Here is a 144,179-nt window from a genome sequence, read left to right as displayed (position 1 = left end):
AAGGTGTGAGAGACTTGACTGGCCTTACATGTAGAGCAGTTTTCAGACCTTATCTGGAGGGATTATTGTGTAGAAGGTACAAACAATTGCACGTCTTTATTGTCGCCCTTTAAAAGGTTTGGTCATAGCAATGATACCTGTGCTGATGGAACTCGGAAGTGCTCTGATGTTTTTCATTACTTTGCATTGGTTTTCAGTTCCATTTAAAAGAGAAGGTTAACTTCTGAGAGTAAGGATAGATAATAAAAATTTGGTATGCTTGGGAGTCTGCAAATACAATGACCGCAGCTTAGAAACTGGTTTCACTACATTACAGAATTTTAGGTGCAGAAAGAGACAGTTTGGGGAAAAACAATGCTGCCTGGAAGAAGAAATAGTACACGGTATGGACGGAGTTCTAAACGCTGACACCATTAAGGCAGTGTGGTGAATTTACGTATGGTAACTTCTAGGTGTCAGAAATAGCAATGGGTTGGGGTTTTTTTAAATCTATTAAAAACCTGAACTTCTGGAACACGGGAGTATCTGGAGCCTGGAGTTTCTCAGTCATTTGTCAGTATCATCTGCTTTTTCAAAATCCTGACTTTCAAAGGGTCGTGTTGAAAGCTGCCTTGCTGTCGAGCTGATTTTCTTTGTAAGTAGGTGTTCTGGCAATTGTAGTTTTAAAATACAAATGTTTTACTTCATTAATAAGGGAATCAGAGTCCAGATAGAGGGTTAGTCATTTGGTTTTGGCATGTTTGGTTTTTTTTGATAGGATATCCTTTAATGGGTGGTTACTACTGTGGCTACTAGTTATGTTGTACTGTGCCACAGGATCCATGTCGTTTAGTCAGTAAGTGTAGAATAAGTAACATACAATAACACGTTTAAAATACAGGATAGCTACAGCTGTGATGAGCCTCTGGAAATTCTCTTTAGAAACTGTTTTTAGAAGTTCAGTTTTATGGACGAGGTGGAATTCTTTAGTGCAAGCCACTTGTTCATGAAGTGTATGTTCTCTTTGACCAAAGAATGGGAGCGGGAGTATAAATCTCTTTTGACTTGTCTTTTAAACTGAGCTACAACTTACATTCTCTGTTACTATCAGTTTCAAGGAGATTTATTTATAAGCAACACGATATGAAAGAAAGTTATCCTTCTAGAAGATCTATTAAAAATAATTTCAGATCTCTGTGCTTTTATCTCTATTATCCAGTTTACTGGCAGTATTTACTTTCTCACCTTTCTTAAGCTAAGTTGGCTTTATTTTCTAATGCACTTGCCTGCTACTGACCTAACCGAAACTAACTGTAGGTATTAGCTTTTCACAACTATTCACTCTGCTGTCTTTTTCTCCTTCTAGGAGTATATTAAGGGACTCTGTGAACCTGAACTGGAAGAAAAGGAGCACTACCCAAAGGACATCCACTGCATCTTTGTTGGTGCGCAAAGCCTGTTTCTCAACAGCCTGATCCAGGATACCTGTGCTGATATAACAGTGCTGGAAATAGGATTGCTCAGCATCAAGGGGGGCGCAGAAGCTGTTGTTATGGCTCAAAGTCACGTCCAGCAGTTTGTGAAGCTTTTTGAAAGCAATGAAAGCTTACTAAGTGACAAGGAATCGGAGATTAAAAAGCAGTTCAGACAATTTGTGGAAGCACACGCAGATAAATATACAATGGATTTACTGATTTTGCCCAGCTCACTGAAAAGAGAGCTCCTGAGTCTCACACAAACGGAATGTTGTGGAGCAGAGAGCAATGTCATCGATCTCACGGGTTCTGAGAGCCCGACAGAGCTGGTACCAAACAAAGCGATAGCTACAAGCAGAGATGGGAGAGCAGATGGCGAGGAAGCCAGAAACAAAGCTGGGACACCCGTAACCGAGCTGACAAAGCAAATGGACACTGTGCTTTCTGATGCTCCTGAAACAAGTTTTGTTCCCATAAACGTGCCCCCGTTAGAGGCCGTGGTGTCTAAAGAAAGGCAGTCCTGTAAAAGAAGATCTTCTGATGATGAGGAAAGGCTCCCTAAAAAGCAGTTCTCTTGGGGAAATGATCAGGAGGCGGAATCTGCTTCGCACAGGAATCCCTCAGACAGCAATGCAGTTATTGATCTGTTTTCAGACAGCTGCAGTGAATCGGGTGATCCTGGTTATTGCCTTAAAGAAGGTGATGATATCAGTGAGGAAATGGAATATAAGATTCTTGTGAACTTCTTCAGAACGATGGGATATTCCCAAAATATTGTAGAAAAAGTTATTGGTAGCCTGGGACAATCTGTGGAACCATTAACGTTGCTAGAAGAAATCGAAAAGGAAAATGTAAAATTTCAAAAAGAACATGAACAGTCATCTGAAAAGCCTAGAACTGTCCATCCTCCTTTAGGAAGTAATGCAAATAATTCACAAAATCTGGAAGACAAAGTAATTTCTAGCAATAAGAGTCCACTCAAATCCAGCCATACTTCAAAGGAGACAGAAAATGAATATCACAAAATAAGAGATTCACCAAACCTGCACGTTGATGCAGAAGATGAAATGCAGATGTTGGTGGGCAAACCTGCTTCTCCTTCCAGTAAAAATTCACCTGCATGCTGTAAACAAAGAGACCGATATTGTCCTGCTAAGAGTCACAGTTCAAGGTCAAGTGATATAGAAACAGATTGTGTAACTTTTGGCGCTGTACAAGCTGGGGCTCTCAAAGATGTTGATTTTGTAGCCAGAGGGAGCTCAGATGTGCCGTGTATCTCAACTAAGACTAAAACTGCAGCTCAGCAAAGATCTGCAGGGCCCTCCCCTGTACAGAACAGTCATCCTGGCTTTGAGGAGCCGCTGGGACACGGCAGCTCCTCTGCTCACGCCAGAGCTCTCAACCAATGCCTTTCCCAACCCTCGAACGCTGAAAATCCTCTTCCAGAGCAGGTCTTGTCTTCACAAATCCACCCTTCACATCCTGAGAGAGAGGCAGCGGGGCCACCCAGACGTCATCCCGACCCTTCCGTCACTGGAGTACAGCGATTTCTGGAATCTCTGAAAACGCCGTACAGGCTGGAGTTGAAAAATGAACCTGGGAAACCCTATTTAAAACACATCATTATTGATGGAAGCAATGTTGCCATTTCGTAAGTATTGTTCTTTTCAGCTGTCTCTTTCTTAAATGGTCAATGAACTTTCAAATGAAATAGGGACCAAGAGGTTGCTGTTCCATACGTCAAGTTTTTGCTAGCTTGCTTTTTGATTCGGGTACACGTGTTTTAGCTACTGGTAATGGCTGCATTGGTAAGTTATGATGTCTTGATAATGAAAAATTATATGAGATTGACAGTAGCCATTTTAATTTCCAACTCATAACAATTTTGATAGTTTTTAGTCTCCGTTTAGTGACAGCATTCATTTTAGACTGACTTGTTTGGAGTTACTGTTCTTTGTTGAGGTACTGTGCACAGAAGGAAATTCAGAAGTTTTTAGCAGGTGCACTATATGACACAATTCAGTACACAAATCCAGCTAGAACAGTGTGGTTGTGGGATATCCTATTGTGAAATAATTCTTGTAGCATTTACTTTTGGCTTAAAAAAATTACATAGTCTTAAGTTGAACAAATGTAATAACCAGTTAAAATAGAATGAGGAAAATCCCTGATTTTTTTTTTACTTAAACGTCGGTTGGTAATTGCAGCGCTCTGGAAAATATTTTCTGTCAAGCAGTTAAGACTTAACTTTCCTACTCTGGTAGAAGTTTATGAATTCGTAAAAATGGGTAACTCAGATTTATGAAGCCCAAATACTAAAAAATCCGAAAAAAAAAAAAGGCTGAGAAAAACGCATCTGACTGGTTCAGATACACATATATGTCTTCTACTTCTACTTGAGCAGAATAGGTAATGAGACCTAAACTAGACACACATTAGAGGCAGATGAGATCACTCGTAAGTAACTTCAGTGAGCTCTGCTCCGTTGCAAGCGATTTTGGGCCTGAAACTTTATTTGCTTTGCATACATCTAAGAAAGAAGTTGAGTTACCATCCACTTAGGAGTAAAGCATTTGGGTTTTTTGGGTGTGTGTTTGTTGGGTTTTTTTCTTTACCTTTTGCTCTTAGCGTCTTGTAATTTTAAAGTGGAGATTCTTATACAGAAGTGATGTGTTTGCCCTTTATCAACATTACACATTAGTGCTTGGGTCCTGTTGCTTTTTGCAAATGTTGGCACACGACAAAAATATTCTGTCCCCCTGCATCAAACTTTGAGAACAGTGTGTGTATGGGTGCACACACCTCGTCTGCTGCTCCTCCTGAAAAAAAGGTATGAAAACAATAGTAGACAACTATAGAGCTGCTGGATAATTTAGACAGGTTGGCTGCCAAGGCACCGTGCAAACAAACCCTGTGAAATGGGCACAGTTTATACTGAAAAGGTCAAGAAATGCCCTTCATTGGATGTGATGCAGGGATTCCATTATTGTCAACAGTTGCTAATTCCTTTTTTTTTTCCCCCCCAATGTTTCTACTGTAGATGACTGTGGAGGGCATTGCCAGTTACAGTTTTCTTTTTCTATTTAAAGTTTGTTATAACTAACTGAAATAGCAAAATCCATTAGAAGAGACATAAAATGTTCTGCTTCACTTGATTCTTTTTAACATTTGTCTCATCCCAACTATCCCTGAATTGATTGCTGTTCTCCAGTCAGAGGCTCTGATGTGTTCTTTTTATATTAAGCAATTTTGGCAAGCGCGCACGTCCAAAGGTTTTGTCATTGTTTGCTATGGGGCTTTTTTGTCCTTTTGGAATATGCAAAGGAGCAATGACAAATGCAATATTCCTTTTTAGTGAGGAAGTGGTCGTTTTTAAGAACAAACTGACTGACTCCTGCTCCACCTGTCGATGCAACAATAAGAAAGAATAAACTTACTGCGAGAGCTTGCTAGTTAAGATTTTCTTGGTCATTCAGAGTTCCTCTGCGGAACGAAACCCTTCCCAGCACAGAAATCGGTTTTCACTCATTCAAACCATGCTGCCAGAACCACAGTGGAGCACTTGATAAAACAGTAGCAATTCTGAGAAAGATCGTCTGTATCCCCAGACAAAGTGGGAAAAGACTGGGCTATTTAGGTGTTTCTTAAACACTTGGACTGTTTTTAAATATGGATTTTATTATTGGAGATGGGAACTCTTGAAGAACCTCCTATCAGCTGTATTATATTGTATTTAGTTGTAACTAATTCTTGACGAGGTTGTTCTCTAAGAACGGACCAGAGTTCTACCAGTGATCCCCTGAATTCTGCAGGATCCTCTTAGGCTGAGAAAAACACATCAGACTGGTTCACATACACATATATTACATGGCTTCTACTTCCAACTATTAGATGAACAAAGCTTGCCAAAAGAATGCGCTTAAATGCTGTGCAGGGGAAGAAAATAATCTTTTCCAGGAAAAAAAAAAAATACTATAACGTGATGTATTGTAAGAAAATAATGTCAAAGCCTGGCCTAAAATGAACGTAATGTTTGGGGTGGTTGGCAGCTGGTGCAGTTTCCCAGCAGTAACCATGTAAATGAGATCTGCACGTGCACCGCACACAGTTGTGTCAATGGGAAGAAAATGGATTGACAGAGAGAGATAAAGGTGCCCTGAGATATTGTTCTTTTCTGGTTATGAAAGATCTACTTTTGCTCCTGAACATTTCACCAAAATTGATGGAATAGCAAAACTTCCTCAGTTATTAGGGATAATAAATACTTCTAACTCCCTTTTCTCTGTGATAGGAATGAATTGTGCTTGAGGACAGAAGTAATAAATTCTGTTGTCATTTTTGTGAAGCGCTAGTAAAACTGTTAATATTATTTTAGCAAATTGGGGAATCAATCTGAACTTCTTCCCTTTATGTACAGTCCCAGCCTGAGGATTTCTGGTTTGGTACCTTGGTATTTGCCGATAACTTACGTAAACTACCAGATGATACCTTGACATTCCTAGACCTGTTGTTCATTCAGGAGTAATTCTGCTGATGTTTTAACTTAATTCGTATAAAACTTGATTCATATAGATCTTGCTTTGCCTGTTCTTTTTTTGACAGGCCTCTCATGTATTTGCGCGTGTCCCTGCTAGATCCCTTTTTTCCCCCCATTCAGAACAAAACATATATTTTTGAAGATTATTAGCTTTAGATGCAGTTTAAGGACCTAGGAATATAGAAATGTTTGCAGTTAGTCTAGAAAGTCTCTACAGCACAGATAAGGCATCAAAAGTAAATCTAAGTAATGTCTTCTGCTTATGAGAAGGAATGTGGAAAGATTTCATGTGTAACCTTTCCTACCAAGAGATCATTAAGTGAAGAAGGTGATGATCATCCTTACAAATTTATTGCCCCCAGGCTAAAGAGCCCAGAGCTGGTCCCTTAATGACTGGCAACAGTAAAACTTTTCAGGTCAGTCACTGGTGAATTAATTGAATTAATAGCTTCATGTTTTCTATCATTTTATAGTCTTGCTAACTTTAAAAAGGAAGCCTGACATGACCCATAACTCTTGTCACTGCTTTAGTTCAATTACAATGGTTTGTTGCAGTAAATTGGTTTTAAAGCAAACTTATTTTCTCATTGTTCCGAGACTGTTCAATTTAGAAAACAGTGATGTAAAAGTGCAAGTCACAGCTGAGTCATAAGCTCCTTGAACTTTATAAAATGATTTCCCAAACATGTGTTAGTGGAAGAGAAATGCAAATTGTTGAGGTCATCTAGAAAATAACAACTATACTACATCCTCTTCATCTTTTTTTCTTTTAATATCGAGATATTTTTTTTTTAATCTGCATATTGCTTTTATGGGGTTTTGTATCTTTGGTATTTGGGGTTTTGGGGGGTTTTCTTTTGTTTTAAGAACAACCAAATACATCTGAAACCAATGAATTAAAAGATGGTGAATAAATATCTGCTTACCTCTCTGGCTGCAAGACCACTATAAGCATTGGTCTCCTAACTTTTTGTTGATTAGCTAAGTGAAAAACTCTGCTTATGAAAAGCAAAGGACAGAGAACTGCCTCAAAATAGCAGAACCATTGAGATATTTAAATGTCCTACCAAAATAATCAGTGCATGGGGGCCTGGAGTTTTTTAACGTAGATATTCAGCAGCTTCCTTCTGGCTAAATAAAGCCTCATGATTTTGTTATGTCTTAAAGTGAATAATTGTTTTCAGTTTTGCTTTCAGTTGTTTTCAGTTTCACTTCTCGGTATCTTGAGGATATGGACATTTGCAAGAAGCTGAAGGATTTTTGCTCTTGACATGTGTCACCCAGTAAAAAGGGCACATGGATCTGTTAATGCCAGCTGGACTTCCAGGGTGCTTGTTGAACAGGGGCAAGCCCAGAGTTTATTCTGCTGCTAACAAGTACTTTTAAAAATTGCCTCTTTTTAGGTGCTGAAAACAGGCCTTTCAGGGCTGACTGAAATATCCAAGGAGTTGTTGGGTAGTTATAAATTGAATTTTGTAAAAATGTGGAAGAAACTCAGAATGAAAGAATAATTGGATGGAATTATATCTTGCTAGAATTGTTTGCAAATAATGATGTGTACTTAATTTAGTTACAAAACTAAAGGGAGAATGTTACATGTCCTGGAAAGCAGCCTGCTGTTTGCTGCTTTGTGCTGCTTATCACCTCTACCTGTGTAGGGTCTTCAATGTTTTTTAAAGAACTGGGACAGCCAAAAGTCATATTTACAATGGCAGCTGGGGAACAGATATCTGTGGTAATGTGCTGTCCTTCAGATGTTTACCTGGCTCAAATAAAGCATTTCAGATTTCTGTTTATCTAGCAATGACATGTTTGTTCATATTACAGCTCGCCTTAATTCTACGTGTGATACCTAACTTAAAGTGGGAGACTGATGACTGCATTTCTGCATTTTAAGTTCATGACCTAGAAGGTTTTACGAGGAGTAACTCTTCTGTGACGATTATGTTCCTTTATTTGACTGCTCTTGACATCAAGAACACTTAATTTTATTATGGCAAGTGTGGCATAGGAATTTTTTTTTTCCTTCGGAAACTCTGTTAGTAAGTCAGATATTTGCCTTTTACTGTTCAGATGTAACTTACTCATTTTTCTGCCCTTCTACATAAAACATTCCTCTCCAAATTCAGAGAACCTTAATAGACTTATATTTTGAACAGGATATGTGAATAGAATCATAGGATGGTTTGGGTTGGGAGGGACCTTAAAGCTCATCCAGTGCCACCCCTGCCATGGGCAGGGACATCTTCACCAGCTCAGGTTGCTCGGAGCCCTGTTTTTTCGGGGCTGCAAGTGCACATGGCTGGGTCATGTTGAGCTTCTCATCAACCAACACTCCCAAGTCCTCGTTAGGGCTGTCCTCAATCCATTCTCCGCCCAGCCTGTATCTGTGCTTGGGATTGCCCTGACCCAGGTGCAGGACCTTGCCCTTGGCCTTGCTGAACCTCCTGAGGTTCTCATGGGCCCCCTCTCCTCTGTCCAGGTCTGGATGGCATCCTGTCCCTCCAGCACATCAACCACACCACTCAGCTCGGGGCCTCCAGGAAACTTGCTGAGGGCACACTCGATCCCACTGTCCGTGTTGCCAATAAAGATGTCAAACGGTGCCAGTTCTAATGAGGAACACCTCCCATCACTGGTCTCCACTTGGACTGTTGACCGCAACTCTTTGAGTCTGACCATTCCTTATCCACAGAGCGGTCCATCCATCAAATCCTTGTCTTTCCAACGTAGAGACAAGGGTGTCACGCAGGACAGTGTCGGATGCTTTGCACGAGTCCAGGCAGATGATGTCCCTTGCTCTTCCCGTACCCACCAAGGCTGTAACCCCACTGTTGAAGGCCACCCAGTTTGTCAGGCACAATTTGCCCTCGGTGAAGCCATGTTGGCTGTCACCAGTCGCTTCCTTATTTTCCGTGTGCCGGTGATACTAAAGGCTGAGTTTCACTGTAAAAAATGTTTCCATGGAGATGTTTTAAAGCATTCTCCTTTCAGAAGATTTCCTGGTAGGTTAAAGTAGGGGTTTAAAGATAAGATTCTATTCAAACTAATAAGGCTCATTAGTAGGCTTATAACATACAATCACACGTCAACTAGGAGACTGGTTTACAATATGAATACCACTTGCTTACTCACTGTTATGAGAAGCACTTTGTAGTGACTTAACATCTAACTCAAAACACAGAGTATGTATTACTCGTAAGAAATGCTTCACCTGTTTGTGCCGTCGGTTCTGAATCTGTCTGTTCTAGCCAAGTGCATCTTTGTTTTGTCCAAGTGTAGCCTCTAATCTGTGAAAATCTGAGCAGAAAAGTTTCTGCATGAAAACTGGGTTTCGCCTTATGTAAGATGCTAGTAGGTGTTCTGTAGGAATTTATTCTAGAGATACTTTTTATTCTGTCTCCTGTGCTTTATTTTGAGATTCTGCTTCTGTTATTCTCCTGAAGCCCAGTTCCCAGAAGCTGGTTAGACAGTGAATTGCGAAAGGAGGAGTTCCTGCTGTCTGTTACATGGGCATACAGGGTTATTGGGGTGGTTCAGATGGGGAGGACCTGCGACCTCACAAGGTCATCAACTCCAGTATCTGTGATGCTCATCTTAGACAGTTGCTGATTTTTCTGGAAAGTCACTTAACTGAGTTGCAAAACCAGGTCATGAGCATCTTGTATTTTTAAATGGGAAAAAAATTGTTGCCACTAAAATGCAGTGTTTCGAAAATCTTTCTTCCAAGAAATTGTATTATTTTGCTTGAAAACAGTAGCTCAGATTGTTGAAATGAAGGGAGTGAAGGCCCTAATATCTTAGATTATCAGAGAACTTCTGGGATGTAGTTCTTGGGAAGCAGTTGAACTAGAGCTGTTCTGGTTTGTAGTGGGACTGTATTTGCAACTACCACAATATTGGATTATGGGCATTTTAAGCTATAATCAATAGACTTCAGAAACCATCACCATTGGCCTGTTTTTAAAGCTAAACCCATTTGTGACGACTCAAATATAGTGCCCACGAAGCTGAAAGGAGGCTGAGCTGTGGAGCTGCAAAGTGATGTTTCTATTCTCTTCTTTTGCTGAGGATCTTTCCACTTATGAGGTTCCTCGTCTGTAACATCCATCTCCCTTTTATTTTGGTGGGGCCGTATGTGTAACTTCCAGCTTCACTTTGCAAGGGGTTGTTCCATTTTCTTTATATTCGTAGTAATAAAACTCTAATGAATTTCTCCGTCTTTTTCACCCTTAGTCATGGTCTAAGGAAATTCTTCTCCTGTCGAGGAATTGCAATAGCTGTTGACTATTTTTGGAAACGTGGCCACCGAAATATCACTGTGTTTGTTCCACAGTGGAGAACAAGACGTGATCCTTTCGTTACAGGTGAGGGTAGTAGTTTCCTAATATTTTTATTAAACTGCGTTGTAACTATTTCTTTGGACACTTCTGTAAAGAATGAATGGAGAAGCAACACTTCATAAAACATTAAGCACCAGCAGTCCAGCGTGAGTAGTTGGATTTTCATACACAGTGTGAGACACTGAAATGTCATTTCTGTAGATTAATAGGTATTAAGTAGCCCATCTTCTCTGCTAATCGTACCTCAGACTAATGGTCAAATCTTCATTTTTAAGAACAGTTGTTTCATGTTTTAACAGAGCAGGATTTCTTAACACAGCTCCAGGATGTTGGAATATTGTCTTTAACCCCTGCCAGGATGGTTTTAGGAACAAGAATTGCTGCTCATGATGACAGGTATGGACTGGACATAGTTTCAAAATCTTTTTAAACATGCGACTAATGGTTGTGAAAGCTTAATACTTTGTGAGTGGTTGTATTAGCTGGTTCTTCGACCTGTCTAGACAGAGAGCTGTGCATCCAACTGAAGACTGAGCTCTACTTCTGTTACGTTATTTTACTGTCCCAAGAAACATTTCTGCGTGTAATTCTCTAATAATATTGTACATACTGTTTTCAGAAATTCATGGAAAATGGTAAATTTTCATTGAAATTTAAACAAAAAAAAACACACACAAAAAATCCCCCACACATTTCAAATGTCATCACTTGCACTGAGTCAGAAACTAGTCTTCTAGTAATGTTTTTATGCTTTCCTGATCATCTGTCTACCCCTGAATTTTCTTTTTTGTTTGCGGAGCACTAGCACAAATCAGCTACTGATCAGGTACTATTTTGTTAGGTTTTTTCCTGATGCTGTTGTGGCATATAGACATAGGTATGTGTTTGGAGCAGTGTAGTTGTAACAATGTGTAGATTAGTACATTTCCAAGTTAATTTGAGCACCAAAATTCAACTTCAAAACGTGGGGATCATCTTTCAGTGAACAAGACAACAGTTGGGGTTTTTGTTGGGTGTTGAGAGAGCTTCCTGCTGCTTAAATTACCAGATTTTCCCAGTCTTGAGACACAGTTACAAGCACATGCTGCTTAAGTTTTTTTCCGCAACCAGCTGCATTCTGCATGGATGAGCAGTTCGCAGCTTTGAAATGGTGTTTTGCAGCTTGGTTCCCTCCTACTAATAATCATTCCTACTTTCTTTTTCTGACTACAAAATTGTCAGGTTTTTGCATCACAGGCATGCCTGGTTTTGTTAGAGTGTGCAGTCATGGACCTGATTGCAAAACTTGATATGCCAAAGATATATAAAGTAGTGCACTTCATTTATCTTCCTTGTTAAAATACAGCAATTCTGATCTCTGAAATAATGATGTTGTAGGAAAAAAAAAGTACAAGGCAGCAAGCTGGTGTTGTTAACATAACGATGTTTCATATACAGCCAGAATTTCATATAAAATACTAGTACTTACAGTTGTGGAAATGAGTGTTGCTGCACTTTCATCAAAAGTGTACGTGTTTCTTTAAAAAGACACCATCCATTTTCTATCTGTGATTCTGCCTCTTTGCTAAAATAGTTTCAAATGGTAAAAAGCTTGTTTTCAGACAGGTAAAAAAACCCATGGGATTTCCTTAATAAATCAGTAGTTACCTTTTGTCATCATTTATTTAACAACAAAATGGCAGCAAGCGTTGTCAGAGCCAACAACTAACCTGCAGAACACTGCCTGGCAGAACACGAACATTAGTGCTAAGCACAAAAGTACATGGAAGTAAGTTTGTGTTGGAATGTGTAATAAACACTGTACTCCTTTGTAAAGCAAACCATTTAACTCTACAAATATTTGCAATCTGATAATCCTGTGGTTTGGGGGGATTTCGCTTGTGGGTTTTTTTTAATGGAAAGTCCTCCCATGAAGACTCTGCTTCACTAAATAAATGCATTCTACCTAAAATGTTGTTTAAAGTTATATGGTGGGTCAAAACAGTCATTTCCTGGTAATCAAAGTGCTTGTTTTCATGCACTTCACAGATCGCTCCTGAATGGTGAGAGGTTTAGTTTCCTACATCTTTGGACAGTTTTCAGCAAAGCAGACTGTCTTAACGGCCTTTGAAATTAATTTTACAGGTTTTTGTTACACCTTGCTGATAAAACTGGAGGTGTTATTGTGACTAATGACAACTTCAGAGAATTTGTGACAGAATCACTGGCCTGGAGAGAAATCATTCAAAAAAGGTAAGTACTGTATTTCCATGAAAGCTTAAAAGCTCCTCTGCCCTTACGGTTGTAGGCACTGGACCTTCATGTAGGTTTCTTTATTTTTAATTCTGTCGTGCAATTCCGGTAGAGCCCAACAAAGTACTATGTGTGTTTCACGGTTTTGATTCGTGGCCTTATAATCGTGTGCTGACTAGTCCAATGTCCCTGTTATTCATACATTCTCTACTGTACATGTGTTAATTGCTCACAAAAGCAGGAGCTGGGTGTAGCAGCCACGCAATGTCACGTCTGCAGCTCCGTGTTAGATCCTGTAGAGCAGACGCTTTGTGGTCCATTCTCACCGGCTTTTGTGGTTACATCTCGTTTCTTCAAGGAGAGATGAAGCTGATGCAGACACAACAGCGTCACTATTACGGTTTCAGAATCAATCACTCTTTGCTGTAGTACAAGGAATCAGCATCACTAAAAATAATGAATACTTGCAGCACATCCCGGTAGCCATTTCCCTGCAATTGCTGAGTGTCCTTTGGGTTTGGATGAGTTCATGTAGTTGTCAAATATCCAAGCTTCAGCTTGGGGGTTCTCTGGGAGTTACAGTTTCTCCTATGCACCTGCTTGCTTTTTGTTGTTTGGGTTTGGGTTTTTTTTTTCTCATTTGTTTGTTTTGTTTTCTTTTTCTCCCCCCTCCAGTTAAATCAGCTCATTTGACTATTAAGGTATGATCTTCTGTTGCCCAAATTTCCCACTAATCCCTCAGAGTCCTCCTGACATAATCTCAGGGTACATCTGCTGCGTTGACTGTGCAGGTCTAACGAAATAAATAATTGAAAACTGGCCTGGGTTCTCACAGTATAGGTGGGAGAACATGGAATTGATGTTGGCTAATCATGTAGGTATTTAGACTATTTCTTGAGTGAATTCTACCGGTCAGGTTCTGTTCTCCTACAGAACTTTAGCAAGAATACTTAGCACATCATCCTGAGTCTGTGTTTTTTTAAGAGCTTGTGTTAACATCTATTAGTTTTACTTCTGGGGAAATTCCACTATACCAAATTCTCTCGTCGCAGACAAATTTTAGTTGGGCTGGTTTCCTTCAATGCAGATTTCCCCCATCCCAGAATGATTCCAGAAAAACGTTTCTTCGTGTCTTAAGTGTAAACAGCTAATGCAATGTTTGCTAGTTGTGTGGCTTTCTGATAACATCTGCGTTTTAGCTACGTAGTTGAAGATCCTTAAGAAGGGGAGTTTGAACAACCTGAAAATCTTCTCTAATCACCTAGAAAATTCCACTCTGCTCATTTTACAAAAGTTTGCAGTCATCCAACACTTGCTGTCAAAAAAAAAAAGCTCAGTGTTGTGTGGTGTCATGGGAAGAGTTCACAGAAGCTCCCATTGAATGATTTTGATAGTGAGCAGTGGATGACGAGCTCAGTGGCTCCTGCTGTGGTGTGAAGTGTCTGCTCCGGGGCAGCCTGTCCTGTCCGGAGCCGAGGGACTGTCAGATGTCACACGTTGGGAACAGATAATATTGACAGAACTCTCTTGCAGGTTGCTCCAGTACACTTTTGCTGGTGACATATTTATGGTTCCTGATGACCCTTTGGGAAGAAATGGGCCTAGATTAGACGACTTCCTTCGAAGTGAAGGCTGTTCTAGGTATAAGCACTGTTTTCACTCTTGTTTGAGACAGTTACAATTTCATATTGAAATAAACTGTTTTCCTGGGTCACTTGAAGACCTCTTCAGATCTGTACAGAAGAGGTGCAGTAAAATTAAGCAAGAACGCTGCAGGATGTAGTATCTTAACAAAACCATGTTTTTTCCTGTTACGTCAGTCTGTTCAGAAACTGCTGGTGACATTTGCAGCTAATCAAGATCTCTATCAGAGCCAAGATAAGTAAGACAGTCACTTCCTCTGAGATTTGATGGTGGTGGCTTTTGCACAAAGGTGGTCCAGGCTCTGTTAAGGTCACACAGGGCCGCCAGCAGTTTGGGTATGTGGCAGTCTGGCATCCTGTTAATTAAGGTGATGTCATTTAAAACAACTTGGTGGATCACTTATTCGTAGTGGGGCAATAGATGCTACAAAAGAAACACTCTACACTCACATTCTTTGTCGCGGGAGAGGCATTTCACTTCGCACTGAGGGTACTGTACTGTTCGTAAAGAGGCGTTGCTATTCAATGCATTTGTATTTTCGTAATTTTTAAAATAAACATATATTGTTCCTTTAATAGAATTGTACTTTTAAAATGTGCATATATTCACAGTATGAATTTGCTTTGCATTAACTGCCCAGACTTGAGAATGGGTTTGCTCTTTTGCACAAGCAAATAAGCCATTCTTTGTTCTTCTTTCACCACCTTAGGAATTATTGGTGCTAATGATAGTGAGTATTTAGCTTTTAGAAACAAGAGAGGTAATTAAAAATCAGCAATAGGAAAGGCAACCTATATTTAAGGATTAATACCCAGAATAAGCAGGAATCTCAGCTACGGAAAAAAATTGAGGAAAGTGAGATGTACATACCAGTAGGTCACAGGTTGATTTGAAAATAAGCATGTAATTTTAATGGGAAAAAAGCAACTCCGGTAGGAATTGCTGAGAAAATATTCAAGCTTTAATATAAAACCTTTAAGAGATATCGTTTGAAACGCTGTGTTTTAGCCACCTGTGAGCAAGAAAAATAAAGTGAAAGCAGAATGTGTTCAGAGAGGTGACTGGTGGCTCTAGACGCGGAAAGAGACTCTTTTGAGAAGACTCTAGGAGAGCTTGGTTTCCGATCTGTAAACCAGGAACTGGAACTGGGCTTTGGTTTTTGGGGATGTGTGGTGGGTTTTTTTAAGACAGATAAAAGGTGTGAGCGTGAAGAGTTAATTTTGTTCCTTCCCTGAGACTTTTCTACTTGAGTTCAGTGATGCAGAAAGCATCAATGGCACCAGGAATTAGATCAGAACCTGCAAGGATCTCAAGCAATTACAGAGCCCCTTTCCATGTTGAGTAATGGGAAGTGTCATAACCTAAATGATTTTAAAATTGGGCTCTGTAATTTAGATACAGTTTCCCTTGGTGGTGGGAAACCAGACTAACTGGCGTTCCAGTTCACTGCGTTACCTGGTGGCATCTGCAGTAGACTTGGCCCTGGATTTTGTAGTGCTCGCAGTTTAGAGCAGCAACCTCTTTGAAGTCTGAAATGAAATCTCGATAATTAAGGAAGAATATTCAGATCCTGAAATTGCTGAAAAACCTTATTGCCCCTTTAAGGGTATTACACAGGGGATCAAGGGCTTCACCTGAATGTGAGCACAGCTTATGGTCCTGAGCAGAAGTAGCTGACGGCTCGTCTTGGGGAGCATCTGGAAGCCCCTTTGGTCTGTCAGCATTTTCACATGTCCTGAGTCAGTCTGTGTGCCTTCAATGTATCTTTTTTATCCATTTAGCTCAATAATGCTGATGCAGATACTTCTGTAAAATAAGCTTTGACTGTTGCGGTATTTTGTCATGTAACGTACTCGCAGCATCTTGGAACTAGTCCTAGGTGATGTTGTTAGTCGTGCCAGATTCCAGTTGAAAACTGTTATACCTAGTGGTTTGTTTCACTTTGAAAAAATGCTTATCATTTGATTCCAGTCAGTAAGTAGCTGAGCATAGAAGTTACATGCATTCTTGCTTTTGTGTGTTTGTACAGACTGCTAGCATCTTTACCTTAACTTAATAAAAATTTGTATTTTGTTCCGTAGAGGTTTTTGGTCATCAAAAAAGACTTTACAGAGCAGTGAACAATATTCTTCAGAGACACCTTTCTTTGTACCGGTCCCCAAACCACCCAGCAGCAGTCAACAGCCTAAAAACAGAGGAGATGCTGATCGGCCGTTGACTTGGCTTCCGCTGGCAACAAACCTCCAGGCTTGTCTGGCGATTCCGCCACAGAGATCCGCCTTGGAAACAGTACAGCTACGAGAAGCCCTGATAAACATTTTTCCTGATGATGACCAGAGACAGAAGATTGATCAAATCCTAGCTGATCATCCATTCATGAGAGATCTTAACGCACTGTCGGCCATGGTGCTTGACTGAACATTATACAGGGGTTTTATTATCACAGCTGATCTGACTAACTTTGAATATCAATGTGAAGAAAAAAGTTGCTCTCTTATGTGACTTTGTGAATATTCAGAACCTAATTTTATTTGTATAAACAAAGATGTTTTTTGTGTATGTTCTGTTGCTAGTAGATGCCAGTTTTTGGTAAATTAAAAACTGCTGCTACTACAGATTTGTAGTAATATTTTCTACGAAAGAAAAAATCTTCCGCTTCACTTGAATTGCTTATTAAAGCAGTAGCAGTTCTAAAGAGCTGTTACCGCTTTAAATAGCGTGTTAGCACTTTTTAAAAACCCCTTTCCTCAAAAGGGAAAAAATCATGTCAGAAGCTTAAAACTTCCTCCTGCAGCTTCAGATCTATTTCCCAGTGCACGCATAACATGCTGTGACACAAGCCATGCGCCTGTCAGATGCCATTGCTGGTGTCTCATAGAAAACCTGTGCTCTGCTAGTGCCTCCTCCACCTAGGAACTTCATACTATTTCTCCATGGAAATAAAGCAGGCCCTTTTAATATTTTCAGATACAAAGAATTCTGTGTAGTGCATGCGTGACCCTCCTTTCCTTCCGCCTGCACGGTGGAGCGTGGAAAGAGGTGCTGCTCCTGCGGGTGTGCGGGCAGTGGGTTGGTGGCTGTGGGAGCAGCGGGTGTTCGTGTGCCGCTCAAGGGCTGTCGCACGCGGCACTTCACATCTGGTGCTTTGTAAAGATCGACGGGAAGGCTCTGACAAATTCTGATGTGCTCGTTCTTCTATAAAGAAAGATTACACGCAAGACATAGCGGTAATTGTAAGAGTGTTATGGATAACTCGCACTGTGTTTAGTTTTTGTCGGCGCTGTACCAAACAAGCTGGGACAGGCTGAGAGGGGCCGGAAAGGGCCACCGAGATGATCCGAGGACGCGAGGAAAGGCTGAGGGACCTGGGCTGGTGCAGCCATGAGCAAAGGGGCTGCGGGGACACTCAGCACCATGTGCCGGTATCTAAAGGTGCTGCGAAGCAGCTGGAGATCCTTTCGGACGAGGAGTCCCGTGGAAAAGCCGAGGGGCCGTGGGGACAAGTTACTCCTGGGGAGATTCCCCTTGGACACGGGAAGGAAGCTTTTCCCCGTGAGAACAATCAGCTCTTGGAAACATCTCCCTGGGGAAGTGGTGGGTTCCCCAACATGGGGCACTTGGAAGATGCAGCTGGACAGGGGCTGGGCCAGCTTGGCCAGACCGGGCTTGTGCCAGGACAGGTTGGACCAGATGATCCCTGTGGTCCCTGCCACCCTGGGATTCCATGATTCTATATTCTGTATATTATATGAATGACTTATGGATACTAAGCAGTGTTCTGGTATTATGGGCAGATAAGAAACTTTGTATATGTGGGAAAAATCTTAGTGCCAATGGCATGAAAACCATGAAAATCCATTTGCCTGTTCAACCTCTTTGAGACATACTGTGCTAGAGTAGGTAGGAGAGGGAAGGTTTCAATTAGTGTAAATACAGAACTCTCCTCAACAGACGATATTTGTAATGTTTTAAAAGATACGTGAAACTTATATTGGTTTTAAAATTGGAAATTCTTTTTACCATCAATGCTGTTTCAGAATAAATTTAGTGTCTTTTACAGTCTGTGCTGTTACCCATTTGTCTTTGCCTGCCTGTTCTAAACCCAACTGCTGTGCTAAGCTATTAACGAATGTGATGCTGTTCATACAGAAATGGCATTCTCTCCTGTGCGGAGCTAATGTGCTGTAGTTAACAGCTCCAGCCCTTGGAATCTGTGCTGGGATCTATCCCAAAAGTAAGGTGAGAAAAAGGAACATAATTGACGGCAGCTGACCAACAGGACCACTTTCAAGAGCAGGAGCAAAGTGACGATTACTGTGTGTCTGTGTCTCTGTACATGCTTAAGGCTGTTTTACCTTCCTTTTAACCGGTTTCTGGTGCTAAGTGTTCACATTAGAAAAAACAAATTAGACTGTAAAGAAAATGCAAGCTACAAAGCTCATGTTACATTTCTGTCATACTGAGCCTTATCCTAAAGCATAAGTACAGTGGCTTTCTCTCCAGTTCCCCGGATTCTGAAATCAGTTTTCGCTTAAATGCAGAAGAGCTGAAATAGACTGAGGACATGAGCGTGTTGAAAGTCAGTTCTTCTTGCACAGCCCTTCCACGTGTTTTGTGAAGTCACAAACGGCAGGCAGAGTCCTGCTCTTCTCTCGACAGGAGCAAACTGAGAGATGATTGCAGCAAGAGCAGAAGTATTAGGAACAGCTATTACAGCATCCCCAAAATACAAGTGAGGGTGGAGAAAGGGTTTGAGTATGTTTCTACATCCAAATAGACAAGTCTTAATTTCTTTTTCTGTATAAATGAGTGGGCAGTTTGTTAGTCAGGTGGGCAGAGCCATTGTGACCAGCACGTTTGCCAAGGCGCAGCGCTGACCTACTAAGGGCTCTGTGATCACCGAGGCCTGTCCCATAAAAAGTTGGGCGGTTCCTAAAGCCTGTTGTCACTGAAAACAATATGCTTTTTTATGCCAGAAAGTTAGTCTGTGATTTTTCTTTATCAACTGTACAAAGTGCTCAGAGCGGAATGAGCAGAGGAAAAGGTCAAGGCTAAGTCCGAATGTAGCCACGGTGTTCCTGATGCCTGGACTAAACTCATTTTCTGTGAGGTGGTATATATTGCTAATACAGTTTTCAATTTCTTGGTATTTCCACTGAAATGGGAAGATAAATGAATATTTCTTTGATCTTGCTCAGAACTTCCTTGTTGTCTGGCATAAGGTATTCATAATTCCAGGTAGATACAACTGCTTTTACCTGAACGGGGCAGCCCTGAGTTTATCCATATTAAAAGGTGCCAAGACCCAGCAACAAACAACAAAAACCCCACAAAATCCTGGAGATATGTATAATCTCCTAGCTCCATAGCAAAACAATAAAATATCATAATTGCCTGAGCGCGTTCGAGTAGTTGTCTGTGTGATAACTAGTGTGTTAACTGTGGTTCAGTTCTGTGATCCTGGTGCAGCAAATAGCTGCACAGCTCAGATACCCAAGGCGCTTGGGGTGTGTCGGTTTGAGACCAGCAGGATCCAGCTCTAATTTTACAGCTCTGCTTCCCGCGTTGTTCCCAATCCCAGACAGCTCGCGCTTCAGAGATATTACTGGGCTTCGTGCTGGCAAAAGCAGCACGCAGTGGGTGACGTGGTTTGCAAACCAGTCCCGCGCTGGGGGTGAGCCTGACCTTGTCATTCCCGCTGGACCGGCGCTGGTGCCACGAAGTGTCGTCACACCGTGTGTCCCATAGCGTGGTGCTTGGGTTTTCTTTTCTACCAGTGTTAACGCCTTGTGTGTTCCAGGCACCTTCCCATCATCTGGGAGCACAGAGTTGGCTGAACCTAAGAGAAAAAGCACCTCGGTGTAAGAATATGAAATACACTGTTGTATTTATTGCAAAATACTATTTCCTAGTACTAACTTGTATGAAGAAAAAGTATGAAAAAATGTCAAAATACTGTGATATACGGGAAAGCTGTTCTTCACTGAAAAAAGATGACAAACTTAATACGAAGAGGTAAAAATCTCTCGGAAGAGACTGTTGCAGAACTGAGCAGGATTTTCCCCAGGGCAGCTGTGCACAGGTCCATCCACACGTCTGCTGAGGACAAGAGCGCCTGCGGCAGGTGACCCGCTGTGTGTCCGGCAAGCGTCCGTGTGTCCTTTTTGCCGATGAAAAAATACGAATCAATTAATGATAAGCTAAAACGACATAATTGTAAATCGCCTTTCGTTTAACACGGAGAATGAGCCTGCAGAGGGTCGATTTGTAGAGAAAATATTACTACGTAATTCCCCATCATTTTATAGATTGATCTGAGACAACACTTAGGCTCTAATGGGTGGAAAACATGGAAGAAAAGGGCTTTGACATGGGGATCTATGGAGTTGCCAAGGAGCATATTTGATTAGTATCTTTTTTTCTTATCAGTGAAAACATTGCACACCGATAGCCAGCATAATCGTTCCTATTTTTCAAACAGAGACAGTGAGGCACGAGGAAGAGCCAACTTGCCTAAAACTGCTCCTTGTGGCGGGTGGCAGCGGTGACCAAGCTCCTCGGCCTCGCTGCGGCAACGAGGTCCTTGGTAAACCCTCCTCATGGCACCACGACATCCATCCTGCCCCAGCACACGTGCAGGGCTGACGTGAAGATTTTTCTCAGCCGGCTCCAGCACCTTTCACCTGCAACCCGCCCCACGGCAGCCCCGCGGTGTGGAGGACGAGGCCTCTGAGGGCCCCCATCTTGTGTCACCTCAGGGCCGCTGGGGCGGGGAGGGCAACGGGAGGGCGTCTGGGGACGGACACGGTGATAAGGGACGGCTTGTACGGCAGCCTGGGCGGCGGCTGTGCTGCTTTTCTGAGCCTTGGCCCCTCTTTGCGGCTGAAGGAGCGTGAGGCGCTGAGGGGAGAGGCTGGCGGGAAACCACGGGGACGGGGCAGCGCCGGCCAGGCCCTGCTGGGTGCGGACGTGTGGGGACAGCAGGGCCCACAGAACGTGCTTTAGGCGAGCCTAAACCTCCCCGCTCTACCCCTAGGCTTGACAACACATAGTAATGTCGGTATTAAACTGAGATGGCAAACTGCGGGTAGCTTGCCGTGCGGAGCAGCCTGCACGTGAAGTGAGCCTGTACTTCTGTCTTTAATTAATTGCTAAGAGATGCAATCAAACGCATTTCCTGCTAGAGCTGTGATTTAATGGTGCAAACGCTGTAGCTATCTGTAGTAAAGGAGATAGGACTCAGTCTTTTTCACCTCAGTATACAGCAAGGCTTCTGTTCGTATTAATTGGTTCGCCGTAACTGATGGCGGAGATTTTTGGGGGTTTGTTTTTCTTGTCCTGAAAAATGTTAAGTATTACATTCTTACGCCAAGACAAATATTCATGCTTGGACTTAATCAGGAATAGATGAATCACTTCAAAGTCACACAATTACTTAATCACGCGAAGACAGAACCCCAGTGTGATTTTTGGGCTTTGTTTGTTCTCGCTTTTAAAGGGCAATGGCCTATTTCTCTTTGCACTTGGTGTGATATTCGCTATAAGCTCGCTTAAAGTCCTAGAGCCCTTGTGCATGTGTGAACCTGCTTCTTGAAGAACTTTTCGTCTTGCACCTACGTGTATCCTGGTTGCTCACATGTTAATTTTTTAGGTGCTGGTGCGAGAAGATACCTATGTTGTAATCTTTATTCCTTTCGCTAAAATTTGTCTCTGGAGTGTGCTTTGTGCTATTCGGCCTTTGGTTGCTGAAAAAACACAACTAGAAGCGGTGGAAAATCACAGGAACCGTCCCTTATGAGTGAGGGACGCGGTATTCCCCTCTCCCTTTAACGTTTTGTAAAATCTCTGTCTCCCTGGTAAGGTCCTGAGCCTTCGACTCGGATTCCTGATGTGTGGACGAGGACAAGATTTTTGTGATAAATTCAACAGTTTCCTGTTGAAAGGAATTTTTTCTCTGAGTGTTAAGATAGGCTTTATGTAATGTAAATAATTTTATTCCAGCTGTAAACAAGCAAAGCTACAGATGAGTCCCAGTGTTCAGTGCTAGAGCTGCTGTTTTTCCTTTCTGTGTTTTGGAAAAGCATTTCTGAACTGCCTTTTGCAGCAGCAAATACCTGAGAAAGTTCCGTGGAAAACAGTGAATCATACAGTCTGTGATACTGACAGTGCTCCCTTCTGGTTTGGGAGCTTGTGTTTGATATGAATACTTTTCTTGCTGGGCTTTTTCGTAGCTGCATCTACTGCTGGTTTTAGATCTGGGCCTCGGTTATGTTCTGGATGGCTCTGTTTTATTGGGAAGCTTGTAACTCTACTATCATTCATGTATAGGACCAGTTAGTTTCATAAATACAGTTTAAAATGATAATTACTTTGCGGATTCAAAGACTACCTGATGTGCTGTGTGAAGCGGTATAAACCATGGTAGGGTATTCTGGTATTTGAAGGAGTCTGGCTGCAAAAGTAGGTGCATCTCTAATGTGTTCACAGAATGTGAGCCCAAGGGCCTTACAGCAACACAACTAATTATGTTCAAAGCATTTTAGTGCCCCTGACCGCTACTGTGCTCAGTTTTATACATATGTGTTGGCGGGCAGTTCTACGCACGCTGTGGAAATACTGCAGCGCTCCAGTAAAAGGAAGAGGCAGTTGGTGAGTTTTAGAACACGGGTGGATTTTAGATATGTGCATTTTTCACCTGTTTGTGGGTGCATTTATGTTCAGAACGTGGTTCCATTGTACTGTTGGAACTCTGCAGCCGTGCATGACAAATCAGGTTTTGCTGTCTGCTTTATGGCTGGCTAAATTCTGCAAGATTGCATGATGTCTTTTTGAAATGGCTAATTCAAAGGAAGTATTTTTCAAGGGGAAACTGGGTTTGAGTACATTTGTTCCCCTGTTCGGTCTCCACTGAGTTCCTTTTTAACTGTTTCAGGAAAGGTACTTTCAACATACATCAGAGAACTAAAATATTACATATTTTTAATTAAAAAAATACAAACCGCGGTCCCAAGACATCAGAGTTCTGCTGAAATATATCAATTAATTTTTCTTTTCTTATCATTTGTCACTAAGTATAGAAATAATTGTGATTCAAATTCAAAGTAATGTAGAATTTTTCTCCCAGGCTGTTGAATTAGCATACAGTATTTGAAGTATTGAGTCTTAGTATTATTGAATTTAAGACAGAAATTTGCTGAGCAAAGTATTAGTAAAAAATAAAAGCAAAAAATAAAAGGCTGGCTTGCATGTATTTTGGTATAGAAACACGCACACTCCCTTTTTAAAACAAATGTTGAAGATTAATCCAAACTGTGAGCATTTCATATCTTTATATAATGATTTTGATGGTCAGAAGCCAGTTTAAAACAGTTTCTGGAAAGAAATCCCAGTACTGACAGTCTTGGAGCAGCAGAGGGGGCCACTTGTTAACACTTCAGTTTATAGGTTGACTTGGCCTCTATGGGGAACGTAGAATGTTACGGGATGATGTATGAAGAGAGTAAGTATTTGCACAGTTACCCTGTCATAGTGCACAAGTTCACTTGTGTGTCTTATTGTATCATTTTGGACTTTTATTGGTATGTTTACCACTGCAGGTCAGGTTTCATTTGCCTCAGACACTGTCCTTCTGTTTGCTAATAGTTTAGCTTTGAGACGCAAATGAAATCGGTAAAATAGCAATACATTTACCTTTGATATGAGTTCTCTGAATTCAAAATTGCAACTCGAAATCTGGGGTTTGGACACTGAATCCAGATGAACCCAAGTCAGTTGTGTGTTTTGCGAAGACAGAAAATTGGGAATATCTAAAAGGCAGAGCATGAAGGTCTGGCAATACTTTCCGAAGGGAAGAGGAGATCCATTGTGGTTTATAAACACTTTTCTGTGGGACATCTTTGCAGCGGAGGGCCTTGAATTAAAAAGAGCACATCTGAGTCCTTTGCCAGATCTCCCACTGGCAGAACACCAAGAATACGGATAAGGACATTCCTGACATTCTGAACTGAAGGGGCACTAAAATAGTAATATTTGGCCCACACTGGAAACAAAGTTTTCTGGTTTGGTATTAATGTTTTCTTGCATTTGTAGCAAGGATTCTTTACATTAGGGAGATAGAATTTACTATATTTTGACCTTTACGCAAATTTTTATTCCCTTGGCAGGCATGTCTGTCAGCTGCTGGCACCAATCTAAACAGAAATTTCCCTGGCTGAACGTAATTTAGTGTGAAACATGTAACATCAACACTCAGCTTCACAATGTTCAAACTTGTTTCCCTTCCAGAGTTGAGCCAGAAACTGACTTTTGAGTAAATTAATAAGGAGATAGCACTAAAAATTACATGTTTTAAGACAATGCTAGTGTGATTTGTTTGGAACCATTCAATACATTACTTTTGACTAGAAGTTATTTAGGGCTCTGATTCATTAGCAGCTGGGAAATCGGTTTAAAGCGCTGTGGGTCGTGAGTCACAGCCCTCGGTTCGCTGCTGTCAACAATAACGTGGAGAAAATACAGAGATAGTAGCTAAATGGTTACCCTTTGTTTTACAGCATCCATCAAAGCCCTGCTTTGTAAACGGAAATCAAATTAAGCTTTCCAGTATTACAGCAGCTATGAGTCTTCCAAATTATGATGGATTGAAATAATTCATGCAAAAGCCCAGGATCTCTCGTCCATCCCATCTGGTGGGTTTAGTCTCAGGGCCTTTCAGAGACATTATTCAAACATTTCTGGTAGGAGGTGAATGTAATTGCTGCTTGAGGAGCTATTTGGGAGAGAAGGTTATGATTTCTTTGAATATGATATTTAATTATATACAAATTATAAAGCAGCTTAAAGGAGTTTGTAACGTTCCTGTAAAAATGTTACGGCCCTTTATTTCTTTCCTCACTGACAGGCTCTTGCTTGTCTTCTGTTTGTATCCGAAGGCAGGAATGGTGAGTGATCCACAGTAAGAGGGATGTAAAGAGTCTGCCTTGAATTGTGTGTCTGTTCACCAGACGGGAGGAGAATTGGAGAGCTGGCAGAGTTGCCAGAGACAGAAATAGAATCTAGTTCTTTTTTTCCCCATCTAACATATACATGACACCTTCTCGTTACTAGGACTGCTATTTAGTTGAGGTGGTTCTGGATTAAACACTGGTGTTGCACGCATGTATTCGTTCCCTCTTAGAAAGGGTAGATGTACTTTGAAAAAGTTTTGTTAAGATGATATCTCCTAATGCTGTAAACATATAGAAACACTCATACACATGATGAATTCAGCTAAATAAAAGAAGGCAAGCTGTTGAGCAAGGTATCAAGGTATCAAAACCAACAGTAGATGTCGTGTGCTGTTCTATCTATTTTAGGGGCTTAGAGCACCTTTCTTACGAAGAGAGACCGAGAGAGCTGGGGCTGTTGAGCTGGAGAAGAGAAGCTGAGAGGGATCTGATCAATGGGATCAATATCTCAGGGTGGGTGTCAGAGGATGGACCAGACTCTGTTCAGTGGTGCCCAACGCCAGGGTGAGGGGCAACGGGCACAGACTGAAACACAGGAGGCTCCATCTGAACGTGAGGAGAAACTTCTTTGCTGGGAGGTGCCGGAGCCTGGACCAGGCTGCCCAGAGCGGGTGCGAAGTCTCCTGCTCTGGAGACATTCAAACCCGCCTGGACCGCCCTGTGTGGTCTGCTCTGGTGACCCTGCGTGAGCAGGGGGGTTGCACTGGGGGATCTACAGAGGCCCCTTCCAACCCCAACCAGGCTGGGATGCTGGGATTCTGTGTTCTAGAAAGGTCTTTCCAGTCCAAAGGGTGATATCCTTGCACAATAAAGTGAATAGTTCTATACTCTGCTATAGAACTAGTTTTAGAAAAAGTATGAAAATTTGAAGTTATGAAGGTTTCTTTCCAGTTTCTTACTGGGTGAAACGAGCACAAATTCTGTCCGTTAGAACAGATTATATTAGTGAGTTGTAACAACTTCCCAAACTGCCATAGACAATACTGTTGTCTCACTCTGGACAGACTGTAATTGTGGAAGGAGCTGGGTATTGAGTCGCATCCTACTGGACAATACAAGCTTAACAGGCTTAACTTTTTACACTTTCTAACATTTGATGTGAGTTAACTGCCGTCCTGAGAACTGTCTGTTCCACTAATTGATTTGGCACTGTGCTGCCGAACAACGTTGGAAGTAGGGGCGCATATTTCAGGCATTGTGCATATTTCAGAAGAAAAAATGTCGTCTATATACCTCCTTCAACCAGGTCGTTGTGTTCCTCCTCCAACCAGGTCGTTGTGTTCCTCCTCCAACCAGGTGGTTCCCTGAAGCTTTCTGCTGGCAGATTGAAGACACCTGGGATAGCCTGTCCCCCTTGACACCTGAAGCAAGACTACACGCTGACAAGGGAGCTCCTCAGTGAACACAATATGTACTGGAACGATCGGTAACTGGTATTCTGGAAACCCCAATGGACCCAGCTGAATTCAGCTGGGACCACGTCGTGAAAACTCTGCATTCCGGATTGGAAATTTAAAACCTGGGAGGGTGATGCAGGCATATGAGGAGTTCGATGGCTGATTTTTCAGGTGAGGTTTGGGTTTTTTTCCCTCTAACATCCTAGTTATCTTGTAGTTTCGTTTGTCATTTTTATCAGTTTCTTGGTTTAGCAATCTATGTAAGTTATTGCTTTGGTGTGAACCTACAATGTTTTGTATTTTATGAGTGACGAGGGAGAAGAAAACAAATCTGTAATGGAAAGCTAGAATTTCGAGCTTGAAAAACACATGACCAACTCTTAATTTACAAGGACAATTTTTAATGTGACATTTTTGTATGCCTATGCAAGTCCATTTTTATGTTGGCTTTAGTCATCTTGCTGCATCTTAAATAGTGAGGTATATCATCATGATTTAGTGAAAAAAATTATGTCGATGTTGATGGTTTATTTATAAATAAACCATCAACGAGTTGGGCAGACCAATTATTCCATTATGTTGGTTTCATTCCCCATGAGAACTCTGTTTCAGAGAAGAATTAATCTAAAAGGAAAAATAACTACTGAAAATCTTGCTGTGATTTTCCTTGGTATCTTTAAGTGCCTAAATACCATTTGAACTAGTTAGATGTAATATTTCTCTCCATGCTAGATATAGCCTGATATAAATTAGTGCACTTACTTGCATGAATCTTTTGCTTTTGTGTGTTTTTCCCGGAGACTTAAGTAGACGACCATCAAGGAGCCCTAAAACTGTTCCTTGTCAAAATGTGGTGCCATGAAGTGCCATGATGCGTTACTGCTAAACCATTGCCGAAAGCTCTTTGTGGGTAGAAATCCGTTTGAAGGTGCTGCAGAACAAAATATTTACAGACTAATGATAATTCTTGAGATATACAGAGGATTCTTCACCTGTGAACTCTGGGGAATTATTACTTAAGAAGTACACATTGTTACTTCCATTGACGGACAGTGAAATTAAAGTGCAAAAGAAGTCAAGGGTTTTGCAGAAAGAAGTCTGCTTAGGCGATTTGGAAAAACTGTAGTTTGAATCCATAATAAATAAAATAATGGGAAAAAGTCTTATAGAGAAAATACAGTTTGTACTGTTATCTTCACAATATTTCCAAAATTTTGAAGAACAAAAAAAAAGCAAATTTAATATTTGCATCACTATTTATAACATATATTTCTATATACAATTGTTGCCTGTTAATACATAGACGCTTTCTATGCGATGGTAATACACTATGCATTTTCTTTCCCTGTTGTGGTTTGGTGTTTAATATAATAAACCTGTTTACTAATTTTTAAGAAGGAACATTATGTGCACTTGAGGAAATCAAACCAGCTGAGCTCAGTTTTCCAATCCTTCTTTGTTCTGCTTTTCAGTAGGGATGATATTCATCTATCCATCATGTTTTGTTGGAGTTGGTTTGTTTGTTTTGCTATGTGGGGGTTTTGTTGGTTTTGGTGTGTGGGGTTGGGTTTTTTTCTTTCCAGTTTGTTTTTTAAATCTAGAATAATTTTGTGGACAATGTGAAAATATAAACATATATTTCCATACTGCCAGGTCATTAGTTATAATGGATAGCGCTCCAGGAGTTTCAGCTGCTCCATTTTTGTTTTGGTTTTTGTCGGTTGGTTGGTGGGGTTTGGGTTTTTTGTTTTGGTTTTTTGGTTTTTTACAGAGCAATTTTTGTGCCAGCATGTACTCAGGTGCTTTACAAGGCACTTAGTGGATCCGAAGATACAGAATTTTCAGAATTGCATAGGTACATAAATACCTCTGAAAGACCACAGGGCTTCAGGTACTTTAGAAAGTGTCACTTTAGCACCTAGACACATTTTTGAACAGCCCATCTTTTGCATCCATATAGCATCACCGCAGCGTGACTGCCTGTGAGAGTTGGTCCGAAGAACAGTTTCTGCCTGAACATCGCCATCAGGGACTTGGAGAACAGATGGACTGAGAGAAAGAATTGGACAATGATTTGGAGAGAGGCCTGAAGCAAGGAATTGTGTTGTGCAGGTCTCTCCGACCTGGGGGCTACAGGTAACAATGGCTGCTGTATGGACTCTACCTGTGGCCTGAGCCAAACTTGCCCCTACCACCTGAGAGGAATTGTGTTACAAAGGCCTCTCTGACCCGGGGACAATAATTGCTGTCCAGAAGATGGATTTTCACCTGTTGCTTGAGCCAGACTTGTCCCCCACCTCATCCCTGTAACAAAGGCCAACGAAGGAGAGCATGTGCAGAGGCTCGCCAAGGGTCTTCAGGTCACCCAACGGACCAGCAAGAGACCCCTGAACCGAGGCAACGCAGGCGCAGACGGGCTCTGGCAAGTGAAGCGAGGACTTTTTAGGCCTGAGCAGTTAAGCCTGGATTGCGCAATAAAGTCGGAGATTGGCCTTGATCTATGGGAGTGAGGCGGGGGGGTGAAGAAGCATTAAAGACAACTCCTGATGGGACGTCATGGAGATCTCCCCACCGGAGGATCCTGAACCATGATGGAGGACCGGAAGGACTCTCGTCACGGGACCCGAGACCAGAGGGATGCCTTTGGAGCTCGTTCGATGGTAAACCCAGCCTCATTTCCGCCTTTTCTTTTTACCTTTCCCTTTTCCTCTCTCTCTTGCGTGCTGCTTTACAGGCAAATGAATAAAGCAACACTGCTTGATTGAATTATAACCCCTTGGCATTTTGGTTGCCTTAATTTTGCGTCTCGAAATCAAGGTAAACGAACCATCACGAGTCCATCACCGAATGGACCGTGACATTAAATTGGCGTCACGGACAGGATTTTGAGAGACAGAGGGGTGCAGGTAGTGTTTGGTCTGTATCAGGGGAAGGACGTTTCGCTCCAGCCGCACCTGGCTCTGCACTGTTATCAGCCTACGCTGTTTTCAGTGACAGTTGTTCAGAAAGCAAGGGGAGCGATTCAGATTTCCCGCACACCACACACGCCTTGGCGTAAAGCACTCCAAACTCGAGTTGAGGGCTCTGTCTCTTGAAATCGGACCAAAAGATCTCAAAGCGAAGCGGGGACTTTTTGGGCCCGCGCAGTTAAGCCAGCCTCATTTCTGCCTTTTCTTTTTACCTTTCCCTTTTCCTCTACTCTATCGCGTGCCGCTTTACGGGCAAATTAATAAAGCAACACTGCTTGATTGAATTATAACCCCTTGGCATTTTGGTTGCCTTAATTTTGCGCCTCGAGATCAAGGTAAACGAAGCATCATGAGTCCATCACCGAATGGACCGTGACATTAAATTGGTAAAATGAGGACAGGAAGACCAGATGTGGATTTACAGTGGGAGATGGTGCCACTCGCACCATGTGGAGCAGCGTGTCAAATGCCAGGGAAACGCACAACGCGGCCGCGGGGCCGTGCAGCACCCCATGCAAACTGCCCCAAAGCTGGCTACGGGTTGCTGCAACATCCTCTGCGCTCGGGGAGAGGGGAAAAACAGGACTGGTTTCACAGTAATGGACTTGCTAAACTTACTGGATGTAGTTCCCGTTCTGGTCATTACTAAGCTTGCTTTCCTGGAGGTGGAAGGGATCTCAAAGCTGGAGGCACAATCGTGAAGCAGGTCGTGCTACAGCGGCTGCGCAGGAACAAGCAGTCGGAATTTTGAAGTGTGTGGGGAACGCTGTGCTGGTTTCATTGCAGCTGTTGGTGCAGACCCAGATTGGTTTTAGAGGGTTCATCAGGTGTTTGGTGCTTAAACAAATGAGCCTATAGGAAAGTTATGAGTCCTAAGATACCAAGCATCAGGACTCGTAGTTGTCACTTGCTGGCACTGAAGGTTGTGAGTTCAGTATCTTGTTGCAGAGACCAACACTGAAATGCTTTCAGAGAAGCTTCAGTGTACTTCAAAGTGTCTGGTTGTGTCTAAACGGGGCACAGGGTGATACTTTCCCAGTATTAGGTACGCCATAGAGCTATTCTGAATGCCTTCGGCATGTTAAATGTCCAGATGCTTCCATCTCAGGTTAGGATGAAACTGGAGCCTTCTTAGCCTGAAAGAGCTTCTTGACAAACTCCTCATCTCCCTCAGGAGCTTTTTTTTTTTTTGCTGGTGGTTTCTAGGCCCTTAGTTTATCCTCTGCTGTAACTCCTTTTGCTACTGCCGTTCAATACAAAAGTAACCATAAATGTCTACTTGAAATTTTGGTACACAAGTTGGGTTTGTGTTTGTTTTGGGTTTGTTTGGTTGGGGGTTTTGGGTGGGGGGTTGGGGTTTTTTTGTTTGTTTTTTTTGGTTTTTTTAATAAGCTGTTTAGGCTTTAAAATACAAAACCAGCAAGCAAGAGAATGCTTGCGTAGCAGTTCAAGCAACAATCATGGTGATTTGGTGTGACTGACGCTGCCGTTAATCCGCCTGGCCTGGCAGCTGGGCGGTAAGCTCCTTACAAGTGTTTGTCTCCTTAGGAATTCCCCTCTGCTTAACCAGTGATCAAGAGATCCGTTTAACCACACAGGCTTCTCTACCAGCTGCCTCTGTATTTATGAGCACAGTTTCTATCACACAAAAATAATTTATAATACAATGGCATATCTGATCAAAGAAGTGTGGTGTGATATTTTCTGTGTCTTGCGAATGGTTTAATATGAAGCAACCATGCAGAAATGCTTGGCTGTGTGAAGTTAGCGAGGCATTTAATTAAGTCGCAAGAGCCAATGCACTTGCAAATGGAATATTGAACGTACCATTTATTTCATTTGTGAAACAAAACTGGTTGCGTGTTTAAAGAAGACAAGACTTGCAGACAAACATGTATTTCTAAATTCTAGAGGCATCGCAACTGGTCTATAGTTTGGGTTTAATTTGGAAGTGCCCTCATTTGGGTTTTTGTGTTTTAACTAGTTCGAGAAAAGAAATCCTTTTAGTATTTCCACCCTTGATTCTGCTTCCCCCAAATTAAAGAAAACAAAAAACCCTCTTCCTTTCTGTATGTAATGGAAGTCTATAATACTTTAAAAAAAAATTGTGTTGGGTAGAATGTCTTGGTTTTTTTGGTGGGAGGTGCATTTTGGAGGGGTAGGTTTGGGTTTTTTGGGGGAGTTGTTCGATGGGGTTTTTTTGAGAGAGAGGAAAGGGGGCTCCGTGTTATCCCTATGGCCTACAAAGGTGCCATGTGCGGGTTTGGAGTTCACACAAACTGGGTTAATCTGGGACTGTCACAAAGGGCAGATGGTCTCGGAAGGAGCATATGGTGTGGAAGAGGGTGTTGGTTGTAGTGCTGCAGAACCTTCCCAGCTGGTTCATCTACAGGGTGAACCGAAGAGTTCACTGCGAAAGGCTGCATGGATACCTGAGGACTCAGTGGGAGGTTTCATTATTTGAGCCAGGAGGCTCAGCTCCCATTGTAATCTATTTACTGGGACTGTTTTCTCTCCAAAAATAGGTCAGAAATTAAAGGAAAACCTTGGCTGCGAAGGCAATCTTTGGAAATAATCCACGTGACAGTGAAATAGCTGTTTGGGAAGCTTAGAGCCTTGTGAATTTCATTAACAATGTCTATTAAATACTCTAAAATTTGCATTTAATATCATAGATCATCTGCCCAGTCCTGCAGCACTTATTCAGCTGACCTTAATAGGACTACGTGCATGTTTGGGGTTTTTTTTTAGATTTGAAAAAAAATTGTCTCGATGACATAACTTCTTCCAGTAAATGTATTATTGGAGAGGCTGATGATGTCTGTGATGATTCTGCACATTAGCTCTATTTGGTCGACCATTTCTCTACTCAATGGCAAACATAAGGTCTTTAATAAGAAAATAAAAATAATAAATTTCATTCAGAGAGTCAAGGCATCCATCTAAAGACCCATGGCTGTTCACAGCTTATAAAGTTATAAATGTTAAAAAAAATACTCTTAGATAACTTTTTTTTTCCAGCCTACAGTAACTTACATCTGCTTGACTTCAAATACTTATGTAGAGTCCTTGAATATTCATGTACCTAAGTAAATAAAACACAGTGTAGCTTTAGGGATCCTTCTGTATATATGCAAATTAGGATTCAAGATTTCCCATGAACAGAGTAACAGCAAAATCTTACTGTTATTGAACCAAAAATAAGGCTCCAAGCTTGCATCTCAGACCCCAAGATGATTTTCCAGAATGCCCCTTTGATGAGGAGGACAGGAACAAGATAATTCCTTGTTTATAAATACAAAAATTTTGATGTGGGAATTTTTGTTTCTATGAACATCACAGTGTTACATCTATATACCTTCTCTTTTCAGAGCAACAAAGCCAGCATTTAGTATGCTTATTCCTTCTTAAAATAATAATAATATTGCCATTTTTCATTTACTTTGGCTTTATCAGTACTCAGATTCTTTATGTTCTCTGTAGTGGATGCTTTTGTGAAGTCAAAGATCTTGACTATCTTTTATTCTCTCTGCTGTTGAATTTGGTTAACAGTGCAAGACAGGACCCAATTTTGCTAAGTCAATATAATCACAGACTAGTGCAGGTTGGGAAAGACCTGAGGACATCACCTAGTCGAGCCCTGTACTGAAAGCAGGGTCCGCTACAAGACCACGCCACTCAGAGCCTTATCCTGTTGGGCCCTGAAAACCTCCAAGAACTGAGATTAAGTGACTTGTTCCACTGCTTCGCTGTCCTCATGCACAAAAGATTCTTTCATCGTATCCATCTGACCCTCTCTCTATTCAATTTGTCTTTTATCTCTTATCCTTCCACCACACAAAACTGTGAGGAGCCTGCTTCTGTCTCCTTGATGACCTCCTTGTGATACCTGTATTTCTAATTATTAGACTATATTTTAAGGAATTATAGAGCACATATATTTTAGGAGAATGTTAAGGTAGCAGTCTTTAAAGATTAACCAACCACATAACCATGGGATCTTTTGTACAAGCAGACCTTGTAACCATAGAATCTTTGTACTTAGTAATCATACCCTATTCTTAAAATTGACATAGATTTACGACATATTCTTTTAAAACAGGTAACTGAGAAACATGAGAATGTTGCTTAGCATTGCTTAACGGATAGCTTGTGTTAGAATAGACATGGAATATGTTAATGGTTTCCAAGAACTGTAATGAATATGTAATTTTTCTGTCAATATAAGCCATGTATGACCAACTAGTCGGCGGCAGACCTGTGGAGGGACACCCCCAGTGCAGCCCCAGCGCCGAATAAGAAATGCTGCTTTTAAAACTTTAAAACTTGGTTTTAAGAGTCTGTTACTTTGCCGATTTTACGGTATCACGTGTAGGTCCTGGAGACTGCTATGGGGTCCTTCCCTTCCCCAGGATCTCTCAGTGCTCTTTTCTCTGCCTCTCCTCACAGGATGAGTGCTCCAGGCCCCGGCTGTCTCGGTTGTCCTCCACTGAACTCTCTCTCTCCAGTTTATCAATGTCTTGCTTGACTAGAGAACCCCAAATGGGTCACAGTATTTTGGATGCAGCCTATTGAGCGCCAAGTACAGGGGGACAATCGCTTCCTTCCACCCCCGGGCCTGTTCCCGTTGCCACCGCTCAGGATGTTGTTGTCCATCGTGGCTGTTAGAGCACACTGTTGTTGACTTATGTTGATTTATGTTGACTTGTCCTCAGCTTGTCTTCTTGCACAGGGTTGATCCAGCCCAGATGTAGGACCCTGCACTTGTCCGTGCTGAATTTCACAAGGTTGCTGGTGCCCCAGGCCTCCAGCCTAACTCCCACTGGATGGGAGTCCTGCCCCCAAGCCTGTTGACCGATTTCTCCCACTTTACAGACACCAACCAAGCTGCAATTTTGGTGGGGCTTCAAGTTGAAATTTTTTAAGCTAAGCTTACAATAAAGTCGAAAATATTGAAGAGCTTTCTTATTATGGCAGTCTATGGAACTGCATGTTTGGATGTGATTGCGGAAGTGTTTTCTGAAAGTCTTCAACTAAGTTTCTCATGGAGCAAAACTTCAGTTGAGAAGCATGACATGTTTCTGTCCAGAAACAATTAAAATGCAGCTGCTTTATTAGTGAGATTATCTTTGCATGTTGTTTTTATGTATGTATGTTAGTGGTTAGACACAGTTACAGACACAACAAATCTATCATATATTTTAAGGAAAGGAAATCTTAATCTGCAGTATTTCAATTTGATTTGGCATTTTCAGAACGCCCAGGACATATAAAACAGAGAGATCACACGCAGAAAACCTGCGTGTCAATGTAAAAGCCTCAACATTCCAGCCCTTTGGCAACAGAAAATCCTGCCAATGAAAACTAGCTAGATACCTAAGTAGAACAAATCAACAGGAAACAGCCCATGGAAAAGTTTCCAACAGAAAGCTACTGGTTTTGGGTTTTTAGTACAGTGAGTATAAATTTCTCAGATTATATACTTGTTTAGTCATCAAGGTAAATCTGGGGAAGACAAGATCTGCTTAATGGTAACACAATTAACAAATGGTATGGAATTGATCAGTGTTCCATGTATTACCATTTTGCTTTTAACTCTGATTTTTGAGACATTCTTTGCCTGCCTGGTGTGCTACATTTGTTAATTAACTCCATCTGCTGAAAGTCTGGTCTGGCAGCTTAATAATATGAGTTACTTTATTTTAAAAAATGTGCCTGAAAGAGCTACTGTTGGTCATAAAAAAAAGAATTTAAGGCAAATGTATCTTGGAAATATCCTTATTTTGCTGGTGATGTCACTAAATCTTAACCTATTATAGCTCTCCACATTTGAGGTTTACAGGAAATGGTATGCCATGTATTTCACTATGCAAAATATTACGTTTAACAGAATTATCTTAGTCACACTAGCCTTGTTCTGTAGCTCATGTTCTGAAACGTAAAGAAATCCATTGAAAGCACAAAAGGGCTTGAATTTTGCAGCTTCGAAACTGCAAGTGAAAGAGAAAATGCTAATAACTACCTTCACAACTTCTTGGTAAATAGCTTGAATATGATAATAGAGACATTGGTGTTCCGTTTATTAGGCCTTATTCAATAGGTGTGTTCTTTACCACTAAATGTGGAAGATTTGCTTGGCAGTGTTATGGGCATACTGTTGCATTCTTAATGGATACGGGAAAGAAAAACATGTAATATTCATGCTCATTGGATCCATATGTTGTAAGTTTGTTCAGGGTATATATTGCTATCGTGCGTATTAATATGTACTACCATTTGTCATGAGGCAAAATGATACCTCGATATAGCAACTTAATTATTCTTACTGAATACCAAGCAAATTTCTGACTTGTTTTTTAACCCTGGCTTCTTCATTATGTGTAGTTAATCGTAATGAAGTAATATCTTTTTAAATACTTAATGTTTGCTTTCAAGGAATCACTGTGGCTGGTTTTCCAGAAGCCACTTGCGTTCTGCTGTGTTCATAATTAGTCTGTGTGCTGTTATGTAGTGAGTAAGGATAGTTATATTGTACTTTCAGCCAAATATTACACAGTCTGACATGCAGATGACAGGCAATTGTAGTTCACCTAGTAGTTTGGATAGTTGTACTGGGGTCCAGCTTTTTGCATTCTGGGAGATGAAATGCTGCAAGGAGAGAATGAGGAGAGACAATGCCATTAAGGCCCATCTATCGGTAAGAAAGCACCTAGGTGAGAGATTCTTCTGCCACCTACTCTGATAAAAATGTTTATCAAAAGTAGTGGAATCTCACTGGTCAGAAATACTAACAGTGGCTTTCTCTTGCATCCATTTCTGTTTAACAGCAAAACCGAAAAGCTTTTTTTAATGTGTAAATACCTATGCTTATTGACTGCCACCTACCAGAATTTTCCTTGACAAAGTTCAGCTTTGCTGATCTCCTGTCCCTTGTGTCACTGCCTTTGTACCTTAAGCCTTCCACAATATTTTCCTTCTGGAAGTACGAATATTGGAATTGAAGAGAAGCTGTCTTTCCAAAGGTGTGCATAGATGCAAAGTGTTATGTTTCGACCTGATATTCTTATTTACAAATATGCAAAAGTCTACTGTAAAGAGCTACTGAAGTAACAAAATGATTAAGCCAGGTATTGCTGACCCTTTGTATTACAAGGCTGCACAAAGAGCTGAATTGTGTTAGTTACAATATCCCCGGGTCTTCCTGTGAATTGCTGCTTGTCAGGATGTCTTCCACCTCAAATGTGTGAGTTTGTGTTCTTTTGCCTACGCTGCAATATGCTCAATTATGTTTTCAATACGACCATCAAGCCATGTGTTTAGCATCATCAATGTAACTTGCCATCCTGTAAAGATTTTGGCAGTAAAGATTTTGCAGAACTGTCTAGATTGCCTATACAAGTACAAATGACACAATCCAAGAATGGATCATCTGGTAACCTGCAAGTGTTGATGGTTATGTTTAAAGATCTACTGTCAGCCTGCTTTTAGTCCTTTTAGTATTTCCCAGTTCCAAATAGAATATTACATATATATAAGTATCGTGTCTATATCTCGTGTATATATACCATATACATATATATTTGTATACGATAATAAATGAAATGCTCTGGCACACACAGGGTAAAACAGTTGCCTTACTCGGTAACGTTTTCCCCTATAAATTACACAGACCTATTTGTCCGGGTCTGTTCTATATGCAACTGGATGGATAACTGACACGGTGTCAGGGTTTGGGAAGATGAGCATCCCTTGCAGTAAAACAAGTAGTAGCTGGTGAGAGGCACACGGGATGCTCTCTCTCTCAAATTCTTCCTCTTATCTTCTTGTAGGTTATAGATTAATCATAGTTACAAGCTTTTAATTCAAACCGCTCATTAATCACTGCCAGAGAATGCTTCATTACAAACACACTTAAGCTTAAAAAAACCCCATATTTGCACTCATTTAATAATATATATTAAATAATAAAATAACTACGTTTTGAGAAGTTGACCCAGACTATAACCATTAAACAAATCCTGTCTGTAACTAGATGCCGCTGTAACTTCTTTTATTTCACTGAATGTGCCTAGATGGAAACTAAACTCAGCCTGTGTAATTGAGTTTGTGGAGACAATTACGTTGAGACTTATATTGCAGATTAAAAACAAGGTCCACAGGTTGCTTATTTATGACGTAGCCTGACTGTACTGTATCTGTAGATGTCTGGCCTCATGTCTTTTTCTTTTTTTTCTGGGAAAATAATACTTTATATCAAAAAAAGTGAGTAATTTATACATTACAGTATGATATAATCTCTATTGACTTCTTTTAAGTTTTAAAAGTAATGTATTTGGATATCCTTTGCTTTAGAACATGCATGTCTCTTAAAGTATAATCCATGTCATTAGCTACCACAATGGATCATAAATAAGCAGCTACAGTGCATTGAAAATTCTGGCTGTCAGGATATTTTTGATTACTGAATATTCAGGGATACACCTAATGGAATTTTCAGAACTGCCTAATTGACTCCTTCCCTTTGATTTCAAGGAAAAGTAAGTTCTTTTGGAACACCACCCTTTCATCAAAAGTTTTTTTTATATTAGGAACACATTTTATTTTGGTTACTCAAAGTGTTTCCATAAAGCCAAGGCAATATTTATTTGGCTTGACAGAGTTAAAAGGAATTGCATGACTTGACTAATTTACTGACCAAACTTTTAATGGATGCTTAGCTAAGGGTGTGTTGTTTGGCATAGATTCAAATGCAGTAACTAATTAGAAAACAATGTGAGGGCTAAGGTGAGGGCTGAAAGGCCTTCATTTGCTGGGCTGTGTTCAATCAGTAATGCATTATCTCATTTTGTCAGTGTTTAAAGTGACTTTCAGGATACGACACGAACTTGTATGGCCAAAATGGGCTTTCAGGGGGATTTGAACATCTCGAAGCAAAGCAGCTGGATTTTTTTTTAAGCAATTGGGAAGAAATGAGAGTAAAGTAGTCATCTTAAAGCAGCAAAGCAAAGGGGATCCTCTGTATGTTAGATCATCAGGGTCTGATTAATGATTATAATAGGAAAACTAATTGTGAGGGGAAAAAAGTTCTCAGAGCTGGTTTGCATGTAGATGCTCAGTAATGGCATCTGATAGTTCTTGTGGCTAGCTTGTGCCTTGTGTGCCATGTGGAATAATGCTCCAGTTCATGTATGTCATATTATGATTTTTATCTTTGCATTTGCTTATCTAATTGTTTATTATAAAGGCCGCATTTAGCCATGGCCAGGATACTTGCGTGTATCTGAAAGGCAGGTAGGATGTGTTGCTCAGTCACTTGTGCTGTGCAATCTGATTCAAGGGACAGGGGGATTTGTGCTGACACTGAACTTCATCACTTATAATCTTATGAATCATAGCTAAGGAATCCTAGAAACGGAAAACTCCAAAGGCCTTTCTTCAAGTGCTGCCTGGTAGTGGACAGATCTTTATTTGCTGGGTTCTGTATTTCAAACTGCAACATTACTTTGCTTTTTACAGTCAATTGCTGATTGAGACTTAGAAATATTGGGCTAGATTTTTAGCATGGTGTCTATTTTTTCAAGTGACATATGCCACATAATGGTGTAAGAATGGCGAGTAAATTTTTCTTTTGGGTGACTGTGGAGCTGTTTTCTTCAAACACGGGTATTATTCTTGCTATACTTCACTCTCTTTGTAAATCAATGAAGAAATGAAACTCAGGTCATTCAGTTCTGCCGAATGCTTTGCAGTAAAATGCTTGACAAAACAATATATCTTATGAATAACAAGACTTTTTTTCCAGGAGATATTGTTTGAAAAACTGCTGCTGTAGGGAAATCAATGTAAATTTACATCCTGTTCTAGAAAAATTCTTCACCCTAACCAGTAATCAACAAATGTGATGTTTAGAAAGATGTAACACCAGACATAAGAATTCTGTTTTTAAAATCAAGGGTAAACAAAATTACGTGCAAAACCAAATCTAAACAAACTTTACCTGTCTCTTTCAACATTTGCCATTCTGAATTGCAGCCTGCTCTCTGAGCAGAACTTCTAGTGATCCTTTCCAAGCTGTATGAGATTGGAAGGACAAGGGACAAAGACATAAGGAGGTGGAAAAGTTCTTATAAATACGAGTTCTTAAATACGAGTCCTTCATGTAGTTTTCACTCTGGAAAATGTAATCCCTTGACCAGACTTGCCCAATGGGCTATCAAGACTTCGATAGATTTTGAATCTATCTTATCTCCTTTTGCCTTTTAGAATCACAGAATCATTTAGGTTGGAGGAAACCCTCAGGATCATCGAGTCCAACCATGAAGTAAGTCTAGCACTACCCCATGTCCCTGAGAACCTCGTCTAAATGCCTTTTAAACTCCTCCAGGGATGGTGACTCCAGCACTGCCCTGGGCAGCCTGTTCCAATGCCCCACAGCCCTTTGGGGAAGAAATTGTTCCCCAGATCCAACCTCAACCTCCCCTGGCGCAACTTGGGGCCGTTTCCTCTGGTCCTGGCGCTTGTTCCTGGGGAGCAGAGCCCGAACCCCCTGGCTCCAAGCTCCTTTCAGGCAGGTCAGAGATCAGAAGGTCTCCCCTCAGCTCCTGTTCTCCAGCTGAACCCCCAGCTCCCTCAGCCGCTCCCATCACACTTGTGCTCCAGCCCCTCACCAGCTCCGTTCCCTTCTCTCGACTCGCTCCAGCACCTCAAGGCCTTTCTTGTGAGGTGATCCCACCACCCCTCTGGCCGCCATTTTGAGCCCTGAGGTGATTCTGGTGCCCCTGGGGCCGCCATCTTGTGTTTTGAGGTGATTCTGGTGCCCCTGGGGCCGCCATCTTGTGTTTTGAGGTGATTCTGGTGCCCCTGGGGCCACCATTTTGAGCCCTGAGCTGAGGGGCCCAAAACTGCCCCCAGGACTCGAGGTTTTTCCTCCCCAGAGCCCAGCACAGGACGGTCACTGCCCTGGGCCTGTTGGCCACACCAGTGCTGGTACCAGCCAGGATGCTGGTGGCCTCTTGGCCACCTGGGCACACGCTGGCTCGTGTTCAGCCGCTGTCACCAACACCCCCAGGGCCTTTTCCAGCCGCTCTTCCCTGAGCCTGGAGCGTTCATGGGGTTGTTGTGACCCAAGTGCAGGATGCGGCACTTGGCCTTGTTGAACCTCAGACAATTGGCCTCAGCCCATCGATCCAGCCGGTCCAGATCCCTCTGTACGGCCTTCCCACCCTCCAGCAGATCAACACTCCACCCAACTTGGTGTCATCTGCAAACTCACCGAGGGTGCACTCGATCTCCTATAATGGGAAAGCCCCAGTGCAGCATCCTGCATGTGGAATCAGCTCCTAGTGAAAATGAGAACAATGTGCGTGCAGAAGGCCAAGTAAGGCAGCGCTGACCGTAGAGGAAGAATAATATCGATAGTGATCAAGACTGAGCGCAGGTGGACGTGGGCAATGAAAGCCGGGCTGTTATTTTCAGCTGTATTCCTCTGTAACCTCTTCAGCTGTACAAAGCTGGCAGAACGCTTTGGCATGGCCCGTAACAGGACCGAGAGCTGCAATCTGGAAAGAACGGCACAGCGAAAGCGTGGTAGCGGCGTGGTTAAGGTGCCTCTTGATCCGCAGTGAAGCATGACATTTCTTGATGCCTGTATAAATCAGCCCGACGTTTTTTTGTAGTGGCTTCAGGTGTTAAGGCTGAGAGCAGCAGGCCTTGTTACACACTGGAGGAATTAAAATATCGGTTGCAATATTGGGTTTTCTTTAGTGCATTCCATTGCGGAGCATCTTGTTTTGCTTTTTCCTCTCCCGCTTCCTTCCAGGATTGCACCCGCAGCCTACGGGCTTGTTCAGCATTTCAAAGGAGCAACACGATTCCCAGATCAGAATGGTGTCAACAGGAGACAGGCTGCCTAGTGTCATTTTTTTGTAAGTTGCTTCTTTGTTTACACTGTGCAATGAGAAGGGGGAAAAAAATTAAATTGCGCACAATTGGCTCCAGTAAATAGCAAGTGACAGTAAATGCCTTGTTTATTGCCTGGGAAGGCTGGTAACTTGTTGAATTTCTATGGAGGCTCCTTCCTAAAGGAGCAGGGCTCAGATCTCCCTCGGAGCTGGTTATGCAATGGATGGGGCAGGGTTTTGGCTTCTAGAGCAGCAGGCTTGCATAACACTCCCTTCCCAGCCTGAAAGGACCCTTTTCATAAGGCATTTTCTATAACAAAAACTGCTTCCAGATTTCTACACAATTACTGAAATGATGGTACCCAAACTCTTAAAAAAAAAAAAAAAATCTCGTACAACAGATTCTTGACCTGATCTTTCTGTATATGGGGCACTGCCCTTTTTTCAAATAATGAATCATTTATAAGATCTTTTTTTTCATACCACGAAGGCAACTTTGTCTTTTATTAGCAGAATTCTTGTTGATACAACGCTGAAGAAATTGAATTACGCCAACTAAGCACTTCTTGGAGGCCTTAACACAAATAAGTTGGTTTCTGAGAGTTTAATTTTTCTTATCTGACCTATATATGAAAGCATAGCTGAGCAAACCTGCAACTAGAAGGCTCAGGCTGTGTAACGGGGAGAGGAAGGCACAATATTAATGCCACAAAGATGTCCGTGGAGATGGCTGCGGTGGTTACTTAAGGACAATGGGAACTGGGATGTCTTGCTCTTTATTGCAGCCTAGGGGCACGCATTCTTCTGGCTTTAACAAGAAACTTCCATCTATTATTCTTCAACTCCCTTCATAACATACGCTACCCATCTCCAGATGCCTGAATACGCTCTGTGTGTCTCTGTCCGGACAGAAATGATGTGTCTCCTTGTTAGCCTGGTGGAAAATTCTAGAGCAGCTGACAGGTGGTATTTGTGTGGTGCAATCCAGGTCCTACGCTGCTTTGTGGCCTGTCGGTGCAAATTTGTATTTAGGGTCCTTAGGATCAATATGAGGACTCATGCAGCGTAAGACGGCATGAATGTTTATATTACTATTTTATCTTCCAGTTGATAGATCAAAAGACAGAACTGTAGGAAAAATATGTAGATGAAATCTCCTTGGGAAATGGAAGCGGGCAATCTAATACTGTTTCTTCTCCTGTCCCTGAACTGCTCCACTGAATCTTCATGCCCAGCAAGAAAAAACATTCCCAGTTTGTTACAAATATGGGGTTTCTCTGAGAATTCATCAGTTGGGAGCTGGTGGCTTGGAGAGAGCTAAAGTTGCATCTGCATTTCCCATCATTGTCAGCCATAATTGCAGATGATTGGTCTTTCTGAAAAGAACTTTGGTGAAGAGGTGACATTCCACCATTTCAGAAGGCAGCAATCAGAATCACTTCTGTGAGATCCCATGAAATCTGCTATTATGATGTCTCTAGCAGTCATTTGCTTTCCTCTCATGAAAGCAGGTATGAAAGGTGAAAGAAGGAAATGTATTTATTTAAATATTACTTCTTGAAGTTGTTGGAGAAAATTACTAAGAATTCTAAATGTGATTGCCAAAGTCCTCTTCTCAGTCACAAAAGGAGCAGTATGGTCACAGGACTGAAAGCTTCGTAACTGTTGCACAAACATGAGTTTTCATATAATTATGCATTGTTAACCCACTGTCCCCAGGAATTGGACCCTGTGCCAGCAACATTAGCAAGGAAAAGTTTCGACTGGAAAGTGCTTGCTGTAGGAGAATTCTCAGGTCTTACTCTCTCCATCATTCCTCTGCTGCCCCTAGCATGGTCACCATCTCTGCTGTTTCGTTACACAAACTATGGATCACTTTTTGCCTCCTTTCCCAATGTCTGGCTTGTGCTCAAACATTGCAGTGGGGGGACTGATGTTTATATCTGGTGGTTTCTCTGACACCCAAGGAGGTGGCTATTGGATTAACCACAGTATCATAATGATTTAATTTGTGTCGCTCAGATTCGCCAGGTGATGATGTTCAGTTTGGATTTGAATGGTCAGACCGTCTTTCTGAATCACCTTCTTTCAGCTCCCTAAGGGACTGACAAAAATAACACGAAACCTCTGCAGGAATTGTTCAGATTCGTATTTTGAAAAGCCAATAGTTTGGTTGTTGCAAACAGTCTGATGTGGGATCAGCAAATTGAAGTACATTCTCAGATAATTTGGGGGTTTATTATTGAAATGCATCTTAATGTCAGCTGAATATAAACCAGGAGGTATGTTTAGAGGTTATTAACAACAGCTAAATCATTACGTGAAACTGCACATCTTTGATCTGTGGCTACCTAAAAGGCAAAATACTTATTATTGCACACAATCTGGCTAATCTCCATTAAGGAGCCCTAGTGTGTTTCGTCTATGAGAAACTGGAACTCGGACATTCTGTTCATGCAATCTATGTTATTTAATGAACTATTAACTCTAGGGTTAGTTGATCTTTGTCAGTTTGGGGCCAGGGATGGGAGGTAAAGTTGCATCCTCACTGGCAAAATCCACATTAATTTCAGAGTTTTTAACTGAAAGAAGTGTAAGGTCAAGTCTGTTGTATAGCAGTGCATTCCCTGAATTGTGTAGGATTGCTAGTCCGGTTCTTACAGTAAAAACAACTGTAAATAAAGTTACGCGAATTCAATTTTAAATTCAGTCTTTCATGTTCTGAAAGAGTCTGCAATGACTAACAAGGAACCCAAAACCTATAGCTGAGATTTTTGAATTGCCACATAAGTTTCCATGTACTCACTGGACAAGAGAACTCAGACTTTTACCCCTTTAAAGGCCCCCAGCTCTGTTTGACTGGCTCTTTAAGCACAAAATGAAAAAATTTACCCCCATCTCTCCTTGAAACTCTTCCACTGAGCTCAGGAGCAAGTCCAGGATGGGACAGAATGTGTACAGCTCTGGGCTTATCTTTAAGCTGTGACTTAAACTAGCAGCACATTATTTATATAAGAATATTCATATGCTGTACTAGCATGCAACATGCTTTATTTTTTTAAGGACGCTCTAATATTGATGACTGCAAAGCTTGCTTTTTATTTTTTTTTTTCCTTAGATATGGGGAAAAAAAACTTCACGTAGACCAAGTAAATAGATCTGTAAGAGTAATGTAGATCTAGAACAACTACATCTGCACAATGAGCTTGCACCAATGTGTCCCTGAGCATTCAGCTGCCCATCTGTGCCTTGTCTGTGCTATAGATTTGTGTTAGCATAGCCCCCAGAGCACACACACCTCCTCTTTTGATACCTAAGATATACTACTGTCACATAAATCAGTCAAAAGATGTGTTTATTAAAAAGTCATTATATCCTCACTTTGCATTCGTCACTGTATGTAGTGGATGCTTTGAATGAAGGTTATTTGAAACAAACAAAATTTGTTTTATCAGGTTATCTAGTTATGTAGCAATCTGGGATAATTCATTGCAAGCAGAAAAGCCACATAATGGTATATATAATGGGGAAAGTTTTCTGTTTATTGGGAAAAAATCAAATTAGCAGCTTCAGAAATAGCCGTGAGTCAGACAGCTAGCTCTATTATTATGTTACTTAGAAGCTAATGTATTATGAACAAGTGCCAAATATTTCTGTGTAATGCAGAGGAGATTAAATGGAAGCTTCTATTTTTGAGATCCACTTTTTAGCATGCTCATAATCAACAGAAAGTCCTAGATAACAAGTAGAACACAGATAGCCCAGCTAATTATGAATAATTATGTAAATGGTTATAATCTGAGCATTGTACTTATCTGAGGGATTGAGAATCCATGCAAATGAACAGAAAAGTTTTGAAAATGAATTTACAAAAAGCCAATTATAAGTTTGTTTTTAAGTGATGATGTGGGAACGTAACTCAGCTACGTCGTTTTGTTTAAAGTCACATTCTAGCACGAAGAAGGAGAAAACTCCCAGACTGCAGAAGTAAATCAGGTTTTGAACCTGGTCAAGTAACTTGCACAGCACTTGGTTGTCAGAGAGTACAAAAATTGTGAGTTTCGGAATACGTTTCTGGGCAATTCTTGGCTAGTTCAGTATGGGTTTATACTTACTGTATTATTTCTTTACTGGAAGGGTCCATGTGTAGGGTTGCAAAGCTGGACATGGAGAAAGTAGTTTCTCCAGTTAATACACTGCAGGGCCAGCTCCAAAGCTATTGTTCATGCAAATATTCTCATTTCTGAGACAAATGCCAAAATTGACTTCAAAAATCTCTGTGTTTGAGGAAAGTTCAGCTCTAGTTAGCACTATCCGTAGCATTGTCAGTGGAGGTTTTTAAACTGACTTGCTTCATTTTGAAATAGGATTTGGGATGTGCTTCTTACTGTTCAGAAATATTTAGGACTTAACAGAAGCATCTAGGACAGATTTCACAGGAATGGGCTTATTTAAAATACCCTCATCCAGAGCAAGTAGATGGCCTAGTTTTGAGTGAGAGAACATGCAGCAAGAGTCGAGTCTCCCCAAAATGACCTACTGTGGTTGTGATCATAGAATCACAGAATGTCCTGGGTTGGAAGGGACCCACAAGGCTCATCGAGTCCAACTCAATCGCTGATTCCAAGAGAACCCTAAAGGCAATTACTGATCCCTCTTTAAAGGGAATAAAAACACTTTCTCTAATGCTTAGAACCTTTTCTGTGTTGGCTCTACAGGCTTGCTGAAAGTGCTTGAATGAGAAACAAATTTTTGGTTGGCTTCTGTAAGAGTACCATTAAAAAAACCAAAACACCTCTATTTCTAAATGAAAAACAAACTGTCTTTTCAATTGGTATTTGTTGCTAATTCTTAAGAAGTAAAACTTGGAGACATCTCGTTCCTATTGGCTTTTGAATGTTTGCATGCTATTTAAAATAATACGGTGAACCCAAGCAAGTTCAGCCTTTGAAAGAATTTTCCCAAGATGTATTTAATTTACTGAGAAAATTTTTTCTGTTATGCTACCAAACAAATTGTTCTTCACAGAAGAATATTTTTCACATATAAAGACATTTCTTTATGGATTAAATCTTAAAACTTTCACTTGGGCAAATTCAGTTTTGTTTTTAATGTTTAGCTTTTTAAGTTTTGAAATTCAAAACACAACGTATTAAATGATGAGGTGGCAGCAAATACAATATGATAATTCTGCTATTTCTAAACATTTTGATTTTGGAAGATTAAAGTTCTGGAGTTTTTCTTTCTACCGCATAATCTCAATATCAGATGTTAGTTCTCCCTCAATACACATTTACACTATTTTCTTTCAGCAGTACTCATTTGAGTAATCACAAGCTCATTTGAATGATAGACAAGATAAGCATCATTCTGTCCCTATGAAATTTTGTAAAGGCCAATATTTATTTGAATTTGGTTCTAAAATTCTTATGAGATGGTTCGATAAAGTTGGTATTTATTACCAGTCTGTTCACGACTAGGGAATACTCATGTGAACGCTATGTGGTGGGGTTCTGGTGTGTTTCTAGAGTACGCCAGAATTTATCCACAGCTTACTACCAGGAGCTAAATAGTGCGTGATAGGATCAGAACACGCTTTAGAGGAGCTTACAAGTTAACACAAAATCAATGCAATGAGAAATGGTAACGAGCAGAAGAGGAGGATGAGAGGTCACAGAAATAAAAAAAATAACGCTAAGGGACTTTTTATACCCATTTCAAGTGCTTTGTTTAGGCAAATAGAGTGGGTTTTGTGGGTCAAAGATTAGGAGGATTTTTGCTTCCTCTCGGAATGTAATATTTCCAGTGTATTTCTTGTACTATTCTCATATTGAATAGGTCTTTGTTTCTGGTTGTGAGGCTTTATTTATAAAGGGCCACTAATAAAGATGCATCTTCTGAAAATAAGGCTTTTTCTGTGACCACCCCTTACTCATTTGTTTGGGGTTTTGGCTCCATTTCCCGCGTCTCCCAGGAAGCCCCTACGCTTGTCCCAGCACATCGTGCTGATGTTTTTCAGACGCTGATAACAGCTGACATGGAACGGGCTCACCGAGGTTCTCCAGGGGATTTCCAAGCGGAGATACGCTCCCTGAGCTGCCGGCTCATCTTAACGCGACGACTGAGTTTTATCGCTCCTGTCATTGAGGCAGCTACTGCGGTGTGGAGCCAAGAAGGACCGTCTGGGATAACTTTGGAGATAAGCTCCAGCGATTTGCTTGGAGACTTGTATCAGCCTTAAAGCAACACGCTTTGTTGGGGCTGTGAAGCACGGGGTAGAGGTATTTGCATCTGAACTTGTTAACGTACTTTATTATTTTAAGTTCAAGCTGCTTGTGACATTGATTCCTCCCTCGTGATAGCTGTGCTGTTGCCAAGAGGAAGTTTGCCTCTTGTGTGGTTCCTATTTACCAGCATAATTTCCTTCTCAAGAGGACGGTACACACTGAACATATTCTCTAGATATGTCTCCTGTCATCAATCCTGTGCTCGAATTGTTCATTATCATGTCTCATATAACTGATGGGGCTGTTCAGATTGTTTCTAAACAAAGCTCAGAACATCATATATTGTGGCAGTCACGCTTAGTGAAATATGGATTTACCCAGTAGTAATATTTGGCTAAATAATGCTGCTGTTACACAGATTAAATTTACATTACATATTATCTTCCAAGGTTTTTTTCATTAATTTGGTGGCAAGACACAGTAGTTAATAGCTCAAACTACAGCTAGACTGAAGTTGGAATTTCAGTCTCTGAAATGCTGAGGCAACAGCTGCAATCCTGTGGGACAACGTAGAGCACAAAGTTCTGGACAAAGATTTTTCATTTAAGTAGTTCTGGCTTAAAGCCATGCTGCCAGGGCGGACTAAACCCAGGCACTGAACATCTTTGGGAGCTTCTGCAAAATCTTCATCATGGAAACAGCCTTCTTACTGTTGGAATGATATATATAATCTGGATACCAGCTTCAGCCCAAGAAAACCCAGGCAGCACCAAATAATTATTTTAACAAAACCCCACGTTTTATTTTTTTTTTTAAGTAAAGGTGTCTCAAACAGTTGATTTCACAAGAAAGAGACATGGCAAAGATTTTACAAAATACGCTTTGGTCTTAACTAATTTGTATATGGATTGTATTCAGACACACTAATGGTAGGTGAAGGCATGAGCAGATATGCTGATAGGTGCTAAGCAAATGATAACCGCTTGGTTGTTTCAGGATCTGGCCCAGCAAAGGTGGCAAACCATTGTGGAAATCAAAACCTTGTGTTTTACAGCTGAATCAGTCTGATATTCTTCATTTTCATCTAAGGCTAAGCGTCCTGATTTCTCTGGTGGTATCATTTTGTCTTTAATTGCTGTGCAAGTGTGTGCCCAAATTTGCCATCTTTTTTGATAACTTCTTTGCTTTCCTTTCCTAGTTTCTGTGTAGTAATGAAAACACTGCTAGATGGCCTAACATCTGGATATTTTTCCTTAGTGACAGCTGGAGAATACCCTCTCCAAGCAGAACTGGGCAAAACAATAACCCCAAAAGAGCTCCAGCTAAAAGGCTAAAAGAAGTTCACAGCTACAAGCAGGGTTTCAAATACAATCTAAGCAGGAGGCTACCTTAGTAGAAAGACACGAACAAATAAAATTTTTTAGATTTTTTTAATAAAAATTTTTATTTAGACGTGCCAAGACCCTCCGAAGCGGTCAGAAATTCTGTTCGTTGTGATTAATTTAAAATGACTTGACCATTTGTTGTGCTCGTTTTGTTTAAGGTCTGCAAGTGCTTGCTATACTGAAAAGCGAAATCGTGAGCTTTCTGTACTTGACTCCCTCAAGATTAAAGGTACCGTGAATTAATGGTCAGGATAAGATATTTCAACCTAAAAAGATTAAGCTCTTTTTCCTACCAAAGCACCTGCATAAATATAGACCAATCCAGAATCAACAGAAGATACACATGTTATATGATGTGACTCGGGAAAAGCAAAAATGTCAGACCATGGGTGAATATTTGAATTTCACCTACTTCTTGTCTTTCATATAGACATGAGTGCCATTACTAGCAAAGTCAGAAATTGCCTGCTTTCCGCTTCTTATTATTTATTACATATTTTCAGTTCTGAGCAGCTGTAGAATTTTTTCATACGTGAAAGTGCAGGTCTGTTTATGCTACAATCCCGTTTGTTTCATTCTGTAGCTCTTGCAGACCGTAAGTATAGTTGGTATCCTACTCCTTTGCAACTCTCAGCCCATTATCTAAGTTCCAAATTGAAAAATTTCAAAGATGCTATAAATAATTTTCTGGAACTAACTATATATGAAGATTAATTAAATACCAAGGCCTGGCATGCACACCTTGTTCTCTAAGCACGCTTCTTTTGATTGCATTAAACTATCAAGAAAAAAATCATGGGACACATCCTGTTAACTTTATTTAAAAGATATGGCATTTGAAACAAGTTTTGATAATGGGGAAGCGAGGGACAGCTGCAATTTAAAAGGAGTGGTACCATCTGTCTCTGACTACGGTTTTGCAAAAGGTCTAAAAGAATTAGGAGTTCCCGTGGAAATAAATTGGGAACCTGAGGGCATAACCCCCTTAAACTAATAGGCTGGGATTCTCAAGGGAGGAGAGGCGCCTGGAAGGAGTGACCTGTAATCTGATTTTTATAGATTTGTGTACTACCGTTATCTCTCTAGTGTCTGAGTACATTTCTGGAAGCTACTGCTTTGCTGTCGGCTAGTAAGTATCAAGAGTCTGCCTTCAAAATAAAATGTAGACCTACATCTTGTTCTCTAAACAGTACAAATATGGAATACTTTCCATGACACCACCCAGTCTATGTAGAGGAGGGAAGAATCGACCCTGTGACATCTCTTCCAGATGTCAGCGTAACACGGGACTTTTGTCATTGACATGTTTGGTATCTCATTTCGGTAGCCGATATGAAATTCAAGTAAAGCAGAAGCAAAGGCGGCGCCATGCATGTATCTGGGGGCAAGCAGGCTTGGCGACGCGTTGCCCCGGTACCACTCCGAACGGAGTCCTCGGCAGCAAACCAAAAAGCAGCACCAGAAAGTCTACTTCTTGCGTCGCTGTCTGGTTTGCAGTGCTTCGCTGTTGTTGCAAAGCAGATCGAGGAATCTGGATTCCTCGCATGCTTTCGGCTTGCACAATTCATTTGATACCTTCTCCTGCCTTTGATACCAGATAGGGTCTGAAAAGGGCTTCGCCATCTGTGTTTGTGTTGGCATGGTCTGCGCACGTCTAGTGGGGAAGCCTCCCGAGCATTCCTCTGTGAACGCTCCTCACAGCCTTAGCTGGTGCGGTTTTGCATGTTCCGTTGTCTCTTCAAGTGGCAAACTCACTGAAAGCTTTTAACACGTCCCAGATATTAATATTTCCATCTCTTGCTTTAGGGAAGTATAAAATAGGATGGTTAAACTCTCCAGCGTGTCCGATGTCATTGAGTGTTCTTCGAACTTGGTGGTAATTCCTCACAGCTTTATGTATAAAGATACTCTAGAAGTGTCTATGCTTCACATAGAACTTCAGCTTTTCTATCCGTATATTGCATTTTAACAGACATGTAATACGAACGGTTTTCCTGGTCACCAAAATACTTTCTCGTGGAAGCCTCTGGGAGATGTTTCTACTCATGATACAACCACGTTTCCCCACTCCGATGTGGTTAATATGTCTGGTGAATCAGGAGGCTGGAGATTCCCTGTGTGCAAAATGGTTGCAACAGCTGGGAGAGGGAAGGGGACAACCTTTGTCAGCATAGTTTTGAAGGAGAAAGAAATTTGTGCCTGGAGAGTCTTAGTAATGAAGGAGATTTCCTAACTAAACACTTTGTGGCACTTCAGCATAAAATTTCTCCTTATGACAGGAATGGGCAACCTTAGTCTTCAAGGACAGGAACCTGGCTTGCATTTGGACTGAGGGGGATACAAGTTGGAAAGTGCATTTCAGAAACTGAAAGAAAAATAGATTTTAAACACGTAAGAAAATTTAGTATTCATTTTTACTTATCCAAATGCTTTTTAGAACTAAAATGGAGCAGAACTTATTGCGTATTGCAAGTTCCCAATAAAGCAAATCAGGCCGAACTACTCAAGAAGGGAGTTGAAACGTAAAGAAGAATCTCGCGCTACCTCGTGGTGCACTTGGACAGACTGAAAAGGAGCATCAGTTTCTCGACATGCTAGTGAGTCCTCACAGCTCGACTTCCCACTGGCTTTCATGAAATCTGGAATTTAGATTTGTATGTGTACGAGCTGCAGACACAAATAAACTATATGTTTGTTTAGACACTGTCACGTAATTTGCCCGGGAAATGTAAAGATGAAACGTCTTTCCAGGAAATTCCTGTTAAATAATAGTCTCTCTGTGAACTTAATCTTCAAGAACTAGAACATTGTTGCTATAGAGCATGGTAGTACTACCAAAACGGTGGACCATCGAAGTAGTTTTAAAATGTAAATACAGCTTTCTTTTATGTCTAAGTCTTCCAAATATATCTGATTTGTGTTACAAAAATAAAACTACAACAACTAATTTAAGTTTACAGAAAAAAAAATTGGGACCATATGTTTAGAACTAAGTTATTACTGCTTTCACAAATGGTTTGTTGTACAGCTTTTTCAGAATTATCCCAGATAAGTATTTTGTTGATGACAAGCTGGAATTAAATTAGGATAATACACCCTGCATTATTAAAAAAATAAAGTAAAAGAAACAGAAGTATCTTTCTGGCTAAAGGCTAGTTGTCACCTTAAAGAATTTCTGGTTTAGGTTATTAAGGCACTCAATAATGATTGTCTGCCCTTGGGAGACATTTGTTAATATTTTATTCCATGTAAACATCTGGATTCAATTTAGTCAAAGAACATTGTGAGTTAAAACTGGCCGCTCTCCAGTGCGCTGCAGTAGGTGTCTGGAGGTTTGAATACTTCGTTTGCATTACTCTTTTGAGATAAAATTTACCATCAATCCAACTAATTGATTCTCTTTAATACTAAGTATCTTAAGAAAAAATAGAAAATTAAATTCAAGTTCATGTGCAGAATGACGTTGCAGTGTAATAAGCACAGGATTTGTAACAGAGGTTGCACAAAAACATTCCAGGAATCACTTTGCAAAGATCTAGCAGTAAAATAATTTCTAATCCTGGGGAGTGGAAGTTTTCACTCTGAATCGATTTTTGTTGTTTCCCATTTGACGTCGTGACAGAAAACTGGTAAGCTGCCTTTGCTAGCCTTTGGCAAAATTCCAATTTATTTCCTCCAAGAGTAAATGAATTTGGCCCTTAATGACCACGTCGGAGAAGTACCTCCCTTTGAGGTACTGAATACTGCATGAAACAGCAACACTCATGAATCCATGAAGAAAATATCCCTTGATGATCGTAATATTTATGTTTTTCTCCATGAGCATTAGTAACCATGAAGGACATCAATATTGTTGCTTAGTTAATGAATTTAATCCCTTAAATGTAGCTGTAGCTTCAAAGCGATGGGCCTTCTTGATTGAATTTAAGTTGCGTGGTCAAGTCATGTTCATTTTGCAATTTATAAACAACATGGAAAGCTGTTCCCGTAGGTAATAAAAGCCTTTTGGGGAGCCAGGAGACTGGGGAGGTCCAGCCGAACGTGTGCGCTCCAGCCCATACTAAGCTTCTCTGGCTTTGACTATAAACCACTGTAGTAAATTTTCTATCCTGATTCCTTGAAATTTTGTAGTCCTTTGTGTCAAGGAGATCAAATAATTGCATTTCAGTTTGTAAAATTCTGATATGCCAGTATCTTACAGGTTATAAAGGTTAATTTTGTAAAGTTTTCTGATTGTGGAAAGTGTTGCCTGTGATTTTATTAGGCATTGTTACATTCCCATAAAGTATCCAGTTAGTATCACGCAGCTGCTTAGACTAAGAGCATTTTGGGCACAAATCCCGCATGTTTCATCCTACTTCCCCTCAGTTTCGGGTCTTCATTTTTGAGGCATCAATCAATTGCCAAAATATAAACGCCCATTGCCATCGTGATGATCCGAGTTATTTCAATTCTACTCCAGGTGCCCATTCATAAGGGAACAGATATCCTTTATGTTCTCTATTATATCGAAATACATTTTAAAAATAATTTGAAGCAGTGTATGTTCCACAATAACTCTAAATATGAAATGCTGTAGGACTGATCCTAAAATCCTGCACCCCAACTGTCCCAGAAGGCCAGAGGGATCCATCAGCCCAACTCCTGACGTGTTTGCTCACATGTGCTGTCTCACTTTCACCTAAAATGTTCCAATGTCAGGGGAAACCATGAGATAGTTACTAACTGGCGGGAAAGAGAAAATATAAAAATAATAATGCTCAGAAATCAAACGGTAAATGTTAACGCAAAAGGCTCCATATTCGGTTTTTTACGATATCTTTAAAGATTGTATGGAACAGCAATCTGGGTGTGCAGAACGTGGATACAGGATCCATTCCGTGTGGGTCAACTATGTGAACATCGCTTGTCATGGATCTTATGAGGGTTTTTCTTTGAGATTCTGATTACCAAAATAATCCATACAGATTTTTGAACCATAGAAACACATTCACTTTTGGAGTCTCACTCTGCAATTTCCTTTGGCTTGATAGAAACGATAACCATCAAAAGCCAGTGGAAAGGTTGTTCTTGGCTTCCTTCCCAGTGCGTAGTAGGTGAAGGTCCATGTATCCAGGTCCCTGTAGGGACTATATAAACCACAATAAATCACTTGTTTCAAACAGAGTTGATCCTTTTTCTTGGCATCTAAGTGATTGAGATTGTGCTGTATTTACTTTGTCTCTTCCTAAAGGTCGTATTGAAAAGGAACAGATTCTTCCCTGCCCATTTCCTCCTATGACTTTTTTGAATTCATTTCAGTATTTTTATTTCTAAGCCTTTTTCAGGTTATTTGGCAGTATAAGGGACTAAGGTTCCAAAGCGATGCGGTGAGCTCGGCAAGACCAGGGATCCATTTTAACAGTATTGTGTCAAGAAGGCAGATACCTGTGCGCCCCTCGGGTATTTAGTTAAAAAATAAGAACAGGACAGTTCGAACCAGTGCATCCTTTCTCTATTAGTAGCTCTTAAACAAAACCAAACCAAACCGAACCAACTTTCTGTGCTCTGATTTTGATTGTTTTTACTGGTTGGGTGATTATGGAGTTTCAGGTTTTACACTGTCCTTCAGAAAATTATTCATAATATTGGTGCTGGCAATATTTCGGAGGTAAAAGTAACTTATTTTCAAGTTTCATGCATAGATTGTAATATTTTTTCTCTTATTGAATTGCAGAGTGGATTCAGAGTGTTTCAGATGAAAGTCCTTTTCCCAATGATTTTCCCACATTATACTATATAAGAGCTCCACCAGTTGTAGCAGTCGGCATCCAGAGCAGAAGTCTGAAATATTAGATATGCCGCTAGCATCTTATTTCCCAAAAGTTAAGGGTAGAAGAGGAGAACGCAAACAAGCGCCAAATTTGAGCTGAAGAAAACAACGCCAGCTGCTACCAGTAAGTGAGATTTGAGCGTGACAGGCAATACCACAGTTAAAAAAGAAAATCAGGAGAGCTGCTGGATGTTCTTGAACCACCGCACGTACCAGAGGAAGCGACAAGCTCTCTATTTCCTTAGGTCTGACTGAAAGCAGAATAAACGGACAGATTCTTTGCGAGTCAGGTCATTTCCAGCTATAGTCTCGCTTCCCTGTATTTTGTGAAGGTGCTTGTGTTCCGGGGATTGCCCGAGTGATGCAAGTGCTTGTGATGGAAAGACAACACTTGTGTTTGCCCCGCTGTGACTTTCAGCAGAGGTCAGATGCTTCCGTGCAAGCTGTAGCTTTTTACGCGGGGACCTTGCGGGTCTCCAGCTCTTGTCACCGGTCACCAGCCTTAGCGATCTGCTGGGGGCTGCCAGTCTGACTCGTTTGGGGTTAAACTCTTTGGAGAATCACGCAAAACAAACAGAAAGGGTTTTGTTACCCATAGGCAGGCTGAGCTGGCTGGATCAGGTCTCGCTTCCTTCTCACTGCACAGGTCACTGTCGTTTTCAGCTTTTATGGAGCTTCCCGATTCCCGCCCTCCCTCCCTGACAGTGAATAAAACAGCATTTAGCACATGGTGTCTGATTATCTCAGCCTCTATTTTTAAATATGTTTTTCACTGCCATATTTCTGCTTCTGTTTTTGCAGTAGCTTAAATGAGGTCAGAGAGTTTGTGCCTACAATGCAGGCTAGTGTTTCTGAGTAATCTAGTCAGCAATTTAATATGGGATTTAAGGGTCTTCAATCCCCGTTTTGCCTCCAGGTGTCCACTGGTTTAAAAACAAAAAGCAAAACCAAAACCCCAAAGTGTTTGAAAGCTCTCTTGACAGCTGAGCGTGCATTTTAGCAGGCTCCCGGTTTATTTTTGGTGTGTGACCTGGCTGGCTGTCGGAGCTCCGGAGACCCTCCGAGCGCTCCAGGAAAGCGAGCGCAGAAGATGCGAGGCATCCTGCCGGCGCCGGGGAGCTGCAGGTGCGGGGCGGCGCGGCGATCCGTGCAGGCGCTTCTCGGAGGGCAGCGGCTCCCGCTCCAGCGCGGCGGCCCACGCGGCGCCCGTTCCCTCGCCGCGGCTCCCCCCGTTCCCACGCGCCCCGTCGGAACCAGGCTTCGCCAGGTAAACCGCGAGCAACGGAACGTTCGCTTTGTCCGGCTTTTGTCAATATTAGCCGAGAGAAGGGTGATGTTTGCACCACCTTTCTTTTTGAAGCACGGAATCCTTGATTGTCCTCTTGCGTATTTTTAAGGTGACATAATTCCTGTGCTGTTACTTTTCTATATATGAACAGCACTTTAAAAAAAAAAATCATTGTTTCTAAAAGTGGGATAAGGTATCACTTTAAGATCTTTGCAAGATCTCTTTATTTGGAGGTTTAAATTTAGAAAGCTGTGCTGTCATTTAAAAAAAAAAAAAAAGTTGCTTTTCATCTGCTTTCCCTCTGGCTCCCAGGAGTCAGTCTTGATGTAGCAGACACTGCATTGCTATTTCCTTTTTAAATCTAGGGCAGCAAAGCTACGACACTTTTCAAAGTCCTGATGTCCTTGTTAATATTTCTTTTTACCGTGAGTGAAGGTAAAGCTTACTCAGGAAGTGTCCTAGTTTCTAGTCCCTAATTCCAGCAGAAAAACTTTAGAAAACAGGCATTTGACAGCTTCTTGTATTGATATATATATTAAATCATGTATATTGTAGTGCGTAAAAGCTTGGTGCAAGATGGAGGAGATAAAATGCAAAAGTCTGACGGTTTGTGATCCACTCGTAAAACGTTCTGCCGCTGCTTTTGAAAGACTTTCAAACATTTCACAGCCATTTAGCATACATGCGTCTGTCTGGTACACGAGCACTGAAAACCTCCTAATGGCTCTCCAGTACCAGAAACATATGGATATTTGGAGTTAATTCAGCAAAAGGCCCCTAAGATAACCAGGGGGCTTGAAGTACGTGATGCACAAGGAGAGGCTGAGAGAACTGGGTTATTTGAACCTGAAGAAGAGAAGGTGGAGGGGAAACACTCTTGCTCTCTACATCTATTTAATGGGGAGATACAGGAAAGTTCTAGAGGGTGACTCTTCCCAGGAGATGTACAGCTATAGGGTGAGAGACAATGGAGGCAAACTGGAACACGGGAAATTGCAATTCCGTATGGAGGGTTTTCCCTGTGAGGGTGATGAGCACTGGAACAGATGCCCAGAGCAGTGCTGGGATCTTTGTCCTTGCAGGACTGCACGGGACAAAGGCCTGTTCCACCACCTCTGCTTCGCCCGCTCTGGGCAGGGGGTTGCACCAGAGCTGTTCTGTGTTTCCATGACGGAGCAAAGCTACTACATCTGATGCTGGTTTTGCCACAAGAACAGGGCAGTATGTCCATATTGAAGCAGCTTAATTATGTTTATAGTTTCCCTGCAAATGGGAGACTCCTGATGTGGGTCCCCCTTCCTCGTCCTCTCCCTTCTTCTCTGTACTCCTACAGCACTAATAGAAATTGGACAAATAATACATGAACAACTGACAGGCTAACACCAAACTGCTTTTGCATTATGCTATTTTGCTGGTTTGACCTGGCCAGCAGTGCATGTTAAAACCCCATTCGTGTGTGACTTTTGGTCCATGGTGGGGAACAGTGGGGTCACCAAGGGCAGTGTTTTAAATTCAGCAGAGGAAAGCCCCACTGAGATTTGAGATTTCGACCAGAGATGATAGCAATGTATGCCTCACACAGAAATTCCATTTCAGCTGTTTCACATTACCCGATGAAAACCTCTGCCATGTACCTGTAAATATGCACATATACACTATTTTCCTAAATTTAATCTCAACGATGTTTTTAGCTGCTGCAGCAGAGACTTCATTCAAACAATGAAAGCGAAAACAAAGGATTCTAGTCCATGTGCTCCTAGTTTTATCCACTGTCCAGTCAAAACCAGTGACCCCATTCCTGCTGTGAGAAGCAAAGCTGGGATACTGGTAGTCCTTCCCTTCCTTCTTAGCATGTTTATAACTCATGCTAGAGGGAAAATCTTTTGCAGGAGTCTATACCATTGTAGCTATTGCTTTCTGAAATGAAAGATTAATGGCTTTTACCTTCTTCCTTTATACCAGTCCTTTTAACTCTTTTCCAGTATAATACTTTTCTTCACCTTTTCTAGCACTCGGCAGTAGGGAAAGTTCTGGATAGTGTCTGCAAGCTTTCTGGAAAATCAGCAAATCCTGCAAAAATGGTTTTTATTGTAAACTGAAAGTATAGAATGTTCAATGAACTTCTAAGGATCATCCACAAAAATATACATATAATTGCCATTTATCTAAAAATGAAAAAAAAATGAAAAAGTGTTGCGATATGTATTTGTGCTATATCTGAAGAGGGGCATTTTCAACTCAAAAATTCTTTTATTTTTTATAATGTTGGGATAACAGTTTCAAAACTATTTCACAACCACAGGATATTAAATCTGGAAATAGGAACTAAGTAATTGGCAGCCCATATTTCGCTGCTTTTTTTTTTTTTTAAAGTTTATTTGAAGAAAACGGAGTGGCTCTTGGAAGAACATTTGTTTATGCATAGTGGGGATATTTTTATTATGAGACAAATGCTGTTTTCCCACATGTTCACTGACCTTGGTGGGACTGCAAGATTGCTACTGAATTCCTCAGGAGATTGTTTTATTGATGTTATCCATATGTGCTGTATATATGAAAGGTTAGACTGTAATGTCTGTGGTGCGATTATACTCTGTCCTTATCTGTACAAGTTAGGAAGTCAATATGGGAGTAGAAACAGAAGGAGGAAAGGGTAATAATTTCGAAGTGTAGCAGTTATATAGAAGATGGCAAAAGTATTAGAGTTCAAGAAAGAGAGCAGAATGCCTGCCTTCAAGGGAATAGTATCCACCTGGCATGCTGCTGGTTTTTAGTTTTTAAAACTCACATCTATCGGTGGGAAAAAAGACATGGAGACATCAGGCAGTCTGGGGTTGTCTTTCTCCAGTACGCTTCCAAAATAGAGATGAAAGCATCGCTGAGCTCCACAAATCAAATACAGCTCTACGCAATCCCACGAAATCGGCAGAATTGCGTCATGGCCGAGTCACCCCCGCAATCTGGGCAACATATCATTGAGTTCAAGGTGCTCACGTATCGGGGAGCAGATATGTCACCCTGGAAGGTGCTGGCATGCCAGCTGCTGTGCTCCAGGGTCGCAAGCCGGCACGGAGCGCTGTTTGGAAGCCTTCCCTCGGGAAACTCCTCATTGTGGGACTGCAAGAGAAACAGGAATAAATGCGTGTCCCAGGGAGGGCAGGGCACACTGCTGTTCGCAAAGCGAGGAACAGAGGGAGAGCCGTCAGGCGCCGAGGAAGCGCGTTTTGGGAGACGTTTTCATTTCTGCGCATGCTAGGATACAAAGATTCATTCTAGTTACCTCGTTAAAATTACACATCTACGCTTTAGGAAGCACACGCTACTACAGAGGCTAATCATAGTATGTAACTCTATGCGATGGTATATGCCACTGCTTTGGCATCATATAAATAACCCTTCTTTTAAGCAAACGTTACCGATATTCCTTGGAACATACGCTGAGTAGAAAGGGTGTGGCTGAAATAAAACTTTTCAGGTTCTGAAAGCAAAATGTATAGACTAGGATCTATTCAGACCAGGCGGTGAGTGGGATGGACAGAGCTTTTGCCGGGACCTGGGACAGAATGTAGCGGAAAGCAGGAGACGGCTCGGGGTGTGTGAGAGCCGTCCCAATGCCCGCACAGCCTCTGTTACTGCACCGGAAAGCCAAGTGGAGGAGGAAAGTAGATGTGCTTCCACCATCTTTTAATCGGTTTGTTTCCCAGGATCAACCAACCCCACGGCAGGGACTTGCGCTGCGACACATCGCCTGGAGCTTCCCGCAGGCTTCCATCCCCGTGCGCCTCCGCAACGCGGCGCTCCGACCCACCCGTGCTCTGCCGCCTGACCTTTCTCACGAGCTGACTATAAAGAAATTAAAATAGCCTGTGTATTCAGCTCTTCTGGCCCCTGGCATGGGTCAGGAGAAGTTTAATGGTTGCAGCAGGCCGAGCTCAGGTTCTGTGGAGTGCAATGCCAGCAGGGGAAGAATGGTGGGAAACATTTAGCAGCCATCGAAGTTGGCTTACGCATTCGAAGATAAATTCTGACAGCATCTGGAGGGTCCTCTCAGGAGCTCCTACAATCTCTGAAAAATAAATCTAAGTCAACTCTAGGGCTGAAGCTTTCTCTGCGGCGTTCTGTGGAAGGGTAGTAGGTCGAAGATAGCAGGCATTTTCGTAGTTCTATCTTATTTTTATCCAGTGTGTATCGCGTTATGCAGCTGTCTGCGGTTGGTGATATGAGCAGAACATATTGAGTGTGTTTTCTAAAGAAGCATTTTATGTTAACATATTCTATCTCACCACTCATTTCTAACTTCTATTTTTGTCATGGTTGCTAGAAAGCATTGATTATACTATTAATTTAATATGCAGATTTCTAAATATCATTGCTCGTCTTAAATCCCGATTCACGTCGATGGTGTAATGATCTAGATTAGGACCTGATATTTACTCTGCTCGGCTTTCCAGTTAAATGAGTTTTATGAGATTCTGCCCTCTTTCAGCTGCTTTTCAAGTTGTCAGCTTTCACACCACTGTCCAGTTTCCCCCGAAAGTGTTGAAGGTAGGGTTTGTTTTTTACTGTGTGTGTGACAGTAAGTGATCAGATGCCGCAAGTGCTCAAATTCCCGACAATCCAGAGGCTGGACTTGACTGCTGTCACTGCTTGCAGAGTGAATGTTTGTTAGTAATTACGTTTTCTTCTTATACCAACAGAATACCGGATATAAACACAGTTGTACTAAGTGTGGAAGTATAGCTAATATAACTTGCAAAATTACTGTACGGTGTAACAGCTCAGCCTTTCTAACAGGCCAAGCCTTGCCAGGACTAAATCTTCACAAATGACATAACCTTTGCTAATGAGGCTTCAGAAAATTCTAGCCAAATAGCAGAAGACCTTACATTAATAACAGTCCCTTCTCGCTGTGCAGATCCTGTTCTCCAAATCGGAACTTGCCTGCAAAATCACCAGATAAAGGTTAGTCGGGTAGAGTGAGAACCTGGATGTTGATGACTTTAATTTCCTGGCGTGCAATTCCACGTGTATGTGTCAGTGGTCCTTTCTACTTCTTCACGAGTTCTCCTTGTTTCCCTTTTTATCTAGTCAGGCTTTTCAGTTGTATATAGAGGAAAAGAGAAGCAAAATATGATGGATTATGCAGTAACCGAGGGAGTTCATTCAAAGCCACTTAAATGTGCGGCTTTAAGAGATATTATTCCCCTTCTTATTCAGTAGGGAATTAAGGGTATGTGCACAGTTAATAAATTAAATTACAGGTAGCAATCTCTTTCCAGTTGAGAGATTCAAAACCTTGAGCAATTAGTCTGCCTGTTAGGCTCAAATCACTAAAGCCATGGAGATTCTAACATCGGCTTTCTTAGAAATTCTCCTAAAAATTGAAAAGGTTCAAAGCAGTTCTCTTGGCCATCTTTCAGTAAAATAATATAATAAAATAGAACTTTTCCTTAGGACTATCAACAAGTACCAGAGGAGCTCCCTGAAGATCTGATGCCTGACAAATTGTGTCTGTGTTGATGGAGAGCAAACAGGGTTAATGCCCAAAACTACCAATGAAAATTGTAAAATAGCTGAACACTTTGAGCCCTTCTGCACCAGTTACTGAAGTCTGTGTGCGATTTTTCATTAATTATAGCTCAGACTGTTGACAGATACGTACAGAAGAACAGCGACAGCCGTTGCCATTCTCTCCGTGAAACTGGAAGTAGGATGCGGAGTATCCATACAGCTTTTTCTTTACCACTGCACCACCATCAGAGGGACAGAAATACGAGTTTTAAACGCAATGTATGAATTAGCCTGGGAGATCCATTCGGCTGTAACTCAGCTATTCACGCTTGGCCCCCAAATCTTTCTACGTCTCTGCTGCGTGGGCACTAAATGGGCAGTGCCCCCACAACATGAATGGGGCACAAACGGTTCACACAGTTCTAATATCATGGGAATTCCGAGGACTTTTGTAAGCTGGAATCAGTCCTGTGTAAGTTCAAACATGTAGCTGTGTTTATACAGAGGCACAAGCTTAGGAAGATCGGCTTCTTCGGAAGATGAAACTTAGGGCAGACTTTCAGCAGATGGGGAGGGCCTAACTCAGTTTCTTCATGAAACACAAGAAATAACCGAATCTTTTCCCAAACCAGAGAGAGGTGTCCTGGTTAAAATGGGTCTCTCCTAATGAAGTTCTTACACACCAGGCATGGAAATCGCTCCTCACGCCCAGCGGAGGAACACAGTGCAAGGCAGCAGATGCTCTTCTGCGCCTCGGGGTATAAAGTAATGAAGAGGAAATGGTAGGGCCCAGAGGAAACACAAACCTTGTCTTACTAAAAAACAGCGGAGAAAAGTCAGCAGGGTTTCTCGGTAAGGAATGTCGTAGGGCTGATGTGGGCACCTCCTGAAGAATGGAGTGGCTGTAAGTGAATCTCTGTGCGAGCCCGTGGTGATGCCAGAGATTCTTCTGTTTATACACGTAGCTGGCGAATGTGAAATGCTTTCCAAACCCACATTGCGAGGATTGATTCTCAGTACAGCAATTTGCTACTCAACAAATACAGTATGTCAGCCAGGAGAAAAAAAAAAAAAAAAAGCTGTTTTTGTAAGATTCTGTATCTGTGCTTCTTGGTAAATGTTTCCTGGTACTTCTCTCTGCCGATGTCTATCTTGCTAAAATGTTCTTTTGGTGGGGTTTTTTTTTTCGGTTGTGTGGGTTTTGTTTGTTGGTTTGTTTTGTTCCTAGACAGCAACTTTGAGAATATGATCCCTTTCTGGGGTCATATGCCTCTGGTTTGCACATCGCATCAAGCAAACAGACCCTCCTCCGCCTTGGATCCATTCACAGCCCCCCTGTTACTGTCTGTCACCTCTGAATGGCACGGAATGGTTAAATCCTTCCTCCAATAACCTCAGCACAATAGGATCCATGCCTTTTTAGTTAATGAATTCAAATATTCACATGTTTCCATGCCACTCATGCTTTGGAAGAGGGTTTTGCACACCTGCAAAACTCTGCTCTTTTCATTCAAATCCCAGTAAACTTTTTGCCCCTTTTTTAATTTTTGGCCATGCCTACAAAACAGAAGATAAATATCAGGATGTCAACACACTGTAAGTACTTCCTGCCTCACTGGCTTTTATTCCCTTGCCACTTTCTTTTGTCCCTGTTCTCTTTTCTCTCTCTCGTCTTATACGAAGGTCTCTGTGGGGCAGGAATATCCTTCCAACTCTGTGTTTATTGAACAACTGGCGCACTGAAGCCCTGGCACGTGATGAGGATTTGTAGGCATGGGTGCATTCAATAAAAGCGGCATTACCTGCGCAACTTAGTCTGGTGCGCAACTGGTCTTGATGTTATGAACGCTAGATAAAGGGATCTATGATCAAACCAAGATCTCTGAAAATCCGATTGTGCTGGTTCGACCAAAAATGGGCTAATTTTCTTCATGCAGTTAGAAACCTTTCTGTTCCATAGCTAGCATGCTCATTATTTGGACTTAGTTTGAGAACAAGAGGTAACAGCCCAGCACAGGGTTAATGTTTTTAATGGCTCTGGTCTGAGAGCTGAGGACGTTCTGAGCTCTGCCCACAGGTGTGAGGCAGCGAGGAAGGGGATGGATGGATGGACAGAGCTGGACTGACACCCACACTGATCCACGAGAGTGTTCCAGCCCATTAGCATCATGCCTTGTATAGAAGGAGAATCAGGAGCTCTCAGCTGGTTCTTCTCTTCCGCTCGCTCTCTGTCTGGGGCGCAGCCGGGGGAGTTTCAGTCGGGACATTTAGTTCAGCTTTTGCCATTTTGCAGGGGCCTCTGAGCCTTTCTGCCTCTTTTTCCTTTTTCTTCTCTCTCTGGGATCAGCTGTTGGGACCAGGTGCCGTTTCCTGGGACTGGCTGCTCGGCGTGTTAGTGAGGAATTGCCTTGAGTGTCTTTTATTTCTATTTTTATATATATTTACTAGTAGCGTATTAGCATTTTGTTATTTTATTAAACAGCGTTTATCCCAAACCAAGTTTCTCCCTTCCCTTCCAATTCTCTCCCCTAACTGGGGGGGTGGGGAGGGGGTGAGTGAGTGGTTATCGTGGTCGTATTGCCCAGCTCGGGTTAAACCACGACACCGATCGACGTGTTTTTACCTAATACCCTTTAATGTCTTGTGACTTGAAGAGGGGGTCAGCTGCGGTCTGTGTAAAAGGAAGAGCTCAACGCAGATTTCCACGGCAGAGCGGAGCCCGCTGCGCGTGGGCTGCCTATGCTTTCCAGAGCCTGTCGCTTTGTGACAGCAAAAGGACGAGAAGCTGTCCGTCAGCATTCCGATGGCCTGGTTGTTCAGCAGGGTTGCTCTACGAATTAGAGTCGAGAAGAGCTGGATTTTTTCCTAGTCCTCCTGGAGGTACTATGAGGATAATGAATCAGACGTATTAGTCTCTATGCACGCATAAAGGGAAGGAAAAATTGCAACTGGGGAAGTGCAGCGACTACTCCATCTTCCCCCAGGACACACAGAATTTGCTCTTGGGAACAGAGACACAGGATTTCAGGTCCTATTTTGCTTTTCTTGTTAATTGTCTGAATTCAGGGTATCCTAGAATCTGGAAGATTGGTACTGTATGTACCGCGGTACTGTATGTCCTGTATGTGCACAAAAGGAGGCGTATCAGAGAGGATATTCCCAGATTATGCTTGTTTGGATGAATCCTGATGGACTACTAACACAGTATAACGCATACATTACTCATGCTTTGTTGTAGATAGTATAATCTTTTTGATGTGGGAAATAATATCCGTCAGATCTTCAAAACAGTAAATTGTATTTTTCCATTAGCCTTGTAATTTGTCTGTATGGGTAATAGTCTGTAGTTACAGCTCTTGGTCTAAGCTAATCTCTGTCGCTGCACAAAAAAACCCACACAGCAACTGACCTGAAAGGCAGAGAAACCGGCATTTTGTAGCCTACCGTCTGAAATTAATTAATTGTATGTTGTTTTAACAAGCTTAAGTCAGATCACAGTATTTACATCTTGGTGTCATTGCAACTGCAGTTCAAAACTCAAGCTAAAAACACGATAAATTGAGAATGACTTTAGAAAGTGCCTCAGCTGGACCAAGAATTTTAGGGGCAAGATCCAATTTTTCTTGCTTGTTTGCTCCGTCAGCACAAGAGATTGCAATTTATAACCTCCCTGCTTAATTTGTATTGATAATCTGTAGAGATTTATCTCCTTTCTATGATATGGTCTTTTCACCATCCTCTTTGGTGTCAGCAGGTTTTGGGGATGATATTTTAACTATGGTTACACGCGCAAGCCTGGGCTGCCGAGATGATGTGTTCTGTACTGACGTGAACAGGGATACAACGCTGCTTTGTGCTGCTTGTTAGTTTGTACTCTATAAAATCATGCTGGAAAAAGTTTTGCATAGTAAAAGGATTTTGTCGTGCTTTCATTAAGTGCCATGCTATAAAAAAAGTTGCAAAACTAGAAAGCTGCAAAGATAAATGAAATTTTAAATCATTTGTGAGGGTTTATGATAAGCATGTCCACACTTCAGAAGGCCTCTGGCACTAATAAGCTCCAGTGCCTGTCCTCTAACTAGATTAAATCCATTTCCATTAGAATTCAGCAGATGCAGCAGCCCTGGGTTGTTTTTCATTCCCAGGTGGGACTTTCTTCTTGATAGAGACTCCAGATACAATTTCGCTTTTCAATATCTAATTGTCAGACAGCAATCGGAAAGATGACAATAAAATCAAGAGCTTAAAAAAAGAGTTAAAAGAAAGGAAAAAAAATGGCCGTGGCTTAAAGTAGTTTCTTAATGGACTGACTAACTAAGCAGAAAAAGGAACATATGCACCTCTGAAAAACACAACGCACAATTCAAGATTTGAACCTGAATAATGGAATAAAACTCCTCAAGAGAGAGCAGTCACTGTAAGAGGAAGCTCAGTTGTCCAAATGAACTTGGAAAGTGGGGAGCGGTGGCAGATTCAGTAGTTGGAACCAGTAAGTTCTTTCCTGTTTTCCACGAATACACTGAAATTTACCTTTGCCTCAAAAAAACCCTCAACACCACCACACTACAAACAAACAAACAAACGAGCCGCCAGCTTTGGATGCAGCACTAGAGGAACTGCAGTCAATGACGAGAATTTTCATAAGGTATCGGAATTTTTGTATGTGCTCTAATTCCTTGCTCAGAGCAGTTTTACAGCTGCTTGGATGTGCAGCTGGGGAAGATTCTGCTTTGGTTCGTTGCCAGGACAGGTCACATCCCAGGGCTTCCCATTGTAATTCGCTTCTAAGCACCATTTCTTGGAAGCTCACAGACGAAATGTGTTGACCGTGAAAATTGTCGTCTGTAATGTGATGAGTAAAGGGACAGATGTTTGTTGAAATGATTGGAGTGAATTTATTTGAAATTGGTCCCAGAATAGTGCGGCTCAGGATCCATACAGAGACGACTGATTCTGTTGCTATGGCAGTAGCTTTCCCGACCACCTGTCCAAAGATGCCCAACAGCAAGAACAGTTCCGCAGCAAGAAATTCCCACATTCTAGAGCTTATGTTCAAGCTAGAGATTTTTTTCATTCCCCCTCTTTTAACAAATTTTTAAGGGAGCGTGTGTCACAATAATACATTAAGAAACAGCAAGACAGACTGTGGCAGGCCTCTGCTTGACGTGATGTACCTTCAGCATTATTTCTAATAAGATGATGGCGATCCTGTAGGTTCCACAGAATCACAGAATCCCAGAGTGTCAGGGACTGGAAGGGACCTCGAAAGCTCATCTGGCGCAATCCCCCCGCCGGAGCAGGAACACCCAGATGAGGTTACACAGGAAGGTGTCCAGGCGGGTTGGAATGTCTGCAGAGAAGGAGACTCCACAACCCCCCTGGGCAGCCTGGGCCAGGCTCTGCCACCCTCACCATGAAGAAGTTTCTTCTCATCTTTCAGTGGAACCTCCTGTGTTCCAGTTTGCACCCATTGCCCCTTGTCCTATCGCTGGTTGTCACCCAGAAGAGCCTGGCTCCATCCTCCTGACACTCCCCCTTTCCATATTGATCCCCACGAACGAGTCACCCCTCAGTCTCCTCTTCTCCAGCTCCAGAGCCCCAGCTCCTCAGCCTTTCCTCACACGGGAGATGCTCCACTCCCTTCAGCATCTTCGTGGCTGCGCTGGACTCTCTCCAGCAGTTCCCTGTCCTTCTGGGACTGAGGGGCCCAGAACTGGACACAATATTCCAGATGCGGTCTCACCAGGGCAGAGCAGAGGGGCAGGAGAACCTCTCTGACCTACTGACCACCACCCTTCTAATCCCCCCCAGGTCCCATTGGCCTTCCTGGCCACAAGGGCCCAGTGCTGGCTCATGGTCACCCTGCTGTCCCCAGGACCCCCAGGTCCCTTTCCCCTGCACTGCTCTCCAACAGCTCATTCCCCACTTATACTGGACCCTGGGCTTGTTCCTGCCCAGATGCAAGACTCTGCACTTGCCCTTGTTACATTTCATTAAATTTTTCCCTGCCCACGTTTCCCTGGTCCCGTATCTAAGGCCACGCGGGCAGGCAGGGCCGTGGTATTTTATCACGTCTCAAAGCGCCTCGCTGGGGTGTGCCGGCTGGGATCCTGCGGTGCCAGCCGCCCGCTGCAAGGCTCCTCCTCACCCCGCTGTGCCAGCCAGGCCAGGATTTGCTCCAGGATCCTGAGAAAGGGTGTGCATTTCACCGTGCAGGTGTTCCAATGATGCGCTCGCTTGCTCGCATTTAGAAATAAATCAACTTTTTTAGCAGTATCACAGTGAACACAGGCACAGCTTGCAAAGGATTTCTGTTTAACATCTTACTGAGTGTTGTTACCATGTCACCCAAAAATACTTTGGAAGATGATATCTTCATGCAGCTGACAAGCTATAAATTTTCTCTCCGGCAGCTCTGTAAACGTGTGATCTTCCCAAGAGCTTTGCATTTTAAGCAAATGCACAAAATAATCAAAACAAGTATGGATTTATTTATAACTACCTAAGACATTTTATATTTAATTTGAGGCTTACTTTGGTGTATGTGCTTAATCTTTAATGAATCAAGTCTAATAATTTTTTAAAAAGACAGTCTTTCACCTTAGCAAGGGAGCAGTCCTCTCCTCACAACTGAGAGAAATGGAAAACGGAACAAAAAACCCCAACCCCCCAAAAACCAATCCAACAAAGAACAGGAATTAAAACCCCAACATCTTTAATAGGGAAAACTATGTGATGTCATTGATGGTCGGTGTCACCATGCTAACTGGGATGGCCAACCTATTCTTGTCGTATTACAGTCTTTGAATTTTCCTGTTGCAAAGCCGGCTGTGTTTTAATTATATTTTTTCTCTGGCGGGGATAGCAGTGTTACAGTGACCTCCCTGCACAAAAGGAAACCTGAGACTCCAAAGCTTTCGGGTGCAGCCCGCAGCCTGGGGAGGGCTGCGAGCAAGAGGGGCTGCAACGCTCAATGATATTACGGTAGGAAAGAAAAAAGACGTGTGCAATACAAAATACGCGTTCGTATCAAAGAACATCCTGGTGCCTCAAGCTTTGTCTGTACTCAGGTGTGAAAACCAGAATGTTGCCTTTTGTGATTTTTCCGGCCGCTCTGGTAAATCAGAAGTGTCAGGGATAACGCACATAATCAGATTTCTTTGTGGCCGACAGCTTCTTTGGCGAGGCGCCCTCTCCAGCTCTATAATCCTCATGACACGCCGCGGTGTCTGCTCAGACTGGTAAAATTAACAGGAATGTCGCATGGCAAAGGATACCTGATAATAAATATCCTTAATTTTTACTGCTTCCAGAACAGCTCGTGTAAGATGTCATATTTAGCCAGTGTGTGATTTGCTGATGTATTTCTGGTGACGAGACTTGGTTGATGATGATAATGATTTTTAAATGCATTTTAAACATAAATAGGAATGTGAATCAGGTGGATCTTTACTGTGCTATATGATCTTGCTGCATTTATGTCTTGGTGATCATCAGAACTTTGCTGAAAAATTACAAGAGGGAAAATCGAAACTCCCCAATCACCCTTAATTTAAAGCTGAATGCAAACCTTGCTTCTTTGTCCAAGCTTCCCCACAGTAGTGCTCTCATTCTTACCGACTCATGCAGAAAATGAAAAGCAGGAGACTTTTTGTTCCTGTTTGCATGGATAGAGGAAGAAGAGAGGAGAAAAACAAAGCACGGAAGCACGACCCTTTTCTTTGGAGGTGTTCTCAAAACGCTCTTTTTTTTGGCAAATGTTTGTGCCTGTGCTCAGTCATGGGCCTGAGTACGGTCAATAGGTAAAGGGAACAAGGGAACATTCATGTGTCCTGGGAGACTGGGGGAACTGGGAGACGCGGCAGGATGCGAGCAAGGTGCCCGTCGCGTGCCTCGGGAGGCTGGCTGCAAGTCTAGAAAAGGGGCTTAGTGCGTGTTTGCTCGTCAGAAAACTCGAAGAGCAGCCACGAGCCTCTCTCAGAGGCACCTCGCAACAGCAAAAAAGCAATTTGTACGCAAGGAAAGTGATGCCACTCTCCGTTTCCCTCCAGTATGCTCAAGGCAACTGTTTTCTAAATAAACAGGCTTATGCCAAAGATGTACCTAAATCCTGTACAGGGCTCCTCCTGATGGAAGCATTTTAGGAAGGCTCAAAATACTGGCTGTTTGCCTGAACTGTGAGTGATGAACTGTCAGAATTTAGACAGGAGCTACTTGCAATGCACTTGGTGCGGGACTATGTTTGGATATCTCTTGGAAAACTAACTTCTTTGTGCCAGCTGCAGGTGTCTGCACACGCTGCTTGCAGCTCGTTGCTGTATCAAACCAAAGACGTGTTGAGTTTGGTTCGAAACCTTTAAAATACATTTAGGCTTTGGCTGGTACCTGATTATTTGAGTTCACAGGTTACCTGTCGAACTAATTCAGATCTGGTAATAGTCTCTGACTTAAAAAACAACCAACCAACCAAACCCCACAAAACCCCCACAACTATTTAATGGATGACCTGTTAATTGATATCATTTCTAATTACCTATGACTGTCCAGTTATATTGTTCTTCAGGGCATGGTGTAAGACTAATTTCTTCCACCCAGGCACAACCTTGCCAAAAGAAAACCCTCACAAACGCCTTCTTATCATGTCCAACCTCACAGGCATGCAAATTTCAAAACTGGAAAAGTTATTACCTATGTTTCGCACTATTTTAAAATCATTTTTTTTGTCTTGCAATTGACCTACTGAATTGCCAAGTAGCTATGAAGTTATTTCTGTTATTATGTGCTGTGTGTCCACAGATTTTTTCCAACGTTATACCATTTAAAATGTTATGTCATGAAACATCTAATTTTTGACTCAGAAGGAGTTAAATGAAGACTGCATGTTTACATAGTAAGAACTGAATGATTCGGGAGATTTTAAAGGCTTTTAAACTTAGTTTCGTTGGAATCTAAACCAGGTCGGGGATGAATTCTTGCAAAATACTTCGATGTTCTTGGATTCCTGCTGCTCCTCAGGAGGACGGTGTTCGTTGCTAATAGTGTACACTTCTGTCTTGAAAATTAGAGCTTGTTTTTCCAAACCAGCATTTAAATGAATTACCTCACCCCCAGTGGCAGACAGCCACTTGCTTCCCTCCTAAAACTGCAAAGTAATAATTGTCTAGAAATACTTCCGTGGAGCCCAATGACCTATCAGATTTGCTAGATAGCCTGCAATTGGTTGATAGATTATCAAAATGTATTTTCTAAATAACTTCTACATAAGGGAAAAATAAGCGCAACCTGATTTTATGATTCCTGTAGAATATCCACACAATGTCAAGACGCTGGTCGTTATGGGGAGGGATGAGCCTGGGGAAGAAGGCAAGTCATATTAACTTATACAGTGCTCCTGAAGAGTTAGAAGATCCGGTATTGCCTAAAATCTCTACTTCTGAAAACGGTTCTGTAATATACTTTAATGTATTTTTATTATTTAAAGGGTAACAAGGCACCTTTTCCCACCCAGAATAACTTTAAAAAATTATTCAGTATCTTTTTCACTTTCAAAATATTGTATTTGTTTGTCTCCCCAACACTGTGTGCATTGCTAAACTATAAATCCTGTCGTCTTCCTGATTTTTCTATAAAACCCGTCTTGTCTTCTGCCTCTTCTTTCAATTTCTGCTTCTTATAAATCTTGACAAAGGACGTAAGTGCTAAATAAATCAAATGCAGGAAGTTCAAACAAAAGCAAAAATGGAAAATGTTTCTTTATAAAATAACTGAGATCGGTTAAATTAGTCAATTATGGTAATTATTAAATACAGAATATCAGTCTGATATTTTTTCAGGCTGTCTTTTACATCTTTGAAGTCTCAGTACATAGCTGCACTATAATTAATAATAGACTATAACATATGGTTTCTATGAGTACATCCAATGAAGTCAACTGGTACATCAGGATCATCAAATCCAACCAGTCTAATGTAACATTAGCTTAAAAATGAAATATTTATTATTTTAAATATTAAGCTTTGGATTCTATTTATTTGCCTTCTGAAACTTTAGCTTTTATTTTTGAAGGTTTTGTTTGTTCGCTCTTTTTTAGTATAAACATAAATTTAAGGGAATCACTTGAATGCTGTAGATGTTAGAGGGAAAAAAAAAATCCTGAAGCCTTTTGTCATGTAAAGTATTTATCAAAATTACGGAAGCCGGCAATGTGGTATATGTATGAGGCCTTGCAGGTTCAGCGTGGGATAGCACACATATTTCAGACAATCCCATTGCATTTTTATGTCCTAGATTTAGTTCAACAGTTTATATGAGGAGGTCTTCGGTGTATTCCAAAATCGCTTTCTTGTGGAGTTCTGGTTAGCTCAGAATTTTGTTACTATACAAAGTGCGTGGTCCAAACACATGAAACAGCCAGCAATGTTTACCTGAAAAAGTAAGATTATTTTTTAATGAACTGCTTTCAGTAGTTGAGCTATTCTTTTACTTTTTGCTGTCAGAAAGTCCCTAGATAAACTGTTTGGGAACAGAGATGTTTAGCAGCGAAGGCAGTGAAGAATATAAATACAAAAAAAGGATGAAGAGATCAGGAGAGATCAGCAACTGATCTTCCATCTTAATCAGTATTATCGTATTTAAGAGTCCTCCTGGAGGTGTTAGACAAATTTTCAAAGTTTGTCATTTTCCTTTCTGTGACACTGGGAAGTTGTGGGTGGCAAAAATCATTAGTAACGCACCCAAAGTGCCAACAGTGCTAATATGTACGGGACAATATTAACTGGCTCGGAAAAATAAGGTTCCAAATATTTTTATTTGTATTTTTGTAGCAGAACGTATAATTTTGCATACGAAGAAAAGCCTTTTCCTTGTAAAGTCATACTGTATTGTGTACTTCGAGGAACAACTATTTTAGATATCCTCTGTAATTTGTGTAATCGCTAGTTTGGAACTGGCATCCTGTGTTACCTTCAGGTACTTCGCTTATACGCGTCTCAAAATGAGCACGTTTTGTTGGACACTAGGTGCTCATTTTTCGTAAGGGCGTAATGTTCTCATTTTGATACAAAAAAGTAGTTAGCGGATACTCAAAACTGGGTAAAATTTAATTCTTTATTACTTTTAAGTAGAAAGTTCACCTGAGCGGTGTATTTTTGCTGGCTTCAGCGTTGTTCTTGAAACAAAGAATGTGTTTGACAGAAACATATAAAATATCACTGATGACTTTTCGCTTGAAATCTCATGTATACTATAATATTATATATGAACTTTGTAAAATATCACAGCGACTCAGTGTGAGATAGTTTATCCCTTTTACTAAATGAACACGAAATATTAGTACTTTTAAGAATGAGGATACTGCCTAAAGCCTAGAGGAGAAAAAAAGTATTTTATTACATCTTAATATCAAACCAAAGACTTACAGACATTATTGTCTCGTAAGGAAACACAGCAGCCCCATTAAACTACAGACCTACATACATACATCACTTTATCAACCACAGTGGTATTATCCACTTCCATAGTGATGGTAGGTACTTTTCCTCCCAAACAATGCACTCAAAAGTAACGTCAGTAAATTAATAATTAGTAAAAGTTGATGTTAATACGACTAACTTCGGTTTGCCGTTATTATATTGACCAATACTGCAAATTTACTGGCATCCCCATAGAGTCAGCCTTTATTGCTCAGCATTTAAAAAGGCCTGGGTTGGAGTGTCGTGTCCAGTTCCCAGAACCGGAGTAAAAAAGAATAAAAGGAGCCAGTCGCAGGGTATGCAGAGACAGAAGACAAGAGTGATCGGAGGCCTTGCAGTGGTGATGGAAAGGAACTGATGTAATTTACTGAAGATTAAAGTCTTCAAAAACAGAGAAGGGAAAAAAATGTTTCCATGTTCACTGGAGTGTTTCAAGAATGGGCTAAAATTACAGTGGGAGATGAAGGTTATATACCACGGGGAGAAACAAAGTAATGGTGAGGAAAAACACTAGGGTAGGTTTCACGGGATGGTTTAAAAATTTCTCCTGCAGGAGGATTTTTACGGGCTGTTTGGACAAACATCTGTCAGGAATAATGAAGGCATAGCTGGTTCTCCCTCGGGGCCGGAGGATGGATTAGATGCCTCCGAAGAGACCTTTTCACCCCACGGCAAGGCAGCTCGTGTGACCTTCTGCGGGGTCTGTTTCCGCCAGCCCTCAGCCGAGCTTCGCAGAATCACAGAATCCCAAAGTGTCAGGGACTGGAAGGGACCTCGAAAGCTCATCCAGCGCAATCCCCCCGCCGGAGCAGGAACACCCAGATGAGGTTACACAGGAAGGTGTCCAGGCGGGTTGGAATGTCTGCAGAGAAGGAGACTCCACAACCTCCCTGGGCAGCCTGTTCCAGTGTTTCGTCACCCTCACTGAGAAGTTTCTTCTCAAACTTAAGTGGAACCTCTTGTGTTCCAGCTTGAACCCATTACCCCTTGTCTTACTGTTGGTTGTCCCCGAGAAGAGCCTGGCTCCATCTTCGTGACACCCACCCTTTATATCTTTATAACCATTAAAGAGGTCACCCCTCAGTCTCCTCCAGCTCCAGAGCCCCAGCTCCCTCAGCCTTTCCTCATGAGATGCTCCACTCCCTTCAGCATCTTCGTGGCGCTAAACACAGGACAGGTTGGGTTGGAAGGGACCTTCGAAGGTCACCTAGTCCAAACCTGTTTCGAGCTTTGGGTGAATGTCACCCCAGCTGGAGGGACGGATGGGTCTCAAAGACACTGACATTCCTGTAACTTTCTGGGGAAGTGTCGTGCTGGCTCGTGGAGGAAAACTGAGACGAGTGGTCCTGTCGAGGGAAGGCTTCAGTACTTTCACTGCTCGAGGAACTAATTCCTGTTTGGTGAAAGGCAAATGCTCAGCAACACTGACCGAGGAGCAACGCGTTGATCTGCTACAGGACCACGAGACTGCCAGCTCACCTTTTTTTAGCAAAAAGTTGGTGTTTGCCGGATCAAACCCTTAACCACAGAAACACTTGGTAAGAAATCAGACTAGTGGAACTGATAAGCATTCTGCTTCTCGCATCTAAAAACACTAATGCCACTATGAGAGAAGCTGTTTTCCTCGTCTATAGGCGGAACCTTTTCTGAAGTTTCCACTACTGAATAGACTTCTGTGTGTTTAAAAATACACCAAATGATTGGCCCTGCTCTGTATTAAATTTTAGATGAGGTTCGTAGGGATATGGGTTAGTGCTAGAGTTGGGTTACGTTATGCTTGGACTCAATGATCCTGAGGGTCTCTTCCAACCAGAATGATTCCACGATTCTAAAACCAAAGGTGGAAAAAACCTTCTAATATGGATAACACGTTGCTTCAGGGTAGTGTCCTTCCTATCTGGCACATAAATAATGCTTTACTTAATGTATTTCCTTAAGGATTCAGTAAATCAACCCAACTGTGGGTTGGTGATCATTGCCACGTGCATCACCCCTCATGAATACTTGAAGGAAACGGCTCAGTAACCACTGCACAGCTACGAGATGTGCAGGGAAAAACGACGTGCCGAGAAGTTACACTCCTATAGTTGCCATCCTTTGACAATAAATTATTGATATTATCTATACCTGGGATGATTCTTAAATAGTGGGTTTGGTACATATTGTACAGCGCTGTATTTTTGAGGAACTGCCTTAAAATTAAGCCCAAAAAATTCTCTGAATAAGAGCAGCCTTGGCAGATTCAGCATAAAATGCTATACAAAATGAAGTGCTTTCTGGTCATCAAAAGGAAGGAGGAGGATATTGGGAACCATCTGGATAACCAATTAAACTAGCCAAGAAAACGCTTCAGTCGTTTGAAAATCAAAATAAGAGAGCAAATACATATTTTTAAATATTTTACTGAAAATAAACTGAACAGCGGCTGCCCTCTGGCAAACCTCTGAATGGCTTTAGTAGGTGCACAGGGCCCTGCTCCGACCAAGCACGTGTATGCACGCCATTGCGTGGAGTTCGTGTGCTGGAAGTTACCGATGGATGTTGGGCCAGACCCCGACGAGGGGTTTGGCTTGTGGGCAGCACGGAATCACAGAATCCCAGAATGTCAGGGGCTGGAAGGGACCTCGAAAGCTCATCCAGCGCCGGAGCAGGAACAGCCAGATGAGGTTACACAGGAAGGTGTCCAGGCGGGTTGGAATGTCTGCAGAGAAGGAGACTCCACAGCCTCCCTGGGCAGCCTGGGCCAGGCTCTGCCACCCTCACCATGAAGAAGTTTCTTCTCAAATTTAAATGGCACCTCCCGTGCAGTCCCCAAAGTCACCAGACCGCCCCTGCAGGGCCGCTTCGGGGGCTCCTTCACTTCGCAGATGAACAGCCCGCGCAGCAGGGGCCGGCGCTGCGGCCCGTTCCCCGGGCTCGCTCGCTGCCGGTGCAGCCGGTGCAGCCGGCGGGGCTCGGCGGCCCGCGGCGGGCCCGGCCGGGGTGACGGAGGGCGCGCAGCACGGCGTGTCCCGCGGCCCCTCCGCGCCCTTTGTTCCCCGGCGGGGCAGCCCGGCCCGCGCGCCGCCGCCCCGGGGCGCGTGCGCGGGGGCGCTGCCGGCCGCGCGCCTCGGGAGCGCGCCTGGCGGGCAGGGCTGCTCGGGCGCAGCTGGCGCGGCCCCGCGGCGGCGGCGCGCGGCGGGCGGGGAGGCGGCGCGCGGCCGGGCCGGGCTCCGAGCGTCTCGGCGGGAGCGGCGCAGCCAGTCGGGCCGCAGCGCCATCGGGGGAGCCAGGCCGCCTCAGCGGGGTCCCGCCCAGCCCAGCGCCCGCAGGTAAGCGCGCCGCGGGGCGGGGGGGGGGAAGGCCGAGCGGCCGCCGAGGGGCCGGCTCCCCGCCTGGCTCCGGCGCGGGGCCGCGGAGGAGAGCGGGGGCAAGGCCCCGGCGCGGCCTAGGCCGGTTTCCTGCTGGCGTTGGGGCCCCGCGCCGCCACCGGGCCTGAGGAGCGAGGCGCGGCGGGGCCTGCTCGTCCCCGGCCGGGCCCGCGCGTCCCGGCGGGAGGAGGGAAGCGGCCCCGCGGCGGCTCCGAGCGCTTCGGCCGGGCTATTGTGAGGCGGCGGCCCGGCCCGGCCCGGCTGCTGCGGAGGCCGCGCCGCGGGGCTGCCCCTTTGTGGGGCTCGGGCTGGGCCGCGCCGGGCGCTTTGTGCTGCGCAGCGGGGCCCGGAGAAGGTCAGCGGGCCGGGAGGGGCGGCTGCAGCCGCGGGCCCGCCGCCGGGAACCAGGCTGTAAATGGGTCGCCCGTGTGTGACATGTCCTCGGAAGGCCGCTGCCTGCCCGGCTCTAATCCGGTGAGAGCAAAGAGCGGGGGGGGGGGGATTCTTGCTCATCCTGCGGGTTCCCTGCAAAATTAGAAGCCCGGAGACCTTCGTGCCTTCCCCTTCTCCACGGGTTTAAACAATAGCGTTTGTAGTGAAAGGCAAAGCCTCCGAAGTGTTTATCAGGAGAAGAACCAAGTTTATTTTCCGGTGGTGAACTGGTGGTGTTTTTATAACAAGCTCGCATTTTATTTTTAACCGTAAACATACAATATTTCTCCAATGTTTTCTCCTCAGTCTCTATTTCAGCCAGTCCAGCTGAATCTTTTCTCTGTAATAAGCAGTTCACTCAGATACTAAATAAGTAGATAAAGTGACTTTAATTTTCTGAACGTGGTAGATGAGTGGATGTTAGGGAGCTCATAGCTAATTGGACCAGGTCCTGAAGGACGTGGGATATTCCACACGTGGGACATAGTTTCAGTTGTCTGCTTCTCTCCATTCTGAACTCTGAGGCAAGCACGGTGCATTCCAGGGGGGAAGGAAGACCAAAAGGACTCGGCTCAACCCGAGTTATTCAAGCTGGTCTTCAAGAAGAGTTGAGATGTTAGAATACAGGTAGACTAATACAGAGGCTTTTAGGATAAAACTTGGATCTCTGGACTAGTCATCTGTTGCAAAAAATAACTTTAGGGAGTACATCTGAAGAGTAAATTGTTTAGTTCTACTTCTGTCGTTTGTTTTACCCTGTAACGTTGGTGTAAAAATTGAGCGCTAGAAATGATAACTGCATTAACTTCAGTGGAAACTAATGTTCTTAAATAGCTTTAGCACTTTTCACAGAAGTGAAAAATTATACAGGAAGGCACAAGGATGAGAGTCATCCATCAGTGGTGTAGTTTTAGAAATCTGTTGCGACCCAAGAATTCTGAAACAGATGGAATGATGAGCATTTAGGGCTTGAAAGTGCATGTCATGACCAAGTATCTTGTCCATTAACTTATCATTTCTGTTGGTAAAGTTTTAATGCGATAGTCTAATTAGACTGTACTGGAGGAGTTAGCTCAGAAATTCGGTGACTCTGGCTAAGTAGGTGTGAAGTAAGGAAAGCAAGGATTTTAAATAACACAAGTACTTTCCATGCTTAGGTTTGAGTGTAGTTGCTGCTGTCTGCTTGGTGTGAATTGAGAAAGAGGTACTGCTCAAATGTCCAAGGACACCTGCCTCCAATGGGGAGGACGGGCGAGCGTGAGCGTGTGCACGCAAGAAGCAACTCTTTTTGGTCTGAAAACGGTTTTATGAACGCTTATGTTCACGTGAAACATTATGGAAAACAACACGTGCAACTCTTAGGAGAAGCATGATGTTCTTATAAGTGAGAATCCCTTTGCTTTATTTTTCTGCTTGTAACAGTGTTTGAAATCTTGTAACTGGCAGTTTTAAAAGCTGGACTGAGTTTTGCCGAACAGATCGTTGGTGTGTCTTGCTTTAATGGTTGCTGCATTTTGAGGAGCTGAGCTGAACCAGAATAGTCAAGGCAAATCCATGGTGTCTGAAATTCCACACGCACATAAGGAACTCAGTTCGGATGCATGCACCCAGTCTGCAGAAAGCCCGAGTGAAAATTGTGCTTGTGAACCCTGGTTGGTGCTGCCAGGTGCCACCTGCTGCAGTGACACCCTGGCAAGCCTGGTTCATGTCAACCATCACGGAGGGCCCAAACCTTAGGATCCCTTCTCTGAAGTTTACAGTCTAAAACATCACAAATATCATAGATGCAGGAGTTTGGTGTTGTGGTGTGGTTTTTTTTTTTTTCATTTTCGTTGCTTTGGTTTTTGAAGGAAAATCAGCATTAAGTGAAAACTAGTTGGGAATAAAAGCAAATAGTAAAACATAACCATTTTGACTCTAACAGAAATACACCACAGGTAGAAACATCTTAATAAGATGTTTCATTAATAAGAAAATTTGTTGTAGGCAGTTTACTTTTTTTCAAAGTGTATGTACTGTTCGTGTCTTAAATGTGCCATGTCACGGTAAAATGCAATTTAGGTGTATGGTTTCTGTGTACAGTATCACATTGTGAGCTAGAAATGGAGAAGTACATGTAAATATGGTGGTGTTACTGTGAGATGTCACTGCAGGTTTACCTCAGTTTCTCCTATTAGTACTTTATGCAACAAAAATCTTCCCAAATCATTGACTTGGGGTTGATTTATACCATGCTATAGTGTGTTTAGCTGTTTACTAGGTAAAGATTAATGCCCCATTCGTACTCTTCTGTTTTATGCCACACTTCATATATGTATAGGCTTTATAGTTCTAATCCAGGCTGCATACTATGATTCTGTAATGTCCAGGACAACTATTTTAAATATAGTTTTAAATAGATTTTTCAATATAGCCTGTTTGAGTTAATCTATAAAAGGGTGATTCTTTATGTTATCACAGGAGTAATGAGAGATTTGGTTACTAATTCCACAGTACTTTAATCAGATAAAGTGCTAGATAATGATAGTTAACCAAATGGTGCACTTCTGATTTTGGCTTGTTCCTCCTTGTAGAAACTGCATATGGAAGCTGAGGTTGGTGGTGTTTTCAGTGGGGAAGGAAGATATTACTTGAATGGTATTTGTCCTTTTGCACGTGGAAATGCATTTTTAAAGATTACTGCGGGTATACTACAGTGAAATCAGTTTAAAAAGAGCAGCAAATTCATCTCCAGGCAGTTGTTGTTGACCATTTCCTTTTTTGTTTGCCTTATCTAGAAACAGGTTTGTATCTTTTCTTGTAACAGCTGATGACATTGCTGAGACATGAATTAAAATAAGGAGAGTGTAGTGATAATTTCTGCTGCTTAAAGAACTACTCATCAGCTCCTGTAAAGTGAAACAGCAGTTCTTTGAACTTTGCTTTGTGTGGCATGATGTCTTTAAGTTAATATTTTAAAGTTATTTCCTGCAGTTCTTGCATATAGTACTAAATGGAGCAAAAATTCATTTAGTCTTTGAGAAAGACCATGGTGGCTTCTCAGTGTTTGTTTTTTTGAATGCTGTCAAGGAGGAGCATTTAGAATGCCACACTTTTAAAGAGTTATTTTCAAATATGTGTTCAGATGAAATATGTCAAAGGAAAACTATACATGAAGGAAAATTGTATGTTAAATTTTGCTAATGTACAGATTGTCAAAAATGTTGAAAAGGCTTTAACTGGAGTAGGAGCATTTTAAAACAATTTAGTGTTAAATTAGAGGAGAGGAAGCTTGAAAATAAATTCCTTTGTGTAAATATTGCTAGAGCTTAGAAATTTGAGTGTATTAAAAGCCTTATCTTTGTGGTTTCTGTTTATTCTCTACTACAGATCTTTCCTGAGCGAGGGTTCTGTGTTTTCTGTTTCTTGCAAGGGGATGACAACTCAAATATGAGGTTTCTAAGTTCTGTTTTATAAGTCTCAGTACACGTTGCTTAATGCTGAAACGTGGTGTAGGTACTAGTTTGAAGTGGGTTTTAAAAGTTACATTTTTCCTATGATTTTTCTAAAAGTCAGTGTTATTTCTAAAATACGTGGTTAGTCGCTGTTAACACAGAGGTTTTGGGAAAGAACAATAGAAGCTGTAGAACTGCAGGAGCTGCAGCACGTCCAGTTCTGCAGCAGGTGAAGAGTTGCTGCTCAGGCTGCCAGTGATAACTCACAGTCTCGCTGCCACCACCGGGAACGCGAAACAGGCCAGTTTTAGCCCCAAGTTTAGTTGAAAACTCACCACCTGGGTAACTACTACCCGGTTTCCAGAGCAGCTTACTGCCTGGTCACGTAAGAGCCGGTGCCGCTGCAGATGTCACCGCTGTCACTGCTGGGGCAGAACGGGCTCGTCCCCCAGTTCCCCCTGCGTTTGCTGTCTTGTGCTGTGGGCACTCGCGTGTCGTAGTTGTGCAAGGCTGATCTGGCTGAGTCCGTGACCTTAGAGAGAAGAACAACTCGTGGGTTTGGTGGCAGGTTGCTGTTGGTCGCTGTAGAAATGGTGGGATTGCACGTACACTGCATGTGTGACCGGCGTCCCGGAGCCTCTGTCTGCTGGGCTGTGCTTTGTGCTATAGATGAACCATTTTCTTCAGCTGTTTGCAATGGGATCTGAAAGCTCATTAAAAGTCCTGTAACTAGGCAGTTCTTAAAAGTGCTATTAAAGTAGTTAAGAACCTTAAAACATGTAATGTTGCTACTTCTCTTTGAAAACTAATGACTGTAACTCTTTGTATCAGCTTAGCACCACAACCTGAATTCTGTCCTCAGATCTGTGAAAATGGACTCTGTGATTTTTTTTTTTTAATTTCATACCTCCTGACAATTTTTTGACCAGACATAGGACTCAGAATTTACTACAGTCTTATGATCAGATATATCAATCTTATTAAGTTAACCTAATGTTAATCGTATTTGAAACATACTTCGATATGTGTTTGTGTGTTGACACATGTATAACGCTACTTTAAGGTATACAAGACAAACTTCTCATGTTTAACTCAGGCTAGTTTTTAAATTCAGGTAAACTTGTTCACTTTTGCCTATATTTGAGCCTTAAGTCTTGTTTCCTTCTTACGTGCCTATGCCTTTGTCTTTTTGTAAAAGCTGTCAAAATGCTCTGCTCAACTAATATGTTGATTTCCGAATGACTTTATTTTGAAATATATATGTGTAATATGTACATAAAAGCATTAGAGTCACAAAATGACTTTCATTCACAGGGATTTTTTTCCCCTTTTTTGTGCATGGAGGTGTCAAGGCGGTTGCGAGTTAATTTGTGTAGGGTTCATCTCTACATGGCCAATATCTGTGTGATTACGCAAGTCCATTAAGGATGTAATTTGAAGACTGGTTGCACAGGTGTGGCTAGGGAATAAATTGGCTGGCAGATGTTGATGGTGTAGTATTAAATTTTGGTCTGGCTTTTTGCTAGGTCAGGTATAGTCGTTAGAAAGGAAATTTTACAAATAAAAAGTATGCATTCCGTAGCAGAAGTTGAGATGGACATTCTTCTACAACAGCACCTGTAAAGCAGGAATTTTAAGAGCACGTTTACGTGAATTAAAACCAGCTGCTACCCTAAAGAGCTTTACTTTAAAATCAGGTGTTCCATTTAAGGAAAAGTTGTTCCTTGTGCAGTCGTAATTCTTCTGTGGACGTACAGGTAGGTGCTCAACTGCTAAAGGAGGTGAGTGTGGGGAAAAAGATAATTTCAGGAAGGCTGTTCCTTAATATGCATATGAAGAAGTAGACTTAGGGCTGCCTGTGAAACTTGAAAATTTTTATTTCCTAATATTTGAATGCTAGATCTTCCAACCTAATATATTTTTAATACATTCCTGTAAAAGAGAAAGGCTAAAAAGTACTGGAGGTTTACAGTTATGCTCTAGATGGCTGGTCATTGTTAGGATTTGATGTTTAAGATTCAGCACTGCAACATAGACTCAAGTTTTGATTTAAGTACGTAACAGAAGATAGGACAATATTTTGCAGAGAAGGACGCAGTGGTAGGTGTTGAATTTAGAAAGTGCTGATCGAGAAAGCATGAAGTAGCAGAAAGATACATCTACTCCTCTCATTTCTAAACCATTTCTAATATATTGTGTTCTATTTTCTGATGCAGACTCAGGCCTCACTTCAGAGCGAAAATGGTTGAGTTTTCATTTTGTATGCCGTGAAGCATTTCCCAAGCAACACAAATAAGTGACATAGTGAGTGCATTTTACTTAGCATTTGAGACATACCTGATCAGAATGTAATGGCAATAAAAGAACATATAATTCTCTTACCCAGGAGCTCTTTTTCTGCTGAAATGGAATCACTTGCTTCAAAAGCTGGGGCGTTGAATCTGCACAGAGAAAGCTGAGGGAATTTTTTTGGCAATACAAGGATCCCTCTAAAGAAAGGTTCCTTTATTTGCTTTCCATAAAATGTCAGTATGGAGTTGATGTCTCAGTAGGAGGCCTTCAGATTAGATACAACAGAATTAGTGAGAAGGGTGTTGCCGAATTTGTGTCTCTGATGTCCACTGGAATGAACAGAGGGCAGTTACCATATGTGAGCAGGGGCCGCAAAGTAAACAGGGATTGAAGACTACTGCTGACTGTAAAAACCAAGATGTTAAATAATTTAATAGGGTGTCCTTTAGTGGATAATGATATTTAGTCATTATGAACCTGAAGTAAATCTGAATAGGGTCCACAGAGTTAATTTGGTATCCTTATCAAGTTAATTCCTTCCCTTTTGCATTAATGTCTGAGACTCGCAGCTACTGACGGTATTTTAAAACCTGCAAAAGGCAGGGCGGTGCTTGCCTGTGGTGACTCAGAAACTTGTGACGGAGCAGGAACCAAATCCAGGTCTCCCATGTCACAGACCACTAATTTTTTTTTTTTTCCCCAAGGTTTCAAAGAATGCTCAGTCGTTCATGTAACGTGGTGGTCTGTGGAGTCAGCAGTTCAACCCCTTTCTGTTTGCTGTGCCTCAGGTTGATAATACTTGCTGGAAAAGTGCTCTTATTTGTGAGATAAAGCCACATTGCCAAACGGTTGTTTTCCTGAAAAGCAGCCGTGCTGTTGCTCTGTGCAGGAGTGTGACCATGGTAGACTTGTCAGTAGCCAAGTTTGAGAATTTGAGTTACATTCTAATAACAATTTAAAAAAAAAAAAAAATTTTTAATAGGGGCAGTTGAATGCTTGTGCAACAATACTACAGAAACTACAGGAACAGTTGATTCAGAACTGATGAGTGGGTAAAAATTAAGTGACTTAACCATATTGGTTTTAATGGAGGCACATGTACTTCAAAGTGTGGATGCTAGAAATACAAGACATTAGAAGATGAGAATTGAAAGAAATGAAGTACTGAAAAGTTTGGAACCATCAGAACTGTGAAAATGCCACTGTGTTTTCGCACTTCTTTTACAAAGGTCTTGTATTTATTACAATGCAAATAATCCCAGTGCTCTTTATTTTCTACCCACAGCATATCAACAAAATACAAAAACCTGTGTCCCATGTTAGATTTCCATAGCTTTCCTTTTGAATTAGATATCCGTAGAAGGAAAATATTAGTTCCAAAATGTAGGAATGTAAATTTTTAAACATCCTATTTTGCTTTATAATTTGTTGATTGTCTGAATTTAAAATGTTGTGCGTTTTATTCTCTTTGTGTTGTGTGTGTGTGTGATTAAGACTAGAGATTCTGTGTAGGTTAGTATGAGAAGTTCTGAAAAATTAGTAGTTTCTGGTGAGTTCAAAGTGAGGCCTCCGGTGTCACCGCTCCGTGCTCTGCGGTGCTGAATGTGCTGATGTGTAGGTTTCGTGTCTGACATACCTCGGGATCTGCACCCTGGAATCTCAGCTCTCCGGGCCCTCCCTCCGTGTTCGCTCACCCTGCGCAGGTCAGGTTGCCATTCTTCACGGGGCTGCGCTGTCAGCAGCGCTGCTTCCAGGAACACCGAGCAAAGAATAAATCAGTATTTAAGGTGGACATATGTACGAACCCGAGCAACGCACAAGATGGAGAGATCTTTATAAAAATAGTCAGCATATGTAATCCTGTGCCGCCTCCTCCTACAGAGCTGCTTTCTGTGTCGTGACGAGTCTCTTTTATAGGCCAGGTCCTCCTTGATCAGCTCTGGTTATTTTGGTGCTCTGCTCCCTAGTACTATTTAGTTATACAGGAAAAATATTGAGCATAAAACAGGTCTGGAATTTGAATTGGAAGAGTTATCGCAGAAAAGACTTTGAACGTGAAGGTGCATGGAAGTGCAGGTGTTGGAGCGGAGCCCGCTGGAGCCAAGGTAGGCGCTTCACGGCACACCCTGCGCTGCCGCAGACACCGCGCGGTGATGCAACATCGCACGGCAGTTACAGTATGCAGGAGGAACACCGGGCTTGCGAAAGCAGAGCGAGGGCAGAGACACAGCCCCCAGATCGTACACCCGGTAGGATTTGCTGTCAACATTTACACAGGACTTTCTTTACTAATGGAGCGTAACTGTGTGCAGAACCCATCTATGGTATCTTGTAGAACAGAATTAAGTGCTTCCTGCTTCAGATACTTCTGGATGGTTGTATATGTTACAGCATGAAAAATAACCAGCTTTTTTTCCTGGTGCTATTACTAATTCGCTTTGTAGCCGATCCTCCTGTGTGCCTGCCTTACTTTTTATTGCAGCATTCTGTGTCTGGTAAGAGGTAAATGTCTGCCTGTGTTTATAGAAATTACTGTTGGAAGATGATTCTGATGCAGCTCAGTGCGCTCTGTGCACAGTGAAAGGAAATGAGATATTACTAAAAAATAAAATACAAACAGTATTCCCTGTTATTGTTTGCACAGAGTTGCCTGTACTTTCATATGAAGTTTTTCTTTGTTTTGTTAGAGTCTGTGGTTTTCTGCCGTCTTTATTTTGAAACTTGTACTTCTGCTTTATCTCAGCCTCGCTGTGCTCAGACTACGGCGAAAGGCGCCTTGAGTTTGGTGTCTGAGAGGGTGAGCGTGGGACAGCTGGGAGTTCCTACCATAGTTTATCATGCTGTAGGTTCCATGTGTGTGCACGCTGGGGGTTCAGGTGTGCTGGGGGTTCAGGTGTCCTGCGGCAAGGAAGGCTCCGGTCATTGACCAGCTGCCGATGGTGGTACTGGGGACACACGAAAAGTGGTGACTTTAGTGGCAGAACCCGCTCAGGTGCGGGGCTGTGCAGTGGGGTTCTATGGCGCCGCCTCCGTGCCTCTCTGGGAGGTGGGATTCAGCAGTGGCAGTGAGATAAGTTATTTGCTTGTTTTTAAAAAGGAAAAAATGTGGTAATGTCAAATTTGGAATTGACCCATGATCTTTTTAATGCAAGTGTTTGGGTTTGCTTTGTATTTAAAGAATTATTGTTTTTCTCTGTATTTTTGTTTAACTACTTCAAAAGGTTATTTCACGAGTTTGCAGCTTAACTTTTTTTTTAAATTACAATGGATAACCCAATATCAATAATTTTTGCTGTTTTTGCTTATACCAGTTTATTTCATGTATTGCTGCATTTTCTTTTTCTAGCACTGGCATTCAATTTGTTGTTTTTCATATAGCTTGAATTTTCAGGAATTTCCTTTATAGTTCCCTTAGCTTTTGCTTTCTGTCCTGCTTCTTCTCCTTCCAAGCTCGAAAGATGGGGGAGATAAACATCCTGTTTTGCTTTATAATTTGTTGATGGTCTGAATTTACAAAGAAACCTGCTTTCTTCTATATTGCTACTTATAAGACATGGGAAAGCTGGGATGTTCTGTGGTCACATGCTACACAATGAGCAGTCCAAACTCAGGTTTTGCTATTGATCAGACATTTCTAGTTTTCAATTTTAGGATGAAATTTGGGGGTTTACCAGTTAGTTGTTTTTTTTTTCTCTGAGCTTTGTTGCTCAGCTTGTCTTTCTTTGCAAGACTGGAGCGTCATAGCAGAACAGTCTCTGATATTCCATGCTAACCTAGATTTTGATTCTCTAGAATATGGAAAATTCTGGTTGGCTAGAGCACGGGTTATTTCCTTTTTAAAATGGATTCTTTGTTGCATTTAAAAATTAATGCTATAGTCATGGTAGTAGTCGCTTGCTAATATGATTTCATGTGGTTGTTGTATATCTTCTACAGGACGCCATTCCTTCTTAATTTTACGTTATAAAGTTGTTGGAAAGAAAATCTTTGATAGCTAGAAAAAAACACCTCCTGGGTTGATATTTAATATTCTGGCATAGGTAGACAGGAGAAATAGTTAATGGTAGTGACGAGGCAGGAGTCAAACAGCACCAGCCAAGGCTCAGGTTTTTGTGTTGGATTAGAAACAGGTCACCGTCATTTGGGGGGCGTAATGACAGTGTTTGTGTTGACACAGTGCTGTTCGTATCTGCGTGTGCCACAGAGCAGGCGCTGAATTTGGAGGAGCTCCGGGCTGCCCACAAGCGATGACTCAACTGCTCATCGTGTGGTGTCCGAGATAACGCATGACAGCGTCAGAAACATGGAGCGTTCGTGGCGGGTGGTTCACTGCAGAGGTACCGATTCCATGACTGTATACATCCAGTGGGATTTCCTTTCCTGATGATTGGATATAGAGGGGTTAGTGGGGAGTGTCTTGAGGTGCAAGAAAAAAAAAAACGACCTGCAATTTCAGGCAGGCTGGGTCACTACAGGCTACTGGAAATTGTGGTCCTTTGGTATGAAAAGGAGATGGACTGGACAGATGACATTTTGGAAAAGGAAATCATCATGAGAGTTGCCTCAATTTTGCAAATTTTTTTTGTCTTGTTTTATAATATTCTGTTACGTTGTATTGATCTGGCTTTTGGTTATTATGTCGTAGAAGAGAAGCCCCGAGGTGTCTGAAATAACAAATAGCGTATAGTTAAGGGACGTTAAAGACAACAGTGTGTTGAAAAAGGTCATAATTCATGAATCAAAACCAGAGTGCGTAGAGGCTAACAGGTGCTAGGTAGCTGGTTAATAATGTATATGATGAAGTGTGGTGTGGAAGCTGAGCAGTGGGTGCAGGGGCTGTCTGCGCAGACCGCGGTTGTATCTGCGCTGTCAGGCCTTTGTGCCCAGCGTCTCCCGAGAGCTGCGAGACACACATTGGTAGACTTCAGAACGGAAAACCTTGGGCCCTGACGTGTCTTTCAAAATTTAAATAGGAATTAAAAAGATTAATTAAAAAATATATTCACAAGCTATTCTCTGGGACGCTTGTGCATAATCCTCTAAATGTTGCATGTGTTTGATTGCTCAAGTGTGGTGGTGAGGGCAATATATAATATTTTCGCTAGAGCCTGCTTAAACCTTTTTCGCCTTCTGTTTTTCTGTACATGAACAGTTATGAGTGCAAGAGGAGACCGAGGAAAGGAGGATTCCTTGGAAAATTATTTTCAGAAATATTAAGTATGTGTAGTTTAAAACCTGGCTTCATTGTACTATAGATGTTGCTCTCAGCAGTTCAAGACTTCGTAATCGAGCGGCTGTGGTACAAAAATATGGTATCCTAAGAATTTTTAATGTAAAATTAACCTAATACTACTATAAAAATCGCAAGAAAGTTCCCTATTTAAAATAAACTGGTGCCCCTTTTTGATCAGAACAAAATGTGCTTTTTAATTACCTTCATTCTCAAGATAATATTCACTTGGGACTTTCGTGTCAGTAACACTTGCGGTTTCTTGCGCACAATATTCTGTACTCATGTATACTTGGATATGTGTACATGCCCCTTTCTCGCTTTTATTTACACACATATTTCTTTTTTCTGTCGTATTCATGAAACCTTCCTTCTGCTGCCAAAGAAATATTGGTGACTCTTTTCGGTTTACCGTTTATAATATACAGAAGTTATCAATATTAATCATACGAGTATCTGACGATACTGGTTGATCTTTCTGTGTCTTTTTTTTTTTTTTTAAAGTTCTTATTTACACCTTTTGATGAGTATTTTCAACAGTTCATTTAGCTTCTGGGTTTTGACATTCTTTGGCTTTTATTGCACCTTGAAAAAAGCAACCAGTCAGTGTTATTTCCAACTTTGAATAGTCACAAAATACTCTCGTTTCCAGTGCGCTGTTTTTTAAAAAGTCTCATGTTTGAATATGATTGTACAGTTGAAAAAATTGAAAGATTTTGTATTACTGTATTGATGGCTGTAATACATTAAGAACGCATTTTGAATGGAAGTTGCTGAATTCAGTGAGTCGTGAAATGCGGTTGAAAAAGATTTTATTGCATCACGTACAGACATTTGTGATAAGGCGTTTTCTCTGTCCTTGCATCACTCTTCAGCATTATATAGTGACATTTTTTTTTTCCCCTTCCAGTCATTAAGATGACTATGCAGAAGTTTTGTGGGTTTTTTCCCAAAACTAATGTTCAGTTACTCTCTCAAAGCAAATTAAAATGTGTAAGTGTAATCTGTTTGATATGAGTGAGGATTTTGGCGAAGTGCCTCGGCTGAGCACTTCGAACAGTGAATCGATTGCGTCTTCCCATTCTCACTGTGATTTTTTTTTTTTTATTTTTAAATTTCTTTCAGTCTGTGATGTCAAAGGCACAGAGCATGCAGCTTTGCTGGCCTGTCCCAGGGCGCCTGGTGTTGTTTTTGGGGACATAGCTGCTGTCCCGCAGGAGGGGGAGCCTGGGCCGTGGCTCAGACACTACAGAACACGCTCTGAGTCCCCCGAAAGTCATTTCTGTGCTGCTTTTCTCCAGCTTTACTGTTTCGATTGGAAACTTTTCTTGACTCTTAACTGCTGGGGACTTTGTCTGTTGCACAGATGGGGGCAAAGCTGAAACATACCTGGTTACCTGGTGTGGAGTTAGTAATTTTGGTAGTAGTAATTGGGTGTTCCTTGCAGGTGTTACAGCGCTGATACAAACTTCCACAGTCTTCCTTGAACACGTCTTGTTCAAATAATAATAAAGCCTTTTTGGAGGTGATTTTCTTTGCTCAGATACAGTAGCCTTGCTTTTTATGCAACCAGAACAATTTATTGCAGTGTTTTCTTCTGTTCCCTCCACTGAAATGTGTACTTCTATGACCTTATCATCATTACATCTATATTCCGTAATGCCTAAGCCTTACTGAGCCCAGCGTGTGCATCACACAAGCAGGTTGGCTTGGTTTCCAACTCCTTTATCCTTAAACTGTTCTAGTTTTTGTAATAGCCCATGTGGATATTCAAATATGCCACATTGTTCCAAATCAGTTGGTCTTGCCTTTTCCTTGAGTTTATCGTGCTTTTGCGTGGTTGAATAATCTTTATATAAATGGAGAAAATTCCTGTTGAGTGGGTACTGTAGAGACCCACAGTGGAAAATGCTAATTCGAGCAGCATCCTTGAAATAATTGGAGCGAGCAGTGGAATTTGTGTATTAGAAGAGTTTTGAATGGAATGTCTAGATTTTGAGAATGATTACTTAGGGAAGATGATCAGATCCGTCCGTCTGTAAGTATGTGAAGAAGCACAAGTAGCGACCCGTGTGATCCCACACCGCTGTCCCGCGGGCTGCGCGGGGAGCTGTGCGTACGGGCACGGGGGCAGCAGGTCCGCGGTTCTGCCCCGGGGCCGGGGCGGGGGCAGCAGGTCCGCGGTTCTGCCGCGGGGCCGGGGCAGCAGGTCCGCGGTTCTGCCCCGGGGCCGGGGCGGGGGCAGCAGGTCCGGGGTTCTGCCCCGGGGCCGGGGCGGGGGCAGCAGGTCCGGGGTTCTGCCCCGGGGCCGGGGGGGGGGGCAGCAGGTCCCCGGTTCTGCCCCGGGGCCGGGGCGGGGGCAGCAGGTCCGCGGTTCTGCCCCGGCCCTGCGGGCGCTGCAGGCCCAGCCGGGCCCCTCCCGCCTGTCCGGTGCCCGCGGCCGCGCCCGCCCTTGCGCGCCCCCGCGGGGCGGGGCCAGCGGGGCGGGGCCAGCGGGGCAGCCAATGGCTGGGCCGGGCAGCGGCGGGGCCAGCGGGGCAGCCAATGGCTGGGCCGGGCATCGGCGGAGCCAGCGGGGCGGGGCCAGCGGGGCGGCCAATGGCTGGGCCGGGGGGCGGGGCCGGAGGAGCCAGCGCGCCCCGGCCTGGCCCGGCGGGGGAAGCTCGGGAACCATCTTGGGGCGCCGGGGCGGCCGCAGTAAATGTTGGGGTCGGGCCCCAAGCGGTACCGGCAAAGCGCGGGGGACCGCGGGAGCTCCTCCAGCGGGCCCGCCATGAGCGCCCGGGCTGCCCAAGGCGAGCAGGTCCGCCTGGCGGGGCGTCCTGCGGGCCGGGGGGTGACAGCTGCCGGGGGGTGACAGCTGCCGGGGACAGGTACGGGCCGAGCCGCTCCCGCGGGGATCCCCGTAGCCCCTTCCTCAGAATGGCCTTGGGAATGGTTTCATCAACAGGTCGGTGCGTTCCGATGCCATCGGGGACGGAGTTTTTCCTGGTCTACAACAAGCAAATCTGAAATTTTTCCCTTCTCTTTCTGTTGGTTAGGGTTTTTTTTTTTTTTTTTCAAATTTGCACAATCCTTTGAGTAATTTGTGTTGTAGGAACTAATGCTTTTGAAGGTGACACCTAGTGTACCTTTGTCACTGTTGTTTTGAGATTGATTCATCCTCAGTCTGTGTGAACAAAGATAGCATAATAATAAATACGGCATATAGGGGTTTTTACCTGTAGTAAGGTTTTTGTAACTGAAAATATCTTTAAACTTTATTTCCAGTTCTGTGGTTGTTTTTACTTGGTTTGTAATTGCTGGTTTTGGTAGTTTGGTGGGTTCAATGTATTACTTTGTTACCCATGATTGACTTGTAGTTTTTAAGATAGCTGTAAAAAATGAACTTCTCTGACTTCTCCATCGTGACGTATTTATTATTCATCCTTACGTTAACACTAGTGATGAAAACATAAGCTTCGAGCAGGCTTAGGCTTGGTAAATTACAGTTTATATCTGTATCCAGTTTGTTCCGTGCGCGCTGATCTGGGTGGCCTGGGTGGCAGGTTCCGTTTCCATTCCCTGGATCCGTGATCTCCTGTCCAGTGCTCCCGTAGCTCACAGAGCTGGAGTGGGAAGCATAAGGTCTTCTGCAGAGTTTGTAGGTTGCTTAATTTCGCTGTTAAAAGGCTCTGAGGGGTAATCAGAGCAAAGCTGGCGCGGCCGGTGGGGCTGCAGGAGCTGCTGCGGCAGAGGGTGTCACCAGTGCTGTCTGCGGTTACCGGGGGTCCCTCCGGCAGGGCAGGGTCAGGTAGGATGGAGCACACACACACAAACTTGTCCAAGATGTGTGTTTACAACATTTGAACGGAAACACTTTTAGAAATTTACATATGAATACGCCCGGGATTTCTAAACTCTTTCTAAGCCAACAGCGGGATCCGAATTCATGCTCCTGTGTACAATTATTCTCCGTCTAATTAGTTCTAGAGTGTAGAACTGCATTGTGTCATTGTGAGCCTCCCACCTACGGGTGCTGGGCAAAACCAGGGCAGTGCTCGCTTGGCAGAGCGGCCTTATCGTTCGGATCTCCTCGCAACAGGGCGCTGTGGATCACTGTGGATCACTTCCCAGAACACGTGTTCGATTTGTCACACATGCCTTAAACTTCTCATCTAGGCTGGAAAGCAGGAAAATAAGGCCAAAAGATACAGGCATTCCTGTCATTTGTTCACGGTATGAGTAAGGCTCAGTGTTTAAAACCACTGTATGTGTTGTTTTTTCTTTTTCCTGAAGATGAGAACTGGACATTTCTAGTCTGTCTGGGATGAGATGATGCTGTTGTCGGGCATGTGAGACTCACAACATCCATGACTGAATACTGAATCTTAGACACTCGTGTTTTTCTAGCTCTGGGCTGGGGATAGGTGCTTCTGCAGAAGGATTTGAAATTGCCTGTCTGTGATTAATTTTTAATGTTAAGAGATAAGTTATTTTTCATTTTGTTATCCCGTTGTTCCTTGGCTCCGTGCTTTGCGCCGTGCACGTCCTGCACAAGCACAGCGTGCTGCTTTGAGGCACAAAAGATGAGTAAATTTGTGGTGAAATGATGCTAAATACGGGAAGCTCACCTGTGGCCAAATATTGGCATGTCAAATAGCAAGGAGATTAAAGATGAAGTTTATTTTGAGAGCATTATACATACGTGACAGAGCTGGTGTACTTGGAGAATTTTACTGTGTAACGGAAGCCAATTTTGGATAGCATTTTACTGAACTACTAAGATAAGGTTTATTTTTTCAAAATGCAGTGTTTATTTTTTCTGGTAGTACTAGTAGTTTCTTGTGCACAAAGAGACTTAGGGGGTGCAGGAAAAATTGTAGCGTCTGTAACATGTTAAGAAATATGGTACTTTAACCGCGTCTGTTGAATGGTTGAGCAAGCGGTTTGGTCGGACAGGTGTTCCCTTTTGTCTGGGGACATTTGAAAGAAGAGAACGTCAGTGTGAACTCCACTGGCCGCAAAACTTCATCAGGAGCACCTTCTCGAGTCACTGGGAGTGTTTGAGGACTGACATGTTCAAATTCTCACATTCGATCTTTTGAATTTCTTGTCTGATTTGGGAAATGCTTTGTTTTTCTTTCTGGCATCTTCACAAATGGTTTAGTTCATGAAGCTGAAGCAACGATGAGCTTTGCAAACTACGGGCCTTAGTAACAGAGTAATGAAAATGAAGAGTCACTGTCCTATCCTGGGAAAAAAAAGCAGTGCAGGAATCTTCTTAGCTGTGTTTTTCCTTGCTGCTATTTTTCAGTTTTTAGAAACAATCATAGAATCACGGCATGGCTGGGGTTGGAAAACCTCCCAAGGTATACAGTAAACGTGATTACTGAGAAGGTCACATCTGGAAGTTTAATTTTTCATTAAAAATGGCTAGTTTCTCATCTCACTAAATACACAGCAACTTAAAATGCAGCCTTTGAACTGTCTTGTAGCGCTCCCAGTTGTTACAAACAAGTGATGTGGGTGGAGTATTTCGTAAATGCAATATTTAAAAAACCCCAAAACAACAGCAACAAACACCTTTAAGGATTTCTGTTACATTTTTAGCATATCTTACCTCACTTGCAGCTTCCAATAGGTGAATTCCCCTTTAGAATGATTAGCAGAACCTCTTCAGGTTTGCATGTTGTACAAGTGTCTGTATTGGATGTGGCACAATTGATATTCTACATGTAATATATCCACAGTTTGAATTACATGGGCTTTTTTGCTTTTATCTGTATCTGTTTTATTTGGAAGCTTCTCTGTAAATCAAATAACACTTGCGGAGGAAAACAGGATTTTTTTAGCCCCTCATTGTCCTTGTGTCCTGTGTTGCAGAGATGAGCCGTCAGACGGCGACCGCGCTGCCCACGGGTACGTCCAAGTGCACGCCGTCGCAGCGGGTGCCCGCGCTGACCGGCACCACCGCCTCCAACAATGACCTGGCGAGCCTCTTCGAGTGCCCCGTCTGCTTCGACTATGTGCTGCCGCCCATTCTCCAGTGTCAGAGCGGCCACCTCGTCTGTAGCAACTGTCGCCCCAAACTTACATGCTGCCCGACTTGCCGCGGCCCACTGGGCTCCATTCGTAACCTGGCCATGGAGAAAGTTGCCAATTCTGTACTATTCCCGTGTAAATACGCCTCGTCCGGCTGTGAGATAACTTTGCCGCACACGGAAAAAGCAGACCACGAGGAGCTGTGCGAGTTCAGGCCTTACTCCTGCCCGTGCCCCGGTGCCTCGTGTAAATGGCAGGGCTCCCTGGATGCCGTGATGCCGCACCTGATGCATCAGCACAAGTCCATCACAACGCTGCAGGGAGAAGATATCGTGTTCCTCGCGACAGACATTAACCTTCCTGGTGCTGTTGACTGGGTTATGATGCAGTCTTGTTTTGGCTTTCATTTCATGTTAGTATTGGAGAAACAGGAGAAGTATGATGGTCACCAGCAGTTCTTTGCGATCGTACAGCTGATAGGAACCCGCAAGCAAGCGGAAAACTTTGCGTATCGGCTCGAGCTAAACGGTCATAGGCGGCGACTGACTTGGGAAGCGACTCCTCGCTCCATTCACGAGGGAATCGCGACAGCCATCATGAATAGTGACTGCCTAGTCTTTGACACCAGCATCGCACAGCTCTTTGCAGAAAATGGCAATTTAGGCATCAACGTAACTATATCCATGTGTTGAAATGGCAATCAAACCCCTTCAGGCCAGTGTTGAAAACCGTTGAATTTAATTTAGCTGAACTAGAGTAACCATCTTTGACTGTCAGACAAATTATTGGGTAGATGGAGGGTAGACATAAATGAAGGTAAATAAAAGGAGAGGCTGGTAAAGTACAGGAAGCAGTTGCATGTAGTAACACTAATATATTTAAAATAAGTCCACAGTAAACCACTGAAAATATATATACACCCAAAATGGACATCTTTTGTATTAAGAATCGATTCTACAGGACATGTTGTAAAATAATTCTAAAAACTCGTTTGTAGATTGATTGTACTGTTGACGAGGATACTGTTTCGTGTTTTCGTTTGTGTTTTTTCCTCCCCCTTGACTGACAAGCCATGTTGAGCGGTCTGGTCTCTGGCCGCTGCTTCCCCTCCTCCCACCCCCTTTGTAAGTCACTACATAGTATTGCTGCTGTTTGTGTATATTTTTTGTGTATTTGCTAATTTTTATTAACTTCTAGTTTTTCATTAAATAAATATGACTTTCTTTTCTGTAATTCAGGTTTTTCTCTTTTTTTGTATCTTTTAAAAATTCATTACAGGTGTCATCTTTTGATATGCATAATTGCTATGGTAAAACTGATATTTCTGTATGTTTGGTAAATTTTGTCTCCTTCCAGTAGTCAGTTCATTGGTGATACTGTTCTTAATTGAGCTATTTTGTGAATGTACTGAACTCGAGAGGAGTACCTATGTTCAAAGATGTATCAGGAAAGAAAGCTCCTTTGAAAACAGGTCTAGGTGGTGTTATACTTCGAGTTATCTCCTAACAAAAACGAACAATTATTAAGAATTTTCCAAATGAAAAAAAAAAATATCACATTTCGAATTTAGAGATGCTTAGAAACTTGATTGCATCCTTGTATTTGTTGGTTTTGCAGTACAAAGAAAGTATTGTCTTACACAGTATTTGTAATTATAAAAACAGACCATTTGTTTCTCTTTTTTTTTTTTTAAGGCAGTCAGAATGAGATGTTTTCAGCCTTTTTATATTTGTCATTAAAAGAATATCTGGCAAATGAAAAAAACCACCCACTTTTGCTTTTTGCTTTAGCTCAAAGATTGACACTGATATTCTTGCTCAGTTTCTTGTCTTCACGTCTTTTGGTTGTTATCGAAGCAACTGCCTTGACCCGATTTTGTGCATCGTTTCAGGGAGGGCTGCGAGTCACCGGCCGCGGGGCGTCGGAGGGACGTTGCGCTTTCTGCAGAATGCCCAGCTGTGCCAGATGTAACCCCAACGGATACCACGGCGTTTGTGTTACAGAACAAAGAGGAGGGTGAAAAGCTGTTTCATCTTGAGCTATTTGAGAGAAATCCTCGTCAAACCTCGTGGTAGCGCACGTCTGTTTGGGGAGGCAGGCTGGCTATTAACTGCTTTTGTAACACATTGAAATACAGTTTCTTTACTGTCGCTTTTATCAGGTTGATCTATTAAGACAACTCTCATTCCTATTATTTTGATGTGTGATGAGGTAAGTAGTTCTACAGGTAAGGAGCATAAAAATTCATCAGGTTGGATTAATAAAATACTACAGAAATAGTTGACTTCACGGAGTAAAAGTTTCACTTCTTAAAATTTGGTATTTAGGCTGTTCAAACTGTGCACAGATTTAATTTCAAAGATGTACTGGCGACAGAGAAATGCTTCCAAAATCCCACCATCTAGCATTGTTTTCCTTAGGAATATACAACTAATTGATTGCTGTCTTCTAAAGTCAGTAATTATTCTCACCTAGTTAAGCTTGTCTGCCTCAGGTTTGTCTGCTGGTCTTTGACAGAAACTTGGCTAAATCATGTATTTTAGAGGAATACCCTGACTCGTGGAGTCCCTGCTGCCTTGGGCTGCTGTTTAACAACAGAAAAATCTGTATAAAACATTTGCTGTCCATCATCAGACAGAATGATTAAGCAAATTGTCCTCAGGCCCAGATCCTCAGCAGCATTAAGCCCAGTTCAGCGGGTCTCCAAGAGTGGCAGGATCTGGTAAGTCCGCTACACTCCGTTGCAGATGAAAATATCAAACATACTAGAAATCTGTACAGGTTATGACCTTAGCTAAAATAAATGGTGTATTAAAGCCTGGCATTGTCTTAGCATTAGCTGTTTATTTTAGAAAGTACCATTTTACTTTGCCGTATTGGGAAAAAGTATTCACGTGTGTCTTTAACAGATGAAATGAAATGCAGTAGATCATGCATTTGTCAGCGCTACCTCCACTGGTTGTCATTGCCCTTAAAAACCAAACCAAACCTTAAAAGGAAAATGTTTAGCAAATATGGATGTTAATATCTGGGTTCCCACATTTCTTGCTAGTTGTTTGCAGTAGTGCTTTAGAATTAAAGCAGGTGAGCTGTTGTGTGTTGTGTTACCCAGGATCTTTTCTGAAGCTCCTGTGATTCAAGCCTGAGCTGCACTAGCAGGGTAGTTACTGTCTGTAGCAATTGATAGTGTGGATAGAGGTGCTGCTGCTGCTGGCTTTTCACCTTTGATAAGCTTTAGCTATCTTATGGTATATTCTGAGATATGGATGTTTAATATCAGGTCCATTCGACTGTCAGTTGCAAAGCAGAATAATCCCTAGAGTATTTGAAATGATTGTGAAAGTTCTTTACAGTTCTGGCTTGTTGCTGCACAGGCTGATGTTCTTGACGGTGTTCAGTGGAAGCAAAAGAAAAGGTACTGAAGTGTGTCTAACGTCTGTGATACAGGGGGTAATGCTTAAATTTTGTTTAAAAAAATCTCCATGAAGTAACAAGCCGGTCAGCTCTGCAAGCAGGACCACCAAGAGCTGTAAGTAAAGCCTGATGGCTGAATTAACCCTCACCTGGCGCTGAAGCCTGTGTGGATGGGACTCGGGAATTGCAGTGCTGCGACAAAGTCATTGCTTCACTCTTACTGGGAACAACTCCCTGTTCTCTAGAGTGAAGCTGTTGTGGAAAAAAATTATTTCTTAGCAGTACTATCTTCAAAAAATGCTGGGTTTTTGTGCATAAACAGACAGCACTGGAACTCCATGTGTGTCTGTTCTCTCACAGAGCAGCGCAGGACTGTGATTTGAGATGCGCTAAGTTTGGTAAATAATTGTATTCCCTCCTGGGTTTGATTAAAGGCAAAGCAGCACATCAGTTACCGTACCCTTCTGGTGTTTTACTGATGGTTGAGTTTCTGTGCACGTTTAGTGTTCAGGTATTTGTGTAAGGCAGAAAGCATCCCGAGACACTGTGTTGTGTTGCCTCTTACCCTCAGAACCCAGGGAATGACTAAGAGTAGAATTCTTAAAATAGTGAAACAGAAGGGAGTTTTATTTTGATCTTTTTATTAGATGAAGTCTTCTGTTAAAGTTGTAAAATCTTTTGTAAAGCAGGTGCAGAAATACTCACTGCATTTTTTTACTATCAGTGCTATTATGTTCCAGGTAAATCAGCTTGCTATCTATGGAAATGAAAGCAAAACAAACTGTTATTTTGATTTTAGGCTGTTCTAGATTAGGCTTTTGTCACTGCTACAATTTACACATCATAAGCACAGTTTCAGAATGAAAGAGCAAGAAGATAATTGTAACATCCTGGGTCTTCTCTTGTGGTTGACCCTAATAAAACCCAGTGAAAAACTCCAGGATCTTCCATAAGCTTGAATTTCCATCTTCACTGCTGTCCCAGGGAAGGGACCGCGCTCTGAGCTGAGATGGGACACTGATGCACTTTCATAAGCCTTGTTACTCACAGTCTGCCATTACTGATCCAGTATTTTCTTGGCATTCTTTAAGCGGATTTGATTTTCACAGGCTGAACTCTGAACGCGGGCGTCTCAGAGTCAATTTGCGTATTTTTTTTGATCGCAACCCCCTTGTTTTTCCTGTGATGCTTCTGCTCCCTGGCAGATTGAATGTTGTTTCCTAAATCAGTGAACTCCTGTGCTGAAGCAGTGTGCGTTTTGGTAACAACACCATCTATTGGACTCTTGCTGTGCTGCGTTTGCTGCAATTTGTGTTCTCTGAATAGAGCTCATGGAATTGCGTATTATTCTGTTTGTGGGTTTGTCCTCTTTCGAGGTGGAACCAGCTGCTGACGTCTACATAGAGAGATGCCAGATAAAGAATTATTTCTCAACAGCTTCCGCTCTCTCATGCTTGAATCTATCAGGAAAAAATTCCATTTTTTCAAGATTCTTTGCCGATGATAGTAAAAAGCAGCAAATGCCTCTAAGATGTGTTTTCAGGTTGCTAACTGCTGAAGTAATATTTTTATTCTGATTGCATTTTGTACCCGTATTGAAACAATCACGTTTAGCTCATACTTGATGCGTACACAGCTGATAGTTACGGATCTCTATTAAATTTGGTACAGACCTAATCTCGGCTTGTCTGCTTAAAGTTTACTATTCAAACGCTCGACTGCGGGCTTAACTGCAAATCCTCCGTCGAAAGCCGCGTTGAGAACTTCATCGAGACAGCTCGCCATGACGAACGTCAAATCTTGCCGCACGTTCACCGCAATCTCTTCAAGATCTTTCTCATTTCTCCGAGGAATGATGATTCTCTTCAGGCCAGCTCGGTGTGCTGCCAGAACTTTGTCTTTAATTCCCCCAACCTAATAACGAGAAGAGAGAGAGATTAAAAATCCATGGCACTAATCTAATAGAGTAATTATTGTAACAAATCACATCAGGAGTTACATTTCAGTGAAAGGTTCTCCCTTCCCTGGTCATTTAGGAAAGCCATTAAAAATGCAGCAGTTTTAGCTCATTATGTGCTTAATGAGGGAAATATGTTAATATGCTCCAGTACCCTTTCTGTAACTGTTAACAAGAAGAGGGGGGAAAAATAAAAATTAATCTAGGAATGCAGGTACGAGGGTATCAATAATGGACAAGTAATTACTTTTCAGGATGGCTCTAAGTGGCTGAAATGCTGCACCCACGTCAGAACAGACTTTTTCAAGATAAAGGCTGTATCAGGTTTACAGGGAAAAGAGTCTTACGGATGCCGTGTCACACAATAAATAACTTGAATTATACAACAGAAAGGGCATGGAACAGCAAACCTGTGCTGCAAACCTGCAGAGGTGGCTTTGTGCTAGAAAAACATGTGTCCCTTCAGTGTGCAAAGAGGAGGGGGGGGTTAGATCAGTTTTTCTTTTAGGCACAGCTGTAGATTCTTCCCCTTGAACTCTCTTCTGTGTAAAGACCGTCTGACAGCAGAAACCTGGGAATTCAGTTACTAATGCTAGTAAGATTCTAGACAACACTCAGGAAGGTAAACGTGGTTGAGCAGTTACAGGTATCAAAGTTTTGCACCCACCTAAGGGCAGGCGCGATCTGGTCACTGGTGCAATAAAGGCAATTTATTTATTTCTCACAGCAGGTGGGCGGTAACACAGTGTGTATTTTTCACCTGGTCTGCTACCTCTGGGCTGCTCCCTACTGCATGGAATAAATACTAAATACTGACCTGAGCTTGGTCCTTCCTTCGTCCATCCCTTGGTATGAGATGGGAACTCCATCCCCTACGCCAGGCCCCTCTGAGACTGCAAACTAAAACTGGACGTGTTGGAAAAACTTTCATTTGAAAAAGCTTTATGGGAACACTAGCTGAACTACACAAGGAATAAAATTTAAGAATCTAAAAATACACGTATTGTTTCAAGAGTTACCCATCTGCAATTACTGTAAGAGCTTTAAGAAACAACTTTCAAAGAAACCGGGGGTGTTTCTGTAGTGATAGCTTGAGGAAGCACGTTTAGAAATTGCAACACATATTTTGGAACCATCTTAACGTGACCATTTCCAGGCTTCCTTTCTAACTTGACATGTAATGTGCGGCCAGCCCCGGCTCCTGCCAAGGGATTTTGCAGCAGCGCGGGCAGGACGAGCACAACTCGGCTCTTTCCTCGGGTGATGCGTACGGGAAGAACGAGGCCCCTCAGCGTAATTTCCCCGGTCATGGCCACGTCTGAGCACACCAGCCGCCCGCTGAACAGCGAAGCCAGGCAGGTTACTATGGTAACGCCCGCAGATGGTCCGTCCTTTGTGACAGCTCCAGCTGGGAAGTGCAGATGGATGTCGGTGTTGTCAAGGAGATCAAAACTTCCAGAAGCTTAAGGGTGGGGGAAAAAAAAAAAAAAAAAAAAAAAAAAAAAAAGAACGGTTTGAATGTGAAAAATCTAAACCCGTTTTGTTCCTGGTCTTTATTCTGAAAGCCCAGCAGAGAACTAAACCCACTGGTTTTTAACAGTAGGCTGAGAAAACACCGCTACATTGCAGACACCCTGGAAAAACAAACAGAAAACCCAACCAGCTTTCCTACATCCCGATTCCCAGACAAAGGCCCAACATGTTAACCAACAAGCTCAGCACTTGCCTCTGCTGGGAAATTCAGGGTCGGGATTAACGCAGAAACCAGCAGTTCCTACACAGGGTTTTTTAATCTCCCAAACTATAAAAGTCAATTTTCAGAGAACATACCACAAAACCAGCACTCCACAGAAACCCAGCATTACCAATACTATACCAAAATTATAAAGTGAATCTCTAATTTGCATCTTTTCACCTTACTTAACCTGTAGCACGTAACAGTGTAACCTGGAGCTAAACAGGTACACAGTTGATGCCAGCAGCATTTCATGCAGCGCTTCCGTGTAGTTTCTTAACCTATCTAAACTTCCACAAATAATGACAGATACTGGACAATTATTGGACTGTTCAGCAGATTATCAAACACATTTCCAAAACTCCTGGAAGGTTCAAACAAAAGACTTCAGAATTTCTCGGCTGAAGTCCTATTGCACGGCAGCTGCCAGACAGACCTCGCTAACTCTCAAAATATTAAAACTTAAGACGACAAAAATCTACTTCTGATAGAAACTACGACGTAGTTTTAGAGGAAAACTACAGACTTGCATATCTATGTGTGCATCACTGAAGTACAACTGGATGTACAAACGAGCAGGAGGCAGCAGGTGCCAGAGCCGCCGCAGGGACCCCGTTTGCCACCAGCTCCGCAGATTGGCACGAATCGGGGGAAAAAAAAACCTACAAAAAGGAGCTCAAGAGCTGGTTTCGTCTTCAGCGTAGCACTGATCGCTGGAAACCCCTCTGTTAAAGCAACACTTAATACATTGTCACCACAATGAGCACACGCGTGACGTCCGCTGGCACTCGGCAATGTTACGAGCTGCTGAGTTACTGAAAAACGTCACGTTTTAGGACACCTGATTTCCACGCGGTATTAATGTGCATCCCTGCGTAAGAGGCCAAGGGATGCAAACAATCCCTAGGCTGCACTACAGCCGCGCGCGGGTTGTGGCTGTTCCCCACCCACCGTTGGTGAGCCGGAACCTCTTGGCGTTGCTGCGCAACCAGCTGATGGCCAGATGCGCCGACTCCTTCATGACGTCCCCGAGCTGGCCGGTCAGCGTGAGCTGCCCCTCGCCGTCCATGCGACTGGCCTCCACGAACATGATCTCCCCGCCCAAGGGCGTCCAAGCCAGGCCTATGGCCACTCCGGGCTGGCTTAAGCGTTCAGACACCTGAGGGAAAACAACGCGGGAAACAGTTTAGGAAACGGCCCTAACAAAACCTTTGCAAAAACAACTTGATAGTTGCATCATTAAAACACAAAAGTTGAGCCCAAGTCTGATTTTTTTTTTTTTTTTTTTTTTTTAACGCAGCAATAATTCTGCCTTATGTGTGAACATTAATTGCAGAACGTGGCGATGGCCAATATCTGGGGGTATCATCCTTGAAACCTTCCCCACCCCTCGAAGTTCCATGAGAACTTTTCAAAGGATTTCCAGTATTCAGTCCATCCTTCCCAGGTGCTTATTGACTGAATCCATCTGCTAAAGGTAGATTTGCCGTGACTGCTACTGGTATGAAAAATCCAGCTCTGCTCCTGAGTGTCACCTTTTCAAACACGCCTGCACCGCCTGCACTGCCGTCAAACACACCGGTTCTGTTCATTGCAAACATTTATAAATCATTTTGAATAACGAAAACACGAGTCTGCTAGCAGGTGAGATATGGAGGAGGGTGGGAAACTACAGCAGTAACTAGGAGGAATTAACCGCTGATCCCGTCACCAGTGAGTAACAGAGCTCTGGATCCCCTCTCCGGGGTTACGGAAAGACCGGCAGCGTGTTTTCCAGGAAAGTCCCAGGGTTTGATGGTTTTTTCTCCTTTCTCTAAGAGATTCTTTTAGAATATACAGAAAGTCCTTTTGTTTTCCTGAGCTCCAAGGAGATGGAGAAACCCTGATGGGAGATCACGCAGCCATTCTGCATGGTCTGAACTACTCGGCTATGTATTTATAACAAGGCAGAAAAGAAAGTGCATTAATTTTTACTGTCAGGCAGTGACTAGAGCAAAAGACAAATACTCCTTTTTAAAATAAAGTCATAGGCCTGTTTTAAAATAAATTTGTCTCTTATTGAAATGCAGAATTGAAGTTAATGTGATTAATCCCTGAAAGAGATGAAGTCTTCATTAAACTGTTTAGAGAATTTAAAGAAATGTTGCATTTCCTGGTCAGAAAACAAGTCAAAGGAGCCTCACAGCAGAAACACACCAATTCCAATTCTGACACCCGCATTTCTGGTTACATTAAAATTTCTCAAATTATTTTTGCCCCTTCTAAGCACATTTAAAGTCCATTTGACACTGGGGAATCCAGTGGGGAATTCCTCCCTCTAGCACCAACTCGTTCTGCACCGCACAACTTAGAGACCCTTAGTGTTTCGTTTCGCTTCCTTCCAAGCAGGGGCAGCGAAGCGAAGAACCGGGCTTTGCACAGCACCGCCACTTACTCAAGAGTTCCGGTCCCTCCTGAAGCGCCACCAGAAATGCTGCACCAAACAGAATCGAAATCCAGCCCACACAATTCTTAACGCTCGGTTTCTCTTCCCTGTTTCGTGGAGCGAGTGAACCTGCAGCCGGTAGCTCTGACCACTGGCCAAAAAGACGCTCTTCAAAAAACCAGAAGCTAATTTACGAACACACAAATTCTGCGTCTTGTAGCCGTAGACAACTCAGATACACGACAGGAACAACTTGCTCACGCGAGAGAATTGGTGAAGGAAAAAAAAAAAGAGCATTTAAAGTCCTACAAAATGAAATTAAACGTACACGCTGCTTGTTACAATTTCCAATTTTTTCTCATATGCTTTGCTGAATACTGACCTATCAAGCGCTGCCGCCCCCCGGAGTTTGATGACCGAGACGTGAAATGTGACCTGGGGTCGGGGTGTCTGGGTTTGGGGGATTGTTCCCAGATGTGAGAAGAAATGGTTCCGAGGTGCCAGGAGCGGCCGAGTCCCGGGGAGCTCCCTGTAACACTCCAGAGGTGTGGTTAACGTCATCCAACGTATGGTTAGCGTATTACAATGTACGGGGAGCCGCTCGGCCCTCACCTCGGTTCTCTTGCGGCTCTCAGCTTCATCTTTCCAACAGCATCGCGCGTTTGCTTTTATTAGCGTAACTGAACGAGAACGGCCGCTTCTTTTTCTAGCATTTAAGAAAGTTGTACATAATCGAGTGTTTCGCTTTTATGGTATCAAAATACCTCGTCGACCATTTTCTTTTTTGTTACGATTAAGTTTCTATATCCATTCCCCTGTATTTCATTAGTTACAGGGACTTACTCTGATTAGCTTGGGAATTGCTTAGTAACCCAGGTTAACAAAATCAATTCATCCTGGTTAAACTGCAATCGAACAAGGCAGAAACATTCACCTTCACGCGGGAGACTATCGTGTATTTTCATGGTTTCAGACGTGGCAGGTACCGTGAACACAAGGAACATCCACAGCCTCTCCCAGCCCAAAGGAGCCAGCAATAAGGTTTGCTGGTTTGGGTTTCTCTTTTTCGGATGGGATGTTGGCAGACAGACACGACCCCCCCCCACAACCTTGCAATGCTCAGAGGAAAGTACGTGATACGACGTTAACCATACGTTATAATACGTTACCCATACATTGTATGACGTTAACCACACCTCTGGAGTGCTACAGGGAGCTCCCCGGGACTCGGCCGCTCCTGGCACCTCGGAATCATTTCTTCTCACAAAATGTCAGAGGAATTTCAATTAGAAAAACATCCTTACTTCTGCTTTTTAAACAACTTCAATTGAAGATGAGCATTAGAACCAGCTGGCGAGTTGTCGTGTCTGTCAGATGACGCAAGACGCCACTGACCTACATGAACAGCCTTGTTTTTTGAAATTTTTTGTAGATGAGACCGACCCAGCCACGATTTACCTGTCATCTACGCAGATGAACTTGTTTCAGATACATTTTACCCGTCTGAACAGTGCAAAATTAGCCTTAACATTTAGTGCAGTCGTTTATTTTAAAATATTTAAGGTTATTCCAAGATAAAGAAGAGGGACGTCACCCGCGAGTCTGCGAGCCCCGAGTCCCTCGCTGCCCTCGAGCATCTTTATTTCCCTTCCACGGGCTCCCCCAAAACCTTCCGATTCATTCCCCGGCAAGACGCTGCAGGCAAAGTACGGAACAGCAGCTTCCCTGGAGGGGAGGAGAATTTCCCAGAAATTTCACCAAAAGACCGATATTCCTTATATCAACATGCCTAATCTAAACCTGTGCTTCGTACAGCTTGTGCTTCTAAAAAATAACCTGATTAGTTCCTTAATCGGAATTGTGTGAGAGCCTTTCTTTTATGGCCCCTGCGCTTCCCCACAACGGGCAATTTCACTGTCGCTCCAGCCTCACTCGCATCGGGAGGACACCGACCAATTCTGATGGGCTTTCCTGGGGCGCCAGCAACGTTTGGTAACCGAGCAGAATTAAGGAAGGAAGGGAGGAGGAAGAGGAGGAGGAAGAGGAGGAGGAAGAGGAGGAGGAAGAGGAGGAGGAAGAGGAGGAGGAAGAGGAGGAGGAAGAGGAAGAAGAGGAGGGGAGGAGGAGGAAGAGGAGGGGAGGAGGAAGAAGAGGAGGGGAGGAGGAGGAAGAGGAGGGGAGGAGGAAGAAGAGGAGGGGAGGAGGAAGAAGAGGAGGGGGGGAGGAGGAAGAGGAGGGGAGGAGGAGGAAGAGGAGGGGAGGAGGAGGAAGAGGGGAGGAAGAAAATCCAAGTCAAAAGAGAAACAGATTATAAACACTCTGGCTCTGTTATAAACCCTTTCCCCCAAAAGCGTGCTGTGCTGAAACATTTCAGGAAATCTTTTACACTTCAAACGACTGTCAAGATTATTCTTCCCAAGCCTCACTGTGTGATTTATTCCACCATTTGTTCTGTAGGGTGACACGTGAGATTATTTACTTGTGATAAATGAATTAATGCTGCGAGCACGAGCTGAGCGCTCTGTCAGGCCTTTCTGCTGGGAGACCCCGCAGAAAACACACACGCAACGCACTGGAAAGGGGGAAGATGAATCACTTCTTTTAAAGTATTCCCTGAAGGCCAGCAGATCAATTCAGTCGTGTCATGTCTTCGGTTCTATTTGCTCAGCCTCATCCAAGCACTGACACGGCGGCTGCCTCTGTTTTATCTTTATTTCAACTAATTATAAATGGCAAAATGCAGGTGAAGGGTGAAGCGTGAAAGGCGAGATACAGAGACACACCACGTGAACCAGCAGCGGCCAACCTGAAATGCCCGTCGTTGAGACAGGAGCTACATTTGAAAGAATCTTGGGGGCGCTTGAGAAAATTCAAAGGAATGGCAGGTTAGTTGGGAAAACTCATTAAAACGGGAGTTATGTGGCCATCTGAGCAGCCTACACTGAAAAAATCATGAAGTGCGTACTGAAAGATATTCACTCATTAATAAATACAGAAAGTAGTACATGAAAATAAATCCCGAGCTGGTCAGGGAATTGAGGCTGCGTGGATTCATCTCCACTTCTATTTATGCGCCACTTCATCGGCCCGCTAAATATGGAGCATTTTAAAAGCCTTTGGTACACAGGTCAAAGTCTTCAGTCAGTCTTACTTCGCCTTATTCAGGCCAGCAGATCCATGAAATGCTTCTATGCACATTCATGGCAACTGTTCACGCAAAGAAAAAAAAAAAACCACCCAGCATATGAATACTTGGAATTAAGAACCACACTTCGATCATGTTACCTGGACTACTCGCTCCTGTAGAAAAAAACCCCACAAAACAGCAGAAATTCTTTGCCAACACAGCCACACTACCTCATTTACAAGAATAATCAACTCCAGAAAAAGTTCAGGTGTTCAGGCAGAACATCTCAGGAAAGTCACATATTAGCACGTTTCTCGGCCTACAGTCTAATTTTTAAAAAGTGGGATAAGTTAATATTTATTTGAATTAATTCTACTCTTGACTGGGGACTGGGAGTACAGTTGCAACGACCAGAACTTTTGTACAAATTCACAAACTTCAACTTACTTTTTTAGCTCCTTTATGAAACCACTAAACACCGTTTGTAGAAATCCGAGTGCTGGCTTGAATATTAAGTTCCATTTTCTACAATGGCTTTATGTGCAATTTATCTGCAATTCAAGCACTAAAAAGCCAAATGATCCTGCAGGATTTTACCTCCAAAGACCAGATGTCTGAAGTATAAAACACACTTCAAAATGAAAATTCGGATAGAACGTTATTTCTCTAAAAAAGCCCCACAGGCTATTTTTCAGTAATTGTTTCTAAAAGTCAGGTAGTGAGGAAAAGATAGAAAAAAAAGACTAGTAAAAATTTCCATAGGAGTATTACAAATCAAGTCATTCCAAACCAAGCTAAAGCATTAATATATCCACGCCACCTTCTCAATTAAAGTGGCCTTAAACTGCCTTGCGTGATGTTTTTATTGGGCATCTGAGGGAGGAAGAGAAAGAACGTAGTTGCTTGCAATAAAATCATTTGCCTAACGAGCAATCTCTTCTAATATCTGAAAGTAAAGAGAAATAAATCAGAGCACAAATGAGCAATGTGAAAAGTCTCGGCCATGAAAGCTCTAAGGTCCCCTGATCGCCATCCTGTACCGCGACCCGCAGCGCTGTCTTCTCTCAACTTCTCTCCTTGTTTCTGTCTCTTCATTAAGAATCGTTTCCTTGATAAAATCTCCATATCCAAACCCTCAGTTCAGGCTCATTCCGTAACAACCACTTTCTGCTGCTCCCCTGCACGTCTCATCCCCTTTCTCACCCACCATCTCCCAGTACGGTCCGCTCCTCTCACCCAGGAAAGAGTTAGCGCCATAGGAAAGTTCTTAAAAGTTTGAACTTTATCTCTTAAAAGTTCTCCATTTCTATCTCCTCAAGAACTTACTGGTTTACTGGCCTGTTTTCCCGGTTAAAGGCAGAAAAAAATTCGTGTCACACACACCAGCAGCCGGTTTGCTGCCCCGGTGTTGGTTACACACACACGCTCACGCGCGCCGTTTACCTGGACGTGAAGCAGAGAGTGACGGCAACGAACGCGGGGAACGGAGAATCCCAAACTCACAACCCAACGTACCGAAACGCAGACGGGGGAAAGAACAAAGCCCAGAACACCTTCGTGAGGAGCAGAGCCGGTCCGGGACGCCGGAGCTGATGGTACAACGTCACGTGGATCTGAACGATGAACCGGTTTAACACCCACGAAAGCTGCCGCTTTTAGGGAGGCGGGGGACGGTCGCAGGGACGCGATTCCAAACGTCCCCAAACAAACGCAAAGGTGTTTTAAACGGAAATAACCCACCCCCACGCTCCTGAGCGCCGCCGCAGGTGTCTCTGCTAACACACACTCAGCCCAGCATCTTATCTACGTACCCCGAATTAAATGAAAATAAAACTTCTTTAGGTGAAAAAACACTTGGAACACAAAGAAACACAGTTCGGGTTGCTAACACATTTTTAAAAAATATGGTATAAACTCAGTCAAGAGCAATAAAATAGACAAGTAGTCAAACGAGAACAGAAACAGCAGGCAAGCAGAAAGAAATGAGGCTGTTACCTCCATTTCATACATGGGCGGCCCCAGGATATCTTTTAAAGCGTGGAAATCAATTAAAATGGGCATTTCAGGTGGCAGAGCCAGGTCAGCTGTGTCACTGATGGATTCTGGTTTTGCCTCTTCTGCGACGTGCTCCTTGCAATCTGGGAGAAGAAAGTCTCGGTTAGGACGTGGAGCGGCGTTTCCTGACGCGGGAATTTACAAAATCACGACCGAGAAAAATAACTCATTCAAAGGAAATGCTCAGGAAGTTCAGGAAAGCCTGCTTAAACCACCTTTCACTAAAATCTTGTCAAATTAAATATAATAGAGCATCAAATTTAACTATTAAGACTAAACACGTTCTAACTGTTCAGCAAAGATACTAAATCTAGAGCACTGACAGAGATGCAACTCACTTAAATGCATTTTAAACAGCAAAACATTAAGTTTGCTTAGGACTTTGCACTTTTCATCAGATTTATGCACAAAACCAGCATTTGTGGGAGATGCTCGCGTTTAATGTCGTGTGATATAGAACACGGAGCTGAACGTGGAAATACTGCAAGGTTAGTAACTACTGTTCTTTGTACGTCCCTGCGCTCTCTTTCTGCGACGATTTCAATGCTTAACTTCCGACACTAAGAATGAAGTTCTGCCAAATAAAGTAGGCACGTTTTGGCCTTTGCCATTGATTTCCCAAATTTTGCAAAAAAAAAAAAAAAAAAAAAAAAAATCCCTCAAAGTTCAAATGATGAGGCATTTTCAGAAATACCTACAGGTGTGATCCACTCTTCAGGAAGGGCTATAAAACCCAATGAGCCTGACACTTCTAAATGCAATAAACTCCAGCACCGTCAAGTAGCGACCACATAATTAAAGCAGTAGTTATGGATTCAAGACATGCTCTCTCCTTCCTCCATTTGCAGCAGGACTGTATTTCTTACCTGTGCAAACGTTTCCTTAGCAGAATTCCCTTAAAATTTCTGATTTCTCAATATTTTGGAGACATGAAAGCTACTCGAAGAACGCAGAAGTCTGAGGCTCTGCGGCAGTTTTCTGGCAGCCGTTCAAAACAGCACTGGACACGTTATATAGTGAAGGCGGTCCTTCCCACCCCAAACCACGAGCCTGAGATACATTTAAAGTCATATAGTCTACATTATATATACATATAGATATATATTTTTTATATATATATTGAGCTTCCAGACTTCTGCAGCACATTTGGGGAAATTACCTACGGTAGCTTCCTTTCTTTGAATTTATTTTTACTTGCAACGAAGAAACTGTCTTCCTTTGCATATTAATACATGCGCAAGAATTGAAGATCCAGGAATTTCAACAACTATAGAAAACCACAAATCACTGATCTCATCTGTTTAACGGAACATTAAGAAGCGTCCTGTAATTCTCAGGATGGATGAAGGGAGAACGTCTCCTTTCACAAGATGCAAACCAGACTGACATAGCAACACGACGGATCTTTAAAACCCGAGTCATTTGACATGACAATCGATATTTTGAAATAAAGTGAGGTTAAAAACAACTGCTTTTGTTCTATACCAAGACTCTACTGCCTCACAAGCAATGTTCCATTTCTGCTTGCTCTTCTTTCACCTAGTTCTACGACACAGCAGAAGGAGCCAGACTTCTCGGAGTAGAAGGTATTTTTTGAGGCCACCTGCCCTATTAAAAGAACCAGAAACTCTTTGAGTTTATATACTCTGATCAGTGGACCCCACTTTATAACCTGTAACAATAACAAACTCCAACCTTTTTCTAAAAATATTAACCTATATTCTGACATTATCTAATTCTCTATAAAAAGCATGCAGGGATGTTTGAAAATATAATTACAAACGCTAACTTTTTGTTTGAAGGAAAACACATCGGCTTTTGCAACCTTTATAGAAATGCTATGAAGAATCTACAGAGACGCAAGTAATTAAGATTTAATTATGACAGATACATGTTCCCTACCTATCCCAGACGAATAGCCATAAACCACATTACAAGTTAAATGACCCATTTATCTAAAGCAAGACAGTTGAATTTAAGTTTGCAGAAACAGAACTTTTGGTTAGGACGACAGCTTAAACATCTTACATATCGAGTTGGAGAAAGAAGCTAAAAAGTCAAAGAAGAGCCAGTAACAAGAGGAACCACCTGCTCATCTCCTATTAATGTTACATTACTGCTTACGCAAAAGCAGCACGGTACTGAGTTGTTTTAACATTTAAAAACTAACAAACAAACAAACCAACCTGAACAAAACCAACAAACCACCACTCCCCCCCCCCCCCCAACAAATACCACAGCACCCCCCTCCCAAATCCTAAAAACAACCAACAAAAAAAGGTTGGCTGTAAAATTTTCGGATCAGGATTTGCAGCTACTCAGCAAAGATCGGAACAACGTTCCTCGGGAATCTGCCTTTGCAAGTTCCCAGGACAAAATCTCGCATGTAAATAGTGGATTTGTAAGAAATCAGACTCCTAACAAAACATACTGACAATTAGCTACTATATATAATTCGGGATTTAATCTGAAAAGGAATTCCATGGCACAAAGACAAAGCTTTAAGAATTTAAGTTTGCTGCTTTCTTCTAGACATATAATGGAGATGAGTGAGTAGGAGAGCCTGGAACTTCCTCAACATGTAGCAACTTCTCAGCTGCTCATAAAACATATTTAAATGAAGCACTAGCAATACCTAAATCTTCAACCTAAAGATTTCTACCTTTGGGTAGAAGGACGGGATTGCCCTGTTGACAAGGGTCCACATCCAAAGCCCGGCACAGCACAAACTCCTTCTCAAAAGCAACTTTCTGTTGTCCAGCTCCAATGGGATGCACCACGTATTGGAAAGTGTCGCTTCCCAAAGATCTTTTGGAAAGGAAATCCCTCCCGGGACCCCCATCCTACTACACTTCCTTGGGTACTTCAATATAACGCTCTGCACGTTTTTCCCCGCAAGATCAGAAAATTTCTCTTTGCACAAAATAACTACATTCCATCGAGTCTGATCTAGAGTAACAATGTGTATTGAAGCACTTGAATTCGAGTTTTCACACAGGAATATCTAGATAAATTAACAGGGTAAAAATTAGTTTGTGTATAAATCCAACTTTTCATAACATTTACACCTCTTTGGCCAAAACCAGAAAAGACATTCCAAGCAATTCACCCCCAGTCAGGCATAATAATGTTTTGTGACATAAAATGCGTTATGCCCAAGTTGAGGGAGGGGGGTGAGGACCACACGTTTCCGTTCACATTGACCATTTCGGCCAAACTTGCTTTTAAACTCAAAGCCAAGCGTTGGTTCATCCACCAGGAGCAGAACAAACTGCACTGAATTACTGGGTTATGGACACATGGAAGTATTTTCAAAGCCTCGGTTTCAACATAGATAGAATCCTCATTTAGTCACTTCTAGTTATTAAATATTACCTGTCCTAAACCTCCTCTCAAGCCTGAATTACACAAATCATTTTTCTCTCCGGCTTTCAACTCCTGTATCACGCGATGCCCCGGCAGCTGCACAGTTGCACTAAAATTGAAAGGAAAGTTTCACATTTTTTGGTGACTCCTACAATTTCTTCCAGTGTCCGAGACACAAATCTCATAAACCTGGGGTAGAGCTTCAGTGAAGTATCGGACGGTGTTACTGAACACAAGGCTGACTCCACGGAGAGCTCTAAACGACGACCCTGTTGCTGACGTTCACTGTACAAATTCAAGGACTGACGCAAACCGACGCTCCCCCAGGTCTTTTTATACAGATAAATTTAAAAAAAAAAAAAAAAAGAAATAATTGGAAATGAAACAATTAAAAGACAACTCGATTAACTATTCTTCCAGAGCCATTCATTATATGAAATAAAAAATCATCGTCACTACGCACAACTGCACAAATGTCTGCTAATCAACAGGAAGAAAAAAATCCAAATAAGTACAAATCCCATTATTTGCATCAACTTGGAAATACATTTCCAAGTTCCGTTTTAAATACTTGGTTGTTTCCAATAGACTGAATGAAAATTAAACAAAAATATTTTCTAAAAGTGTCCTGCTCTCATACACTCCCAAGTGACATATTAGGCTAAAAATACAGCAGGGTAGAGGCATATTATTAGCACAAAATAAACCACGTTTTGCAGGTTACACCGTTCTACAGATGTCTCCGTAATACAAAGTTTAACTACAGAGCCACCTGTTCCTTGAACTCCCTTTTAATTAACACAGCTGTTTCTTACGGACGGTTTCAACTCCAAAAGTACAAAGGCAACTCTTCAGAGCCCATTTCTCCTGGTTTTACCCCAAATTGTGTCCCGACCCAAACGGCCGGCGTTTTGCCCTCTTGGGAAGCACTGAGCTGGCTGCTCCCACCTTTGGCAAGTTGCAAACCCGGTACTAATTTTAACAGCGTATAATTTTGACAGTGTAAATACCTAAGTGCTAATTTTAACATTGCAAATACCTCTCTCGCTGGATTGAGACATCTAACACAGTCCCTTTCTGCTCTTTGCTTTAATATTAAAATGTTTCTTCCTGTAGTATCAGGAGTTGTGCTCTGAACCTACTTTTCCTTTATTTTATCAGAAGGCTTGAAGAGCAGAATGGCACTTTTTTTATTCAGCAATCGCATTAGACCTTTTAAGTACATTTTAGACACAGCTGCCGTTCGGTGCAAAGAAATACTTTAAAAACACGACTTGTCAAAATTCCCATAAAGAAGTGAGAGGGGCAAAGCCCCAAAGGCTCAGCGTTCCGGGCAAGAGCAAATTCAGGTACCACAGGAGTACCAACAAATTTGCGTAAAACTCTTCTTCATATACTCTTCTAATGAATACCACTGTTTGTACAAATGCAGGTTATGTTTCCTCCCCCAGGATTTACTCTCTGAAAGAGGGGGCACCATCCCGACTTTCAAGTTGCCTTATTTTAAAGGAACAGATAATGAGTGTCCGTGTTTGTCCTTCTCCAAACCAGCCCAGAACCGTTCTAGTTGTACAGCTGTTAAAACCTGAAGGGTTTTTCCACATCGGCTTAATTATGGAATGTTTCACAACATCGAACCAGTTTAGATAGATAAATCACTACTGTCTGTATACGTGGGAAACAAGAACAGACTTAATGAAGTTGACAAGTTACTGAAGCCCCAAGAGCCTTCGAATAAGCGCAGTCTTGAAAGGCACAACACAAGAGCCCCTAAAGCTTTCTAATTTCAAAGCTCCTCAAGCAGACATTTATCTCGAGTACAACAAAATAACCAGATTGAATTCTGAGCTGGCAGAGCACGCACAGCACAGCTAAAGAACCTCTTTAAATACAATAAGTAAAGCCACGCTTAGGCTTTTATTAAAGAAAAAAGCGAAAGATTCACGTACGACAGTGTAGGAAGACATAACAACATACACAGATCACAACTGGATACCTACGATATGAAACAGATCCACTGTACTTCTCGATGACCCCCACCTGGCAGGCTGAAGTTTCAAGCCATAATTCAGCGCTGCATAAGAAGAACGTCACTATTTGCAAAGCCTTTAAAAACACAGCCCTTAAAGCAGCATCAAAAGGGAGAAAAGGCTGATAAATCCAGCTTCCTAGCGACTGCGTCAGAAGCTTCCTTGTTAAGAAAACATGCGAAAAGACACAAACCTTCTCCGTCGGCCCCCTCGGCGCGGTCCGGCTTGGCGTCCTTGTGCTGTCCCTCCGCCACCTTCACGGCCACGGCGCGGCAGATGGCGCCCAGCCGGCGGTCCAGGGAGCGCACCCCGGCCTCCCGCGTGTACCTGCCCGCAGCCGCGTCAAACAGACAGCCAAATAAAGTGAGGTTTGCGAGGCGCCGAGACCTCGGGCTACTCGAACGGGAAGGAAACGTCACGTGCTCTTTCCCCAAATAACTGTGGTTTGCCGATAAAACCGCCAAGAAAGGCAAAATACAGCGAGTGGCGTCAAACCGCAGCGAAATGCTCAACAGCGCTCCAGGAGCGCCGAGCTCTTCTGGGATGCGTAAAAATTCAAAGGAAAAATTATTCTAAAACTCAAAATCTAGTTCGCTGGAAGCTGATGAACTGACTGTATAAGAGCATTTACTTTTAGTCTATGAATTAAAAAGAAACACCAGACAGTCACACTCGCTAAATATCAAAATGCTGTTCCTGGTCTAAAATACTTCTATTCATTGAATAGAATTTTTTTCCTTTGGAAATGAACTAGTTTCAAGTCCAAAAGATGTTCTGATCAATATCTTTACTCTCACACCCAAGAAAAAAAAAAGTAGTTCTAATAAATACAAGCTATTTATTTTTTTTTAACCTAATTCCCATTTTTAGATAAACATGGCCCATCAAGCCATGTAATTTCCATATTTTTCTATGAAAATCACAGAAATAAAACTTCATTCTTTAAAATAAAGGTTGTCTGCTAAGACCGTGGCTTCACACACCGAATGCTGTGGAGATCATATTATAGCTCCAAGTGTTTGCGTTTGTCCACAGCGCTTTGCCAGCTGTGCCAACCCAACCCACGGGGAGACACTGGAGAGCCAGAGCACGGGGCTCTCTGGAGAGGAGCGATGGTTTGGGTTATCAGAGCCACACAGAGCTCAGGAAAGAGCAATTCTATAAATCACCCATCGTTGAACTTCTGAAGCTATCAAGGACAATAGATCTTAAGAAATTATTTGCGTTATCACTTTAGAAATTATTTACTAGTTATCCCAAAAAAGAAATTATTTAAAGCAATGAATTTACCTGGTAATAATGTCCAAAGTTGTTACTTGTGGAATCTGTATTTGCTGTGGAGTCAGGCCGTGTTGTTCAAGCTGTTTAGGAATCAAGTGTCTATGCGCAATTTCTATTTTTTCTTCTTGTGTGTATCCTTCAAAAGAAAAAGCCTACGTTTACTAATCGTTTTGCTTTTACACTACAACATAATCACATTTCTTACCATTTATAATTGTAGCTGATTGAATTTAACAAACCCCCCCGCCCCCAGATATAATTTTAAAGGCTGCTGGTATGATACTTGGCGGTTATTCATAACTTCACGTGGACAAGTATAGAATTTTAGTGTTTCAAAGATTCCTTTCTTCATTAGAATCTTGAAGAGATGCATCAGCCAAGAGCCGGTTAGAATACAAACACACCAATAGTGAAAATATCGTTGCAGAACGTACCCGTGTATCTCCAGATACCTGGAACTGAATTTTCCTAAGTGCAATGCTGAATTTCGTTCTCATGACAGAGGCGTCCTGATGAGTCTCTTTTAGATTCTGGCCACTCAGGCTGGATTCCCGGCAGACTTACCGTAAGGAACCGCTTTTCAGCTCAGGAAAAAACACCCCAACGCCATTGAAGGACTTGTAATAGCCACCTGAATGAAAACACGGTTGTGTTACCTGGAACTTGAATGATTTCCATCCTGTCCAGCAGAGCAGGCGGGATTGTAGCCGTAGTGTTGGCTGTAGCGATGAAAAGCACTTGGGACAGGTCAAAGGCCACATTTAAGTAGTGATCGGTGAAACTGTGATTTTGTTCTGGATCCAAGACCTTAACAAGAGTGAACACAAAATTGGTGCAGTTGCTCAATTAGAAGTAAACAAAATATGCACATTTGTATTATATTTCATTTGGATCTCTCAAATCTGACTTTACATTCATTAAATGTTACCAATAAATACCACTAAAGCCTGACCCTCAACAACCTGCCTTGCTCTGATTACTCTGTAACTATTAATACTTACTAATTCTATTATTACTAACAGAAGCTCTTCTTATTGCCCAAGACACGCCACGCAAGCCTGGGCTCTAGGCGAGCCCTGGCTTTCCTAACACCACCTTGGCATTTTTCTTTTCTTCCCCCCAAACTTTGTAATAAAAACCACAGAGACAAAACCAAACAAGCACTGAAGAATAACACCACAGTCTGACCAGCCCCAGAAGTTCACTGCACGACGACTATGACTTAAACGTAATACCAGTGTTGTCTTCCTGCTGCTTTTAGTACTACTTATGTGTGCTAAAGCAACACTATTTAAGCTATTACTTGAATCAGCTGTTTTTCTGCATTGGGTGATGAATATTCTATATATGCGGATCATGTACTAAGCTGCTGCCTTGTAGGTTTTTTTTTAACGGTGCTGAAAACTGAAAGTTCATTGCACGTAGCAACCTACACTTGGCTTCTGCATCGCCACCTATGAACCACCTTCATGCCACCCCCCTAAAGCACTGCCGCGCTTTTCCTTCCCAAATGATGAATTGTCAGTGTTACACCGACATCAATAACCCTCATGTTACAAATAATGGGACCTATGCATCTCCTGAGAAATAGCACACTGCTGTCAAAATAATTTATCTGCCTGTACCCAAATGAATGCAGCCCTTGTCTTAGCAACTTGAATTATAGCCAGGAACAGTGTTGATAGCTCTAAAAAAATGAGTTTGAGCACTTCTTAGTTGCTTATGAAAGAAACAATTCTGAATTCTCATTACTCTTAAATTCTGTGCAGTCTTTGAAAAGTTAAAAACCTTTAGAACAGAAATATTTTATGATCACAACAAACTAGTAAAACCCCTTTTTTTTTTTTTTTTTTTTTTACAGAATGCCGCAAACACAGCAGAACCTTTTTTAAAAACAGAACATTTTCTGGCCTTATTTTGAAGTACTGCACACATTTAACACTAATACTTGGAAATGTATTGTGATTGTAGTAAAATACAAGTTATATGTTCCCCTTAATACGTATTGAAGCATATGTCTAAATCCCAACACTCACTGCTTTCAAAGTCTACTCTTGCAAATTTTTCAAAACCGATTTAAACAGCAAATCCTAATTCAACTTATCTCTTTTTTTTTAACACTGATAACACAGTATTTCCACAAAATTCCAGTCTATTGGCTGAAGCGTTTGCAACTGCTTCCAAAGATGGTGAAAAACAAGATATTCTGACAGACCAAGTTGTTTTTCTAAAAACATTGATCTACACACAGGTTTCTCTCTCTCTCCTTCTAGTCTGCAACTAGAAATCCTTATGAATCCTACCAAGTGCTAAGCTGGTGATTATAATATTATTTGCAGAATATTGATGCTGTACTAATGCGCAAATCTTATTATCCAATAAAGGTAAAGGAAACTGTCACCAAAACCAACTCGGATTGTATCTAAAAATGTGAATTATCTCAGATTTTCTACAAGGGCTAGAATTTATCTGGACTACGAACTCGTTGTCACGGTAACTATTTCTTAGAAGAAGACATAAAACGGTATCATGCCTGTGCACTTAAAACAGATTTTCCAAAGCAAATGGAACTGTTTCTCAGCTAGGTATCTGTGCTAAAGTTCAAGTTCAAAAGTCTTCAAAGATATTCAATGAACACAAAAATCTGAACAAAACATCTTGGTTCGTTTCTGGCTGACAGCTCACACACACACAGAGGCTCCTCTGTACCAGCTTTTTATTACCACAAAATCCAGAAGAAGTTCCATGCACATTTAATTGCCTGGCTCTGCTCCTGCTCTAATTGCCCTGCATACAAATACTCACTATCAGGCACTTGGATCCATTTCTGTTTTCTCCCGTTTTAAACAGAGGCCATCCAAATTTAGACTAAACCACCCCCTTGTTGACGAACGCTGCCTGGGAAGAGGAAGACGTTCTGTTTTGCTTAAGCAACAACTCTGCAGAAGCACTGGAAGGGAACGTGTATCCGGCAATTACAAACCATCCGGCTTTGCTTCCAAGCTCCCAGGCAATTTTCTTCTTGAATATCCCCCATTGCAGACAGCCAGGGAGAACCCCACACACCAAGGAAAAACGACCTGCCTTTATACTTCATGCGGGCACTTACCAAAGGAAAAGCAGCGGTCCGAAAAACAAACGTGCCCGTTAGGTGACACTGTTGTGTGTTCTACATGCTGCAGGTGGACTCGCCAACAACGTGTTAATGACCCACCAAAGGCAGACGAACATCAGAAGAGGTGAAGCACCTGCAGAGCCAACGGGGGGGACACACAGACCCAGGCGAGCGGCCCCCACACGGGCAATAGAGCAATTACTCCTCCAGATGCAATTAATGGTCAATTAGCAAGGACTGACGCACAGCCCAGGACAGCTGGAAGCCGACCTGAGCAGCCTCGGTGCAATAACCCACGGCCAGAGCCAAGGGGAATATCACCTAGAAGGTGGTTTCGAAATACCAAAACCAGAAACATCCCAAAGCAGCAACGAAGTATCAAAAATTCAAACACAAATAATTAAAAAAAAACCTTAATTTCATTTGCGCTCACACACTTGACGTGATAGAAGGACAACAGAAATGCTTAATTCTCTACTGCAAGCCAAGGAATAAAAAAATAAATTACAAGAAACAGCAAAGGTTGCATGAAATTGCCAATATTCGTGTATAGATCTGGATTCATGACTGGAACACTTTCCAAGAAACGCCATTCTTTCATTACTGATTTTGACTACCTAGCAAACAGCCGCCAACAAAATTTGACTTACAGGTATTTTTTATCCACACACTGACTAGATTAAAGCCACCTTCGCTCAATATCTAAAGGAGAAATAACACAAGAAGTATCGGCAAACGCACAAACAGAGCTCATTACCATTAGCAGCAAGGAGTAAATAAAGTCCCGCACGTGAAAAGTACAAAGAAAATGCCTTTGAATATTTGTTACACTCCCCTGCTTGTTGTCCTTGCACTCAGAGACTTTTCATGCACCCTGGCAATGTGTACGTCCCACTTGAGAAATACAGCGGTAAAGGACCGTAACTGCCCTTTTTAAAAGCTAAAGCAGTGAAGCCATGGTACCTGCTACCACATTGAAATTATTACTGGTTCATGTTAACACGCAAAGATCAAAACAGAGCTCTCAAACCATCGCCTGCTCACACGCTGGTTTTCAAAGAACTAGCTGGCCTTGTCAAAACAGTAATTTTAACACTGTCTAACCAGGAAGAAACCAATGACATTTGTAGAATGTCAACTGATATTTCATTTGCAGAAAGTCATGCAGCATACAGATGAGCTCATGACACCTTAATTTAAGCAGCTTTTTCATATTCAAGCACTGTCAGTCAAGAAAAGTCATTAGAATGACTCTGCAGGCAAATATTAGCAGAACCACTTTCATCCCCACCTGCAGAAGTTACCGTACCTTATGTCTGACAACTGAGATGCTTCTAGGATTATGCCCTAAATCATTTCAGTGAAAGTGAGCCAGGCTAGCTCAAAAAAAATCCGATAAATATCTCTTACCAACCCAACTCCTTTAGACTGAAGCGGGTAAAGAACAACCACAGAAGCAGTTCAGCTGGAACAATCTCGGGCGGCAGCCCCGACAGCCAGAGGGAACAGAAACCAGTGGTGAGGCTGTAAAAATACAGCGCTATGAGGAATTTCCACGGGTGCCCAACAGCAGAAGCAGTAAGTGCGCTAGCGCTCGAGCGTTCCAGCTGTGCTGTCACCTCTCTGGTCCCCAGCGGTGCCGCGCAGGACGAGGGACACGGGCTCCGCTCCGCGGTGCTGGCCAAGGACAACGCGCCCAGGCCCTTCGCCTGCCCAGGGAGACGTTCCTGCCTCTCCACGCGCTGCTAGAATAAAACTGCTCAGTGTGCAAGCCAGGGGAAGGAGGAATTGTACTGGGATATCATCCTGTATCACACTCCAGGGACAACGAAGGCAGAAAGACGGTTCTGGCGGCTCACTGCGGCGCTCTGGTACACAGCGTCGGTCTCGAGCATCTTCATCATCACTCAAATCTGAGCCTCCTGAAATCCCTACAGCCAACTTAACCAATAACATCTGGGCTCTCCAGTTTAAGAAGGACAAGGAATTACTGGAGGGAGTCCCGTGGAGGGACACAGAGATGCTGAGGGGTCTGGAACATTTTTCTGTTGAGCTGGAGAAGAGAAGCTGAGAGGGATCTGATCAATGGGATCAATATCTCAGGGTGGGTGTCAGAGGATGGACCAGACTCTGTTCAGTGGTGCCCAACGCCAGGGTGAGGGGCAACGGGCACAGACTGAAACACAGGAGGCTCCATCTGAACATGAGGAGAAACTTCTTTGCTGGGAGGTGCCGGAGCCTGGACCAGGCTGCCCAGAGCGGGTGTGGAGTCTCCTTCTCCGAGACATTCAAACCCGCCTGGACCGACCTGTGTGATCTGCTCTGGTGACCCTGCGTGAGCAGGGGGGTTGCACTGGGGGATCTACAGAGGCCCCTTCCAACCCCAACCAGGCTGGGATGCTGGGATCTCAGCAGCTGACGGGTTTACAAAATATTCCAACAGTATCATCCTTACTTGCGTCTCCGAGATTTCACCAGTGTCTTTAAACAAGTCGACTTTAACACCTCTAAACGTTTTGTGATAAAATACACCATGCACTTCCAAATTAGATTCATTTATATTTTGGTCTGCGTCCCAGAATTTCAGAAAAATGTCACTTAATCATAGATCCTATGATTCTTGACACTTAATAGCTGATTTTCATAGAAAGCAAACACTCACCACAACATAACCAGTCAAGGAGTGGGGATCTGTTACTTAAATGAAATACTTAAGTTCAGAAGGGTAATTACAACACTAATTAAAGAAATGCTGCTAAGAGAACGTGCAACTAGTCCATATTACATGCTAGGTAAAACCCTTAGTTCCAATATAAGCTTGTACCATCAAAAGCTTCAAAATATATTAAAATTGTTCCATGAAAAAAAGGGAAAACTTAACAAATTCCAGCTACTGTCTGGCTGCTCTACAATACTTTCTTAGAGCTAACAGCATTTGGTCATTAAAAATCAACGCCTTGAAGTCCTCCAAATAAGTAATGTTTAAGACTTGAACAGTCTTTAAATGTACCAAATCACACAAAATACATCTTTGTGTTTAAGTAAAGATCCTTGAGATTAAAGCTATCTCACTTAGCAAGCTGTGTAACCGTGGGCATTGTGCACAACCGGCAGAAACCACCCGTGTGAAAACACGGCACCCGTATTTCAACAACAAACCTGCCACTGGCATGCTCCCTTTTGTCCAGTGAATCCTCCTCTCCGAGTCCCGTATTTTATTTTTTTGAATTCCAAACGAAACGATGCTTGCAATGTAAGAGCCCTCACCTCGAGCAAGGCTGCCGCGGGGTCCCCCTGCAAGCTCTTCCCCAGCTTATCGACCTCGTCCAGCAGGAACACGGGGTTGTTCACCCCCACGGTCTTCAGCCCGTTGATGATCCTGCCGGGCATGCTGCCCACGTACGTGCGCCTGCGGAAACAAACACAGGCCAGGCGCTCGGAACAGAGGTAGAAACGTCAAAAATAAAGCTCAGAGGAAAACGTAACGAGAAGCAGGATTGCAACAATTCTTGCTTTTTTGCAAAACTTCCTGGAACTAGTCGGTAAAAATACAGAATATGCATCTGGACTAATATAAGCAACTGTATCAGCAGATGAAAATTCCAGTTCCACGGTGCACTAGTTGGTCTGGAAAGATAAACACATGCATTAAACTATATCCAAATTTTATGGCTTGTGGGTATTTTACATGATACAGTACAAGCATCCTTGCACTATATGAATATGCAGAATCAGATTTGGGAACCTCATTAATGCTAACATTTTAATGATGACAATACTGGGCTTTCGTCATCAAAACACAGTCCACGCAACAAGTTACAAATCACGGCAAAATTCCAAATATGCTGAACTGTAAATGTGCCCTGTATATACAGCACGCTTTAATTAATACTCACAAAAATTAATCGTATTATGTCATTTCAGCCTGAAATTAAAAAAAAAAACTGGAACAGTGCAAAGGAATAAAAAAAGTTAGGAGTCTGAATTCATTCAGCAAAGGTAGTAAAAACTTTTTTCACAATGCACAGAGCAACTACATTTTCCATGCACATATACCCCTTGTTTGCTGCATTTATCGCAGTCTTTTCTGCTTGTGCCATAACTAAACCAAATACTATAATTAAGAGTATGAAATGCTGGTCACTCAAGAAGAAAGAAATACGTGAAGTGCTGAATTACAGAACCTGGCCCTCCCAAAGCAGAACAGGCCTGTGCCCTGGAATCTGCTTTAATACAACCCAGAACAAACACGACGACATTTACAAATCAAAAATACCATGGGAGTAGTTTCAAAAGATACCAGAGGAGACTTTAAATAAAACAAACGAACCCTCACACCACACAGCAACCGTATTAGTTCCCTGGAATATTTAACCACTGAGAGAATGAGTTGCAGTTACTGTATTTAATTCTAGATCTGAGCAAAAATGAAAGTTTTAAAGATCTTCTAAAGAGCAAGAAATGTAACAGAATTCCAGCTTGCCTGTTGCTGCCTTCTCGAGCCAGTTGCTGAAGCTGGGAACAGGCTTCTAAAGCAAACAGTAGGAAAAACATTCTAACAGGGACAGAAAATCTACTTTTTAAGGAATTTTTTAATGCATCCTGTCCAAAGCAAGCCTTGGGTCATGAGCTCTGTATAAAAAACTTAAACAGAAACCACAGTTCGAGTGAAATGGATCCAATGTTACGAAAAGGATGAAATGGTTCCCCATACAACCCCAAGAGCTCTTCAAGAAACTCAAAGGTCAAAATTCAAGGAACTCTTGTTGGAAACACGGAGCAGTTCCGCAAAATACTCAGTCTCCACAGAATTGGTGTTAACAGAAGAGAAAAGCGCCCGGCGGCTCTAGACATGGTAAATTTAAACAACTAATTCCATATAGACGTTTAATTGATGCAATAAATTTCAAATAAAAGCATGCTTAAATTTATTTACGTAATTTGATCAGGTATCATGACACAGAAACACAGACTATAAATTTTAGGGTAACAAATATCAAGGTATTGATTCACTCTTCCCAAATGGAACGGTCTCAATCTATTTTATTTCTTTTGTTATTTTATTTAATTATTACTAATTTATTATTTTTATTTAATTATTATTAATTATTCTATTTAATTCATTATTAGTTTATTCGAGATGGACCAAGGTCTATTTTGCTACACTATTAATCAAAGACTTCCAAGATCTCCAAGGCAAGGAAAGAATGCTGATGTAAATGTCATACGTAGGATGACGAAAAACAATAATGTAGTATTTTACCTTGAAAATACAGACTTAGGTAGCCTGTTTTCCATTCTAAATGGTTATTATGGAACACATCTCAACACAGGAGTCCCTGGTAAGACAGACCCTGCAAGTATTTACATACGAACCCACCAGAATATATTAAGACTACAAGCAAATATGGCCATTTATCTATCTGGACATCTGTAACCTGTGAAACTGAATACTGCAGTTTGTGAACGGCGGCCACGGAATGTGACGTTAGGCTTTATTTTCATTATTTTAGCCAGGGTTGAAAGGAGGAAAACCAATATAAGAAAGTGCTTCACACAGGGGGAGGAGAGCTTCACCGCAAGCTCACCAGCACCACTAGAAATAAATGGCACAGTTACCTCTTTCCTTTCCTAAACCAGAAAGTCACACACACGACAGTGAAGATCACATAGTTCCTGTATAAAACAAAATATCAGTACTGAGGAGATCTTAAATGCAGTGAGCTTCTTGGAAAAAAGTCCTAAGTCCTCCTTCAGAATTTGCTGGGTCTGGGGGTTTTGTTTGTTTGGGGTTTTGTTTGGATTTGTTGGTGGTTTTGTTCGGTTGATTGGATTTTCTGGGTTTTGGTTGGTTGGTTGGTTGTTATTGTTGTTGTGGTTTGTTGTTGTTGGTTTGGGTTTGGTTAGTGGTTTGTTGTTTTCTTTTTTTTTTAAATACAAGCTAACAACAAATGTGACCCTGAAGAGAAGCTGCCAACTTCATGTACACTGCAATTAAATTACAAAAGCCTTACCCACCATTAACCAACTGACATGATCGATGCTTTCTGACCGCCTGCAAAACAAGGGAATATTTCTCAAGTTTTAGATCCTTCTGCAAAAGGGAGACAGATGAAGTGATGCATTGTTTAGGAACAGAGTGCTTCGTTTATATTTAACTAATAATTAATTGATGTATTGTAAGGAAGAAACTAAACAATTATAACTAACATCGTCAAATATTTCTTAGTATAGATGTATGTCAAAATTTTCAAAAATTGTAATGCATATGTAATAATTATGTGAATATAAGCAATGCGAGAGCATCCAGTCGCTGGAGCACTGATGGAGGATGATCCCCAGAGCTCCCCAGCGCTGACAAAATAAAGAACGATGCTTAACGGTGTAACTGACTCTGCCGTTAAGTTTATTTCTTCGTTTCAACCCAGCAAACTTTACCGCATGGTACAGCTGAGCTGCCGCTGCAGCACACGGTCCCTCTGAACAGCAGAACCCGGCGCTCCCCGGCCGCTCAGCACCGCTCCCCAGCCTGCCACCCTCTTTTAATTTGCTTTTATTTTGCCCGATTTGATTTGGCTTGCTGCAGCTCTCCGCCTGCACCCTGCACTTACAGCTGCACTAAGCGGCCAGTTCTAATTCAGGCAATATTTGCTTGCAAGTGAAACTGAACCACAGTTTCTTTTTTCACGTTCTAGTACATTTAGTACATTTTTTAAAAATGTTTAGTATATTAGTAGGTACACACAGGATCACAAGTCTGCAATGTTAATGGAATCCTGAACTGAAGCCTGAGAGCCTAATAAGAAGCTTTAAGGAGAAAAAGAACGGCTCCCGGCATGGAATATTAGAAAATCGGCCTAATGAACAGTAAACCTCAGAGAACAGCAGCGTGTGTCTCCTCCACTTGCAGAGCAGCTCTGTAACTCCTCTCTATGCAACAGCTGGTTTCAATTTTACCTACACAAAGCTTGCCAAAGCAGTCGGTTCCAAGGGGCTCCTCGTACTAACTGCTCTAAGGTTTGTTTTTAAACTACACACCTGCTTGTTAAAGAGTAACCACACGATACTCTTGCTAACTGCAGGCAGTATTTTCCTTTGCCGACGAAAAAATAAACTATCTTATCAAATACTTCCCATCAGCTAATTTCAAGTAAAATTTTCAAAATAGAATTTATAATGCTTAGCTTCTAACATGCACTAATGATTTAATAACGCCCTCGAAAATACTACAGTGACAGCCACCAACATCGGAATTTAAAAGTTTTTAAAAGCCTGGTTATCACGACTCCAGCTGTCCTTATTCTTTCTTAGACCTGAGCACATGGTAGAAAGCCAAACGAAAGGAAAGAAAGAGGAGAGAACAGTAGGGAATTACTGGAAGCGAGTCAGAGGTGATGACAGGGTCCTGCTGTCCTGGAAAAGGGACTTTTGTCTGCAATGCTGAGGATTCCGTAGCCTCTAGCGGTCTCAGTTCGAATAGCAACATGGTGTTGAATCATTTTAAATCGCTTTTAGAATCCGTACCATAAGTAATCTGAAACGTCAGAATTCTTATTTATTAAACAGTGATTAACAATGAAGTTTATGAATTACAGCAATAGCGAAGGAGGAGGACAGAGGTTTGCTTCGTTTCCATCAGTGTATGTAAATGGGTAAAAAGAGGAGCTACGGCCAAGGTTTACAGACAATCGCACATGCACAGAGCACTGCTGCGCAGGAAAAAACCAGGCATTAAAACAAGTGTTTCTGCAAACGCCCAGTGGCTGCTGGGTACGTCAGCCAAACCCACATGAAGACAAACCTTAGAGATGATTCTCTCAAGCTACAAGCTCCAGGTAAGTGTTAAACACTCTGAAAAATTAAAATCCTGAAAATTTGCCACTGAATGTGCACGGGAATAAATGCACATTGCTCATTTTATCATGAGCGCCGAATTAAAGGGATACGAAACAACTCTGAATTTTCAAGTTGTCATCAAGTACAAAATCACTGGTTTGTTGCTTTTACATCTCTAACGTTCTGTTCTAAGAAGTGATCAATATTATATTACACACTAGATCCCTAGAAATGCATTATATTCAGATTCGTAGGAGTTTCTGCCTGTGTTCAGCACAAGATTTCCCAGCAAGTCTCCATCTGGGAGCTTCTACCACCATGATGTATTCACACACAAAAAATTAACTGCTACACGGCATCGAAGAAATAACTGATAGCTTTACTTCACAATAACTTACCTACTGTTGTAAGGAGAAATTTTATTCATTAATGTCACTTAAAAAAAAAAAAACCCACGTGGTTTTACAGGTCTTCAGAATACTAATAAATTCATTATTCCAAATCTCCTACGCTGCATGCAATAAGCATAAAATACGTTTAATGGAACCAAAACACAGCACTGATGTTTGGTAGTTACTTCTTTACGTTACCCATTCATTGTGCTTCCAGCTGCAAGGAACGGGGAATGGACCAATATGAACAAACGGTTTAAAAGACTAAGGAGTAGATCAAGAGATGCACCGCCAAAAAAGTGCTAAGGAAATTCGCCCAAAAAAATCTCCTTTGAAATCTTCCAGTCTAAGTGTCCTTGTAAAAACTTCCTTTTCAAATGGGAAAATAGTACATTAGCAAGTTTGATATATTAAGTAACTCAGTTGTTATCCTCTAGCAACTTCTAACCATCATCCTCAGTTTTTCCTCCTGTTCTAGCAACAAACATGGTTATAAGGTATAAAGTACTGCATTGCTGCTCATAGGCTACTTTGTGTAACTACATCATTACACATCTCTTAAAAAGCAGAAAAATCAGATCTAATATTTTAGTTTCCATTAGACTTTCTGCTGAATTTTACTTCGAAGTGTCAAAATGACTGAGGATGAAATTCCATTATTCATTGTGACAATAAAGGGCAGCAGCAGAAGGAAGGAATAAACGCCGTATCGCACTGAACATTCATTCCTGTTACTAAAATTCTCTCCTGAATAACACCATTGAACGCCAAGAAAAATCAATTACTAACTCCCAGTGTTTGAAACAAGCAAAATTTATCTGTATTAGTTAAACAATCATAATAATCCATACATTCTGCAACAAACAAAAGAAAAAATTGCAATTAGAATAGGAAGAACTAGTTACCTGTGGCCTCGAATATCAGACTGATCACAGACCCCTCCGAGAGCGATCCTGTGGAATTCTCGCCCCAAAGTCTTGGCAACGGATCTCCCAACACTAGTTTTACCAACTCCTGGAGGCCCCACAAAACAAAGAATGGGGCCCTTGAGGTTGTTTTTAAGCTGCCGGACAGCCAAATACTCCAAAACCCTCTTCTTCAGCTTCTCCATAGCATAATGGTCATTATCCAAGAGAATTCGAGCTGCACGGATTTCAAGGCGATCTATCAAACATTGACAACAGAAAAGAGATCAGCACGTCTCCTTTTAAAAATAGAAACCATTCATTCTACAATAGATTCTCAAGCACATTCTCAAACATCAACGAAATCCCCTGACACACACACATTTCAGATGAAGTTTTCCTAAAACAAAGGTATTATAATTCTCCCTCAATCAGGAAGTTAACATAAGATAGATCAAAGTACTGATAATGAGATTTTAAAAGGCCTCACCTTGTCACTGTGGCATGCATTGAAATCTGGTTCAAATGAACTTAGAATCTATTCTAGAATAGCAATTTGGTGATACGCAAATTTTTCTGCATTTGCTTTCTCACAGAAATAAGTCTGATCCTGTAAGGTCTTCTCAAAGAACAAACTCATCCCCCTGTCTTCATCGTCTACTTACAAGAGTCTATAACTATCAGAGGCGGATTCACTTGCAGTGACTTGGCACTGTACAAAATACCCTGTGACAACAGGACTGGAAAAATCCATCACCGTGCAAAAGACAGACGAACACTTCTGCTGGTGTGGTACATTAAATTTCTTTTTAAAATCAGATTGGTTTTAATGCCATTCAAAAGCCTCACTCTTCAGTAGCTGCTGGAAGGAATGAAACCCCTTTCCTCCAGCAGTAAACCTCCTGGAAAGTCATCTCGCCCACTTAATCTACTTGTGTTGGGCAGTAGGAAAAATCATGTTTGATTTTCTACGCTTTCCTCGCTCTCCATTTTTACTTACTGTTCCCATACTCATAGTATCACTGTCTGCTCACAACTTTTGAAAACCGCGGTACAAAGCTGACACGATACTCAGTTTTTTTATTGTACCGGAAGTTGTAATTATTAAAATTAACTACAATTTGATTTTTCATCTTTTTGTTCCTTCTCAGACTTAAGGCATACCAGAACTTTCTTCAGGAATATGAATGCCTCAGAAAGGTACAAAAGCTTTTTCGTCCGACATAAAAGAACTAATTGGCTGCTCTTTTCTTCATTATTTTAGATACACGCTAGCACAGATTCCAAGTAACAACACCTGCATTTTTCTGCGCAGATATTCCTGAGACTTTTAAAATTCACATTCTTAGATGCACAAACGGACTACACAGACTATTCAGTATAGAGATATTACTTTAAGCCAGGCAGACCGTAGAACTGCAGTAACACATCACTGCCATTTTTATGATCAGACGACGAGACAAACATTTGCAAGACAGAACTAAATGCGGAGTGTTTACCTGATGGCTACTTGTCCTGAAATGTCTGCGCAAGAGACAATCAACAGTAACAGAAGCGTTTACCTTTTGTGCTCTTATTCCAAGGCAATTCTACCATCAGTTCCAGGTAACTTCTTGTCAGAGCATATTCTGGCATTGACTGGGGCATCTTCTTTAATCTGGAAATACATGCACAGAATTTCTAAGGCTGATTAGGAATTAACGGTGAAGCAAGACTCTCCTGCACCACGACATAGATATTTGGCAAACTTGAGGTCACCAGCAAACCCTCATACCTTCTGACAGCCAGAACGCTGGAAGCACAAGTTGCTCTTCCATCAATATTTGCGTAATAGGTTATTATAGGATACAAAGAGAAGTGAAAACAAAAGAGTCAACTCCCTATGCACACCTTGCATAGACAACGCGTGAAATACTGTACAGGCGTCCTCACTGAAGAACAGGTTGTTAACAATCATATCCCCATGGATAGCACAGTTATCCCCTCACCAGAGAAAAAGAGAGGAAAAAAAGACTCAAAACAGGGTCAGTTTATTCATTAATTATTAACAAGTGCGGTTTTAGTTGTGTTGTATTTTTTTTCTTTTGACATCCTAATAAGATGAGGGCTTAGAGCTTACAGTTTAATGCTCCATTAATGCATAAACCGCATTCTTTGTCATCACCTCTGGTGTTCCAAAAAAGATGAAATGATGACATTTACAAGCAAAAACCAGCACTCCACTAAATTTAAAAAATCATTTCCAAAACACAACCAACATAAACATCTCATCAAATCAGAAAAAGTTAATGCCAAGATTTGTTTTAAAAAATAAAATAAGAGAAGGAACCACCATTTGAAAGTCTCTTACCTCTTTATTTCCTTAAGACAAACTTTAAGAGCTTGTTCTGACATACTGGATGTTCTGATCTTTTTTTCCAGCATGACAACATCATCATGATCTTCTTCCTCCTCATCCTCTGTAGTGCTTGGGATGTGATTGATTCTTCTGTTAGGACGAATAGCTACAACCTACCAAATGGAAAAGAGAGCCAGAGAATAGTATCGGGTTTTGGGTTTTAAATAAGGTGTGAACTGTGGGGTTTGAATGGCAACCATTCAAGGTGCCGGGAGAGCCTCCTTCATAGAAAAACTCAGAATAATTGTTTCCAATAAACAATTTCACAAAGTGTTATTGGTACTACTTAAAGAAGTTACAGTTCGAAATTTACTGTATGTATTTCCTAAGTGCATTTATCACCTACCCTTAACTAGTAGAGAACAGATGACAAGAACAAAACTGAAAAGAGTTATTTGTGATTTTTGGGGCATTGCAGTCCGTCATGTTAAGCAGAAAAAGCCTAAGGTTTACAAAACAGCTAAATCTTCTCTCTTAACTTTTTCCATTTCTCAGTTATTTCCTGTTTACTAAACTGCATTAGTGAGATGCAGCAAAAGCCTAAGCTGACCTGGTCTAGCAAACTGCATTTCACACCACACAAGGTGTATTTCAAAAGCTGGTTCCCCTGCAACGCCATTAGCACACGGTTCACCTTTCACCGCACCGGTCGAACCCAGCGTGTGCCACTGTGCAAGTGAACTGGGCAGCAAATGACACTTGACAGGAATCTGAGCATTTATTTGACGGCAGAAAGTGCTCAGAGTAAAAAAAAAAAAAAAAAAAAAAAAAATCCTTAGGCAGTTTCAAAATAATATTTTCTTTTTTAGGTATCTAAACATCCAAACTTACAAGCTGGGTGTTCTCTGCGGCTCCAGACAGACCACGAAATATTACAACTACAGATTAAAACTTTGCACAGATTACAATCATGCACGTTCACTAGCCTGTTTAATTGCACCTTTATATTTATTTAAGATCTTGAAGTATCACACTTTCAAAGGTCCATACCCTTTTATCATCATCCTGTTTGGGCTTTCTTGTTTTCTGCAGCAGCTTCAGGCCTTCAATCTGTCTAACGAGCAACGGTATCGTCATCTTGAACCGCTCTTCCAGCCTAACGGCATCTAAAATCTAAGAGCAAGGAGTCAGAAACACCCAATGAGTTCAGGCTGACGGATCATCAGTCTGAGGGAGGGGAACATGGAAGGTTCTGTTACTGTCTTTGGACTGGAGTTATAGAATAAATGGTTCAGGAAAAGAGGTACCAAGAAAAGCACGGAGAATACAGCACACAAAATGTAGCCTCAAGGGTCTGGATGCCAAAACTACAAAACACCCCAAAATTGAAAAAAGTCTTTTATCCTGTCTGGTTTTAAAGCACATTCTTATTTTAGGCACATTTTCTGTGGCAAACATCTACCACCATTTTATTTTTCAGTGAGTGCACTCAGAAAAGAGCGAGCCCTGAGAAAGTTACAGCATGGTCTGCTCAGTTAACCCAGAAAAAAATCACCTTGTGCCTGAAGTGTTGGGTTTCTTGTTGTTGTCTTGGTTTGGTTGGTTGGTTTTTGGTTTGTTTTTTTTTTCTTTTGTCTTTTAGAATTGTATACACTACTCCATTTCCATGTTTAATGATGTTGATATGTGGAAGAGGGGAAAATTTGGCTCAAAACTTCAGAACACAGCAAGGAAATACAGAAATGGGACTAGTAAGCATCAAGCCATAAGCATCATTTTTGCATGAAGTTATTTTGACATACAATGCAAATTTAACCAGTGTCTCAGTGTTTAAAAAACTCCACATTTCAAGATGTTTTTAAAAAAAAAAATTAAAAAAACCTGATTCTGAAGGTCTTGGTATTAAGAGATGCATAATAATCTGTCAGCTGTGATGGGTAAGCAAGATTTCAACACAATTTGAAGGAAGATTAATCATCTTTACCATGCGAACGAGAAGTCCATGTTGTATTTCTCACTGTTTCATAAAATTAACCATTTCCAATGCTAACTAGACTGATTTATCTATTAGGTGAGCTCAGAGACAGAGCTACATAAACCCTTCTAAAAACAGCAAAAAAACCTTTTTATAAGTATTCGTGCTCAATTGTACCACAAATATCTCCTGGCACAACATGATAACTGTACAGCCTCAAGCGTAAGCAATTTCAAAATTATTCAAAAGTGATTAACTGTAAAAAAACCAGCAAACACCTACATCCCCTTAAAAAAGTTTAAGAACATAATACCTGAAGCTTCTCCTGGTTGGATGTACGGATGATAGAAGTCAGGATATCTGGCAAAGCTTCTCTGGGCAGATTGTCCAAAAGGTGTCTCAGCTTCGCGACTGCAGGAACCGACATATCCAGCATCTCAACCAGCTGCAAGGAGCACACAATGGACAACAGCTGTGGTTGCTGTCTTTCTTTTTAAACCGTTTGAGTATCTGACCTGTAAAGGACTGCATGTTTCAGTATGAAACATGCCTAGGTACTTTGCCAAAAAAGCTACTGAAATAAATTTTTTAGAGGTTCACAGAAGAAGCACTAACTCAGCAGCAATCAAGACTTTGGGCCTTCTGCTTGTTCGAGAAGTTCAAAAGTATCTTCATTGTTTGCAGCACTTTTTCCAATGCCTGCATCTCCCCGATTAAAAACTTTCCCAGTTAATACTATGATGACTCTTCTTCTATACATCCTTTAAACTCAAATTTCTTATACCTGGGTACATCGGTTTATAATCAAGGGTGTAGAAGGGTGTTTTTCCTTTAATAATTTAAAAAAAAAATCAACCTCACAAAACATCAATCCATTATATATATCATTAATTCCGGTGAAAAAATATGCAAAAGTACTCCTTTAACCAGAGCGTATCTCTAGTATTGTCACATATGAAAGAACACCAAGTTATGATAGCACTAACATACACAGACTCATCCTGCAATGAGCTGTACAGACACCCCGGAACTCCACACGCAAACCTTAAGCTGTAACAACAATATCTATTTTGTAGCAGAAGTACTGAAACTGTACTAGTCAGTGAAATATATAAGAACTACGGAGAGAAAAGGGCAGACAGGAAGCAAACAAAACCCCTATAAATACATCGACATACCACACACAGGATTAAAACAATTTACCTGCACCGCGTACTTGTAGAATTGTTCCGACAGCTCTCCCAGCTCCTCCTCAGACTTTTGCTGGTTAGTGAACTGCTCCAGCCGATCCAGCTGCTCGACCTCGGCCACGGGATAGGGCTTCTCCTTCAGCAGCTGCAGGATCTGGAAGCGGCACAGCCCCGTCACCAGCAGCGTGTAGTGCGGCTTGGGCCAGTTGCTGCCCACCACCTGCACGGCCAGCGCAGCCGTGCCGATCCTGCAACACAGAACGGCCCCCGTCACCCACCGCCCTCCAAACAGCCCCGGTACCGCACATCAAGAAGCAATCAAGGTAAAGGTTGCAGGGAACCTCCTGGGTCAGAGTTCCTTATTATGGAAGGCAACCGAGTTATATAATTTCCTTTGTAGCACAGGTTGCAAAACCAAGCCCGAAAATCTGAGCGTGAACAACTGAAACACTAACTATAATAGGATAATACAATACAGTCAGCCAATTTAGAAACACATGTACTTTTTTCATAAATACTTTAATGGATCTTGCTGTGGACAGGAATGCTGACATTGCTTAAACTATAAGCACTGGAAAATTTAAGCATTTATAATTTAGTTACCTTCCGTGAAACTGCTGCCCTCATTCTGAGCAAATATTTTGGAAGCACACCTGTTTAACCGGATCTACAAGAGAAGTTATTTTCTTGCAAAACCTTCCTAAGTCCACTGATGTGATGAGGCTTTGAGAGTCAGGGCTACAGCCTGTTAGTTCGACTAGTGCTTCATCCCACAGAAATACAGTTCGTTTCCATTTCATGTGTGCTGGGTCACGGCCCGTGCTACTTATCGGGTTGAAAATGTCACCGTTAACAGCTGCCCCAGACCCAGCGCCTCCAGCCCACGTTCTCTGAGTGGATTTTCCTCGGATTCCTTTCCCAAAGTTCTCACGGAATCCCAGAGTGTCAGAGACTGGAAGGGACCTCGAAAGCTCATCCAGCGCAACCCCCCCGCCGGAGCAGGAACACCCAGATGAGGTTACACAGGAAGGTGTCCAGGCGGGTTGGAATGTCTGCAGAGAAGGAGACTCCACAACCTCCCTGGGCAGCCTGGGCCAGGCTCTGCCACCCTCACCATGAAGAAGTTTCTCCTCAAATTTAAATGGAACCTCCTGTGTTCCAGTTTGAACCCATTGCCCCTTGTCCTGTCACTGGTTGTCACCCAGAAGAGCCTGGCTCCATCCTCCTGACACTCCCCCTTTCCATATTGATCCCCATGAATGAGTCACCCCTCAGTCTCCTCTTCTCCAGCTCCAGAGCCCCAGCTCCTCAGCCTTTCCTCACACGGGAGATGCTCCACTCCCTTCAGCATCTTCGTGGCTGCACTGGACTCTCTCCAGCAGTTCCCTGTCCTTCTGGAGCTGAGGGGCCCAGAACTGGACACAATATTCCAGATGAGGTCTCACCAGGGCAGAGTAGAGGGGCAGGAGAACCTCTCTGACCTACTGACCACCCCCCTTCTAATCCCCCCAGCTCCCATTGCCCTTCCTGGCCACAAGGGCCCAGTGCTGGCTCATGGTCACCCTGCTGTCCCCAGGACCCCCAGGTCCCTTTCCCCTACACTGCTCTCCAACAGCCCGTTCCCCAACCTACACTGGAACCCGGGGCTGTTCCTGCCCAGCTCCTGGGCTGTTCTCTCCCAGCCCCGCTCGGCCTGTCCCGCCACGGCCGCTGCGGCGAGAGGAGTTTCGGGAGGGAGAAGCGCTTCCCTCCGCCCCGCGGTGACAAGATGGCAGCGGGCGGGGCCAGGACAGGCCCAGGACAGGCCCAGGACAGGCCCAGGACAGGCCCAGGACAGGCCCAGGACAGGCCCAGGGCGCAGCTCGGAGCCCCCCCGGGCCGTACCTGTGCAGGGCGGGCAGCTCGTCGCAGTCGGAGGTGGGGTCGCTGGTGTTGGGGATGACGCCGATGATGGTGCTGCGCAGCGAGGTGCCCTTCAGCAGCCGGCTCCGCACCAGCTGCATGTTGCGCGGCGAGTCCACGCTGGTGCGCATGGTGGAGCCGGGCAGCAGGACGCCCTCCTGGGTGAGCAGCAGCGGCAGCCGGCTGGGGATCTGGATGGCGCTGCCCGCCGCCATGGCCGCCCCGGCCCGCCCGCTACGGGCGCCCGCAAGGGACAGGCCGCGCCGCCCCGGGCGCTCAGCGCGCTGCCTGCTCCCTGCGCAGGGCAGAGGCCCCGCAGTGCCGCGCTCCGCAGCCAGCAGGGGGCGGTGCAGCCGCTCCCCAGGCGCTGGGGCAGCCCCGCCGGAGGGGGCAGCGCGGCCCGGGCCGACCCCCCCCGGGCCGGGACACCCCCGCGGCTGAGCCCCCCGGACAGGGCGGGCCTGGGGGGGACACGGCCCGCAGCGCTGTGCGGGGAGCGGCGCCATCCCTGCCACAGCCCTGACACAACCGGGCGGTGGAAGGGCTCCCGGCGCCCAGGCCCTGTGGGCAGTTACACAGGGTGTCGGGGGCTGGAAGGGACCTCGAAAGCTCATCCAGCCCAATCCCCCCGCCGGAGCAGGAACACCCAGATGAGGTTACACAGGAAGGTGTCCAGGCGGGTTGGAATGTCTGCAGAGAAGGAGACTCCACAACCTCCCTGGGCAGCCTGGGCCAGGCTCTGGCACCCTCACCGCGAACAAGTTTCTTCTCGTATTCAAGTGGAACCTCCTGTGTTCCAGTTTGCACCCATTGCCCCTTGTCCTGTCACTGGTTGTCACCCAGAAGAGCCTGGCTCCATCCTCCTGACACTCCCCCTTTCCATATTGATCCCCATGAATGAGTCGCCCCTCAGTCTCCTCTTCTCCAGCTCAGAGCCCCAGCTCCTCAGCCTTTCCTCACACGGGAGATGCTCCACTCCCTCCAGCATCTTCGTGGCTGCGCTGGACTCTCTCCAGCAGTTCCCTGTCCTTCTGGGACTGAGAGGCCCAGAACTGGACACAATATTCCAGATGCGGCCTCACCAGGGCAGAGTAGAGGGGCAGGAGAACCTCTCTGACCTACTGACCACCCCCCTTCTAATCCCCCCCAGGTCCCATTGCCCTTCCTGGCCACAAGGGCCCAGTGCTGGCTCATGGTCACCCTGCTGTCCCCAGGACCCTCAGGTGGGGGGTGTTACAAACTTAAATTTGGGGCCAGTTTTAAAAACTTAACTTTTTTTTCTTCCCCCCCCCCAAAAGTGGAGAGGTGCAATATCAACATTGCACAATGTACTGAACCACATCAGCCAATCCCCTGTGCATCGCTGACTTGCACAACAGGTTTTGAACAAAGGTAATTCTGTACAGAGGGCAAATCGCGGTAGCAACAAACTGACGATTTGCACCGCGCAGGTACAGCTACAGTAAAACTCTTGCTTAATCGTGCAGTTTATTAACACCTTGATCTGTTGGCGTACTGGAAAATGCAAGTTAACAGATTATATGGAAATATAATACTAACAACCAATTTAAATGCAAGAAGTTATTACAGCTGAGAAAAATATTTTCTAAAGCAGCCACCTCAGGTACCCTAGAAAGAAGCTGAAATTTAATACGCTATTCAACATGACATTTAGAAAACATTAATACAAAAGGGCACATAAAACAGGAATATGGGAGTGTTTTGTGAACTTCCTGATGTTAAATATAATTACTCTATAAACATATGTTTGGCACTCACGAAAGTTTAAGTGTTTCTAACCGTGTTAGTTTGGAACGTGAACACAAACTAAACCTAAAGGTTAAACATTTGCCTGTCGTATTTAGGGATGAATTTCCTCAGCCTGAGTGTTTTCATTAGAAAGAATCTACCAATCTCATCATGTTTATTCTCCAGGCTACCGTTCTTTCACTCCCTCAGAGATGACAAGTCCCTGTGGTCATTAAAAATAGTTTCTTAATTCATTCTGGAGCTGTATCAAAATTCTCAGTGATTGCTTTAAAATTCCTTTCCATTTCTAATTAACTCTTCATACCCAGGGCTATATTTTACTGCAGGTACTAAGTGTGCACGACAATAGGGCCACATCCTGACCACAATGTCTAGATTGCACTTGATCCCCCAAATTGTTTTTTTGCTTAAATACAACCGGATCACATTTGAGCAACAGCCTTTCAGAACTTTTTTCTGGACTAGCCGAACATTTCTTGATACACAGAGGAACGGGCTGGCGTGAGGTGTTAAGAGAATTCCGTGCCTGCAGCTCGGAGGATTTGAGGTGGGGAGGGACAATGGCCACATGTTCTGACCTCTCTGGCTCCAGCAGCCACTTCTGCATCACATCCACAGCACCAGAGTTACCCTGTGTTTCTCACGGCGTTCAGCCTTGACTTAACGCCTGACTGTAACAGGAAGCCACCACCTCTATCACATGTTTTCCAATAGTTTTTTGCACTTCGCTTATAACGTCGGTTTCCAGAGACTGGCTTCTGTTGTACCTAATGGATTAAAGAGTTGCCCACTAAGAGAAAAATTGCTCATCTGTGAACACGACCGATAGTCCATGATCAAGTCATGGCTTAACTCTGAGCTTCTCTATTAGCCATATTTCTCCTTTTTTTTTTTTTTAATAAAATCTCATCCTCCTTTAAATGTGGGCAGCCCATAACTAGTATTCCAGTACTGGTATTGCAAATGTCATATAAAGGGAGTAATACCCTCTATTTCCATTTAATATTCCCGTCTTATGAAATTAAGCCTGAAGTTTGTAGCCCAGGGTGTAGCGCTACTTCACGCAGCTCGGTACTAACGCTTTGGTAGGGATGCAGCACAAACCTGTCTGCTGGAGATGGTGAATCGTGGGATGGGGTGGTGATGCTGTACCACAGGGCACCTGGTCAATCTGTGCCCTGCAGAGTCTACTGAAGCTGGACTGACACAACTGGACCTCGTAGAGCTTTGATTGACTAAACCAGTCTAACTGTGTTAGACCCCAGCTCAGCGAAGTACAAACCCACCTCTTTCCCGTCAGGCACCTGAGCAGTTCCCGTCCTCCAGAGCCAGAGGGGACAGCGACACCCTTCCTCAGCTTGTCGACAAGATCAGACTAATCGTTTTGCAACAATGATCTTCTACAAGACAGATTTCTTCAAAAAAGAACGCAGTTCACAGATGTATTTTATACCTGTAAAACTCACGTCACTGTTTCCTCTCTCCTCCACCTCTGCTGTTTCTGCCCTTTACACAAACATGAGAATTCAGTATTTCCAAAAATCAAGACCATGGAACCTCACAATGAAGGCTGGACATGAATACAGGTTGCTGAAGAGCCGTACCCCAAGCATACAGCGTATCAGAACAATCATGAAAAAACCCTCATGATTCTTAATCCAGAATTCTCTACTTTAAATACATCTCATAATTTCCCTTGCATCGTATATACACCTCGTTCTACATGGTGTTCCCACCTGGAGGCCTTAGGAATCCACTCCATAGTGATTCTTGTACTGAAGAACAAGATGATAGATAAATAGAAATTTTAGCCTCTCACAATTCTTGCTGTTAACTGTCACAAACACTAGACTGGCTTTCATATAAATGAAGACATTTTAGTTCATATTAATGCTGTAGCGGGGAATTGCATACAATTATTGTCTAAATTAACCTAACTCAAGCTAACCTTTAAACTAATTACACAAATAAATGACAGTGCAACTGTATATAAAAGCATTTGCCTCAAGATTTATGGCCAAGGGAAAAAAGTACTTGAAAAGTTAACTACTTGAAACTCACATATTTTAAGTTTTACACCATATAGTCTTGATTTGTACTATAAATGAAAATTGATTCAAATTGAAATATTGAATATTTTGAAATAGATATACTGTACCAAAAAATCCAAATGAAAATTCAAACTTGAAACACTGGTATGAAAACTCAGCTCCTTTTCTCCAGGATCATCATTCCCTGAGTTTTTCTAGGCAGGTACAGATGCCTCTGCCCTCCCACCACGTCCTCCTGGATTCTGCGCTCCATCCTTACCCAGTTTGACCCAGTCAGCCCAGCAACGCCCAGCACAGGAGCTGGCTGGTGTGGGACACAGCCAATAAGGGCTCCGTTCTCCTGCCTGTTCCCAGGAGGGGAGTTTGAAATCTTCAGCATCTTCAAATGCTGGAGAAGAGCCTCAAAATTCTTAGGGCATTAGGGTTGGGGAGATTTGACAGATAACGTAATACGCGCTAACTAGCTTTCCTTTAAAAAAACCTGATAGCTTCTTTCTTCTAATTAATCTACTTTATACTTCTGGAAATTTGCATAGTATAGTACTAAAACCTCCCAATCGAAACAGATCCTACACTTGCCATACATCTACCTATTTTCACTTGAAGTACATTCCTGTTATTTTGCAACCCCTGTTACTCTTTGGCAATAACACCATTACTTTAAAGTGGCAGTAATGTAATACAAAGACAGAAAATACAATGATAGCAAATATTATTCTTACAGATGCACAGGAGTTTTAAACTGGTTTGCATTTTGATGGGCTCAGCTAAGACTGTGCATCTGTGATGTGAGTTGCAGGACCCTTAACTAGCTCTCATTAATCCCAATGAGATACATTTTTTTCTTTTTTACCTACTAGACATCAATTATGACTACTAGCTTTTTTTAGTCTTTCGATTCCAGATCATAGTTTTATGACCTCGAATTTCCCCTAACACAAATGCTTTGACTCTGCCTACATAAAAAAATGAAGGCTTTATTTCCATGGAATTAGCCTTTCTCTGAGGCTCGTGATCTGAGGGCAGACAGAAGTGATCCTGTCTTGTTTTAAACTCAGTAAAACAGGCTCAGGTCATCTTTGCAGCTGCCAACCTACATCTACCAAAGACACATTTCTTTCTTGGGGAGGTTGTGGTAGAAGCTTCAAACCTATAAAAAATTCTGTGGAGGTTAATCCCAGCACCCATTTGAACTTGCTCACAAAGATGAGTTGTAAAATAGTTCAGCTTCATAGTGCCTAGAGTGGGACATTCTGAATATTAATATTAAAAACACTGTTCTAAACCAAGAACATTCTCTTAAGTTTCATTTGCTTTTCAAATTCTCGCTCTCCTGTGTGAAAATCTAAGAGCCTCTCCTAACAAACACATCGTCTGGCTCCAAATCCAACAAATCATTTACGCTTAAAGATGTTACGAAAATACGCTTGGAATCGATTCAAGGTGTATTTCTACACATCAGTTGATATGAGACATCCAATAAAGGCTGGAGTAACATAAAGGACTTAGCATCAGGATTTTGCAATACATGTGATGAAAAAACATATTTTGCAGTCTCCTGACCGGAGAAATTCTGTATATAGAGGAATGGTCAATCCCCTGGGCACAAGATGGACTATATTAGTCGTAATACAATATTTCCTCTTTCGCAGGCACTGGATGTTCTCTGCTGCTTCCCACCATCCTGGCACGCGTCACAAACACCTCGAAAACCTTTAAAGTACCATAACTAGGAAGGAAGCTTATGTAAAGGTATTCAAAGGATGTCACGATGTAACTGAACTGCATTTTAAAGGTCATATATTTTAACGTCTACTTTTTCTACTCACTGTAAGGTTGCAGTGAAAATTTTAAAATCTGGTGCTCGCCTTTTTTTCTTTTTTAATGTAGGCTTTGTATTACATATCCTCAATCATTCTTCCTTCACACAAAAGAATCTGGTTTGTCACATCCAGCCTGACTAAAAAGCTCCCGGTTGGCTCGGTAAGCACGGGAGCACAAGCCAAGAACCGCTGGCAGCACGTTCCTGCCTGAAAGACTGCGAGACCTTTTGGAAATTTGGAAAGCTCTGTGTAGGATTCTTCCATGGCAATTGGAAAGTGCATTTTAGGAGTAAGTGCTAATAGGCCTTCACAAGAACAGCTGAATTTAAAAGACTTCATCTTTTATTCAAAATGTGAGAGAGCCCCAAGAAAAGGTGTGTGTGGAGAGGGGAAGGTACACAGAGAAAGAAACTCAGATTTATTGTTCAAATTGGAAAGTTGAGCTAGAACGACATGGGGCAGAGTTCTGGCCTGTCTTGCCAGGCAAGACAGGATTTTCACACCAGACGCAAACCCCAAAACCAACGATTTGGGGCAACTTCTGAAGGACAGGGAATATCCCCGGGCAATTAAAGAATTGCCATCGGTAGCACCGCGCGATCAGCGCTCAGATGAGGACACGGCTGTAAGGAATCCAAAGAGTTTTGCTGCACACAAGGTCGCACTGCCTGGTATATGATATTTTCTCTCTCTATAATCTGCATACTGCCAAATCAGCCTTTTTATGGGAACTGCTAGTAAGAGATAAAAATATGTTTTCTTAGTGTAACGTAACTGAATGAAAGAGCTGAATGGGCCAGGTTTGGTCTCATATATCTTTGGTATGGTTTTGTAAGCTTTGCCCTTTATTTTTAACCTCATAAATGGGAAAAAATGGGGCTTGTAACCAAAAGGAGTAAATTTTCTCTTGAAATCAAGAATGTAGCCACCAAAGAAGAGAAACATGTGGAAAATAATGGAGTTACAGCCACAGCTTACTGAAGCAAATACTCTCCAGAGTCAAACTCAATCGTATTTGTAGTCCATATTTTAAAGAAGTCACAGCTTGGAGGAGCTGCAGAGTAATATTTTTATGTTCCTCTGGCCAGAGGGAGTCTTTTATTTTTCATAGTTCCGATGAAATTTGCTGGCTGCAACCTAAAAATGGTATGCTAATGTTCTGGAGTAATTCTTGGGTTTGACCTTAGAGAAAGCCCACACAGCCTGTGGGACAGAGTCCTCCGGCCTGTCTTCAAAATCAGTATGTATGCCAAGCTGCAGTTAAATTTTGGGCTGAATGTGAGTTTTGCCTTTGTGTCTTAGCAACTAGTTAATATTCCGCTATGGCAGAAGACATGAACATGTCCCTGGCTCTTAGAACAGCAGCTAAACCGGCCGCTCCCAGGCCAGGCTTGACATCCAGAGGCTAAACCGGCCGCTCCCAGGCCAGGCTTGACATCTAGAGGCTAAACCGGCCGCTCCCAGGCCAGGCTTGACATCTAGAGGCTAAATCAGCCGCTCCCAGGCCAGGCTTGACATCTAGAGGCTAAACCAGCCGCTCTCAGGCCAGGCTTGACATCTAGAGGCTAAACTGGCCGCTCTCAGGCCAGGCTTGACATCTAGAGGCTAAACCGGCCACTCCCAGGCCAGGCTTGACATCTAGAGGCTAAACCAGACGCTCCCAGGCCAGGCTTGACATCCAGAGGCTAAACCAGCCGCTCCCAGGCCAGGCTTGACATCCAGAGGCTAAACCGGCCGCTCCCAGGCCAGGCTTGACATCTAGAGGCTAAACCAGCCGCTCCCAGGCCAGGCTTGACATCTAGAGGCTAAACCGGCCGCTCCCAGGCCAGGCTTGACATCTAGAGGCTAAATCAGCCGCTCCCAGGCCAGGCTTGACATCTAGAGGCTAAACCGGCCGCTCTCAGACTAGGCTTGATGTCTAGCACCTAAACTGACCACTCTCAAGCCAGGCTTGACAGCTCTCTTAGAGGATACAAGGACTCAATCTCATGCTATTGATACAGGATGCTACAAACAAAGTTGTCTTTTCTGTATTTTTTTACTATGTTGTCTCCGGAGGAGTTCAGAGATGAAGGAACTGTATCTTCCAAATTCATGCATCCTACCACAAAAGAGAATGTTTGGCTGTGTCATGCAGCTCATTTGCTTTTTCAGCATAAACCCTAAGATCTCTCTGGCTTTTGCTTCCAGTAATTGGGACAGTTCTTTAGCAGGACAGACGGGACACGGCTGCCAGTCCTTGCACGTGGAAAGTGGCAGGTGTCGCGGTGGCTGCAGAGCAAGGGGACACTACAACCCACAGCAAAAAAGCAGAAAGGATGGAAAGTGGCAGGCGATAAGGGACATGATCATCAGGAGAAATAAGCAGAGAGGCAGAATAAATATCATCAAGGATGAAAAGCCAACATTAAAGGACGGGAAGCAGAAGTGCCTTGTGCTACAGCGCTCACTGTCAAACTCTGCTGCTGCTCCCAAGCACCCGCTTATTCAGACTAGGGGTATTCAGCAAGTCCAAAGCCTGAATACTATATTTTTTCATGTCTATAACGAGAACGGAAATGCTTTTAACTGATCTAGCATTAAAGTAAACCATCGTAATTGATTTTTAATACAAAAAAAAAGAGATGTGCAGTTTCTAATTTTGATGATACCAAAAAGTGAGTAAAAAGTCTGTGATGACAGCTAGACGGTGGAATAAATTAATGCTCCATTTGTCTAGTCTCGTTTAGTGACAAATGTAAAGCAGTCCCCACTGGTCGTGGAGTGGGAGATCCTCTAAAATCTGGAATCATGTTCCTTTTAAAGAACACGAGAAAAAAGAGATTACGCCTGTTCTAATTGTAACATTATTATTGTCTATTTGTACATAGTCCATTTTATTAACTGTATTAATTCAGTGCCGCATCATAGGGGTTGCATCAATACTAAAGCAATGATAACCTGGTGTTCACGTGAAATTCACTGTGATACCGGTATAGCATTTTCTGGATTCACAGCCTTATTCCAGTACAGAATCTCCTTCACGTTTAGTTCTTTTACTCCTTAAGACACCGGTGCAGTATTTTTGTTCCGATACTATTCCAGTCCCACTTGTTGCGTGGATTTCTTCTCCCCTGCTGTGTTTGCAGAAGTTCTGCAGCTCACGAGGACATTCAGCAATCCTGACACCAGACTTGCCCGGCCCTCCCTTCTATTTTGCCTTGATCCTTTCCTTTCCTTTCCACTTCGGCTCACATTGTACTTTTGCTCTTTCTCCCTCTGTATTTGCTTCTCTTCATTTTGCAACATAATGCACTTGCTACCCTACCTGTTCAGACAAGAGCTCTGAGTAGTCTGGATTTAGTCCTTTTTCTCGGTTTCCAGCAGTCTGACACCGCATTAACTGCACACTGGAGGTCGGTCAACTCAAGAACGTTTCCCTCGCTGATCCTTTTCAAACCTACAGGACAACAATTCCCTCCATAAAGCACGACCTACTCTGCTTTCAGTTACTCAAGCAAATTTTATCTACTTTATTCGATTTTCCAGAGACAAAACCCCTTGAAAAATCAAGT

The 144,179-nt window shown here is 42.5% G+C and overlaps 3 protein-coding genes across 8 annotated transcripts in view; 2 read left to right on the top strand and 1 right to left on the bottom strand.

The window, feature by feature from the left end:
* N4BP1 (NEDD4 binding protein 1) overlaps positions 1 to 16,825 on the top strand; it is an 18,957-nt gene extending 2,132 nt beyond the window's left edge. The window contains exons 2-7 of one of the 2 annotated variants that reach the window (XM_065641210.1): positions 1,346 to 3,105; positions 10,228 to 10,358; positions 10,634 to 10,730; positions 12,459 to 12,566; positions 14,100 to 14,207; positions 16,292 to 16,825. In XM_065641210.1, the coding sequence (XP_065497282.1) occupies positions 1,346 to 3,105; positions 10,228 to 10,358; positions 10,634 to 10,730; positions 12,459 to 12,566; positions 14,100 to 14,207; positions 16,292 to 16,628 (2,541 nt within the window). In that variant the 3' untranslated portion in view covers positions 16,629 to 16,825. Of the gene's footprint in view, positions 1 to 1,345; positions 3,106 to 10,227; positions 10,359 to 10,633; positions 10,731 to 12,458; positions 12,567 to 13,241; positions 13,268 to 14,099; positions 14,208 to 16,291 lie in introns of those variants that run through there. The other variant, XM_065641211.1, reaches the window with a different exon arrangement.
* A 38,921-nt stretch (positions 16,826 to 55,746) lies between these two features.
* Positions 55,747 to 95,674, top strand: SIAH1 (siah E3 ubiquitin protein ligase 1). 5 transcript variants are annotated; one of them, XM_065641279.1, is made up of 2 exons: positions 55,747 to 56,173; positions 93,780 to 95,673. In XM_065641279.1, the coding sequence occupies exon 2, from the start codon at positions 93,782 to 93,784 to the stop codon at positions 94,628 to 94,630; it is 849 nt and encodes a 282-aa protein (XP_065497351.1). In that variant the 5' UTR covers positions 55,747 to 56,173; positions 93,780 to 93,781; the 3' UTR covers positions 94,631 to 95,673. The 5 variants fall into 5 exon arrangements, with proteins under 5 accessions (XP_065497351.1, XP_065497352.1, XP_065497354.1 ...); XM_065641280.1 differs by lacking the exon at positions 55,747 to 56,173 and adding an exon at positions 76,379 to 76,487 and having other exon boundaries at positions 93,780 to 95,674; XM_065641282.1 differs by lacking the exon at positions 55,747 to 56,173 and adding an exon at positions 76,978 to 77,000 and having other exon boundaries at positions 93,780 to 95,674.
* A 1,903-nt stretch (positions 95,675 to 97,577) lies between these two features.
* On the bottom strand, positions 97,578 to 135,244 carry LONP2 (lon peptidase 2, peroxisomal). Its single transcript, XM_065641277.1, has 15 exons — positions 134,964 to 135,244; positions 133,093 to 133,327; positions 132,203 to 132,334; positions 130,965 to 131,087; positions 129,927 to 130,087; positions 129,139 to 129,233; positions 127,577 to 127,835; positions 121,711 to 121,852; positions 115,985 to 116,135; positions 115,338 to 115,464; positions 114,241 to 114,374; positions 108,592 to 108,734; positions 101,996 to 102,203; positions 100,581 to 100,771; positions 97,578 to 99,266 (listed from the first exon to the last, which is right to left on the bottom strand). Exons 1-15 carry the CDS (start codon positions 135,194 to 135,196, stop codon positions 99,045 to 99,047), a joined length of 2,556 nt encoding a protein of 851 aa, XP_065497349.1. The 5' UTR covers positions 135,197 to 135,244; the 3' UTR covers positions 97,578 to 99,044.
* Positions 135,245 to 144,179: the final 8,935 nt, after the last annotated feature.

This window comes from Caloenas nicobarica, chromosome 9, assembly GCF_036013445.1.
Source record: "Caloenas nicobarica isolate bCalNic1 chromosome 9, bCalNic1.hap1, whole genome shotgun sequence".
NCBI lineage: Eukaryota > Metazoa > Chordata > Aves > Columbiformes > Columbidae > Caloenas > Caloenas nicobarica.
The sequence above is the reverse complement of the archived record's forward strand: the minus strand, read 5'-3'. Positions and strand labels throughout refer to the sequence as shown.

Bases quoted from the DNA above. Each gene is read 5' to 3' on its own strand.
- LONP2 (XM_065641277.1), bottom strand. From the start codon at position 135,196: ATGGCGGCGGGCAGCGCCATCCAGATCCCCAGCCGGCTGCCGCTGCTG. The intron at 115,465-115,984 runs GTAACACAACCG...TTTCTTTTGAAG, and splicing joins GGAAATCATTCAAGTTCCAG to GATACACACAAGAAGAAAAA. The intron at 108,735-114,240 runs GTTTGTGTCTTT...TTCTTCTCCCAG, and splicing joins CGAGGGGGCCGACGGAGAAG to ATTGCAAGGAGCACGTCGCA.